At 37.8% G+C, this 144179-nt stretch overlaps 4 protein-coding genes across 5 annotated transcripts; 2 read left to right on the top strand and 2 right to left on the bottom strand.

Annotated features, from left to right (window-relative positions):
- The first annotated feature begins 67117 nt into the window (after positions 1 to 67117).
- On the top strand, positions 67118 to 87807 carry LOC121970048 (ribosome biogenesis protein bms1-like). Of its 2 annotated transcripts, none has more exons than XM_042520455.1 (19): positions 67118 to 67440; positions 67885 to 68011; positions 68118 to 68264; positions 68374 to 68464; positions 68570 to 68688; positions 70429 to 70619; positions 71133 to 71343; positions 74476 to 74713; positions 74912 to 75360; positions 80568 to 80682; positions 83214 to 83404; positions 83548 to 83894; positions 84091 to 84184; positions 84386 to 84604; positions 85780 to 86016; positions 86264 to 86473; positions 86868 to 87137; positions 87224 to 87427; positions 87512 to 87807. In XM_042520455.1, the coding sequence occupies exons 2-19, from the start codon at positions 67892 to 67894 to the stop codon at positions 87656 to 87658; spliced, it is 3600 nt and encodes a 1199-aa protein (XP_042376389.1). In that variant the 5' UTR covers positions 67118 to 67440; positions 67885 to 67891; the 3' UTR covers positions 87659 to 87807. The 2 variants fall into 2 exon arrangements, with proteins under 2 accessions (XP_042376389.1, XP_042376388.1); XM_042520454.1 differs by having other exon boundaries at positions 67118 to 67444.
- A 1146-nt stretch (positions 87808 to 88953) lies between these two features.
- On the bottom strand, positions 88954 to 93616 carry LOC121972472. The gene is made up of 5 exons (XM_042524137.1): positions 93464 to 93616; positions 90345 to 91029; positions 89889 to 90122; positions 89300 to 89477; positions 88954 to 89179 (listed from the first exon to the last, which is right to left on the bottom strand). The coding sequence occupies exons 1-5, from the start codon at positions 93614 to 93616 to the stop codon at positions 88954 to 88956; spliced, it is 1476 nt and encodes a 491-aa protein (XP_042380071.1).
- Positions 93617 to 114613: 20997 nt separating this feature from the next.
- LOC121972471 lies at positions 114614 to 124409 on the bottom strand. The gene is made up of 3 exons (XM_042524136.1): positions 124296 to 124409; positions 115068 to 115448; positions 114614 to 114991 (listed from the first exon to the last, which is right to left on the bottom strand). Exons 1-3 carry the CDS (start codon positions 124407 to 124409, stop codon positions 114614 to 114616), a joined length of 873 nt encoding a protein of 290 aa, XP_042380070.1.
- LOC121970047 (vesicle-associated protein 1-2-like) lies at positions 124273 to 142026 on the top strand. Its single transcript, XM_042520453.1, has 8 exons — positions 124273 to 124503; positions 124630 to 124700; positions 124832 to 124913; positions 125005 to 125120; positions 125198 to 125362; positions 125449 to 125496; positions 141095 to 141172; positions 141612 to 142026. The coding sequence occupies exons 1-8, from the start codon at positions 124452 to 124454 to the stop codon at positions 141717 to 141719; spliced, it is 720 nt and encodes a 239-aa protein (XP_042376387.1). The 5' UTR covers positions 124273 to 124451; the 3' UTR covers positions 141720 to 142026.
- The last annotated feature ends 2153 nt before the right edge of the window (positions 142027 to 144179 follow it).

Raw genomic sequence — 144179 nt, 5'->3', positions numbered from 1 at the left:
TCTTTGTGTTTTGGTTTTCAAATATATTATGCACATGTCATACATAATTTAGGCAGGATAATAGTAGGATGTGCTAACTTTATGGTTGCAGGCTCTAACTATTATGACATATAGATATTGTGTGTGATTGGACCCCTTGGACGTGTCAAGGGTATTTTATTGTGTGTGCATGATTGTAATATTAAATACAGCAGGAGCTGTATTAGGATTTTACATTTTTGTTTTGATCTAGATTACATGTGCATTCCTTTATGGAATATAGGATCGATATATGTAAAATTCTATTTTTGTCGCGAATCGTATCCTTGCGAGGTGTGGTGCTATTGGAGGACCAGAGATGCAGTGGAAAAGGAAGCTCGATGGACCCGACGACATGATCCCCAGGGATGGCAGCACGCGAAGGACAGTGATGGAAGAAGCCATAATAGTTGAAAAAATAATTTCCATATTTATTGCTTTTATTTACTGTGATGTGTGTTTGCATGTGATGTATGCTAGCATAGGTTAAAATTCCTCACCTTAAATAACTAAGTGGGAGAGGAATTTTTAAATAAATTCTACGATCTCCATTACTGGTTTGTAAGTGATGCAACAAGCTTGCGTGTTGGCTCTGAGTGCCTCCCTCCACAACGGATGGGTTTGTTGTGGATCACTAGATCAAACTTCCTTTATGGATGGTTATAGGAAATTATTTAGGAGCGTGTGATCTTCTCCAACTGAAGGGGCATAATCCTATTTAATGGACTAAGTATCAAGTAATGGTATACACTTAGACGCATTCAATAGTATCCTCCCCAATGGAGTCACTGCCATTGTTTTGCAGGACCAAAGGAATACCAACTATTAATTTGTCATAAAGCTAGGTAAAACCCTCTCTTACAAATGTCTGAATTTGTATACGTCCACACTAACGTGCCAGACAAAATTCATGGTGTTTGAGTTAATTTTATTTGTCATAAAGTTAGGTTGACAAAATAAAATGGGTAAAACCTCCTCCTACAAAAAATTGAATTTGTAGACGTCCACACTAACGTGGCTTACAAAATTCATGGTGTTTGTGGTTGACAAGATAATTAATGGGTAAAACCCTCCTTTTACAAATGTTTGATTTTGTATACGTCCACACTAACGTGGCATGCAAAATTCACGGTATTTGAGTGTTGGTGAATTTAAATGATATTATTTTGAGGAATCAATATTATTTTAAATTCAAAGTTTTGACCAAATATTTGATCAGAGATAAACCAATTATTAATTTTATTTGTCATAAAGTTAGGTTGTCAAGATAATAAAATTAATGGATAAAATCTCCTCTTTGATTTTGTATACGTCCACACTATCGTGGCATACAAAATTCATGGGGATTTTAAGGTGTTAGTCTTGATCAAATATTTTTGTGATTCTTAGGATTTCAAATGTTTGCCAATCCCCTAGTTGTTATACTATAGAATAAACTTAGTAGTCCCAATTAGGATTAGAAACAAAACTTGGACTCTAAGGTGGACTGTCCTCTCAGAACTAAGAACAATATAGGTGTATTTTATTCATTAGTTGTAGAAACATGTTTAGTGGTGTTATCTACCGGTACCTAGTGTGTAGATACGAGGAGCCACTGATCATGTCTGTAATTTATTGCAAGGTTCCAGGAAACTTGACAACTACATGAAAGGGAAAACACTGTCCACATGGGCGCTACTGCAAAAGTAGCAACTGTTGTAGTGGGAGATGTTTATCCTCTGATACGAATAAAATATGGATTTTGAGAAATTATTTTTATGTACCAAGTTTAGAAAGAATTTGATTTCGGTTTCTAAACTATCAAAGAACTTGATATTCTGTCCCTTTTGATAACAAAGTTGTTATCAAGAAAAGAGGGAAGTTATCTGTTCTGGTACATTGGTTGGCAATTTATAAATCCAATAACTCCCACGATGCAGATGGAAATTAATAACACATCTTCTAACTTTAATAAGAGAAAGCAACCTTCGGAGATGAACCAATCATATTTTTGGCATCTAAGGCTAGGTCATATTGACTTGAGTAGGATTCAAAGGATAAAAGTCGATGAACTTTTGGGTTCATTGGTGGTGGAAATCTTTCCAACCTGCAAATCTTACTTGGAAGGAAAAATGACCAAGATGCTTTTTAAGGGGTATAAAGCCAAAGAAGTGTTGGAATTGATTCATTCTTATTTGTGTAGATTTATGACTATCCAGGCAAGAGGTGGTTTCGAATATTTCGTCTCTTTTATAAACAACTATTCGAGATACGGATATATTTACTTGATGCGCCGCAAGTCTAAGTGCTTTGATAAGTTCAAAGAGTATTAGGCTGATGTGGAGTAACGTCAAGATAAAAGTATCAAGACACTACACTGAGATCTTAGTGGCAAGTACCTCTTGGGAGAGTTTAGGAGTCACTTATCAGAAGTCGGGATTCAATCCCAACTAACTGCACCTGGTACACCCCAACAGAATGGTGTAGTAAGAAGGTATAGGACTCTTATGGAAATGATTAGATCGATGAGTTATTCAAAAAATTACCAAATTCGTTTTAAGGATATATTCTGGAAATGAAAGTGAACATAGTACCTCCTAAGTCAGAACTCTCTACTCACATAGAATTGCATAATCACTAAAAAAAAATACCCGTATAGGAGCGGTTATTAGGAGCGATTTTAACACCGCTCTTAAAAATCAAACAATAGAAATAATTTGAACTAAATCATTTCTAATGTCTTACCTTTTTAGAACGGTTTTGCAACCGCTCTTGTTGAATAGTTCTAACACCGATTTCAATAAACCGCTGCTGAAACTACTCTTAATGATTCAACTATTAAAAGCAATCTTGAAACTACTGATATTGGGTACATTTAGCAACAATTCTATGTTAAACGTTGCTACTAACTGTTTCTATTGCTCTAATTTCTAATAACACTCATCAAACAGTACACTTTTAGCAGTCATTCTGTAAACCACTCTTATCGAAGTTAAAATTGATCAATATTTTTAAAAAAAATAACAATTAAAATGTACAATTTACTTAATGTAATTTTATTTTGTACATCTCAAATTTAAATTTATTTTTTTAATATAAATATTTATTAGTCAAACAAATTATTATTTAAATAACTTATAACATCTTAATTTTATTTAAATCGGTTTTAATTATTTTCTTATTTTTATTTTTGTTAAAAGAAAGTTCTTAATTTTATATATACCAATTTTTTTTCTTTTCTTATATGTATTTTCCTTAAATTTTTTTCCTTAATATTTTTTCCCTAAACACATAACTTTCATTCTCAGCATCGCACGCAACCTCCAGAACTTCATCTTCTTTTATCTATCTCTGAAATTCTAAATCTCATGTCAAAAATCTTTCCTCTTTTTCTATTCAACTCCGAACCTAGATCTCACGCTAAAAATTTTTCTTCTTCCTCTATTCAACTCCAAAATCCTAAATCTCACTCTGAAAAACCTTTCTCTTTCTTTATTCGATTTTATCCATCCTCCAATTCGCACCACTAGAATATAACTTTGATATTTTTTATAAATATTTTATAATAACATTTATTAAAAATTATTTATTTAAAATTTTAAAAATAATATTAGATTATTTATGATCAGAATATTATTAAATATTATTATTATTTATATAGAACCATTATTTTTAAAACATATTAACTTTATTATTTTTTCTCTTAAATTTTTTCTTTTATTAGCTTCTAATAGCAAGTAAAGCTAACCTAAATTTTTCCCTTTCCACTTTTCAGCATCAACTAAAACCAAAGTCCTTTCCATAGATCATCTTAGTCTCATATTCCTATAGGTAATCTAAATCATTTACTAAACCTAACATCATTAGATTTATTAAGAATAAACATATAATAAAAAAATTATTAATTAATTATTTAATAATTAACTAGCATATAAAATTATCTATCAGTAAGCGATTATAAATTAATAAATAAATGAGTAAATATGTCTCTTAATCTTCTCCTAATTACTAAGAATAGTAATATAACAAAAGAAATTATTGACTAGTTATTAAATAATTAACTAATACATAAAAACATTAATAGTTGTAGTCTATTTGGTTAGGATATTAGGTTATAATTTATGAGACCTAGGTTTGAATCCCAGTAACAACTAATTCCTTTTCCAACTTTAAAAGAAAATAAAAATAAAAATAGGATCAACTGACACTTGACCCGATTAAGAGCCCGAGGTCGACGTAGTGCTCCTATAATCATGGCATTTAGGCATTTTAAAATCGCTCCTATATCCATGGTTGTAAGAGTGGTTTAAAACCATTCTAACACTTAAAGAGTTTTAGAGCGGTTTGAACCGCTCCTGAGAATATATAGCTATAGAAGTGGTTTGAAATCGTTAACGTGTAAGATCAGTTTCAAACCATACCTATAAAGTATAATAGGAGCGGATTTTTAATTTTTACCAACGGTTATGAAAACCGCTTCGATAGGATATAGGGACGGCGACAAGAGGAGCGGTTTTCAAACCGTTGGTAAAAGTGTAGGAGTGGTTGAAAGCCGCTCTTAAAAGTCAAAAAAATCATCCCTATATGGGTGTTTTTTTTTGTAGTGAATAGGCGTAAGTTAAGCCTAATTTGAAGCATATTCGGATTTAGGGTAGTCCAGCACATGTGCTAAAGGGAGACATTGTGTAATGCCCAAAAATTCTCAAAATAAATTTTAGAAATATTCTATTATTTTTCTGGAATTTTAGAATATTTTTATGAAATTTTTAGAGTAGCAAAAGTAGCAAAATTAAATAAAAACGTAAAATAGCTTAAGTGGGAATTGAACACGAGACCTATGGACCCTATGACTTATAGGGTGATTTTAGTAACCAAGGGGCCCCAACAGGGGTGTGCTGAAGGAAGAGGAGAAGTTATATTTATGGGCTAGTTGGGGTGTATTTACCACTTAATATAAATAGGGAATTTAAGAGAGGAGTTATTATTCTTGAACGACACCTCTCCCTCACCCTCACACGCCGCCCTCTTTCTCCCTCACCCTCTCGGCACACAAGCCCAGGAAGACCTAGGGTTCAATCCCTAGGGTCGTAGGAGCACCCTCCGGCGACAACTCTGGCACGAGGACGCTCCCCTCTGCGAGAAGAACGTGTAGATGTAAAAGGATCGTCGAAGAGATCTTCTTCTCCGGAAATCTAGCGATCGGATTGTAAGAAAACTTAGCGTAGGATGTAAGTAACCCCTCACCTGCAGTATAAGTAGCTAATTGCATGCTTTTATGTTCCTAGTTCGCTTTTATATTCTTAGTGTAGCCATATGCAGAGCTAGAGCACACCAGGTGTTCGATAAAATGACTAGTATATTTATATGCTATAGTAGACATTTTAATAGCTCAGTTAAATGTCATAGTTGCATTTTAAATAGTATACATAGTCTTGCTTCAGATTATATGGGACTACGGTCCAATGGGTGGGCTCCCATAGTCGCCTCTAGGTTCAGATAACCTAGTAAGAGCAAGATAAGATAAAACAGTCATGAATGATATTTTACTTTTATCATAGGCACTGTACTGGACTCTCAGTTGTCCTTGGGTTGGGCTCCCACAGTCGTCCCTAGGTTTAGATAACCTAGTAAACTCTACTGGATCCGGGACTAGCTACCTCGGGTCTAGTTAGGAATGCGCGCATAGCAAGTACAGATGTCAGGCCCAACAGCAGCATGATTAGTATTTTTATCTATTTATGAAAATAGTTTTCAAACGTCACAAACCAGATATGTGAATACAGCTCAGCTTCAGTTTAGTTTTCTTATTGATATAACAAATAGCTTTATGTTCAGTCTTTGATTGCTATGACTTGTATGTCCATATGCCATGTTTTAGCATTTTCAGCATGATCATCAGCATGTATTTCAAATAGCATCTTTTGGAAGCATGATTTCTTCGAATGCATGTTTTGTGAGGTAGATGGTTCTTACTAAGCTCCCAAGCTTATAGTTTCATTTTCCTTATATCGCAGATAAAGGTAAAGGGAAGATGGATTAGCGGAGGCTGGAGGGCAATGTGACAAGATGTGTGTGAGAAGGAACTTGGAATAAAGACCTTGGAGACCAGCAAGTTAAAGGATTAGAACTCCTTATAGTTTATTTTCTGCACCTTTTGAATGTCTAAATGTTATGAATCGTGAAGGTATGCACTAGGTTATGCCTAGATTTCTAGTTACCTTGATGTTAGTCGGTAGATTATGAGTTATGACATGCTTAGTAAGAGTCCAATGTTTATTAGTTGATACATCCATGTTGTACACGAAATTTCTGAAATGCAGCAGAAATCAGAGCTCCAATCGATCAGCTGATCGATTGGAGGGTCCCCAGTCGATCAACCGATCGATTGGGAGGTAATCTGTCGCGTACAAAGAGCTGTTGAATTGATCAGCTAATCGATTGGCCATGAATCGATCATCCGATCGATTGGGAAGTGATCTGCCGCGAACAGTGAGCTGTTGAATCGATCATTGGATCGATTGGACAGACTAGATCGATCATCCGATCAATCCAGAATTGACCTCCGTGCACAGTAGCACGTTGAATCGATCAGTGGATCGATCAAATAACTCCAATCGATCAGCCGATTGATTGGAAAGTCTGATTTCATCTAGAAGTGCCTGATTCAGCTTTTTGATCAAATAGAAAGTTTAGGTTTCCTTCTTTAGCATATGTACAACTTCAGAAGTGTATTTTGAATATAAATTCCAGATTTTATAGCAAATAGCAGAATTTTTAGTTAGTTTCGGTTTTCCGCACATCATGCAACATTAATAGCCACAGAGTAGTTTAGCATAATGTAACCCCCAGCCTTACAGCTTAGTCAGTAGAAGGCGGGGTGTTACAGAGTGGTATCAGAGCAAGTTCTATACTTCCTCCACACACACATCAGCATTGAACCTGCAGCTTCCAAGTAAGAATATCTCTCACTTTAATTATGTTTCTTGCTTTCAAGTTATCTAAAGCATGCTTATATATATATGATAGCATCTAACAAGATAATAGTAGTTATGTAAACATGATTGTATTAGTTATGTATGTCCTCTATTTCTCTAGAAAATGGTACGAGGACGCCCAGCTAAAAAGACACCAGCTACTGAGCCCCAGCATGAGGCAGACAACTCAATGCCTCCTCCAGACCTTACAGCAGCAATGGCTTAGTTACAGAAGAAACTAGCTGAACAGCAACAGGAGATAGCCAACCTAAGGGCTAATCAGCAGAACATTCCCACTGCCACTCCAGAACCTAACCTAGCAACACCAGTAGTAATAGAGGTTCCACCAGTCCAACCTACAGCACCAGCAGCCCCAACAGCAGGGGCAAGGAGAGAAGCCTATCTGATCCAGTGGCAGAAGATCAAGCCAGAGAATTTCTCAGGCACCAGTGAACCATGGGATGCTCAAGCCTGGTTCAAAACACTGGAGAGTACGATGGAGCTTCTGGACTGGCCAGAGTATGAAAAAGTGAAATCCGCCTCCTTCTGCCTGGCAGGAGACGCACGAATGTGGTGGGAAAGGATTAGAACGAAGCGCCCAGTGAACCAGATGACATGGGCCGACTTCGAAAGAGAATTCTTTGAGGAGTTCTTTCACATGTGGGTCACAAACCGTTACTACGACGAGTTCACTGAATTTCGTCAGGGCAACCTTTCAGTTGAGGAGGCCGTGAAGAAATTCAACAGACTGGCTTGTTTATGCCCCGAACTAGTCAGCACTGAAAGAGAACGAGTCCGGTTGATGCTCAAAATGCTAAGGCCAGAAATAGCACTGAACGTGGACAGCGGTGTTCATCGGCCGCAAACCACTGAAGAACTGGTGAGTAGTGCTCTGATCACCGAGCATTACCAGAACAACATCAAGCAGCAGAAGCAAGCCTTCTCAGAGTCCAAAGGCCAAGGAGGCTCAGGTACTCAGAAACACCAGGGCCACAGCTCTAACTGGAAAGGGAACTCTAGTCACAAACGTAAACCAGGAAGTTACCCAAAAGGAGGACCAGTTAATAAACAGCCTAGCTATCCCAAGTATTAGACTTGTGGGAAATTCCACCCCGGAGTTTGTTGCAAGGGCACACGAGGATGCTTCGAATGTAGCCAGGAAGGGCATATGGCTAAGCAATGCCCGAACAAGACCAGTTTTCCCCCACCGCAGCTGATAGAGAGATTGAATTTGAGATAGAACTCGTCCCCGGTACAAATCTCATCTCCAAAGTACCCTACCGCATGACTCCAGCAGAACTAAAGGAACTTCAGGAGCAACTACAAGAGCTGCTCAACAAGGGCTTCATACGCCCTAATCACTCACCATGGGGAGCGCCTGTATTGTTCGTGAAGAAGAAGGACGGGAGCATGCGCCTGTGTATAGACTACCATGCATTAAATCAGGTCACGATTAAGAACAGGTATCCTCTGCCCAGGATAGATGACCTGTTTGATCAACTAAAGGGAGCAGCAGTGTTCTCTAAAATAGACCTTAGATCAGGATATCACCATGTGAGAGTTAAAGAAGGTGATATACCCAAGATAGCTTTTAGGACCAGATACGGACATTATGAGTTTGTAGTCATGCCCTTTGGCGTGACAAATGCTCCAGCTACTTTCATGGACCTCATGAACAGAGTATTCAGAGAATACTTAGATAAGTTTGTTATCGTGTTCATCGATGACATCCTTATCTATTCGGGAACTCAGGAAGAACACGCAAAGCACCTGAAGATAGTACTGCAGACCCTTCAGCAGAACCCGCTGTACGCCAAGTTCACGAAATGTGAATTCTGGCTTGATCATGTATCATTTCTAGGTCACATTATCTCCAGAGATGGTGTCATGGTAGACCCCAGTAAGATAGAGGCTATAAGTAACTGGAAAAGACCTAAGAACGTCAGTGAAATCAGAAGCTTTCTGGGACTAGCAGGATATTATAGAAAATTTGTAGAGGATTTCTCCAAGATAGCCTCCCCACTGACAGCTCTCACCAGGAAGAACAGGAAATTTTAGTGGACAGGGGACTGTGAGAACAGCTTCATCGAGCTAAAAAGAAGATTGACCAGTGCCCCCATTCTGACTCTGCCAGAAAACATAGATAGCTTTGATATTTACAGTGATGCCTCTAAATTGAGACTAGGAGCAGTACTGATGGAAAATGGTAGGGTGATCGCCTATGCCTCCAGACAACTCAAGGACTATGAGAGGAACTACCCTACTCACGACCTTGAGCTTGCGGCAGTTGTCTTCGCCCTCAAAATTTGGAGACATTACTTGTATGGAGCTCAGTGCAGAGTGTATACAGATCATCAGAGTCTGAAGTACTTCTTCACTCAGAAGGATCTGAATATGCAACAGCGCAGATGGCTCGAGCTGGTCAAAGACTATGACATAGACATCCTCTACCACCCAGGAAAGGCCAATAAGGTGGCAGACGCACTTAGCAGGAAGTCCAGTGCTACCTTACTATCCCTAGCAGCCATGTCACCGCCCCTACAAAAGGAGATTACAAATTTCGATCTCGAGCTTGTAGTTGGGCAACTCTCTACTATGACATTAGCATCTACCCTGCTTGGTGACATCCAGACAGCTCAGGATCAGGACCCTGAAATTCAGAAAATCAAGCAAGGGTTAGCAGAATCAGAAAGTGGAGAGTTCCGAGTATCTGATAGTGGGGTATTGTATTTTGGTGATAGACTATATGTTCCGGATCAGGAGGAACTACGGAGGAAGATCCTAGACGAGGCTCACAGGACTCCTTATACGATGCATCCTGGCTCCACCAAGATGTACCAAGACCTAAAGAGACATTTTTGGTGGCCTGGGATGAAAAGGGACATCGCTAGATATGTTAGTATCTGTCTGACCTGCCAGAGAGTCAAGGCAGAACACCAGAGACCAGGAGGAGTTTTGCAGCCTATTCAGATTCCAGAATGGAAGTGAGAGAATATTTCCATGGATTTCATAGTGGGACTACCCAGAACCACGAATGGTTTTGATGCCATCTGGGTAATAGTCGACAGATTGACTAAGTCAGCCCACTTCTTAGCTATCAGGATATCCTACTCCATGGAGCAGCTAGCTCAGTTGTATCTCAAGGAGATAATCAGACTGCATGGAGTTCCACGGACCATCATTTCAAACAGAGACAGTAGATTCACGTCACACTTCTGGGAATGTGTACAGTCAGCATTGGGCACCAGATTAAAGTTTAGTACAGCTTTCCATCCTCAGACAGATGGTCAGACAGAGCGAGTAAATCAGGTACTCGAGGATATGCTCTGAGCATGCGCCCTAGACTTCAAGGGAAGTTGGTGCAAATATCTGTGTTTAGAAGAATTTGCATACAACAATAGCTATCAGGCCACTATCAGCATGACACCCTACAAGGCTCTTTATGGGCGGAGGTGTAGATCTCCAATCTGCTGGTATGAAAGTGGTGAACAGAAAGAACTAGAACTTCAGACAGATCTAGTAGCAAATACCACGGCAGCTATACAGCAGATCCGCCAGAGGATAGAGACAACTTAGAGCCGCCAGAAAAGCTATGCTGATACACGGCGTCGACCCTTAGAGTTTTCAGTTGGAGATACAGTATTCCTCCGAGTGGCTCCCATGAAGGGAGTAATGCGTTTTGGGAAGAAGAGCAAATTAAGTCCCAGATATGTGGGACTATACCTCATTACCAGAAGAGTTGGCAAGGTAGCATATGAGCTAGAGCTACCCTAGGAGATGTCAGCTATCCATAATGTATTTCATGTTTCTATGCTGAAGAAGCATATCCCAGATGCCAACCAGGTGATTGAGCCTCAGTCGGTACAAGTCCGCGAAGACCTCAGCTATGACAGTCGGCCTATTCAGATAGTAGACCGAGCAATTAAGAAATTGCGGAACAAGGAGGTACCATTAGTAAAAGTCATTTGGCAAAATCACACAGCAGAAGAGACAACTTGGGAGACAGAAGTACCCAGAGTTATTCTAAGTTCGAGGATGAACTTTTTATAAGGTATGGGGGATTGTAACGCTAAAAAATTCTCAAAATAAATTTTAGAAATATTCTATTATTTTTCTGGAATTTTAGAATATTTTTATGGAATTTTTGGAGTAGCAGAAGTAACAAAATTAAATAAAAACGTAAAATAGCTTAAGCGGAAATTGAACCCGAGACCTATAGACCCTATGACTTATAGGGTGATTTTAGTAACCAAGGGGCCCCAGCAGGGGTGTGCTGAAGGAAGAGGAGAGAAATTATATTTATGGGCTAGTTGGGGCGTATTTGCCACTTAATATAAATATGGAATTTAAGATAGGAGTTATTATTCTTGAACGACACCTCTCCCTCACCCTCACACGCCGCCCTCTCTCTCCCTCACCCTCTCGGCGCACAAGCCCAGGAAGACCTAGGGTTTAATCCCTAGGGTCGTAGGAGCACCCTCCGGTGACAACTCCGGCACGAGGATGCTCCCCTCTGAGAGAAGAACGTGTAGACGTAAAAGGATCGCCGAAGAGATCTTCTTCTCCGGAAATCTAGCGATCGGATTGTAAGAAAACTTAGCGCAGGATGTAAGTAACCCCTCACCTACAGTATAAGTAGCTAATTGCATGCTTTTATGTTCCTAGTTCGCTTTTATATTCTTAGTGCAGCCATATGCAGAGGTAGAGCACACCAGGTGTTCGATAAAATGACTAGTATAGTTATATGCTACAGTAGGCATTCTAATAGCTCAGTTAAATGTCATGGTTGCATTTTAAATAGTATACATAGTCTTGCTTCAGATTATATGGGACTACGGTCCAATGGGTGGGCTCCCATAGTCGCCTCTAGGTTCAGATAACCTAGTGCTAGGTTCAGATAACCTAGTAAGAGCAAGATAAGATAAAATAGTTATGAATGATATTTTACTTTTATCAGAGGCACTGTACTGGACTCTCAGTTGTCCTTGGGTTGGGCTCCCACAGTCATCCCTAGGTTTCGATAACCTAGTAAACTCTACTAGATCCGGGACTAGCTACCTCGGGTCTAGTTAGGGATGCGCGCATAGCAAGTACAAATGTCGGGCCCAACAGCAGCATGATTAGTATTTTTATCTATTTATAAAAATAGTTTTCAAACGTCACAAACCAGATATGTGAATACAGCTCATCTTCAGTTTAGTTTTCTTATTGATATAACAAATAGCTTTATGTTCATTCTTTGATTGCTATGACTTGTATGTCCATATGCCATGTTTTAGCATTTTCAGCATGATCATCAGCATGTATTTCAAATAGCATCTTTTGGAAGCATGATTTCTTCGAATGCATGTTTTGTGAGGTAGATGGTTCTTACTAAGCTCACCAAGCTTATAGTTTCATTTTCCTTATACTGCAGATAAAGGTAAAGGGAAGATGGATTAACAGAGGCTGGAGGGCAATGCGACAAGATGTGTGTGAGAAGGAACTTGGAATAAAGACCTTGGAGACCAGCAAGTTAAAGGATTAGAACTCCTTATAGTTTATTTTCTACACCTTTTGAATGTCTAAATGTTATGAATCATGAAGGTATGCACTAGGTTATGCCTAGACTTCTAGTTACCTTGATGTTAGTCGGTAGATTATGAGTTATGACATGCTTAGTAAGAGTCCAATGTTTATTAGTTGATACATCCATGTTGTACATGAAATTTCTGAAATGCAGCAGAAATCAAAGCTCCAATCGATCAGCCGATCGATTGGGAGGTAATCTGTCGCGTACAGAGAGCTGTTGAATCGATCAGCTAATCGATTGACCATGGATCGATCAGCCGATCGATTGGGAAGTGATCTGCCGCGAACAGTGATCTGTTGAATCGATCATTGGATCGATTGGACAGACTGGATCGATCATCCAATCGATCCAGAATTGACCTCCGTGCACAGTAACACGTTGAATCGATCAGTGGATCGATCAAATAACTCCAATCGATCAGCCGATCGATTGGAAAGTCTGATTTCATCTAGAAGTTCCTGATTCAGCTTTTTGATCAAATAGAAAGTTTAGGTTCTCTTCTTTAGCATATGTACAACTTCAGAAGTGTATTTTGAATATAAATTCCAGATTTTATAGCAAATAGTAGAATTTTTAATTAGTTTCGATTTTCCGCACATCATGCAACATTAATAGCCACAGAGTAGTTTAGCATAATGTAACCCCCGGCCTTACAGCTTAGTCAGTAGAAGGCGGGGCGTTACACATTGATAAGATGGACAGGAGTTCACTTGTTTGTAGGTTATCCTAGAGAAACTAAAGGAGGTTTATAGTCATAAAAATCAGAAGGTCATGGTTAGTACCAATGCCCGATTTTTCAGAAGAGGACTATTAAATGAACCACAAGCTCATAAGTAAATTTGCTCTTAAAGAAATAATAAAGGACACGTCTAATCTAGTACCAATTATACAAGATGAAATATCACAAGAAATTACAACACGTATCACAAATGATACACAATTACAGATAGTGCCTCATCGCAGTGGGAGGGTTGTTAGGCAACCTGAAAGATTCATGTTTTGGGAAAGTCTTTGGACTTGATCCCTAGTGAACATGAACTTGATCCCCGGACATTTGACGAAGTGCTCCAAGATAAGGATGCAACATCTTGGCAAAGAACAATAAATACAAAATTAGTATATATATATTCTAATAAAGTCTGGGAGCTTGTAGAACCACCAGATGGTGTAAAAGCCATTGGGTGTTAAAAGGTCTACAATAGGAAAAGAGGGATAAATGGGAAGGTGGAAACTTTCAAAGCAAGGCTTGTTGAAAAAAGAAACTTTTTCACCGGTAGTCATGCTTAAGTTTATCCGGATTCTTTTATCTATTACTGCTCATATGGACTATGAGATTTGGCAAGTAGATGTCAAGACAGCTTTTCTTAATAGAAGTCTTGAAGAAAATATCCATATAAAGCAACCAGAAGGGTTCATTGCAAAGGGCAAAGAGCATCTTGTGTGAAAGCTCAATCAGTCTATGGACTGAAGCAAAGCTTCAAGGTCTTGGGCATCTGGTCTAATGAAGTAATCTAGACCTATGGATTTATTTAGTGACCCGATGAGTTTTGTGTATACAAGAAGTGTGATGGAAATGTGGTGGTATTTCTTGTACTATACGTAGATGACATTTTTGGTAGTTAGAAACAATATCAAAGTGTTATCGGAAGTAAGGGTATGGTTGTCCAAATAATTCGATATGAAAGACTTGGGAGAATGCACATATATTCTCGGGATCAAAGTGATCACAAGAAAAGAATGTTGTGCTTATCCCGAGCTTCATACAATTCTAGCTCGTTTTAACATACAAAACTCCAAGAAAGGTTTCTTACCTTTTCAGCATGGAGTAGCTTTATCTAAAGAGATGTCTCCAAAGACATCAAAGGAGATAAAAGGACATGAAGGTAGTTTCTTATGCTTCGGCTATCAGAAGCCTAATATATGCTATGTTGTGCACGAGACTGGATATCTATTTTGCCCAGGGTATAGTTAGCAGATATCGAAGTAACCCAAAACCGGGACACTAAACTGTCATAAAACATATATTAAAGTACCTTAGAGGGACTAGAGATTATATGCTAATTTACTAGGCAGATGATTTGATCCCTGTGAGTTATACGGATTTTGACTTCCAATCAGATAGAGACAATAGTAAGACGACCTCGAGGTTTTGTATTTACTTTAGGAGGTGAAGCTATATCTATGCAGGAGTGTTAAGCATAGGTGTTTTTCCAGACTCCACCATAAAAGCTGAGTATGTGGTAGGGGTGCAAACGAATCAAATCGAGCCAAATATATAGAAAAATGTAAAGCTCGAATTCGGCTCGAAATAGGTATATTCGAGTTCGAGCTCGATTCGAAGCTCAAAAAATTTAAAATGTCTGATTCGAGTTCGGTTCGAATTAGGGCTCGGGTTCGAGTTCGACTCAAAATATTCGAACATGTTCGCGAACTATTCAAATTATTGCTCGAAAATAGGTTCGAAAGGCTCGAAATTTATTTATTTAATATATATTTAACTTATATTAATAAATATTAAGACTCGCGAGTGGCTCGCGAACGGTTCAAATAATATAATTTGGGCTCGAGTTCGGCTTGAAAAAAAATTCAAACATGTTCGAGTTCGGCTCGAATTCGATAAATTCGAATACGAATCAAATATTTTTCAAGCCGGCTCGAAAAGCTCGCGAGTCGGATCGATTCGTTTGCAGCCCTAGTATGTGGTAGCGTCTGAGGCAGCTACAGAAGTTATATGGCTCAGAAACTTCATGATGGACTTAGACATGATTTCTAGTTTGTCCAAAATTATTACAATTTTTGTAATAATAGTGGTGCAGTAGCAAACTCGAAGGAACCATAAGTCCATAAGGCAAGTAAACACAATAGAACGCAAGTACCACCCAATACGAGACATCGTATAACGAGGAGAAGTTGTTGCCGCCTAGATTGCATCAGATGATAGCCTGAGAGATCTTTTCACTAAGGCCCTTAAGGCAAGAGCTTTTGATGGGCATGTTGAAGGGTTGGGAATCAGATGTATGGCAGCAGATATGACAGCTTAGTCTTTTAGTATAAGTATTGGGAGATTGTTAGAGTGTATACTAAAAGCCTAGCTTTTTGTAAACATTTATATTTGAAATAAAAAGAATCACATTGGTCAATATCTACATTTATATGCTAAGTGTAGTTGTGCAATTGATTTATATTGTAGATAACATGGTGTGTGGTGTCACACACAGAAAATCATGTTATCAATTCCTTGTAAATTATAAACAGTAGCTCACGACTAAGATGGAAATGAACAAATCATTGGAATAGTCGTAGTGTAATTAGGTATTAGTTTATTTTGACTAATAAATTGCACTATGAGTGTATTGAGTATGACCATTTAGGTAAGTTCTTTTTATACTGACTTAATAAAATAACTAGATCTTAGTTATTAAGGAAGTGTGTGCTCTTAATCCTAATATAATAACAAGCATATATATTTAGTATTTATTTCTTTAACTTATCAAAGTGTGAGATTTAGCTCGATAAATCAATAGGCCCGATAAGTTGGGAAATGATATTACTTATAGTGTGTGTTGTTGATTATAGAAGAAAACTGTGTCCTAGTCATCTAGGTTGAGAATGTCCCCAAGAGGAGCTCATAATGTAACAACCCACCCTTCTTACTTCTACTCTCTAAGGGCGACCGTTACATAACTACTACTCTACTTACTAGTGTCACTGACGCTATTACTAGCAATACTTAGATTTATCACGGTCCAGAGGAATTCCTATCGAAAAATTTCGGCAGAGTCTCCCCTGTACCGGTGACCAAATCCATAGTACATAAGATATATACGCAGCCACAGGCGGCTGGAACTCATTTTTCACAACCACGCAGTTATAAAAACAACAGTAAAAACAACCAACTATATCACTCCACAATTAATTAAAGTGACTAAATGTATATGCGGAAATAAACTCAACTACAATCTCACAAACTTCATAATAGTGTTAAAGAAAAGAACTAAAGCATAAACTCTAATCAAATAGGTCCTGCAGGTTTGATAACACTCTCTGGATCTCTCCATAGTCACAGTCATCACACACCTTCATCACCACCACCATCCTGTCGTCTCCCTTCATATCTTAGCTTTTCCTTTATCTGCAGTAGGAGGAAAGAAAATAGATCTATAAGCGAAACGCTTAGTAAGTACTAATCTATCTCACAAAAACTCGAAGTGCATAAAAAGTAATGCAATAATACTGGAACTGAAATGCTAAAGCAAATCTGCATGTGCTCATGGTATACAGAAAATGAAACTGAATACTAAACATGCTCACTATCTAACAGGATAATAAGAAATCAACACTGTAAGCTTAAAATTAAAGAAACTAACTTTTTATTTATTCTAAGCATAAAACTTATTATATTTTCTTATATCCTTGTACCAGAAATTAATCTTTTAATTTCTCGTTTACTTTCTTCTTCTTTCTTCTTACTTTTCTTATATTAGAAATTAATCTTTTAATTTCTCTTTTACTTTCTTCTTCTTTTCTTCTTTTCTTTTCTTTCTTCTTCTTTGGGCCCAGGCTTAGTACCATCTTTGTTTTGCGCGCTCTCTAATAGTGACTGGGGTAGCAAGCCTCCAGCCCTATGAGGATAAAGACCTCGGTCTTACCAGGGCCAAGACCTCGGAATTGGTCACCTGGATTTGTTTAACGACAACCTCGGAAGTCGGGTACTAGCCTCTTACTTTAGTTTACTTGTTGTCTCTTTTTAACTAGACCTTGGTCTTTTTTCTTTTTACTCAGTTTTCTCATAATCCTTTATTAGAGTTTATTGGAATCCTCTAGATATACCTAACAAGTGTAGGATTACAATTAACTAAGCATGCTATATAAAAACAATACAAGAGAAGCAAATCTAAACTCTCTCTCTAAGCATGTTATAAGACAAAGCAACAGAAAAGCAAATCTAAACTTTCTAAACATGCTGTAAAACAAAGGAAAAGAAAGCACATCTGAACTTACTAATCATGCTCTAGAATAGAGCAAAAGAGAGCTAGTTTGAACTTTTAAAACATGTTGTGATAAAAGCAAAAAGGAAACTAATCTAACCTCACTAATCATGCTACAAAGTAGAGCAAAAAGAAAACTAATTTGATCTTGCTAATCATGCTACAAAATGGAGCAAAAGAAACTAATTTGGACTTTCTAAACATGATGTAAAGTAGGGCAAAATAAACCAACTTGGACTTACTAAACATGCTATAAAAATAGGGCAAAAGAATGAAACTTTAAGCTTTCTAACATGCTGTAAAAATAGGGCAAAAGAATGCAACTTTGAACTTTCTAAACATGCTGTAAAATAGAGCAAAAGAAAACTAACTTGGACTTTCTAAACATGCTGTAAAATAAACCAAAAGAGAGCTTATTTAGATTTCCTAAACATGCTGTGAAATAGACAACTGAATGCTACTTTAAACTTCCTAAACATGCTATAAATAAAGCAAAACAAAGCTAACTTGGACTTTCTAAACATGCTGTAAAATAGAGCAAAAGAAAGCTAACTTGGACTTTCTAAACATGCTGTAAAATAACTAAAGGCTGAATTGCAATGCTAAATCAAGGAATCTGGAACACATGTTAGGGTAGCACTAAAAGCTAACTAACACTGAAGCTAAAAACAAAGGAACTAGTCACCAACTAAAAGCTAGGGTTCGGATGGAAGCAAACCTAAGCACAACTGAAAATTTAAAAGGAACAAGTTGTCAACTGATGCTAGTGTTCGGATTAAGGAGAAGGATCAAAGTCCATTCACTTGCATAGCACTAACGGAAAGGAACAGAACCGAATCAAAGAGCAACTCCAGCAATAATAAGAAGGAACGATTCTAGCTATAACAAAAGAATCAATCCAGTACAGCATTTCCGAATGCAAAATACGGCTGCAAGTACAAGTAGGAAACATAAATCTGTACAGCATGCTTTAAATTCCAACATAAAGAATCTAACATCTCTAATAGGAAATTCATACAAATGGAATGGAAGGGAAACCTTAGCAATTCGGCTAGGTCCACAGAGCATGGAGAGAAAAGCCCTAGCATATGATTTCACTCGGCACAGCAAAATCCGAAAGCAAGGAAACAAAATCCAAAGATTCGGAGCAACTCCTACCACAGGTGAGTAGTACTTACCCTTGATTGCTTGGACTTACAACCGAGAAGAGGAAGACTCTAGGGTTCGGGTGAAGCTTCTTGGCGGCTCCTTCGTGCTTCCGAACTCCCTCCGTCGGGATGACCACGCCCGGTTGAAGACTGGCTGGAAAAAACCCTCGCCGGCGCCGGAGAAACCTTCGCTTGCTGCTGCGTTTTCGTCCGAGGCGAGAAGGCGAAATCGCCGTCGGGAGAGGAAAGGGGAAAGGAAATTAGGGTTCGGGAAAAACACTTAACCCTTTATAACCTAGGTTTAAATTCTGCTCCAACTACAACTTAATTAAATTCGCTCCCCTTCTTAATCACAAATCAACTGCAGCCCAGTTGGTTGGCTGGGTTCGGTTGAGGTTCGGCTCGGGTCGGGGTCGTGGGTTCGAGTCTCACCTTCGACGTTTTTTTTGTCAAAACTTCTTTCTTTTTGTAAACCCACTAAACGACCTCCAAAAATTACGTAAAAATACTCTAAAAATTCCTAAAAATCTCTAGAATATTTTAAAAGTATTTCCAAATATTTTTATGGACTTTTAAAACTCTAAATAGGGAAAATTGGGTCGTTACACATAAGGATTACCATGTTAAACCTTGTAGGTGGACTTAGTCCGACATGACAATGAGGTTGAGTGGTACTACTCTTGGACTAAGACATTAATTAAAATGAGTTGTCAGTAACTCAATTAATTAGTGGATATTCGATATCTTAAACACAGGGAGACTAACACACTCATGATAAGAAGGAGCCCATAATGTAATTTGGGATTGGTGCGGTAGTGCAATAATAACTCTCTAGTGGAATGAGTTATTATTGATGAACTTGAGTTGTGTGTTCGGGGCGAACACGGGATACTCAAGCTCGTCGGAAGGTCAAAACTAATTTCTCCTCTAGGTCCCTGTCGTAGCCTCATTAAAGCCTAAAATCCATCCAAATAAAAGCCCATCTTGGTGTCCAAGAAGGGGGCTGGCCCAAGGCTTGGTGACCAAGTCAAGGGCCGGCCACCATCTCCTCAAGAGGGTCAGCCCTATGCTTGGTGCCCAAGCAAAGGAGGGGTCGGCCACTATATTTCAAATTAGGAGGGGTGTTTTGAATTTTTAAAATATTCTCTTTGTAGATAACTACAAGTTTAAAAGAAGGATTTTAAATTTACAAAACTTTCCTTATTTGAATTAGGCCACATGATTTAAAAGAAAGTTTAAAAGTTTTAAAACTTTCCTTTTTTAACCATCCTCATGGTTGTTGGAAAAAGGAAGGGAGTTTTAAATTTGAAATTTCCTATTTTTGTAACCATGTTAAAAAAGGAAATTTTATAAGAGAAGTTTTAAATTTTAAAACTTAATTTTAATTTTTAAAACTTTCCTTTTTAACATCCACATTAAGAAATTAAAAGAGAGTTTGTAAAATTTTATAAGAGTTTTCCTTCTTTGCTTATAAAATTTTTATAAAGTTTTTATTCCTCTTTAAGTGGTCGGCCACCCTTGCTTGGTGCCCAAGCAAGGGGTCGGCCAATCAATTAACCAATCAAAGATTGATAATTAAATCAATCAAGAGAAAAGAAAAGGAAAAATAAAAGGGGAAAAGGAAAAACAAGAGGAAGATTTTAATTTTTGTAAAAAGTCTATTCTTATTTGCCTTAGGCAAGTAATATAAAAGAAGGGGAGGAGAGACCTCATGGAGCTATCTAATCTATGCTATTCTTTTCTCTCTTCTCTCTAGTCTTCTCCTAAGGGTCGGCTCCTTGCTTCTCTTCATGCTAGGGTCGGCCACCTCTTGTGGTTGTTTTGTATGGCCGGATACAAAGAGAAGGAGAAGAAGAGGAGAAGTTGGGATTGCATCTATTCTTATTCTATTGCTTGTGCTCCCTCTTGTGGTCGGTCCTCTTCCCTTTTCTTTTCACCTTGCTCTCTTTGGTTTCTTGGTGGTGGTGGTAGTCGGATTTTAGAGAAGGAGGAAGAAGGCTTTGGGTGGTGTTCATCTTGGAGGATTGTCGCCCACATGACGTCCAAGGCGAGGCGAGGAATATGGCAGAAGATCTCGAGGTTATTAGCATACAAAGAAAAGGTATAACTAGTAATTGTTTTCCACATCATGCTAGTTATTTTTCTTTGTATGAATTCCAAACACAAGAGGCATTAGATTCTAGTTTTTCGAATTTGTAATTCGAGTTGTGTTTTTTTTTCGAATTTGTGATTCAATTGTTCTTTTCGGTTAAACCTAATGTTATTTTACGAAATTAAATATTGAATTTCTATTAAAGGCTTTGTCAAGGCAGTGGTGGATGATCACATACTAAGAAGGTCTAGTGCCTTGCCATGTTTGACCTGGGAGCCGATTTTAGAAATAAATATTTAATTAACTTTATAACATAGGTTTATTTAGATCAATAGTGTTAAGTTTCACTTGCGATCCAAATCTAAACCATTAAGAACAGATAAGTTAAATTTGGAATCAATAATGTTAAGTTCCGTTTGCGATTCCTAATTTAACTTCTAAAGAACACAATAGGTTGTTTAGGAAAGGTTCGACACTTGTACAAAATTTTTGTACAGTGGAACCGGTACGATCTTCCTAGGACCAACCAATAGTCATTGTATGATTTTTGTGACAAGTTGTAACGACCACCCTTCTTACTACTACTCTCTAAGGGCGATTGTTACCTATCTATACTCTACTCACTAGTGTCACTTATGCTATTATTAGCGACACTTAGATTTATCACGGCCCAGAGGAATTCCTACCGAAAAATTTCGACAGAATCTCCCCTGTACCGATGACCAAATCCATAATACAAACAATATATACGCAGCCACAAGCGGTTGGAACACATTTTTCACAACCACGCAGTAACAAAATCACACTATAATCAACGAAAACTAGTCTAGCAATAAGAACTAAACATAACTCCAAGAGTAGGACATGATAAGCTACAAATATGAATCAAACTCAATCACAATCTCACAAAACTTCATAATAGTATTTAAGAAGAGAACTAAAACATAAACTCTAAACAGATAGGTCCTGAAGATTTGCTAGCAAACTCTGGATCTCTCCATAGTCCAGTCATCACACACCTTCATCACCACCACCACCCTATCGCCTCCCTTTCATATCTTAGCTTTTCCTGTAACGACCACCCTTCTTACTACTATTACTACTCTCTAAGAGTGACCGTTACTTAACTACTAACTCTACTTAACCGGTACGCTACTTAACTACGAGAAATCCCTACCGAAAAATTTCGGCAGAGTCTCCCCTGTACCGGTGACCAAATCAACAATACAAACAAACTATACTCATCCACAGGCGGCTGGAACATATATTTTCACAACCACGCAATAAATAAAAATAACAATAACTCAAAGGAAACTATTCTAGCAATGGTAAACAAGTATATAACTCCAACAATAGACATAACAAGCTACAAATGCGGATTAAACTTAATTACAATCTTAACTCATAATAACATTTAAAGAAAACTAAAAGAACTCTAAACAGAAAAAGTCTTAACAATTTCTTAATAAACTCTTGATCTCCCCATAGTCAAGTCATCACACACCTTCATCACCACCACCTTGTCGCCTTCCTTGCTAAATCTTTTCCTTTCCTTTATCTGCAGTAGGAGAAAGTGCAGTCTATAAGCATAAAGCTTAGTGAGCGCTATCTAACTCACAAAAACTCGATATGCATGTATACAAATAAAAACATGCTAAAACTGAATGCTAACATGTAAAGCTACTCATGCTCATAAATAGCAAAGAAATCAGCTAACAGAAAAGATAACATGTATAACTACTCATGCTCATAAATAGCAAAGACATCATACTAACTGATATACTAAACATGTGTAGCTAATCCTGCTTATAAGCTAATAAAGAAAGCAAACTAACTGGAATGCTAACATATAAAGCAAAACATGCTCATCAACTAGCAAATAAATAACATGTAAGAAACTAAACATGTAAAAGTTGCTAGCATAAAAGAAAGCTAAACTTGCTGATCTTTAAAACAAAGTGAAACTTACTTCATTTACTCTAATCTTATTCTTTTATTTCACTTGTTTAAAATTTATACTTTAATACTTGAAAATAATAATCAACTTCTCTTGGGCCCAGGCATAGTACCATCTTATGCGCGTTCCCTAATAGGTTGGGATAGCGAGCCGCCAATCCTAAAAGAGCAGACCTTGGTCTACCAGGGCCAAGACCTTGGAATTGGACACCTGGATTTGTTTAACGACAACCTTGGAAGTCGGGTACTAGCCTCTTCTTAAAAGTAAAATACTTATTATCTTAATTACTTCTTCTTTAAATGCCTTGGCATTTTAATAGCATCTTGTGTGCCAAAATCCCTAAAGTCTTGACTTTGGGATTTACTTAAGGCCTTGGCCTTTTCTTTCTTTTCTTTTTCTTTCTTTTTACTTGTTAATGCTTCTAAAAGAATTTGATAGAACTCTTATTTTCCCACTAGAATACATGGTTGTTCATGCTTATTAAAATAGCAAATGAAAACTAAAGAAACTGCTCATGTGTATCTAGTAATAAAGAAAACTGATCATGCTCAACTCATAGCAATTAAAAACTGCACATGCTCAATAATAGCTAATGAAAACTAGAAAAATCTGCATATAAGACTAATACAAATCTGCACTGTGAATGTTACAAAATTCTGCAAACATTCCTACCTCGAGAGAAAACTATTGAGGCATATATGCACCTAAGAAAACTAGGCTGAATACTATACCAAATCATGCCTAATGAGCTAGAGAAAAATGGATATTGCTTCTACTTAAACTCGATGTTCACTAACTACTCAGCTAAATCCCTAGCAACCATTCTGCACAATAAATTGCAACATAAAGGAATCAAGCTTGCTGAATTCTTGCAACAGAACACTTAGAACAGGATACTAGCAACATCAACTACGGTTCCATTCCAACATCAACAGAATACTTGGAACAGGATACTTGAATCAAGCTTGCTGAATTCTTCCACTAAACCTGTTGGAAACTTGGAACCTATATAAAGCTTGTTTCGTTCCAAAATCAAAACCCATATCTAGCAACAGGATACTAATTCTAGCTGCCACAGAATTTAAAAGGAAGAGAACCAAGAATGCATGCTACTAAACTTCAATTAAACAGAACCCTAATCAAAAAGGAAACAACTTGGCAGCAACCAACACAAGCAATCCCGAAACTACAACTCTTCCCCTGTTCAATGTCAACTGCCCTATATCTAAAGGAACAAGAATACCTAGTTCATACAATTATTTCCCTTCTTTGAAGTGCACGGCAGCAAACACACAAGCAATTACACAGCATGCTTCAAAAATCAAACTCACGGCAATAGCATAAAACCAAAATCCTTAAATCACGGCAGCAAGGAAAACAAATCTCGGAGCTATCCTACTGCAGGTGAGTAGCAACTCACCGTGATTTGCTTGGACTTACAACCAATCGGGAAAAGAGAACTCTAAAGCTTCTAGGGTTCGGAGAAGGTGAAGATCTCGGCGATCCCTTCCTTTCCGCGTGTTCTCCTTGACGAGGAGAGCTCGGATGCGCAAGATTCGCCGGAAGAAGCCTTCGCCGGCCGCCGGAGAGAAGCTCCAAAGTTGCTGCGGTTCCGCCCGAAAAGGAGTCGCGCCGTCGCGTGAGAAGAGGAGAGGTTTAGGGCTCGGGAAGAAAATTTAGGTCTTTTTAAAACTAGGTTTCCTATTACTAACTATAGCTTCTATATTTGTCGCTACATATTTGATTAACACTGACCGCTAGCGCAGTTGGTCCGTTGGGTTTTGCTCGAAGCCACAGGTCAGTGCTTCGATTCTCAGCCGCGCCCCTTTTTCTCCAATTTATTTCAAACGTTCCAGGTACTGCATATATATATTTCGCTCCATATATGGTTAACAAAAATCGTGTAGCTCAGTTGGTTGGGCTAGTTTCGGCTGAGGTTCGGCTCGGGTCGAGGTTGTGGGTTCAAAACCTGGCTTCAACATATTTCTTCTCTTTTTTTAAAAAACTTCTTCCTCTTGGTAAAAATACCAAACGAACTCCAAAAATTACATAAAAATACTCTAAAATTTTCTAAAAATCTCTAGAATATTTTAAAAATATTTCGAAATATTTTTATGGACATTTGGAACTCGAAATAGGGAAAATTGGGTTGTTACATTTCCTTTATCTGCAGTAGGAGGAAAAATAAAACTATAAGCGAAACGCTTAGTAAGTACTAATCTATCTCACAAAAACTCGAAGTGCATAAAAAGAATACAACAATACTAAAACTGAAATGCTAAAAGCAAAGCTGCATGTACTCATGGTATACAGAAATAAAACTGAATACTAAATATGCTCACTAACTGATAGGAAAATAATGAAACTACTACTGTAGGCTCAGAATTAAAGAAACTAACTTCTATTGGTTCTAAGCATAATACTTGTTTCATTTTTTTATATCTTTATACCAGAAATTAATCTTTTAATTTCTCTTTTACTTTCTTCTTCTTTCCTTCTTTCTTTCTTTTCTTTTCTTCTTTTACTCTTTTCTTTTCTTTTTCTTTTCTTTGGGCCCAGGCTTAGTACCATCTTTTGCGCGCTCTCTAATAGTGACTGGGGTAGAAAGCCTCCAGTCCTATGAGGATAAAGACCTCGATCTTACCAGGGCCAAGACCTCGGAATTGGTCACCTGGATTTGTTTAACGACAACATCGGAAGTCGGGTACTAGCCTCTTACTTTAAATTACTTGTTATCTTTTCTAACTAGACCTTGGTCTTTTCCTTTACTTCTAACTTCTACTAAATTCCTAAAAGGATTTAATAGAACACATAAAATTCTGCACTAAAATTCTGCTCATGATAATCTAATAGCAAAGAGGACTAGTCATGCTCAACTAATAAATAAAAGTTGTACATGCTCATTTAATAACAATGAATGCTACTGGTGATCACTAATAGCAATGAGAGTTGTACATGTCCAACTAATAGCAATGAAAGCTACCTATGTTCAACTAATAGAAATGAAGACTGTATTCGTGCACATGATAACAAACAGAAGCTACAGGTGTTCAAATAATGGCATTGAAAGGTTGTAAACGCACAATAATAGCAAATAAAAGCTACTGTTAAGGAACTACATACTGGAATGCTTACGTACAGCTAAAAGGGTAAATGACATCCACACATGAAATCTGTACAATAGACTTTATAAAGAAAAATCTGCTCATGTGCCTAAGAATTCTCTAAACTAAAATTAGAATGCTACATATAGGCTGTTGATTCTGCTACAAATTATCTAATTTAAGCTAGCACAATCTGGAGAGGATTAGCAATCAAGATGAAGCATCCAATCCGAATTCTGTTGCAACCAACAAAATGCCTCAAAGAAAATGGGTTACCAACTTCCAAATCCGGTCAAAAATTCGTTCTACATGAATTAAGCAAGAACAGCTCCAAAACTTCAACCGAACTCTTTGGAGTTATCCCTAAACTGTTGGTTGCTACTCGGAAAACCTAATGGTTCCACTGTACAAAAAATTTGTGCAAAGGTCTGAACCTTTTCCTAGCTACCATGTGTTCTTTTAAATTAAACTTGGATCACCTGCGGAACTTAACACGTTTGATCCAAAGTTTAATCTATTTATTCTTTTAGGTTTAGACTCGGATCTCCTGCGGAACTTAACACGTTCGATCCAAATCACCTAGGTTATTAATTTCATTAAATATTAATTTTCAAAATTGGCTTCCAGTACTGACGTGGCGAGGCACATGGCCTTCTTGGATATGGGAACAACCACCACCGACTAGACAAAGTCTTTTAAGGAAAGTTAATATTTAATTTCCTTAAATAACTTTAGGTCAACCGAAAAGAACAATCAAATCACAAGGAAAAAAAAACAAAATAACACAACATCGAAAACAAATTCGAAATACTAGAATCGCATGCCTCTTGTATTTGGTATTATTTCCAAAAATAACTAGTATGATGTGGAAAGGAAAAATACTAGTTATACCTTTTAGAAAGACCTCTTGATCTTCTACCGTATTCCTCTTCTAACCTCGGACGTTGTGTGGGCAACGATCTTTTGAGATGAGAACCACCAAGCACCTTCTTCTCCCTTACAAGTTTCGGCCATCAAAACTTCTCCTAGGATGAAGAGGTTCGACCACCACCACCATGCTCCAAGGGATGCTAGAAACAAAACTTTCTTGCTCTCCTTCTTCTTCTTCTTCTTTAAACTTGATCTGGCCACCATATGAATTTCCACAAGAAGGATGAGGTTCGGCCATCAAAGAGAAGAGAGGAGGAGAGGATGGCCGGCCACACCAAGGAAGAAAAAGAGGGAGAAAATAGAATAGAGTTGTTCACAATGAAGCCTTCTCTACCCCCTCTTTTATAATCCTTGGTCTTTGGCAAATAAGGAAAATTTAATAAAAACTTCCTTAATTCTTTTGCCATTGAAAAGGAAAATTTATTTAATTAAAAATAATTTTTCTTTTCAATTTACAATTGCCGGCCACACCATAAAATTTCCAAGCAAATAAAATTTTAAACACAAATTAAAACTTCCTTATTTGCTTCCTAAAATTTATGAAAAATTTCTCCAATAATTTTTCCCTTCATGATTGGTTAATAAAAAGGAAATTTTATAAATTAAAATCTTTCTTTTAACATGTGGATAAAAAGAAAGTTATCTCTAAAAATTAAAATCTCTTTTTATCTACAAATAAGGAAAGATATTAAATCTTTTCTTAATCTTTTGTAGAAACTAATAAAAGAGAATTTTTTAAATTTTTAAACTTTCTTTTAAATAATAAACATGATTAATAGGAAAGTTTTTACCAAAATTAAAATCAACCTTTTAATCTACAAATAAGGAAAGAGATTTAGCTCTTCTCTTAATCTTTTGTAGAATCTTATAAAAGGAAAGATTTAAATTTTTAAACTCTCTTTTAAATCATGTTATCCACATAAGAAAAAAAATTAAAATTAAAATTCCTTTTTATTTTAATAGGGCCGGTCACCTAAGCTTGAGTTCAAGCTAGGGCCGACCACATGAATTCACCCATGAACCAAACCATGGTCGGCCCTAGCTTGGTCTCCAAGCTAGCTTGGCCGGCCCCTATAGGATGGGTAAGAAGGTGGGTATGTGGTGGGTATAAATCTCTATATACAAGAGGCTACGATAGGGACCGAGAGGAGGAATTGGTTTTGGTCTCCCGATGAAATTAAGCATCCCGTGTTCACCTCGAACACACAACTTAACTTCATCAATAATAATTCATTCCACTAAAGAATTATTATTGAACTACCGCACCAATCCCAAATTACATTTTTTGGGCCCCTTCTTATTATGAGTGTGTTAGTCTCCCTATGTTTAAGATGTCGAATATCCACTAATTAAGTGAGTTACTGAAAACTCATTTAATTAATATCTTGGTCCAAGAGTAGTACCACTCAACCTCATCATCATGTCGGACTAAGTCCACCTGCAGGGTTTAACATGACAATCCTTATGAGCTCCTCTTGGGGACATTCTCAACTTAGATTACTAGGACACAGTTTCCTTCTATAATCAACAACACACACTATAAGTGATATCATTTCCCAACTTATCGGGCTTATTGATTTATCGAACTAAATCTCGCTCATTGATAAATTAAAGAAATAAATATCAAATATATGTGCTTGTTATTATATTGGGATTAAGAGTACACACTTCCATAATAACTGAGGTCTTTGTTCCTTTATAAAGTCAGTATAAAAGAAACGACCTCTAATGGTCCTACTCAATACACTCTAAGTGTACTAGTGTAATTATATAGTTAAGATAAACTAATATCTAATTACACTACGATCTTCCAATGGTTTGTTCCTTTCCATCTTGGTCGTGAGCTACTGTTTATAATTTATAAGGTACTGATAACCGGAGGCGAAGCCCTAATGCCGGCGTTGATTTCCGCTCGAGAGAAATCACCGCGCGAGAGAAGGGAGAAAGGTTTCGGGATTTCGGTTCGGGAGAAACACTTAAGCTCTCTTTTAAATCTAGGGTTTCCATTATAACTTTACTTTATATATATCTCGCTTCATACTTATTAACAAACCTCGCGTAGCCCAGTTGGTTGGTTGTGTCTGGTTGGGTTAGGTTCGGCCGGAGGTCTTGGGTTCGAGTCTCACCTTCAACATTTTTGGTCAAAACTTCTTTCTTTTTGTAAACCTACTAAACGACCTCCAAAAATTACATAAAAATACTCTAAAAATCTCTAGAATATTTTAAAAGTATTTTCAAATATTTTTATGGACTTTTAGAACTTGAAATAGGGAAAATTGGGTCATTACAATCCCCCATACCTTATAAAAAGTTCGTCCTCAAACTTAGAATAGTTCTGGATACTTCTGTCTCATACTGTCCTCCCGCTCCCAAGTGACTTCCTCGTGCTTCTGGTTCTGCCAGATGACCTTCACTAGTGGTACTTCTTTATCTCTTAGTCTCTTAACTGCTCTGTCCACTATCTGTGTAGGTCTGCTCTCATAACTAAGATCATCTTGGATCTGCACTGACTGAGGCTGAATCACTTGACTCGGGTCGTGGAGACACTTCTTTAGCATGGAGACATGAAATACATTATGTATTGCTGACATGTCTTGTGGTAAGTCCAACTTGTAAGCTACTTTCCCAATCCTCTCTATGATCAGGTAAGGTCCTACATAGTGAGGACTTAATTTGCCCTTCTTGCCAAATCTCATCACTCCCTTCATAGGAGCGACCTTGAGGAAGACTAAATCCCCTACTTGGAATTCCAGTGGCCTACGGTGTGTGTCAACATAACTCTTCTGTCTGTTCTGGGCAGTCTCCATTCTCTGTCTGATTTTATGGATCGCCTGAGTAGTCTCATCTATCAGCTCTGTCTGAATGCCCAGCTCTACTTCCATTTCTTTTCTCTCACCTACTTCTTGCCAGCAAAGGGGTGATCTGCACTTCCTACCATACAGTGCCTCATATGGTGCTATCTTGATGGTCACCTAATAACTATTGTTGTAGGCAAACTCAGCTAAGCATAGATACTTGCACCAACTTCCCTTGAAATCTAGCACACAAGCTCTGAGCATATCTTCTAAAATCTGATTTACTCGCTCTGTCTGTCCATCAGTCTGAGGATGGAAAGCTGTGCTGAACCTGAGTTTGGTACCTAGTGCTTTCTGAACGCACTCCCAAAAGTGTGAGGTGAAGCGCCCATCTCTATCAGAAATAATAGATTTAGGAACTCCATGAAGTTTGATCACCTCCTTAACGTATAGTTGTGTCAACTGCTCTATGGAGTGGGGCACCTTGATGGCTAGGAAATGGGCAGACTTAGTCAATCTGTCCACTATTACCCATATTGCATCATATCCATTTGTAGTTCTTGGAAGACCTGTTATGAAGTCCATGGATATGTCTTCCCATTTCCATTCTGGTATTGGAAGAGGCTGAAGAACTCCTCCTGGTCTCTGGTGTTCTGCTTTGACTCTCTGGCATGTCAAATAGGTACTAACATATTTAGCAACGTCTCTTTTGAGTCCTAACCACCAGAACCTCTGTTTCACATCTTGGTACATCTTGGTAGAACCAGGATGCATGGAGTATGGTGTGTTATGAGCTTCCTCTAAAATCTTCTTTCTCAGTTCTTCATCATTGGGCACACAAATGCGACTCCCCTGATAAAGAATCCCGTTGTCTGTTACTCGAAACTCTGATTTGTCTTCTTTCTGTATCCCTTGCTTGATCTTCTGGATGTCCGGATCTTCACTTTGCTTTCTCTGTATCTCCTCAAGCAATGTAGACTCTAAGGTCAATGCAGAGAGTTGCCCTTCAATAATTTCAAGTCCAAAATCTGACAACTCCTTCTGCAGTGGCAGGGCTTATGATGACAAAGACATCAGGGATACACTGGATTTTCTGCTTAGTGCATCTGTCACTTTGTTAGCTTTGCCTGGGTGGTAGAGGATTTCATAGTCATAGTCTTTGATCAACTTTAACCACCTACGCTGTCTCATGTTAAAGTCTTTATGGGTGAAGAAGTACTTAAGACTCTGATGGTCTGTGAAGATTCTGTACTGGACTCCATACAGGTAGTGTTGCCAGAGTTTCAGTGCAAAGATCATAGCTGCCAGCTCAAGATCATGAGTGGGGTAGTTCTTCTCGTAGTCCTTGAGTTGTCTGGAAGCATAAGCTATCACTTTTCCTTCCTACATGAGTACAGCTCCTAAGCCCATCTTGGAAGCATCACTGTAGATGTCAAAACTCCTGTCACTTTCTGAAACAGTCAGAATAGGAGCACTGGTTAGTCTCTTCTTGAGCTCTTGGAAACTCTGCTCACATTTATCTGACCATTCAAACTTCTTGTTCTTTCTGGTGAGGGTTGTTAGTGGAGAGGTTATCCTGGAAAAAGTCATCCACGAATTTCCTGTAGTACCCAGCTAAACCAAGGAAGCTTCTGATCTCCCTAGCGTTCTTAGGTCTACTCCAGTTGTTGACCGCTTCTATTTTGGCAGGATCCACTTGAATACCTTCTTTAGAAATAATGTGACCTAGAAACGCTACCTGCTTTAACCAGAACTCGCACTTTGAGAATTTAGCATAAAGCTGTTTCTGCTGTAGGGTCTGCAGAACTATTCTCAAGTGCGTGTCATGCTCCTCTGGGGTTCTGGAATAGACTAGAATGTAGTCGATGAACACAATGACAAATTTGTCAAGGTATTCTCTGAACACTCTGTTCATCAGGTCCATGAAAACTGCAGGTGCATTAGTCACACCAAAAGGCATGACTACGAACTCGTAGTGTCCGTATCTAGTCCTGAAAGCTGTTCTGGGTATATCCCTTTCTTTCACTTTCAGCTGATGGTACCTAGAGCGCAGGTCTATCTTTGAGAACACTGTTGCCCCTCTTAATTGATCAAATAAGTCATCGATCCTGGGAAGGGGTACTTGTTCTTGATGGTCACTTGATTCAGAGCTCTGTAATCTATGCACATTCGCATAGATCCATCCTTCTTCTTGACAAACAACATGGGAGCTCCCCAAGGTGAGTGACTAAGGCGGATGAAGCCTTTGTCAAGCAGCTCCTGAAGTTGCTCTTGTAACTCTTTCAGCTCTGCTGGAGACATGCGATACGGAGCTTTTGAAATCGGACCGGTACCAAGTACCAACTCAATTTCAAACTCCACTTCTCTGTCGGGAGGTAGTCCAGGTAGCCCTTCTGGAAATACCTTTGGATACTCACAGACTACCCGAACATCTTCCTGCTTGGGTCTTTCTTGTTATCTTTGTCCTTCCAGTTCTGATTACTTGACTGGGTTCTCTGTTTCCCCACTGTCTTATCTTCTATCTTGACTGGCTTGTGTTGCGTTTGTTGTGCCTTGTTGCTGTTCAGATAATGCTCACTAATGCCCTGCTGACCATCTCTTCACCAATCTATGGTCGGTGAGTTTCACTACTCACATTAGGTGTTATTTCTGGTCTCATCATTAGGAGCATCAGTCTGACTCGTTCTTTCACTGTACTTACTAACTATAGGCAAAAGTGAGCTAGCTATTAAATGTTTTATCCGCTTCTTCTACTGGTAGGTCACCTTGTCTGAATTCCATAAGCTCCTCATACTGTTTATTAGTGATCCGTTGACGGAGGACTTCTTCGTAAAACTCTGTCTCGAAGTCAACCCAACTCATCTGGTTGACTGCTCTCTTACTCTTAACTCGCTCCCACCACATACAAGCACCTCCAGATAGGCAGAAAGAGGCACACTTACCCTTCTCGACTTCTGGTCAGTCAAGAAGCTCCATTGTGCACTTAAGTGTCTTGAACCAAGCATGGGCACCCCAGGGCTCAGCTTTCTGGTTTCAGTTTCAGCCACTGGATGAGATATGCTTCTTGTCTTCTAGGTGTTGTGGCGACTTCCAGGGCAACTGATAGGACTTCAGCCACCCCAGGAGTCTCCACATTAATGGTTGGGGGGAGTGGGAGGAGCTGGCTTCTGATTGGCCATTAGATTGGCAATCACTTGCTGCTGCTCGCTACTTGTCTCTGAAGTTGAGCAACAACTTCAAAGAGAATAGGCCCAGGGGTTCTGGGCTCTTCATTCTCCTGAACTCGGTCCTCAGTATGAACGGTACGGGGACGTCCTCTTCTTAACATCTAATTATGCAGAGGAAAATGCTTGATAGCTTCTCTAACCCTTCTAATCATACTTATATATGAATATAGAAAAGGGAAACAAAATCTTATATCTTACTTAAGCATTCAAAAACAAATACTCTATACTGCAATTAATAATAAGGAAAGCAGAATAAAGAAAGAATTTAAATACTTTCTTACTTGAAAACGGCAAGGCTGATACTAATGTGTGTGTGATGCTGGAGAATGGAGCGCTGCTCTGATACCAACTGTAACGACCACCCTTCTTACTACTACTCTCTAAGGGTGGTTGTTACCTATCTATACTCTACTCACTAGTGTCACTTATGCTATTATTAGCAACACTTAGATTTATCACGGCCCAGAGGAATTCCTACCGAAAAATTTCGACAGAATCTCCCCTGTACCGGTGACCAAATCCATAATACAAACAATATATACGCAGCCACAGGCGGCTGGAACACATTTTTCACAACCACGCAGTAATAAAATCACACTATAATCAACGAAAACTAGTCTAGCAATAAGAACTAAACATAACTCCAAGAGTAGGACATGATAAGTTACAAATACAAATCAAACTCAATCACAATCTCACAAAACTTCATAATAGTATTTAAGAAGAGAACTAAAACATAAACTCTAAACAGATAGGTCCTGAAGATTTGCTAGCAAACTCTGGATCTCTCCATAGTCCAGTCATCACACACCTTCATCACCACCACCACCCTGTCGCCTCCCTTTCATATCTTAGCTTTTCCTTTATCTGCAGTAGGAGGAAAAATAAAACTATAAGTGAAACGCTTAGTAAGTACTAATCTATCTCACAAAAACTCGAAGTGCATAAAAAGAATGCAGCAATACTAAAACTGAAATGCTAAAAGCAAAGCTGCATGTACTCATGGTATACAGAAATAAAACTGAATACTAAACATGCTCACTAACTGATAGGAAAATAATGAAACTACTACTGTAGGCTCAGAATTAAAGAAACTAACTTCTATTGGTTCTAAGCATAATACTTGTTTCATTTTCTTATATCTTTATACCAGAAATTAATCTTTTAATTTCTCTTTTACTTTCTTCTTCTTTCCTTCTTTCTTTCTTTTCTTTTCTTCTTTTACTCTTTTCTTTTCTTTTTCTTTTCTTTGGGCCCAGGCTTAGTACCATCTTTTGCGCGCTCTCTAATAGTGACTGGGGTAGCGAGCCTCCAGCCCTATGAGGATAAAGACCTCAGTCTTACCAGGACCAAGACCTCAGAATTGGTCACCTGGATTTGTTTAACGACAACCTCGGAAGTCGGGTACTAGCCTCTTACTTTAAATTACTTGTTATCTTTTCTAACTAGACCTTGGTCTTTTCCTTTACTTCTAACTTCTACTAAATTCCTAAAAGGATTTAATAGAACACATAAAATTCTGCACTAAAATTCTGCTCATGATAATCTAATAGCAAAGAGGACTAGTCATGCTCAACTAATAAATAAAAGTTGTACATGCTCATTTAATAACAATTAATGCAACTGGTGATCACTAATAGCAATGAGAGTTGTACATGTCCAACTAATAGCAATGAAAGCTACCTATGTTCAACTAATAGAAATGAAGACTGTACTCGTTCACATGATAACAAACAGAAGCTACAGGTGTTCAAATAATGGCATTGAAAGGTCGTACACGCACAATAATAGCAAATAAAAGCTACTGTTAAGGAACTAAATACTGGAATGCTTACGTACAGTTAAAAGGGTAAATGACATCCACACATGAAATCTGTACAATAGACTTTATAAAGAAAAATCTGCTCATGTGCCTAAGAATTCTCTAAACTAAAATTAGAATGCTACATATAGGCTGTTGATTCTGCTACAAATTATCTAATTTAAGCTAGCACAATCTGGAGAGGATTAGCAATCAAGATGAAGCATCCAATCCGAATTCTGTTGCAACCAACAAAATGCCTCAAAGAAAATGGGTTACCAACTTCCAAATCTGGTCAAAAATTCGTTCTACATGAATTAAGCAAGAACAACTCCAAAACTTCAACCTAACTCTTGGGAGTTATCCCTAAACCTCTAGCAATCAATTCTTAAAGTAAGCTACTGCCACATTAAAAAGAAGTAAGCGAATCTCATATAGAATTCTCTAAGCATGCTATAGAATGCTACGGCAGAAATAATATGAAGAAAACAAATCTCGGAAATTCCCCTTAATCCCAAAATTTCTGCACACATGATCCAAACAAGAGAAACTATATCCCTAGCACAATAAATTCGGCACAACCAAATTCGGAAGCAAGGAAGAATACCCTAACATGTATTTCTACTCGGCATTGTGAAATCCGGAAGCAAGGAAGAAAATCGAAGCTCGGAGCAACTCCTACCACAGGTGAGTAGTACTTACATCGCTGTTCTTGGACTTACAATCGAAGGGAAGCTTCTAGGGTTTTGGCTAACTCGCGATTTTGGCGTTCCCTTCGTGTCCGCGCGTCCTCCTTGACGAGACGAGCTCGAATCTGAGAAGAGCTCGCCGATTAACCCCTTGGATGGCCACTGGAGGCGAAGCCCTAACGCCGGCGTTGATTTCCGCCCGAGAGAAATTGCCGCGCGAGAGAAGGGAGAAAGGTTTCGGGATTTCGGTTCGGGAGAAACACTTAAGCTCTCTTTTAAATCTAGGGTTTCCATTATAACTTTACTTTATATATATCTCGCTTCATACTTATTAACAAACCCCGCGTAGCCCAGTTGGTTGGTTGTGTCCGGTTGGGTTAGGTTCGGCCGGAGGTCTTGGGTTCGAGTCTCACTTTCAATATTTTTGGTCAAAACTTCTTTCTTTTTGTAAACCTACTAAACGACCTCTAAAAATTATGTAAAAATACTCTAAAAATTTCTAAAAATCTCTATAATATTTTAAAAGTATTTCCAAATATTTTTATGGACTTTTAGAACTTGAAATAGGGAAAATTGAGTCGTTACACAAGTATTTCAAGACTGAAATGTATCATTAAGCATACAAAGGAATTATTAATTCAATCCCAACTTTTGACATTAATGAGTCAAATCTTAATGAAGGAAATGTAATCGACGCTCCTAATGTGCGTAGTTAGCCAAGTTATCCTCTCGGGACAATCTAGTGGCTAGCGCATGAGGTGTTGCCACCATGAGGTCTGGGGTTCAAATGTCGGCAAAGTCGAGGTAAATGTCTCCCTTATGTTCTAGTCACTATTCCAAAGGCTAGTAGCCGCCCATGATTTACCTCATCCATGTTGGCCTTGGGATGGGTTGGCGGGGGCGCTGGGGGCGAGCGCATTCGCCTTTTGCCACCATAGTTAGCCAGGTTGTAGGAGGACTTAGAGGATATCATCTCAATTTGAAACATGTGTGTTAAAGTGTAGTTGTTGTCATCAGGAAGGCCACAACAGAGGCAGCTGTAAAGAAGTTATAAACTAGTTATTGTTTTATTAAAATAGTGTTTAAGTCTTTGATTTATCATTTGTTAATAAATATATGACACTTAGTTTATTTGTGGGTAGCTTGACTAATGCTTTTTTTTTACACTTCCGTAGGAAAAAGAGATTGCTAGAAGGGGAATCAAGCATGGTCTGACATACTACAAGGCCTACATCGAGTAGTAGCATTGGTGATTTACGCAGTGTATGATGGTTCTATTTTTGAAAACCTTCTGCAAGACTTGGTTTGTCCATTTATATAGTATACTATGATCTATTATGTTTTTATATGTAAATATGTATGAGTTGTATTTGTGGTTTATGTTGACTTTGTATCATATAATAATTACTGTTGTATTTGTGAACGATGTTAGGAATATGAATAATATGTGTTTGTGTTTTGATATTTGATATGTATTATTTTGTATACTTTGGTTCAAGTGGTGGGATTATGAATAACCATGTCCAATTTCGGCAGAAACTTGACTATAAATGTTGATAAATTGGTGTATGATGTGCAAGGATGAGTACAAATATTGAGAAATTAGGTATATGATGATAATGACCAATTAACTAAAATATGGTATCGTAGGCATGTTTAGTATTGACAAATTGAATATATGACATGTAATGATGTTCCTTCAATAAACATCCAGGAACGTGTGGTATATGCAATGCACAATCCCTCAATCAACTTGAATTTGGATATATTATACCGAATCAAGTAGTGTTTTTAGTGGGGTGTCATAAGAGTGCCTAACCTTTGTCCAAATGTACCCGATAGTTTACAAATTGTACTAACATCGTATAAATATATACCTAAATTAGAGTTAATTGTGTCTGAATTTTTTAGATATGAATTTTAAATGAGCTTACTAAGTATGATAAAATCTCCATAAGCAAATGAGATGTTCATATTCAGTTCCCACAACCAAGAAAAGAACAAGAAACAAATTTATGCAAAAAATAGTTACGGGTACATTCATCCAACTATTTTTTATAAGAGATACATTCATCCAACTTAAACAAATCTATTAATTAATCACTAATATATAGAAAATTCAATTTTTTTATTAACTCTTCATACATGTCAGCAATTGTAGATGCATTTTTATGTTACTTATCAACTAACTCTAGCTGAATATTGATTAACTTTGATAGTTCTTTAGTTTGCTTCTTTTTTTTACTATAACTTGAAGAGGTAGTTGAAGTTGATGTCGGAATTGAGCTCGAACCTCTTTTGCAAGTAGGGGCGAAGGAAGCACGTTGTCTCTCCTTGTATGAATTAAAAGTTGTCAATGCTTCCTCTTTACTCAGACACGTTTTGTGCAACACGCCGCTATATTTGTTAACTTCAGCATGATTTTCTTTCCAACTGTCATAAACACTAGGGTCCCTTCCAATAAAAACAACATACATTTTTCCCTATATTTGCAATTGATCATGTCCGAACGCTGAATCAACGGACGCTGGGCACGTGGCGCTCTCCGCGTTGCTGACGTAGATCCTCGACCGGCCGCAAGAAGCTTCGGCGAACCTGCAAAGAGGTCGAGCCGGGAAGGGGTTCTCAGCGACGATCATCCGACGCTCAAGTCAGGCAAGTGGACAAGGAAGAAGTGGCTTTGAATATCTCAGAACGCGTACCTCTGGTGAAGTGCGAGGGCCTTTATATAAGGCTGTGGAGAAGCGAGTGCACACATACCGAGGTGTACACGTGTCCTTTCCCATACCGTAGTATGGGCTTGTCAGAGGAGCTTACCTGACGCCATACTGCTACAGTCTGAGCACGTCTCTGATGGGACAGCGGATCCTTCTATCGTAAGATTTTGAGTATGGCCTGAACGTAGAACATGCTCGCTGTCAGAAAAAGATGTTTCCTTTGTCCTTTTATCCTCTATTCCCGCGCCGAGCGTCCGGCCGGACGGCAGTTCCCTCTCATCCAGCTGATCGTAGGTGTTGGTTCGCTCGAGCGATTCCTGGACGTGTGCTCTGCTGACTGTTCACAGTATTACTGCTTTATGCCTAGGCCGAGCGGGCTGCCTGCTCGGCCAGGTAACTCTGTTCCCATGAGCGTCGGAACCCCAAGTCCCGTAGGGTCGTCTTTGACTCAGCTGAGACCCAGTTCAACCGACCGGTCTCCCCTTCTCCGGTCGGCCATTCGACCATTTGGCTTCCACGTGGCGTTGACTTCCCTCAGAGGGGGGTCCCTGTTCTTTACCGCCAGATCACTTGCCTCTCCTTCAAGTCTAGTCGAAGGAGGCGATTAGTCCGACTGACTGGACCATCAGTTGGGCCGAGCGGCGTACTGCAACTATCATCCGCTCGGAAATAAGGGGCAACCAAAACACCAGTCAACGCCAACCTTCCTCAGCATATCTTCGAATTTTCCGCCAATCTCCATCATTATGGTCTAGCACGCGCTCATTAACTGCGTTCCAGCGGTTGCATGCCACGTGGCAGTGCTGCCGTCATCATACGGCGGCGGCGCGGTGTTCTGATGGGATCGAGGAGGTTCGAAATGAACGGCGCGATGCGTGCTCCGATTCTCGCGACCTGGATCCAACGGTGGAGGCCGCTCGGGCTCCACCCTATAAAAGCTTCATTTTCTTTCCTTCACCTCACGTCTACTGTCGCGTGCCTCCCGATTCCTCTTGTGTTCCAGACTTTCGGCGATCTTGCGCTTCTGTTTCCGGCGATCTCCGGTGCTCTTCCCTCGATCCTCCTCTTCGTTGTAAGGTTCTTCTTCTTTCTTTCTTTGGTTCTAGCGTTTTCTTTGCATTTCTTTCCCAAGTTTTCGCCCTCGAAGTACTGTTTCGTTGCCATCTTCTTTTTACCTTTCTTTGCCCTTTTTGATTCCGTCCGTTCGGACAATGGCTCATTCCTCTCAACCCGAAGACCAACACCTCGGCCCATGGTACTATACCATGGAGTCGCGCTTCGATCGGCGCGACGCTGATGTCCTGATTAATAGTTTTGGCATTCCTTCCAACCTTGAAATTATCCTACCCACAGACTCCGCTCGGCCACACAAACCGTCGCGCGGAGCTTTTTGTGTTTTCCGTGACCAGTTCACGGCCGGTCTGCGATTTTCGATTCATCCGTTTATCATTGACGTCTGCAATTTTTTCGGCCTTCCGCTCGGAAGCCTAGTTCCCAACACCTTCCGCCTTCTATGCGGTGTTGTCGTCCTTTTTAAAATCCATAACATTCCCCTCCGCCCGGAGGTCTTCTATTACTTCTATTACTCTAAACAATCCGAGTCGGGCACTTACATGTTCCAGGCTCGGACCGGCTTGGTCTTCTTCAATAAACTACCTTCTTCCAATAAGCATTGGAAGGAATTCTATTTCTACATTCGCTTTCCCGAGCGGGCTCCCTTCCGAACCCAATGGCAGGTCGGCCTTCCTCTCTCCCCAGAGCTCAAAAGGTTCAAGACCCGACCGGATTATCTCCACGCCGCCAACATGCTGTCCGGTTTGCGGTTTGACATTAACAAGTTCCTTCCAGAAGGGGTCATGTACATATTCGGCCTGAGTCGGATCAGAACCCCACTCCCAAGCGGCTTCGGTAAGAATTCCACTTGGTAAATTCATTTTAATTGCTAACTGATTTTCTCTGTTTTCCTTTACAGCGAACACCGTCATGGAGTCGGTGATGGATGGCATCCTGAAGAGAAAGGCGGCGGCGCTCGAAGCCGCGGCAGCCAAGGAGATGGAAGCACTCGGCATCCAGCCGGTTGGCTCGCATGAAGGGGAGAGCGGGACTCATGAAGAGTCGACCGCTCAGGCTTCTCATCAGAATGAGGCAAGAGGAGCCACCCCCAGTGGAGGACCAACTATCCAAGAGGAAGGTTCCGCTCGGGAGGAGGAGCAACCTCGACAAAAGAGGCGCCGAGTAGAGACTCCCCTTTGATCGGCTACGTCCGCGGTCCAACCATCCGAGCGGGTTACTGCAACCACTCGCGGCAAGGCTCCAGAGGTCGAGGCTATTTCCTCCGACCGGACCCCCTCTCAATTGGACGCGCCGGCGGACCCCCTTGAGGCCGTTCCAGTCAGCGTCCCTCCGCCTGCTCCCCGTCAAGTCCAACGTTCAACCATTTTATCCCAATTTTCGGCGCCTGCCTCCGATCCTCTCCCATCATCCGCTCGGACGACCCCCGGTCATGGCCGCACTGTCCGGGTTACACTTCACCTTCCGACTGAAGAATTGCTACCCGAGGCCGATCGCCCAACCGCGCCCGAGCACACGATCACCCTGAAAGGGCCCCTAGCCGAGATGTGGGCCGACGCTCGGGCGCACGTCGCGATGATCCCCCTCCGCAATTTGGCCAACAACCACATGCAGGCCACGGGGGTAAGTTCGTTTTCTTCCAAGTTTTGTATGCGTTCTTTCTGATCAGCCACTAACGACTTCTATTTTCTTTCTTTTTCGTCAGAGATGGGTGGAGGAGATAACTGTCTCCAACCGCCTGGCGATGGTGGACGAGGAATTGAGACAACTGAAGGCTGCAGGCGGTCCGTCCGGCTCACAAGGCCCCTCGTATGCTGAGTTGTAGAAAGAGCTGAAGAAGGCTCAAGATTTGTTGGCGGCCGAGCAGAAGAAGACGGTCGATCAGGCCCACGCTTTGGCCGAGCTCGAGCAACAAGTCAAGTCGCTCGACCAAAAAATAACCCTGGCCACCACTCGGAAAAACACGGCCATCTCCGATCTGGAGAAAAAGAATGTCGAGGCTCGGGGATTGGAGTAGAAAGTAAAGGAGTTGATGGAGCAGCTCGATGGAGAGAAGGCGGGCCGCTCGGCCGACGCAATCAAGCATAAGGACGAGCTGAAAACTCTACAGGAATCCCTCGCCGCCTCCCAAGCGGCCTTCAAAGAATATCAGGAGGCCGAGCCAAACCGGGTCACCGCCCTGAGACAGAATTACATCCACTCGCCTGAATTTTCGGAGAAGGTTTGCGAGCGGATGTATACTGCGTTTGACCTTGCTATGACCACCACGATGACATATTTGAAGTCCAAGGGGCAACTTCCCGAATCCGCCGTCATCCCGGCCGCAGATCAAGTGGCTCTTATCGACAATATCCCGAAGGATCTGTATGATTATCTTGAATAAGAAATTTATATATAATTCGGCCGCTCGGGCAAAGACTACCCTTTTTGTAATTTGGCCGCTCGGCCTTAGTTTCTTTAATATAATCTCCTTTTGCTTGCTTTGTCCTTTTGCTGGTCAATATGTGTGCTGTCCGCTCGCCTCTTATCATACCTCTCGTGTTCGAAAGGGATTTTTACGAAGTATTTTGAGTAAGTATTCCACTCGGCTGAATGTGTCCTGCTTCGACAGAAGATGTTGTTCGCGGATATTGAAGTACCTTTGGGTACTGGGCCGAGCGGAACGTAGAGGCGGTCGAACGATTATCGACGGCGAATACCCTTGGATACTTGTTCGCAAGTCTTTTTTATTGCCTTCTTCCACTCGGAGGATTTATAGTCGCCGGCTCGACTCCCGATATTTAACGTTGGTGTTCGACGGTCTTTCGCTCGGAGGGTTTATAGACGCCGGCTTGTCTCTCGATATTTAACATCGGAGCTCGACGGTCTTCCGCTTGGAGGGTTTATAGACGCTGGCTCGTCTCTCGATATTTAACGTCGGAGCTCGACGGCCTTCCGCTCGGAGGGTTTATAGACGCCGGCTCGTCTCTCTTGCGTCGAGCTCAGGGCCCCACCACGTGAGGTTTATCTCTCTCTCCCAGTGTTAACGCAACATCTCTACTGTCCGATTTGACTAGCGCCTCGATCGAACGGTTTAAATCAACCTTCCGGTCGTTAGAGAGCAGTGGCCGACAAGTTCCTCTGATATTTAACGTCGAGCTCGGGCCAGGCTCACGGATTACCGACCTCGTGTTCATGTCTACACCGTTCGCCTTGCTCCGCCTGAGTATATTTAACCGCGTCCCGGCCGCTCCATCGCAGCAGCGAACACGGCGACTGATCCGCCATCGCAGCAGCCGGGCCATCGCCGAGGAGATAGCACGCCGCCTCTCGATATTTAACGTCGGAGCTCGACGGTATTCCGCTCGGAGGGTTTATAGACGCCGGCTCGTCTCTCGATATTTAACGTCGGTGCTTGACGGTCTTCCGCTAGGAGGGTTTATAGACGCCGGCTCGTCTCTCGATATTTAACGTCGGAGCTCGACGGTCTTCCGCTCGGAGGGTTTATAGACGCCGGCTCGTCTCTCGATATTTAACATCGGAGCTCGACGGCCTTCCGCTCGGAGGGTTTATAGATGCCGGCTCGTCTCTCGATATTTAACGTCGGAGCTCGACGGCCTTTAAGGCTAATTTTAACACCGCCGTTCGTCGAAGATATTTGCCATCTTTTATCATTTTGCTTCCTACATTACAAGGACATCGACGACCGAAATATATACAAAATGAGTTACATTAGCGCACCTTTCACCCAGCTCGGTACGGCTGGAGATGATTCGCGCTCCATGGTCGATCTAGCCGCCGTCCGTCTTCATCTTCCAAATAATAAGCACCCGAGCGGAGCTTTTCGATGACTTTGAAGGGACCCGCCCAAGGAGCCTCCAGTTTGCCAACGTCGCCGACTGGCTTTACTTTCTTCCAAACCAGGTCGCCAACTTGGAATGCTCTGGGGATCACGCACCGGTTATAATTTTGCTTCATCCGCTGTCGATACGCCATCAGCCGGACGACCGCCTTGTCCCGGTCTTCATCGATCAAGTCCAGTTCCATGTTCCTCCGCTCGGCGTTGTCATTGTCATAGTTCTGGATCCGGACGGACTTGGCGCCGACTTCAATCGGGATAACTGCTTCACCGCCATACACCAGATGAAAAGGCGTAACGCCTGTTCCTTCCTTTGGGGTCGTGCGGAGAGCCCATAAAATGCCTGGCAGCTCGTCCACCCAGCTTCCTCCCATGTGGTCAAGTCGAGCCCGAAGAACTCTAAGGATTTCTCTGTTGGTTACTTCCGCTTGGCCGTTGCTTTGAGGATTGATGTGCGTGGATTATATACTCTTTTATGCATGTTTTTACGCACATTTACATACTTTGAGCATGCTTGATCTATGCATTTTTATACTTCCAGCTTTCCTTTTAGCATATTTACTCTTTTGGTTCGGAGTTCTGCTTTTTGTGCATTTTCTGTACACAGGAGTCGAAATTGGTGAAGATTATGCGTCCTCGGGCAAGCTTGGAAGTAATTGAAGGGAGAGGCCGTGTTCCACACATGGTCGTGTAGTCTTAACAGGAAGGAAGAGGACATGGCCGTGTGAATCCCAACGGCCGTGTCTTGATTTGAAGAAATCAGAGCAGCCTTACATGGCCGTGTGGATCTACACACCATGTGAGGTTTCCAAAGACCAGCGGTGTTGGCCATGTGTACCACAGCAGCATTTCCGAGAGAGCGGAAGGGCCTGGGCGTGTGAACCACACTGCAGTAGTTTTGGCGGAGAAGCTGGACATGGCGTGTGAATCTCCTGTAGTGTGGCACCCGATTTCCTCCTCTATTTAAACCTTCCTTCATGAATTGAAAGGGGATCTCTTCCCTTTTGGGAGAAGGCAAGATTTGGTGGTTTCCTCCCATTCTTGGGAGGATTTTCTGGGCGATTCTAAGGGAGATCTTGACGATTTCGACTCCGGAGCGAGGATTGGATCCGAAGACGAGGCTTCTTCATAGATAAGTTTTCTCTTTCCCCCTCTTCTTGGTTTCTTGGATTGGGGATTTAAGAAATGCTTGTAATCTTTATTTCTTCGGGTTTTCTTCCTCGATTCATGGAGTAGATCTTGTATTCTAGGATTAAGGGAGTATTTGTATGATGGATTGATGTAATTTCTTATGGATTTGCCATTTTCTTGTTTCAATGACATTGTCTTGCTTGTATCAATTAGATCTTGAATGATTAATGGTGATTTGTGCTTAATTCTCATTCTTGATTGATTGTTTGGATTTCTTGTGGACTTTATAGAGATAAACTCTCACTCGATCATCCGAGGGATCCACGTGACAGGTGCAAGCCCGTGTAAGGACGTTTGAGAGATAATCTTGAAGAGGAAATAGGAATATTCAAGAGAGTATGATGGATTTTGTGATTAGTTTCTTGTATCTTGATAGATTAATAAGTTGTGGGCTTCTATGTTGATATCCGAGGAAGGCATAGTAATAGGTGCGCTTCTGTGTAAGGACAACGTAGGTTCACATCTAATTGATCATATTTAGATACATTTCTCAGTCCTTAGCCGATTATCTATTGCAAGAGAGAACCGGCAACTTTCTACAAGTGTTTGACAATTGAGGGAAAAGGATTGGTGAACCATTTACATTCAAGAAATCTTACAAAGAAACCGAAACTCCTAGAATCTCCCTTTATCATAACCCAAAACACTAAACTCTTGTTTGTTGATCTTTAATATTAGATTTGTTTACCCTTACTTTGCATTTGAAACGATTGGATAGTTGTTTAGCTAATTCGCATTGAGACACTTCTAGTGCTTATTCCAGTCCCTGTGGATACGATAATCATTTATATTACTTGCGACATTTTCCTACACTTGCGGAGCGTAACAAGTTTTTGTCACGCTCCGCAAGTGTACGGAAATGCACAAAAAGCAGAACTCCGAACCAAAAGAGTAAATATGCTAAAAGGAAAGCTGGAAGTATAAAAATGCATAGATCAAGCATGCTCAAAGTATGTAAATGTGCGTAAAAACATGCATAAAAGAGTATATAATCCACGCACATCACACCCCCAGACTTAAACCTTTGCTTGTCCTCAAGCAAAATGCTGCAGTCTAAATTCATATGTCCTACAACACATTCATAAAACCTAGTGCACTTTCCTAATTCTATCAAAAAGTTTCATTAACAAGCATGATCATGAAAACAAGTAAAGTATGGTTCAAGCATAAGAATCTTGTGCACAGTGTAAAAGTAACTCAACACCCTTCAAGTTTCAATCCATGTCCTAGTCAAGTCGTCATCAAATTTGAATTCCTAATGTTTCCAGTGAAAGACAAGTAACCAGTGATAGGCACTTACTCACCATTCACTTGGTTCATATTTCTCAACTAACCCAAGGTCTCAAAGGTGTGCTCAATCTCAAGAGAAGCTAAGCAGTCATTTCCCCAGTAACCTAACTCGGTCTCAAAGGGGTGACTTGCTAGATTCCACTCATGACAACTGTTTTTTATATCCCTCCTTTTTTCTTTTTTTTTTAAGTGTTTGCATTGTGCAAAACTTATTCACAAATGTATTTTTAGCACACATGTTGGGATATTTTGATTTTTCCAAATGAGCTTTAATGATTTGAGCCTCATCCAGTAACCAAAATGAAAGTTGAGAAATCACCATGGAAACCAAGTACTAAGCAAACAAGATGAATCATGACTATTTCAATGACATCAACTATTCAAGCATCAAGCACAAGTGTAGTGAAGATAAAATCCTTAAGGTTGAACCAAAACTAAAACTCATCACCATAAGATTCTTAGCTTATTAATGCTTCCCAAGATAGAAAAAAGAACTACACAAAGTTTACTACTAGCATCATTCGAACATCATGAATCAAGACAATAATCGTGCTAACATTTCACTTAAATCCAAGAAAGCGTATAAGTGAAGATTTGATGTTCTCAAAAAAAAATTTTTGCCATGATTATTTCAAAAACAAGCAAAATAAAGCAACAAGCAATGAAAATAAGAACCAACATGAAAAACTAACAAAAACTAAAAACTGAAAACCAAAAACATGAAAAACTAACAAAAACTAAAAACTGAAAACCAAACTAAACAGTACATGACACCATACATGACACCCCCCCAGACTTAAACTTTTCATCGTCCCGATGAAATCAATATGGTGGAGGAGGTGGAGGTGGACGAGGAAAAGGGGGTCTACGACGTGGTTGGCCAATAGGAAAACTAGGAAAACCTGGAATCTCACCCAAGGATCTATAATACTCATATAAAGCATCTACTTATTGGCTAGTAAGTGTCATGCTCTGCATAAAATCTCTCATCCTAGCCTGATCAGTATCATAATCCTGCACAAACTCAGCCACCTGACCTTGAAAATTCCTCGTAAACTGAAAATGATTTTGTACCTCCCTAAATTGATCATCAGATAAAGAGAAGCGACCCTCCAACATTTTTCGTTGGGCATCTTGCTTCTCATGAAGTGATTCTAGAGACGTACGAAAATCTGAAAAATCAAACCTAGAAGATCCCGTGCCATATGCAAAAGAATGCTTAGCAGGCTCCATAAAACTAGAAGGCTGCGGGTGTCCAAATGACGAGGGCTCATGATGTGGCTCAGTGTCTCCAGGTATAGAAGGGTTATCCTCAAAATCTAACTCAGAAATTACCCAATTAGCCGGGTTACGAATAGTAGTTCGTTCAGGAAAAGGAAGGGGTAAAGGAGAACCACTCCTCCTAGGAAACGCGAAACCATTCTCATCCCGAACGATCATTTTCATAGCAAGACATGCATCAATGTCAATCATGTCATTACCATGAATTATTTCCAACCCATCAACATCAAGATTTAAATTATAAGCTATTTGGGTAATCAAACCACCAAAAACAATTGATCCCAATGATGCCCTAGCAGATCTTAATAAGGTTTGAACAAAATGAAAACCAGAATCAAATTCAACCTTATAAAGCATAGCCCATAAAGCATAAAGCTCTATCTTTTTAACTACCCCATCACTCTCTCCCCTACCAAAAATAGTTTTACTCATGACTCTATGTAGATACCTAAAGATGGGGTTTTGCATATTGGAGGCCTTAGCTCTTGAAGGCTCATAAGGTTGATCTAACCCAGTTATTGCATTCCAAAAATGATTCCAATTAAACCTTGGATCAAACCTACGAGGGCTACCGGTGGTTAATCCAAAACAAGAATTAAAGTCACTAAATGTCCATAGAAATTCTTGATTCATTAGTCTAAATGAGATTTTTCCAAAATAATCATCTTCATTAGTAAAATGGACATCCAATGAACTTAAAAATTCCAAAACAAGACAAGGATATGTAGGCAAATGTGTGTACATAATATCACTCCAATCCAAAAACCCAATCATCAAATCTACATCTTCCCTAATTCCAAGCATATCAAGAACAGTTGGGTCCATATATCTAGTACACACTATCTTTCTATTGACAAGAATTGCAAATCTAGTTACTTGATCATCATTTCTAAACACAATATTGAATTCATTGTCATTACCTTCGTTGCGTGAAGTCCTTTTGCCTTTTCCCTTCACTGGTTGTTTTCCTTTGTCCCTTGATGGCTCCTCCTCTTTATCCCCACTGGATCCACCACCTCTTTTGCGAAGTTTCTTCAAAATGTTGGACATCTTAATGAGTTTAGATAGGGGAAGAATTATCTAGGGTTGGAAGAATGAAACTCAAAGAACAAAACTTCAAAGAGCAAAGATCTTAGGTTAGGAGAATGAAAAGTCCAAGTCTTAGAGAGGAAGAGAATCCAGATCTAAGAGATCTTGAGAGATTAGAGAGGAGTTTTTAAGAGATTGGGAGAGAAAGAGATGTTTTGGAGAGTTGGGGGTGTGCGGAACACGGCCAAGATCTGGCCGTGTGAGGTAGTAGGAAGACTTTAATAGCTCCCCTACACAGGCCGTGCAGATCCACACGGCCTCCCCCTCTTCCTTCTCTGGATTCCAGACACGGGCCGTGCAGATCCACACGGCCTCCCCCTCTTCTTTCACTGGTTTCCTCGCACGGCCGTGTCTGGGACACGACCTCTCCATCTTTCTTCTCGGGATTCTTTACACGGTCGTGTTTGAGATACGACCCAGGCCCTTTTCTCCTCGGGAAATCCTACACGGCCGTGTTTGGATGACACGACCCAAGCACTTCCCTTCTCTGCAACTTTTGCCTGGCCGTATATAGCACACGGCCGGGCTCTGTTTTGCACCTAACCTGAAAACAAAATCAAAAGAATGCATCAAACTAAAAGAAATTAAAATACAAATCAAAACTAACTAAAAGAACCCTTGGGTTGCCTCCCAAGAAGCGCTTGTTTAAGGTCTTTAGCTCGACCAAACTTGATCATTCGCTTCTTTTCCTCGCCCTTGGAGGACAGATATACTTTTCATTTTTGTTGGGAGATGTTCTCCCAACATCTTCCACCACATTGTCTCCTTCGTTTGGTGGCCTTCCATGAGGATGGAAATTTCATTCCTCAAGTTTATAAATGCTTGTCCTGCTACAAGCATTTAAAAGAGACGAGACATGGTTAGAGATATTAGATAAATCATATTCCAACCTTTCCTTACCAATTACCAAAGAAAGCTTATGATTTTTGACATCAATTATAGCTCCAGCTGTAGCAAGGAAAGGTCTTCCTAATATGATAGGAATCCTAGGGTCCTCTTCCATGTCCAACACGACAAAATCTGTGGGAATAACATACTCATCCACCTCTACTGGCACATCTTCTATAATACCCAAAGGGTACCTGCAGGAATGGTCGGCAAGTTGAAGTGCCATAGTAGTAAGTTTAATGTTTGAGACATAATTTATTACAAATTGAATAGGGAATGAGGCTAACACTTGCCCCCAAATCACAAAAAGCTTTTTCAAAAAATTCTTTTCCTATGCTGCAAGGAATATAAAAGCTCCCTGGGTCCTTTAGTTTTGGGGAAGTGTTCTCAAAAATAGCACTACATTCCTCACTAAGCGCAATGGTCTCAACCTCTCCTCTTCTTCTCTTGTTTGACATGAGATCCTTCAGGAATTTGGCAAATCTAGGCATTTGAAGAATAGCATCAATAAGAGGTACCTCTACACAAATTTTCTTAACTTTTTCTAAAAACTTGCCAAATTCTTCATCTTTCTTGAGCATTGTAAGTCTCTGAGGAAAAGGGACAGCTTTGCTCTGATGGTTCAGTGGAAGAGTCTCTTCAACCTCAATGGTACTCTCCTCATTAGCTTGAATCTGATTTGGTATAAGAGGAGAGAGCTCTTCTTTTTGTATCCCTTTTGGAGCAGTCACTTGGGAGTCTCCCAAGGTCCGTCCGCTCCTAAGCTCAATTCTATTGCAATGCTCCATAGGATTCACATCAGGTTTTCCTGGAAGTTGTCTTGGTGCTCTGGATGATGAGGAAGCTAGTTGGGCAATTTGACTATCCTGGATCTTTTGATGCTTTTCAGAATTATCCATTCTCTGAATGAGCTTTGCTAAATCTTGCTTCATTTCATTCTGACCTGAGATAATTTCTTCAAGCATCTTTTCAATATTTGACTTTGGTAAGCCTTGAGAAGATGGATGTTGAAAATTTTGTTGCCCAGCTTGAAAATTTGGCCTTGCCCCCATAGATGGTCCTTGATCTTGATTATTTCTGTAAGAAAAATTGGGATGGCTCTTCCATCCAGGGTTATAAGTATTTGAGTATGAGTTGTTCTGCCTTTGATTGTAACTCATGATTGCATCACATTGTTCCAGTTGATTGATTTGTGCAGTGATAGCTCCCAATGGACATGAGTCATTTGAATGCTCTGAACTCCCACATACTTCACAAGATGTACTAATAGCATTGACCATATTAGCACCAGTCCCCATATTCTCAAATTTCTTTGTAAGAGCGTCCAATTTTGCAGACAAAAGAGTGACCGCATCTACATCAAACTTCCCTGATGCTTTAATTGTTGGGTTTACAGAAGAATAGCCACCACTTCTTTCATTTGCCCATTGATGATGATTTTGTGCTACACTGTCAATAATTTTTTCAGCTTCATCTAAACTTTTGTTCATAAGTGCCCCTCCCGCAGCTGAATCAAGGGACACTTTGGTATGATAGTTGATACCATTATAAAAAGTGTGCAACACTAACCATCTTTCCAACCCATGATGTGGGCATTGTCTGAGCATACTATTATATCTATCCCATGCTTCAAAAAGAGATTCTGAGTCAGTCTGCTTGAAGCTTTCAATTAAATTCCTCATATGAGCTATTTTGCTTGGTGGATAGAATTTATCAAGAAACTGTTGCTCACACTGCTCCCAAGTGGTGATGCTATTAGGGGCCAAAGAATTCAGCCATTGCTTTGCCCTATCTCTTAGAGAAAACCCAAATAATAATAATCTAACTGCATCTGAAGGAACTCCATTCATTTTCATAGTACCACATATTTCATAAAAGACCTCTAAGTGTTGATTGGGGTCTTCATGAGGTCCTCCACCAAATTGGTTCTGCTGCACCATAGATATAATTGCGGGTTTGATCTCAAAGTTATTAGCTTCCACTGAAGGTCTTGAAATACTAGATCGAAAACCTCTTGCATAAGGTGCTGCATAATCCTTGAGTGGTCTATTCGCCATGTTCAAATGTTCCTGTTCTTCAATTTGCCTTTGCAGAATTCTTCTTTTATGGAAAGTTCTGTCAATCTCAGGGTCAAAAGGAAAGAATTCCCCTGCAAAGTTAGATCTTCGCATACACAAGAACAAGATAGCAAATGACAATTCAACAGAAAAAGAAAAATAAAAGAATCAAAAATGCAGAATTGAATTTGTACAAAGAATTAACAAGAAGTAAAAGTTATACAAGAAAGTAAAAACAGAAATCTAATGATTAGTTACAACTATGCAATATGAAAGGAAAACAAATGTTATGTTTAGTCTAACTCAATTGATAATTCCTAATGTTATAGCGCAGTCCCCGGCAACGGCGCCAAAAACTTGTCACGCTCCGCAAGTGTATGGAAATGCACAAAAAGCAGAACTCCGAACCAAAAGAGTAAATATGCTAAAAGGAAAGCTGGAAGTATAAAAATGCATAGATCAAGCATACTCAAAGTATGTAAATGTGCGTAAAAACATGCATAAAAGAGTATATAATCCACGCACATCAAGGATACGCCACGGAAGTAAAGTGTTGTTCAATGCCATAACTGTTGAACCAGTCTTCGAGCTGCTTCCCGACGAACTGTCGCCCGTTGTCAGATACTAGCCGGTGAGGGATGCCGAACCGACAAATTATATGTTGCCAAATAAATTTTTTGACCATCTGCTCGGTGATCTTGGCTAGCGGCTCGGCCTCCACCCATTTGGAAAAATAATCGACCGCCACCAGTAGAAACTTCTGCTGACCGGTCGCCATAGGAAATGGACCCACAATATCCATTCCCCACTGGTCGAACGGACAAGATACGGTAGCTGCTTTCATTTCCTCCGCCGGTCGGTGGGAGAAGTTGTGATACTTCTGGCAGGAAAGGCACGTCGCGACTGTCCGAGCGGCGTCTGCTTGCAGGGTTGCCCAAAAGTATCCGGCCAGCAGGATCTTCTTAGCCAGCGATCGTCCGCCCGGATGCCCTCCGCACGCTCCTTGATGCACTTCCTGGAGGATGTATGCCGCGTCTTCTGAGCTCACACATTTCAACAGCGGGCGGGAGAAAGCCTTCTTGTAGAGATGGTCTCCAATAAGTGTGAACCGACCGACTCTTCTTCTTAATAGCTGTGCAGTCTCCCGATCGGACGGTATCGCACCCGAGCGTAGAAACTCTATGATGGGTGTCCTCCAATCGCTCGGAAATGCGAGACCCTCCATCCGGTCGACGTGCGCCACCAAAGACACTTGCTCAATTGACTACTGGATGACGACCGGGGATATTGAACTTGCGAGTTTGGCTAACTTATCCGCTGCCTGGTTCTCCGCTTGGGGTATCTTCTGGATAATGACCTCTCTAAAGTTGGCTTTGAGATTTTCAAAGGCTTCAGCGTAGAGTTTGAGCCGAGCGTTGTTAATTTCAAAAGTGTCCGAGAGCTGCTGAGCGGCTAGCTGGGAATCTGAATGGAGCGTCACCCGACCGGCCCCCACATGCTGGGCGGCCTGTAAGCCGGCTATGAGGGCTTCATACTCTGCTTCGTTGTTTGTGTTAGTTAGAGCCCTAGAGTCAATCATTTGATGATTGTATGGACTTATTGTATCATATTCTTGTATATTAATAAAGCCATTTGTTTGGTTATTATACTTATTTGTATTAGTGCCAAATAGACTAAGTATAATAGCGTCCTTGAGTAGAAGGTTCATACCTATATCAATCGATTAGTTGAATCGATAGTGAGATGATATAGGGAACACTACTCTAAATCATTCCTAGTCGAGTATTAACATTCAGGGACAATTTTAATGCAATAAGACTAGCATGTAGGTCAACTCGATGATTTGATCTCACAAGTCATGGATATGGAGATATCAAGTTAACACATGGGTATGCATTGGAGAATGTATACTGAATGACCCGCCATGAGAAAGTATCATGGATCGTTATATGAGTGTCATATACTTTCTCATGTGGCTATTAGTATGACTACTAGTCCTTAGACCTGAAGTCACCATAGATCCCTACATAAGGAGTTATGTACTTTGGTTTCGTCAAACGTCACCCGTAACTGGGTGGACTATAAAGGCGATTACTGGGTATATAACGAATTATGCAGAGGGATGTGAGTGATGTAGATGGGATCTATCCCTCCCATATGACGGGAGCGACATCGGTATTCTTGATAGAGTTAGACCACGAAGTGCATGTCCATGCCCAAATGAGTCAACATGAGATGTTGAGCTCATTTGATCAAGTGAGTCTACTTGGAGTTCAAGATTTAGATTGATTAGAGGATGACACGGTCTATGCCTCACATTGATCAATCTAGATGTCTAGGATAGAAGGACAATGTCACATTTTGTGAGGAGTCACAATTAGTAGTCACAAGGTGATGTCGGATCTCGACATTCTTGTAACTTGGGTAGTAATGATGTGTTGCTAGATACCGCTCATTACTTATGCTCCTAAATGGGTTTAGGGCATTGCCAACGTTACAAGAACCTATAGGGTCACACACTTAGGACAATTAGATGGAGATTAGGTTCATATGATGAACCAAGAGGATTAGATTCATTTGATGAATCAAATTGGATTAAGAGTAATCCTAATTGGGCTAACTTGAGTTTGACTCAAGTTGATTCATGTGTTCAATGAGTCTAATTTAAATTTTGACTCATTGAATCAATTTAATTAAATGAATTAGATTCATTATATTAAGTTGGCTTGAATCAAATGGTTAGATTAGATCAACCATGGAAGAGATTTGGTCAAGTTTGACTTGACTTGAGAGGAAGATTAAAAGTCAAGTTTGACTTGACTTTATGCCACCTCATTGGTGAGTTGGCATTGATGTGGACCAATGATGATGCACCACATCATCATGGTTGCCACCTCATGGGAGTTACTAGTGAGTGCCACCTCATGGAGGTTACATTCTCTCCTTGATGACAACTTAATGCATTAATGAGGGGAGTTACAATAGAGAGTGGCCGGCCACTTTTGATTGAATGAGAAATTCAATTTTTCATTCATGTGTGTATTACTCCTTTCTTCTTCCTCTCAAGCTCTCCCTCTCCCTCTCCTCCTTGCTTGGTCGAATCTTACCAAGGTGCTAGCACACCTTTGTGTGAGGTTTTCTCCACCTACGTGTCCGTGTGGATACTTCTAGAGGACCGACGCTTGACGGTCTAGAGATCCGGCAATTCCTTGGACGAGCGGGAACGCGAAAGGGCACGCTTCAAGGTATACTTCTTAACACATAGATCTAGGAGTAGATCTAAAGGTTTTGAAACTCACACTTGTATTCCGTTCGGTTTTCCTTGCACGGATCTATGGCTTTGGGTGATTCGGGGTTTCCGCGATGCGAAAAACGGTTTTCGCGGTCTGAAAAACCCAACAGTTTGTGGCTCTGTAATCCAGCAGGACGGATAGATGCATCTTTTCTTCTTGGGGAGAGAGCAATAATACACCAATCCCGCTCCCGAGCCGAGTGGACGATCCATCAACAAATATTTTCCACATGGCTTCGAGCTCTGGCCTTTGTACTTCTATGACAAAATCTGCCAAGGACTGTGCATTTATCGTCGAACGGGGCTGATATTGAATGTCAAATTCGCTCAACTCTGTTGTCCATTTGATGAGCCACCCGGACGCTTTTGGATTCAACAACACTCTTCCCAATGGGCTATTCGTCCGGACGATGATAATATGAGCCAAGAAATAGGGGCGAAGTCTTCGAGCGGCAAGAACCAAAGCAAGAGCCAACTTCTCGAGTCCAGTGTAGCGAGATTCAGCATCTTTTAAAATATGGCTTAGAAAATATACAGGCTCTTCTCCGCTTGCCCTTACTAGTGCTGAGCCGACGGCATGCTCTGTTGAAGATAAGTAAATACAAAGCGGCTCACCTACGGCTGGCTTGGCTAGCACAGGCAGAGTGTTCAAATACGTCTTCAGTTCTTCAAAAGCCCGATTGCATTCTTCATCCCAATGAAACTTGGTAGCCTTGCGCAAGATTTTGAAGAATGGGAGACTCCGATCGGCCGTCTTCGAGATGAATCTGGACAGTGCTGTTATCCGACTGGTCAAGCGCTGGACTTCCCTCAGATTTCTTGGGGGCAGCATGTCTTGTAGAGCTTTCACCTTGCTGGGATTTGCCTCGATGCCCCGCTCGGTCACTATGTATCCCAAGAAACGCCCGCCTTTGGCTCCGAACAGACACTTCTGAGGGTTCAGCTTAACTCCATACTGCCTCAGCGTTCGGAAAGTCTCCTCTATGTCTTTTAAGAGCTCGGCCGCTCGGACAGACTTGATGAGAATATCATCCACGTATACTTCCAAATTTCGTCCAATCTGCTCCTTGAAAACTTTGTTCATCAAGCGCTGGTAGGTTGCCCCCGTGTTCTTCAGTCCGAACGGCATCACATTGTAGCAGTACGTGTCATCGGCTGTAATGAAACTAACCTTCTCTTGATCTTCTCGGGCGAGCGGCACTTGATGGTAGCCCTGATAGGCGTCGAGCATGCATATCAACTCGCGGTCCTCTGGACGGCTGATGAGCAGTGTGCGGCTTCCGCTCGGCAATGGGAGCCCACTCGGTTGGAGTTTCCTTCCTTCGGGTCGCTTGGGCTTCCTCCATATTGATGTATTCGTTGGCCCGGTGTAGCATATGATCGTAGTCTCGAGGCAGCTTCCGAATGAGCGAGCGGAAGAAGTCCCCGTCCACGAGGCCTTGCGTAAATGCGTTCATCATTGTCTCGGAGGTGGCCGTTGGAATGTCCATGGCCACCTGGTTGAATCGCTGGATATAAGCTCTGAGCGACTCTCTGGGCTCTTACTTGATGGCGAATAAGCTGACGCTAGTCTTCTGGTAGCGCCGGCTGCTTGCAAAATGGTGGAGGAAGGCCGTGCGGAAGTCTTTGAAACTTGCGATGGATCCGTCCGGCAGCCCAAATGATCGTCTGGGTCGGTAGTTCTGTTGTATTCACCGATCGCCGGAGGCACATAGTGCTTTGGCAGAGGGTATCATAGAATAGCCTCTGAGAATTGACGGTTGATCCGCTCGGGCAAGGCGTCCGCTCGGGGGGCTTTGCCTTTTCTGTTGTCTCGTCTTGGTACTTCATCTGATGAAGATCCTCGGTCACGATTGACTGCTGCGGCTTCAGGAGGAGTGCGGAATAGGGTCCGATGAAATGGAACTGTGGCCTGCGGTGCTTCCGCTCGGCCTCCTGATGCTGATGTTGCTTGCTGCTCAATCCGCTCGGCTTGCGACTTCTGCCTTTGTTCCACGAGCTTAGCTGCTCATGTCTCAATCAGAGTGTCAAGCTCCTCTGTGGAGAGCATCACCGAGTGTTGTCGTCCAGCTTCGTCCATTGCTTCTGATCGGATTCAGGAGCGTTCCCACAGACGGCGCCAAATTGATCCTGTCCGAACGCTGAATCAATGGACGCTGGGCACGTGGCGCTCTCCGCGTTGCTGACGTAGATCCCCGACCGGCCGTAAGAAGCTCCGGCGAACCTGCAAAGAAGTCGAGCCGGGAAGGGGTTCCCGGCGACGACCCTCCGACGCTCAAGTCAGGCAAGTGGACAAGGAAGAAGTGGCTTTGAATATCTCAGAACGCGTACCTCCGGTGAAGTGCGAGGGCCTTTATATAGGGCTGTGGAGAAGCGAGTGCACACATATCGAGGTGTACACGTGTCCTTTCCCATACCGTAGTATGGGCTTGTCAGAGGAGCTTACCTGACACCATACTGCTACAGTCTGAGCACGTCTCTGATGGGACAGCGGATCCTTCTGTCGTAAGATTTTGAGTATGGCCTGAACGTAGAACATGTCCGCTGTCAGAAAAAGATGTTTCCTTTGTCCTTTTATCCTCTATTCTCGCGCCGAGCGTCCGGCCGGACGGCAGTTCCCTCTCGTCCGGGCGGTCGTAGGTGTTAGTTCGCTCGGGCGATTCCTGGATGTGTGCTCTGTTGACTGTTCACAGTATTACTGCTTTACGCCTAGGCCGAGCGGGCTGCCTGCTCGGCTAGGTAACTCTGTTCCCATGAGCGTCAGAACCCCAAGTCCCGTAGGGTCGTCTTTGACTCAGCTGAGACCCAGTTCGGCCGACCGGTCTCCCCTTCTCCGGTCGGCCATTCGACCATTTGACTTCCACGTGGCGTTGACTTCCCTCAGAGGGGGGTCCCTGTTCTTTATCGCCGGATCAGCAATAAACAAACATTTCGACCATGAATCCCTTCTAAAATAGTGTGTTGAAATAAAATCATAGGGCTCGCCATTTTAGTACATAAATCTCTCTTGTCGTCGTTGCCTATCTTGTTGTCACCGCCTTTGTTGCCATCGTCGTTGATGTTAGGATACAGATCAAAGTTTGAGAGAGGGAGTTGGGAGGGAGAGGATCAATTTTAGGGAGTTGGGTGGGAGATGCGCGATTAGGGTTCGGTAGGATTTTACCACTTCTACTTCGACTTTTAAAATTTTTTACTCATGCACGTGAGGATCATGTGCACAACAACTGTTAAGTATTTTATTTTAACAGCGTGGTAAGGACATATTTTAGATGAGTGGCTTTGTACCTGGATACTCAAATCTTGTATAATTATACTCAATTAAACTACATTTATACTCAATTAAACTACATTTATATTTTATTTAGGATATTTTGTACCTAATTAACTGTACCTAATTTGTACATATTGATGATTGATCAACCTATTATAGATAGTTCTCAATTGGATAAAAAATATACTCGATTTAGTTTAAATTGTACTGAATCAAGGTGGAATCATACCTCCTTTTGGACTTTTTATACCTAATTAAACTGTATTTATATGATAAATGACATATAAATTTGGACATTTAATTGTACCAAATTAATATACAATTAATTATACTTAATTTTGGAAAAATTGTAGCTAATAAAGTGGAGCAATAGTGTCATTGACCCTAATTTATATTATATAATCACTTATGTACACAAGGTAATATGGCCAACCAACTCACAAACATTAACCTCTTATAGAATATTTTTATGAGTATATATCACATCATATGAATATCTCATACATTTTCCTCTTCTACTTATGAAGTATTGACTCTCATATTGGTTCGTTCATATTTATGTAAATATGACTTTTGCTCCACCGATGGAAATAATCATCCCTAGTGATGTTATTGACCACACTAAATGCGAATTAGTAGGTTCCACAAAATCCTAATTAATGCCTATATTGCATCCAATTATAACCGATACTTTACAAATTGTACTAAAATTGTATACATATATACTTTATTTTGGTAAAATTGTACCTAATAAAGTGGATTATATACATTATACTACATTTATACATGAATTTGGATATTTTATGGATTTATACATACCTTATACTAATAAAGTGGATTTATACATGAATTTCTACAAGAAATAAGTTGAATCCATATTATATGATTAAGTATGTACACAAGATGATATGACCAAAATAACTCGCAAACATTAACCTCTTCTAGAATTTAGTTATGAGTGTATATTACATCATGTCAATATCCCATACATTTTCCTCTTCTACTTATGAAATATTGTCCAAGTGATTATGTACCATCATGTGATCACATATTCACATGTAAAATATTACCTATTGTAGATAATGCTCATTTTGAGAGGAATTATACTAGATTTAGTAAATATTATGATGTATTTAGAGGAAAGTATATATGATTTTGGACTTTTTGTACCTATATTTTGTCACATAACTCTAACAAGTTTTGATAGACCCATTATAGATAGGAATTATACTAGATTTAGTGAACATCGTACTGGATTTAGAGGGAAGTATACTTGATTTTGAATTTTTTGTACCTATATTTTGTCACGTGGCTCTAACAAGTTTTGATAGTTATATTGTAAATAGTACTTATTTTGATATAAATTATACTAGATTTAGTAAATATTATATTAGATTTAGAGGGAAGTATACCTTATTTTGAACTTTTTGTATCGATATTTAGTACCTAATTAATAGTGACATCATTGACCATTATGTACTATTATGATCAATAATGTCTCTTAAAAATATTTTGAGCAATAGTGCCCTAGGTTATTGATCGACCTATTGTAGATAGTGCCCAATTAGCTACAAAATATACTATATTTTAGTATAAATTATCCTGAATTTTAGAAGTATACATGATTTTTGACCTTCTATACCTATAAATTGTGTGCTTAGGTTGTTATCACTTAATAGAATTTCTATAGAATAAAAACCATATGTCTGTTATCATTACAGTATAAAAACTAACAGTACGAGAAAAATTAGCCATTACATTTGGTTTTCCATAAACAACTCAGAGAACGAGAAAAATGAGACAAATGTTGTTTTCAACAATTCATTATCATCCGATAATATCATTGATGAAAAACGTACTCAATAATTGTTCATCTTCACATCATTGGCAAACCTCCAGAAATCATCAGTGCCATGGGATAGACACTCGACCCACATGCAAGCATAGATACCATAATCAAGAGTGACATCTTGGTGACGACCATCTACTCTGATCACCTCTTGACTGCCTATGGCTAAACCTGAAAGATGAGTAATGCAACCAACAAAAAATCATGCCTGCAAAATAGGGAATGCTTTAATACTCAATCTTAAGCCTTATTTGTCACGCCCCCAAAGGAGTTCCTGTCAGACAAAAATCCGGCAGAACCTCCCCTGTACCGGTGACAATCTGAAGCATCACTACAAGCAAAATACATCAGCCACATGCGGCTGGAATATTTTTATACACAACCACGCAGGTATAATAACAGCCCACACGGCTGGAATGAAACAATCACAACCACGCAGTTATATATAAAACAGCTCACACGGCTGTACTAAAAACCAACACAGCGGAAAAATGAAAACGGAAAGCCCAATACAACACAATCAACACACTGCTAGCCGGCTAGGCTTATACAACAAATACAACACCCAAAACCATAAGATAGCCACACGGCTATACACAAATACAATGCCAAAAATAAGAAAAGAATATACAAAAGAAAACAATCACGATCTTCGGATGTGACGTAGGACCCGGCAGACAGGATACTCCGAGCGACACTCCAACCATCTACCTGAAAACATAAATATATACATGCGGTGGTGAGTATAGGTAACTCAGCGGGTAATAGAAAAGATAGTGCATGGTCTATACATAAAACATGGAGATCACAAGTATACAGTCTCAGTAGGGAATAAAGAACATGATCATACTATCATAATCAATGCATCTGAACCTACCTGACGTAATAACCAGACATAATCATAACTAACCTACAAACTGCACAAACCGCTGCTGACATAATGGTAAATACATACCCAATCTGAAATCGACGCAAGGTACAAAGATCGGTAAACTCACTGGATCTGCAACAGTATACCCGTGACACCTGTGCAATATAAGTACGACTGCATATACATGTAAAATAAATGACATGTATGCAAATATGGCAACCAAATGCAACAACCATATCTCAATCAAATGCAACAACGACAATCACATGCAACTAGTATCTACTAGGCATGTATGCAAACATATGCACCGCGCATCAAATGCAAGAATAATAACTGCGTATGCATGCTCCATGGTCACCCCCGCCACCTCTCCAGACACCACGACCCCTGTATGGCCGAGAGGCTTGGGTCTGTGACGACTGTACTACCCTCCAGCCCACTATATAGTGGTCGAGGCGGACAGTCCGCTAGTAGCTATCTAACTACATAGCATCAGGGTCCCTGACTGCTCACAACGCCGGATCTCACTAAACCTCGTGACCGGGTGGCACGACAGGACTAGCAGCAACTGCTCCAACTACCACTACCCATGAGTGGCCGAGTGGGCGGTGCTAAACCAAACCAACTGATGACTCTCTCACCACAAGGGAGACAATGGTCATCAGATGCAATGAATGATGAACATGATATATATATATAATCATCATCCATGCAACAACCCCAAACCTCATAAATACCTCCAACATGAGTATAATCGTCATGATACCTCCACATATCCCACCAAACATATGTATACAACTACACATGTATAATCAACCAATAATCCCCAATGAACATATCAGACACACATGGACAACCCCACATATACAATCAACATGTATCCTCCAATAAAAACACATCGGACACGTGTATAAACCACAGACGTGCAATCAACACACTCCTCCAAAAGTACATAACGAATACGGATATACACACCGCATGTAAATGCACGGTTAACCAGATGACTCCTCTACACATACCCATCTATGTACAGTCCACATCATATACCCAATTAGCATGATAATACCAACCACCCGACAATCCCTACAGGACATACTCTACCCGTGTAATCACCATAGAGTAGATATCAAGAGTTGAGACTGTATATGAATTAAATGGAACACCTCAAAGATCAAGCATAAGTCTCTAGCAGGAAGTCAACAAACAGATATGATATAAGGTAAAGCAGTCTAATCCATCGGATAACAACCATGCACTAAGTACAAGAAAATCTACGTAGAGGTAAAGGAAGAAATACCCGCCTTAAGATATCTCGTATCAACAGACCCACCACATCGTGATGAACGTCTCATATCAAAGTCCTGCATAAATCAATACATATATCTCATTTTGCCAAATTCATATGATCAAATAGCTAAATAAAAGTCCTAACCCAATTAGGATCACTCCAACTAAATCTGATCTCTGAGTGATCCTCCAAACAATCCCTAATCCAACTCCTTCCAGATCCAAACATAATCCACAATTTATCAACCAATCCAAAACGCATCAATCATCACATCTTGAATCCAACCCACATATCCACCTCTAAATTACCAATCCACCACGTAATAATCTCAATTCATAACAACTTATCATATAAATCAAATCTCCATCATAAGTCCACATCAACCTATCAACCAAATCATCAAACTACAATCAATCACAAGCTCCAACACTAATCCACACTCATCACAAATCCTTTTAAAATCCACAAATCAATCCAATACAACTTAGATTTACCTTTCTACAATCCATCTCTACTAATCCAAACCAATGTAGAAATGAAATCACCTCTAGAAGTAAAACCTTAATCCACAATAATCCATCCAATCCACATCACAATACTCATAAATCTAAGCAATACAAAACCCTACCATCCTTTAGAAACCAAAATTTAGCTACATGCCAATGAAACCAATAGAAATACCCTACGGGAAGGACATCTCTTACCTTAATATATGGCAGCCAATCCAGTACCTAATAGTGCAGCACTCCACTGTCCAGAACTACACCAGAACACCCACACACCAAACCTTCCAAGAAACAATCCAAAACCCAATTATGCAGCAAAGAATTGCTGAAACCTTAATCCACAGTACCAAATTCACCTTAACAGAACCTTACCTCCAATAGACCTCCACCTCTTCACCCGACCACCACCAAGGAACTCAGCCACCAGACTTGGAGAAAAACCATGATCGGCAACAGAGAAACTTCCAAAGCACATTGATCCAACTCCTTCCTCTAATCCAGAACAGGAAAATCATCACCAACAACCCAATTAAGCAAGGACTTTGAATTCACAGAATCTTCCAACGAGCCTTACCTCAATCGATCCGTGCGATCCACCTCAACTGGAGACAATCCGCAACACCCTCCAGTGAACAGATCAAGGAGGGAAACTGAGAGAGCTCAGTCCATTGAGAGAGATGCGAACCGACTCCCCCTCCCCTTGCCGTGCCCTAGCTCCGCCGACCCACTGCCGACTGCGAACAAGAACGGCCGAAGAGTCGACAACTCAAACGGAGCTAGCTGGTACCGTCGAGATCCAGCGACGCTTTCCCTTCGGCGTCGCGACGAAGACAAGATCGCAGGTGGAGAGCGCTCTCCGTCGGTGTCGGGTTGTCCACGCGCGAGAGAGAAAGGGAAAGGAAGAGAGGAAGGAAGACTCCATGCCTCGGGAGAGAGAGAGAAGAGGGAGGCTTGGCCGGCGGTGGTTCAACTGGCGCCGGCGACATCGAGAGGCGGAGAGGAGAAATCGCCGATGGAGAAGCTCGGGGCACGATGAACAGGGGAAAAAGAATCGGGGAAAATGAGAAGAGGGAATTGGAAATTGATTAAATACTTAGGGTTAACTTTATTAAACTCTAAGTTCACTCCTCAATTAACTCCCACTTAATTGGTGTTCCAAACAGGCTTCCTCTGTACCCCGAATCCATCTCCTCAAAATAGGTCATACGAACCCCGTTTAAATCCCGAAAAATTTCTAAAAATTTCAGAAAAATCCAATATGATTTTTCGTCCAATAATTTCTATTATTTAGTTTTTCCGGTATCTTACATTATTGGAGTAGAATATTATCAAACTCACATATACTTTGGTTGTCCCAGCTAAAAAGGAATCATAGTTAGATCCTAAATATATCATAAATATTAATAGGGAAGATTATATATCATAAATATATCTTTATTTAGATCCTGCAATCTTTCCTTAGTGGTCTATGTCAACCTGGTAAGAAAAGGTCCGTATTCCATGTTTTGTAATTACTGTATTTGCCATAGACCTTCAAATGCAGCACCACTTCTTGCTAGATATTTAAAACAAGAGTACAAATATTATCTTAATCCATCTTAATCTAATAACAAGTACAATCAAATATCAACTGTACTATGAACCTGTACAGTAGTGTCCATACATTATATCTTAAATCCATAAGTCGGACTCTATTTTTTCATAATTCTGATGTAAACGTTTATAATTTGACTATTAATAGACTTGCCAAACAAAAAAAGGATAGAATACAGGTCTAGTCAGGCTTAGGAAGTCATCTTGCCAAATGACAACACTACGTAAAGGGAAAAATTATTTTCATTATAGGTATTGAGAAAAAAGTGTTAAAAAAAAATTTAACATATTCAAATTAAACTTACTCCAATTCATCTCTAGACATAAATTATGTCAACACCTTTTTCTCTTCTTCTTTTGATTCTTCTTCATGGCCATAGAAATCACCTCTTCCTTTATATGCATCCATTTTATTCTTGGCAGGACTCTTGCCATCATCCTCAACATCTACGATGGTTCTTATCTATGTGACAATATATTTAGTAATATAAGTTAAAATCCATGCATATTTAGCAACAATATATAATAACACACAAAAACTATTAGACTTCAAAATAATCATTCTAAGTTATGCTCCATCTACCTGTTTTATTCTCTTCCTCTTGTATTTTGATGTTGAACAGGGGGAGTCACAAATATTGACGCCTTTCTTTTCACCATACGATCAATTCTAGTCCTCACAATATCCACAATAGAAGATTGAAAAAGACTGATCTTCTTTGTTTTTAAAGTAGCAACGTCACTACCAGAAACATGCTCTTCACTTGAACCACTATTCTTTTCTACTTCCAATCCATCACCATCAGATCCTACCAATTTAGTGTTTTCTTTATTCAATTGAGAAATAAGCTTCCAAATCATCATTACTCTTTTTTTCATCGCTTGGTTCAGTCATCATCTTCTTATTAACTAATCATGACATCTCACACAATGCTTTTACCATTAAAATAAGAGTAATGTAGTAAAAAAATATCTTATCATAATTATTTAACATAAATAATTTCACATCATTATTGAATATAAGTAATTTCATTATTTTTATATTTACCAAAGAACTTTCTTATTTGTCAGTTAACATAATTTCCTCATCCGAAAATGGTACTATATATAACACTTTTTCATAATTATAAATAAAACATTATTTCTACAATCATATTTAGAAAAAATATACTAAAAACATAGCAACTTACCTTGCTGAAATCAATGTCAGTGAATAATCTCTCGACAACATCACATTGGATGGAAATCTTATTCCTTTCTCAACGAAACAATAGGGGAATAAAGGTATTCTTTCATATAATCAGATCTGAATGCACAAAGATATTATTACAATAATATGAAATATATCACAATCGTATTCCAAAAATTAAAAACTCACTATCAAGCCAACAATATAACCATCTATATACTTTTTGCTTCCTTTTAGCCTATTGCATTATTGGTATGTAAAATAAGTTGGTGGTACACAAATTTGTATGCTGCATCTCCCCATAAGTAATCAAAGAATCTTATCAAATTATCAATGTAGGGCATAATAAATTGAGGAGTGAATAGTTACCAATAGGAAAAATAATACAGTTAAATAAAAGACAAATAAACGGCTTAACAAAATCATCCACTTTAGAATCCTTCTCTGATCTAACTAATATAAGCATTTTATCATGAATTTAGTCCTATTTACGTTACCAACTTTTCCTCCAAATAACCGAGCCACAAATTTGGACTCCATGCTAACATCCAAATTAATAGGTTGCCCCACATGGACCAAACCAAGGATGATGCAAAACTCGGTCGATGTGAATGGAAATGTCACCAAACAAGAAAGAATGCGAAGACTGTTGGAATCTGTTTATTGCTAAATCTATTCTGGTACTACTAATTGACATCTCAGGAATTTTCGAACCATGAAGTAAGTGGAGTCTTTTGATCCTCTCTTTTTGCTTATTACCCAAATTAGGCAACACTTCATCCAATGAAACTTTGAAATATGTCGGTGAACAACATGAACGTGATTGTTTGCTGTTCTTGCTCTTGCTCTTCTCCACGAATTTCTCCTTAACGTCCTTTAATCTATAGCTCTAATTTTTTTTCCCATTTCTGTATAAAAATATATTACTTAACAATTCATACCATAAACTACAATCCATGGAAAATATGGGCATCAAAGCGCTTAAATTGAATATATTATTCAATTTATTGATAATCACTACACAACTACCACATAACTCATTTAATCATTCAATTAAAAAAGATAAAATACAAATACATTCATAAAATAGGTTGTAATTAGAAATCCAAAACCCATTTTTATTCAAACTAATAAAATCAACCACACTCAAATAACTAAAATAATTTATAATTCATATCATAAAGTACAAGTCATGGAAAATATGGACATCAAAGCACTTAAATTAAGTATATTATTCAGTTTTTTGCTAATTAGTACATAAAAGTAACATATATTTTTCAATTATTCAATTGAAGAAGATAAAACATAAACACAGTCATAAAATTATAATTCAAACTTTAAAATTAATTTTATTCTAACTAGCAGATTGGACAATATCAAAAATTTAAACTATTTACTCATTCATATCCTAAAATACAAATCCTAAACATTTTGGGCATCAAAGAGCTTAATTGAGTATATTATTTAGTTTATTGATAATCAATACCTAAAACTAATATATATCTTTCAATTCTTAATTGAAGAAAATAAAACACAAACACACTTATAAAATTACAATTTAAACATCAAAATTAATTTTATTCTAACTAGCAGATTGGACAACATAAAAAATTTGAACTATTACTCATTCATACCCTAAAGTACAATCCTATAGATTTTAGGTATCAAAGTGCTTAAATTGAGTATATTATTCAGTTTATTGATAATTACTATAAAATTTACACATATTTCACATTCCTTGAATTGAAGAAGATGCAATACAAACTCATTCATAAAATTATAATGCGAACACCTAAACCTAATTTTATTGAATCTCAACTTCACAAAATAGAAAAGATTCATGAACTAAAACACCTATGAACTAAAACTTCAATTTTTTGCAAAGGAATAACAAATTAGTCAAAATCTAAGGCATATAAATTTTACTTATCGATGATTCAAGGGTTAAGATGGTTTAGTTGGGTTCTGCCGCCTCTCTTATTTTTGCCTTCAATATCGATGGAGATGATTTAGGGACAAAGTTGAGGAGTGCGTCGTTGATGGTTTGGAGTCGTGGAGGAGTGTGTCGCTGAGGTTTGAAGTCGCGGAGGCGGAGTGTGCCATCGAGGTTTGGAGTCGTGAAGTTGGGGAGTGATGCATTAGACGTTGGGAGATAAAGGAGTAGTTGTGCGTTTTGAATCCAAACGAGAGTCATATGATAATTTCTCTAGGGTTAGCAAATTAAAATAAATAAATTGGTTTGGTTAGGCATTGAGAACAAATTTATATTGACATATGGGAATTGTATGTAAAGTTTAATTTTGGATTGGGAAATTGAAGGCAATTTCCTCATAATTTTTTCTTAAAGAACTAGTTAAAGTTAAAAATTTCAATTAGTTAATCAATAAATTAAATAAATAATTGATTAAATTTTTTTTTTTTAGTAAAATGTCAAAAATAATATAGATTTCTTATGTTAATTTCTCTAGAAATTAAGTTCTGTTTTGCGATCTATAGTCAATATAAATCGGCATCAAATCAGACCGAACCGGTTTGGTTTTTAAAAACCTCCCCACTCAAAAACCCTTCCTTCTTCGCCGATCCCGTTGCCCACCCCAAGCACGCGCGACGCCACGCCGCCACGCCGCCACGCCGCCACGCCGCCACCGTCTTCTCCGACGCCTCTTCCTCCTCCTCTCCAAACTCCGGCTCCAGAGGCGGAATAGCAATCGGACTTAACCCTTCGCATTCTCTCACCGAGGATCGCGCAAATCCCCCTCCCCGCTCCGTGCTCTTGCGTCGACGTCTTCTGTTTCTCCCAGCCACACCACTACGAGACAGGAAAGGCGTGACCTCCCCATCCTCTCCGACTCTCCGTTACTGGCGTGGGGGAGAAATACAGCCGAGTAGGTGGGAGTTAGCGGATTGTTTTTATTTGCGTTGATTGGGTTGTAGCTGCGCATGTAGGGTTTGAGTTTTATCCTTCCTATTCGATGTTCTACCTTGCTCTTTGAGCAGTAGCCGATGATCTCCCTACTCTCGTCTCTTGTCGTAATCCCGCAGATGCCTTTTTCCGCCCCTTGTCCCCGAGAACCGTAGCAGCGTCCTCTTCCATACGCGTCCGTCTCTTGCCATTATTTTCCTTTATCAGAAGCCCCTTCTTCCCTCCTAACACACGCCATTGTGACAGTTCCTTTTCCGGCAGCAACCGAGAGTGAGTCCGAAGAGGTCCCGGGGCTCTAGAGTTTTGTATCTTTTTCCCTTCCAGATTAGCTTTTCTCTCTTACTTTTCTATTTTTATTTAATTAATTAATATTTTTGCTGATGTGCTCTGGAACTTCGTTTCTTAGGTTGACAATGGCAATCGATCAGGAACAATCGCACAAGTCCCATCGATCACATAAAGCGGGTGCTTCTGCCAAAAAGAAGAGCAAGAAGGGAAATTCAGAGGAAGATGGAAAGAATAAAAATCCAAAGGTTCATGGAACAGCCAGCCAAGCGAACCACTTTTCCACATTTTTTTGGGGATTTTTTTCTCTGTAATCATTAAATAAAAGGATTTTATCTTTTTGTCTTCCTTTAGGCATTTGCTTTTAATTCGGCTGTGAAGGCCAAGCGACTTCAGTCTCGAGCTGCAGAGAAAGAACAACGCAGGCTTCATGTTCCCACCATAGATCGTTCTACTGGGGAGCAACCTCCTTTTGTTGTTGTTGTGCAGGGACCTCCCAAGGTCATATTTTAATATCTCAATCACAATAAAATTTTAAGTTGCTTTGGTCTAATTGCTTTGAGAGGGTGGTTTGAGAAATAGGCATGATTGATCAAAAAATATTTTGCAGGTTGGGAAATCTCTTCTGATTAAATGTTTGGTAAAGCATTACACTAAGCACAATCTTTCTGAAGTTCGTGGTCCAATTACTGTCGTGTCAGGTTTATATTTTTTTTCTTGCGTAGTTATTGCATTACCTTCCCTTTTATCTGGCATTTTTTTAGATCTTAATATGAAATAATAAAATATTTCTTTTAATTTCCTAGGAAAGTCAAGGAGGGTGCAGTTTATTGAGTGCCCAAATGATATTAATGGTATGATAGATGCAGCAAAAATTGCTGACCTTGCACTGATGCTAGTTGACGGTAGTTATGGTTTTGAGATGGTGAGTATGACTATCTGTTTTTTGCCTATTATATTCATATAGACAGAATCTGGCATAGTCAGTTGCCCTAAGCCCAAAGGTTAAACCAATTAAAATTTTGAAAGTGACACATTTTGCCTCATTTATCTAGGTTGGAAATGAAGATGATGTTCTTAAACAAACTTGATATTCAGGTCAATGAGGACTCATTTATGTTCATTTGATAAGACAAAATATCCTAAATAAACAAGCTTATCACAACAAAAAAGCTTGAATACTTGTGAGCTCAACTCATTAATATTCATCAACAAAATTCATGGACAACTTATGAACAAATTGATTTATTAACTTGTCTAAATGTTGATTATGATCATATTGTATTATTTTTATTCAAATGTATAAATGGATGATTCTTTTTTTTTTGTAACTTTTGTTAAAGACTAGAAAATGATTTAAGTACTTACTTTTAACTAAATTATAAGGCAAAATATCTCTAGTTGAGCTTGATGAAAAGCTTGAACCGTCTCAAGCTTGTTGTGATTTTCATAAACAAGCTTGAATACAATCAAGCTTGACTTGACTTGGCTTGTTTACAATCCTACATGTAGCCAATTTTTTATGCATACACAAGATTGTTAGAAAAATAAAAGAATTGTACACAAAATTTGTCTTTGTGCTTTAAAGTAGACATCCAAAAATTTAATGAACCACAACTATGAGCCCTTATAAAGGAAGTTTCTGAAGGTAAGACAACTTGTTAATAATGTGTCATGTGTTTTTGGGAATTTTAACAAAGTCATGTTTTCTAAACTTGGTGTTGATATGTCCCGGAGTTTATTAACCTACATGCTAAATCATTTATCATTGGTGCAATTAATCACAACATATATATCATCATTCGTCAACCATTTCCCTACATGCTATTAATTTTCATCAAGCACACACAAACTTGAAAAAGGTGTTGTAGAGTATGTAGGCAAGTGGTTTCTAAGTACCAAAGCGTTATGCACTTAATCATTGTCTTCTTGGTAGAAATGTTCCTACTTGGTGAGCATGCTCATTTATGGGAAAAACTGTCATGTGCATGCTATAATGGTATACAAGTTAGTAAGAGAAATTTATAAGTAATCTTGTGCATGGTTTCTATTCAATAGCCACATTTGATCTAACAGTTGTGTTCATGAATGAAGACTATGTCACTATATAGATCATACAGGATGTAAAGACCTGTGATCTAAAGATTCTACTACATAATTCTCTTTTAGCCCCATGTTAACAAAGTCACAAGACCCAAAGTGGTGCCATTATACAAAGGTATTCAGCTGAGGTTCAGTCTATATTTCTTCTGTTGCCTAGTAACGTTTTCCTTTGTGTTCGTTGCCCCCACTTATATGATGACTAATTAGCTTTAGGCTATCGAGCCTTCCTATTCTAGAGGACTCTTTAAGATATGCTACCATCTCAATTAATTCTAGGACCCTATGCATGTACAGGTTTCACATACACAATAAGGTAACTATATCATGTGGTTCCAATGCAACAAAACCAAATTTGTTAGTTGCAACAATAATGTCCCACACATATGCTTTTGTTTGGAACCTAAGATGATGTCATGTGGTTCATTGTTACAATTTATTTATCATTGTGAAATATTCTTCTCACAGTTGCATGCCTTATTGACTTCTTAATGCTGTGACGATTGGATTTTATGCGTAAGCATATTGACTAGGTGAATCTAAATTATAATTTCTTTCCTTACAGGAAACGTTTGAGTTCCTTAATGTGTTGCAAAATCATGGTTTCCCAAAGGTTATGGGAGTTCTTACACATATTGACAAGTTCAAGGATGTTAAAAAGTTGAGGAAAACAAAACAGCGATTGAAGCATAGATTTTGGACCGAGATTAGAGATGGCGCAAAGTTATTCTATCTATCTGGGCTAATTCATGGAAAGTAAGAAAATTCAAATCGTCTTTCTCCTCTCACTTTCCTTTTTCCTCTTGTGAGTATTAAATTGTCTTTGAGTGCAAACCCTTGGTAGTTGTTCTTGATTGTTTAACTAGTTGCAACTCACTTGCACACCATTCAGAAATACTGTTATCGATATTTTTGATATTTTGTTTTGCACAAGACCTCCTATTTACCAAATGAATCTTAATTAGATGGACTTGTTCCATCTTATGCTCCAAAACTTTTTGTGCTACCTAGATGATTGAGAAACTCTTGATGCTGCTCATAGTTATTTTTCAAAGGCTTTACCTCCTCTTTCTCTATGATATATACACGAAATATTCCTCCAGTCTATTTTTTTGTGTTCAAATCGTTTGGTTCATTCATTATTCAAATTTGTGAATCTTCTTGAACATCCCAATTTTTTTAATTTTATTTTCTATCTTTTATGATGATCTGATAGTTGATTAGTTCTTATCAACTGAACTTGTACCTATTTTTTTACATGCACTATAGGTACCCAAAACGTGAAACTCACAATCTTGCAAGGTTTATCTCAGTAATGAAAACCCAACAATTGTCTTGGAGATCTTCTCATCCTTATATATTGGTAGATCGCTTTGAAGATGTCACCCCTCCTGAAAGAGTGCATGCAAATATGAAATGTGACAGGAACATCACGTTGTATGGCTATCTCCGAGGTAGCAATATGAAGAGAGGGACCAAGGTATTCCTTTGTTGATATCGTATTGTGCTAATCATTTCTGAAGTTCTCTTGACTCCCAATTTGCTCTCCTGCATGGTTATATTCCTTGTAATATCTTACTTTGAAAATTCATGGTTATCAAAATCGGTATGGTTGTCCAGATCAAATGGTCAACATATCTGTATCTGTCTTATTGGATCACTAGGACCTGGGCAATCAAAATTATTGACAAAGATAAAAGAGTTGAAAATTTAATAATTTGATGCAAAAGATACAAATGAGGTTCAATCATAGGATTGATACAAACTATGAAATAGCATGATAACACAATGTAAGTAATAAATTGTAGAATTGATTAATTAGATTAGTTATTTATTAGTGATTTTGTGTTACTGTTTGGTGAATAATACCATATTATTATTTTATTATTTGTTAAAATGATATTATAGAAAAAATCAAATGGGGTTCAATCATAGGATTGATACAAACTATGAAATAGCTTGATAACACAATGTAAGTAATAAATTGTAGAATTGATTAATTAGATTAGTTATTTATTAGTGATTTTGTGTTTCTGTTTGGTGAATAATACCATATTATTATTTTTATTATTTGTTAAAATGATATTATAGAACAAATCAATAATATTATATTATTGCCAAATGTAATCTTTTAGATTGTTGATAAACAACAAATCAAAATTTATTAATGCCAAATATGATAAACAACAAATCAAAATTTATTAATGCTAAATAAAAACATTAAAGTATATCCACTCGGATTCCTCTCTTCATGGTCATTTGCTTACCCACCAAAATCAATGTGGTGTGGTAAATATGATACATTTATTAATAAAAGTTATTGAATATCATTATTTCATTTTAGTGGATTTAATTGAGAATGGAATTTGAGATAGTATTGATCAGGAGAGGAGAGGTACTATATATTCTCTCTCGATCAATAAGTATTTGTCCAAGCAATACTAAATGAAGGGATGGATAAAATGTGTGGTCCAATTAGTGGTAAGGCACATGCAACCACAAGGTTGGCCTGGTAACGAATCTTAGGCAGGAGGTTGAATTAGCTGGATTGGTTGAGTTCGTCAAAATTAATTTAATTTGGCAAAATTTAACCTATTTCATCCTTTTCATTCATAATTTGATGAACTTTAAATTAATTTAATCTATTTTATAGTGTTGTTTAACTCATCTCTAGGTAGTTTCTTGGAATATATACTTTCTTTAAACTTCTCTTTCTATATATGGGATGCCTGATGTCTTGGCTCAGATTGACCTTTGTGGACACGGACCCAACTTGGGGTTTCCATATTGGTATTGGCCCATTTTAACTACCATTTGAAAATTTATCTTGCATTCTACGTTTTTAGTTTGTTTATGGTTAGGTTCTAATTGTTTCAAACAAAAAAAAAATCTGAAGAAGTCAGTTTCTAAGATGTATCTAAGTTAATGGTTGAAGCTATAAAGCAAGAATGCTGCGATGTGTGGACTGACCTACCTTTATCTTTCTTTCCTCTACTTTTTAAAATCAAATTTAGTATAAATTTAAATGATTTGATGCCATTTTAAATTGATTTCTAGTTTTTTGAGTAATTTTTAGTTATATTTGTTTTATAATATCCATGAGCTGGAATCAATATTTTCTTTTTCATTGTGAGCCCTTTCATTTTTTGATCTACACCTTCTAAGAGCATCCACATCAATTTCTCTATTATTATATCTAAAATTTAGGGTAAATGACCCACTTTATTAAATTTAGATAATCACTTTTCACTACACACTACATCAAATATCCTAACATTTCCACCATCCTTAATTTTTTTATTATTTTCTTCTCTTTCTTCTATTTTTTATTATTATATTTATGGAATGAGTGGAAGGAGAGAGATTAAAAAGAAATATTATTTTATTTTTAGGGTAGAGGTTTCATTCCCTAAATTTAGAGAATTACTATTCATCAAATCTAAATTTAGGGAATAGATAGGGTAACTGATGCAGAGGGTTTTTAGTTACCCTATCTAAAATTTAAGGTAAAATCTTTAAATAGGGTAGCTGATATGGATGCTCTAATATATCTATGTATTCAATTTTTCATATATATTTATATTTATATTATTTTTATATTTTGACAATATTTTATTATTTCGTTTCTACCTTTTATATGTTAAAATCATTAACATAAAAGTGTTTGTAACAACAAATTGTCATCATCGCCCAGGTTGAACATGTTTAATTTAAAAAAGGAAGTGCCAAAACAATTTTTTATAATAAAAATATTGATGCAGAATAATGATCCTTGGCTTAAGAAAATAACTTTCTCGTTCAGATGGGGAATCGATTCTCCATATGTCAAGCATCAACATTAGCATCACCAAGATTTAGGCCCAGTTATCTGTGATTGGCTGCATGGATCTAGTTTCTTATCTTTTGTTTGAACTCTAAGCACTCTACAATTAGTAATATCTAGATCTCTTAATCATGTTTTTAATCACATTAAATTCTTTGGTTTCATGCTGCTATTACGTTCAAATCAAGTTCTAAGCTACACTTTTTGATTAATCAGAAATAATTAAGTTGACTGTCCTTGTTGGGTAAACAAACAAAAACACAGAGTAATTGTTTTAACTGAAAATAATGGCGCTTAGCACTTGGAGTTGGACATTTGCTCAATATAACTGTAATTTGTGAGATGTAGCGAAGTTATCCTTGTTGTCATGAAAGGAAAGTTAATTTTCCAAAACCAAAAATTAGAAATAATTGCAATTTTATTTGGTCTACAACTAGGACGGTGGTCTAGTTTAAGCCCAATTAATCCCCAGTTTAGAACTTAACCTGGTCAGTACTAGTGGGATTTTACAATCTCATATTGGGTTTGATGTGAACTGATCTAGGATGTTGCGAGGATTAAACTTACCTTGCATTGTCTGATCAAATTAATCGGAAGAACTAATTAGTTTGTTTTCTTTTTGGACTTTGCATGATACTACATGTTTGAAAGAGCCAAATTCAGTTAAGTTTGAAGCTCATATCCATAGTTTACCTATCAAATAGTTAGTGCTGTTTTGCTTCTGAGCTTTGGTAATTGCCGGTTCTCTCTCAAAATCTTCTCCTAACATGCTACTGCCAATTATGCCAGGTGCATATTACTGGTGTTGGTGATTTTGCATTAACTGGAGTAGCTAGCCTGGCTGATCCCTGTCCTTTACCCTCATCTGGCAAAAAGAAGGGTCTGCGTGACAAGGAAAAATTATTCTATGCTCCTATGTCGGGTCTTGGGGAGCTGCTTTATGATAAGGATGCGGTGTATGTAAACATAAATGATCATCTTGTTCAGTTTTCTAAAGTTGATGAAGAAACTGGCTCCTCTGGGAAAGGTATTAAATATGCGATATTGTATTGTACTGCGAATTTCATCTATTTGTAGCATCATGGAATTGACCTCCTTGTTGGATGGTTTTATTTCCTTGAGCTAATTGGTTACAGTAGTGATACTTTTGCAACTAGCAATTCTTATGAGCTTGAACAGAATAGTGTGATCATTTTTTTCTCTTGTTTCTGTTAATTGCTGTCAGGAAAACCTAATGATGTTGGAGTAACATTGGTAAAAACACTTCAGCAGACTAAATATTCCATTGATGAGAAGTTGGAACAAAGTTTCATAAATCTTTTCAGTAGAAAAAAGCCTCCTGCTTCCGATAATGGCCATGCAAAGGGTAATGTACCGGATGAACAGCGCCATGATGGGCACAGTGGGGGACACGTTAGCATCCTGGAAGAGGATGCTAATCATTCTGGTGATGAAGTATCAGAGGATGATGAAGCTGGGAAAAACAATCTCACAGGAGATAGTGATTCTGATGGTTTTGATGAAGGGAATGATTATGCCACGGATGATGATCTTGAAGATGATGAACAGATGAATCCATTCAGCCATGATCTCAATGAAGAAGTTGAACTTCATAATGGAAGGTTAAGGAGAAAGGTGACCTCATCTAGCTTTGGAAATAATGATCATTTACAGGTAATGGGATTTTTTTTGTTTGTGTTTTTCTTTATTTATGATTCCTAATTTGGAGCGAATATGATAACAACTAAGGTTTATCTCAATTAGTGGGATCAATTATATGGATCCTCCTCACCACTATATGCTCAATCCCTTTCTATACCATTATCTATATTTAAATGAACCATTGCTTCTTTTTTATCTTCCTTTTCCTCGATTAATGTGCATAATTGGGGTATTTATTGACCACCTAGGTACATATCTGAACCATCTTAAATGTATCTCTCGGATTTTTTTTGTTAATAGCCCCAATCCTAACTTTCTCTTTAATGCTCTTATTTTTTATCATGTTTATTTTGTATTCATATATCTGCTTTAACATATTCATCTTTGTGACTCTCATCTTTTATTGGCTTAATTCATAACTAACATTCAACTCTATATAACATAGTAGGCCTAATTGTTATTTTATAAAACTTTTAACTTTTAGAAGTGCCTTCCTATCATAAAAAAAAAACAATTGACACCCTTCTCCATTTCAACCATTTTGCTTGTATTAATCTCTCTATCTTTTTACAAAAACGAACTTAAATATTTCAAGCTCTAGTAACTGGTCATCTCCAATCTTAACCCCTACATCTACTACTACTAAATTTAACTTTCATATATTCTATCTTTAATAAGTCAACATTTTACTTTCAATATTTCTTATCAAGATTTGAGTTTAATATTTACTTCTTCATGTGTCTTATCGTTAATCGAGACAATGCCATCTATATTTAACATTCATCATAGCAATGCATCTTGGATGCTTCTAGTGAGTTCATCCATGACTAGCTTAAAGAGATAAGAATTTAGAGTTGATCCTTGATGTAACCCTTATCATTACATCCTTGGTTAATCTGTCTAGAGTCCTCATTCTTGTTATTACATCCTTATCCTTAATTATTTCAATATACACTATGTTAATAGCTTTTTTTAGGTTAATGAATAATATGTGTAAGATTTGTTTCATTTCCCAATACTTTTCAAATGTATAGATTTTATCGTTGACCTTTCATGCATAAATTCAAATTGACTTTTGGTAACTTTGGTCTCCTTAAATCTTTTTTTTACCACTATGATGATAATAGTTTGAAAAGCCAGGAAAGTTTGTTCCATAGATACAGCACAGATTGGTATCATTCATACTGTTCAGTTAGATTAACTAGATAATAGATGCATAGAAAAATCAGAGCTTGTTTTAGCTTTTATAGTTGTTTATGATGAAAGACACAACCCCCCTTTATTTACTAATCAATTTTGATTCTATTTATAGTAATTTAAATTTTAAATGGAGTTTGGTATTCTACTGTTAGTTACATATTATACATTTAACATGTATTTCAAATAATACCCTGACATGCTACTCGTCTCTTGAGTACATCCCAAGTCCCAACTATTTGTGGAGCATATCACTCCATTGAATTCTATGCAAGATTATATCACCAGTATATTTAAATCAATTGAACCTCAAATTCTATGCAAGACTATATCACTAGTATATTTAAATCGATTGAACCTCTTTTTGTTAACTAGAGTTTGTTTGTTTGGTGGATGGAAAGATGGGAGAGAGGGAGGAGAAATGTCACAAAATGTACATGGTAATATATGTTCTATGCTGTGTAATTTTATGTTTTTCCCTTTCTTTCCTCTTCTCTCCCTATCTTTCCACTTAATTTTTTTGTGATTCTATCTATTGTGCCATCCACATGGAAGGATAGTTGGGTATGCCAGACAAATTATCTATTACAAAAGGTGTTTTTTTAACTGTCTGTTCGTTTTCTTCAATTTTCTTTATGTCGCTTCTATGTCAAATTTTTCTGCCGTGTGGTTACCACATGAATGACTTAGACTGACCATTGACTTGGGTGAATGTGTAAAATGCCCCAATTACTAGTCTCTATTTTCAGTCTTGTTCTTCTGTGTTGCATTAGTACAGAAATATTCAATGATATATTTTTAAGTAATTTTTTTGTAGATTCATGATATAAAATTGTGGCACACCATCAACTGCTATTATTGTTTGTATATAAAATCATGGATTAAAGAATTTTTTGTGCACAAGAGAACTTCTGGCTCGGACACTATTTTTTGGTTTTAGAATGATGTTTTGGCAGAATTTTTGTTTTACTGCATGTTCTTCTTACCACAGATTTGTGGTTCTTTGAACTTCAAATGAATATCTGGTACTTATATGGCTTTCGATTTTTGTCCTTTTGCTGTGTCTATAATCAGAAATCAGTTGAATGATTTTGCTCCGAATGAATAGAAATGGTCTATGCTTTTTGAAGTTTCTGGTTATTTTGAGGTACTTATCTGGTGCTTGCATGAAACCTTTCCATGCTGTTGAGCGAAGTGCATTGCTTTAGTACTTTTCATGAGTTGATTGTGGATACTAAATTGATTTATAATGTGATTTGTTACTTTGATACTGCAAAATGCTCTTCACTTGTCATCTCAATATATACAAGGCTTTTAGGTGGATAAATATGCTATGAGATGCCTTGTCCAATTTTTATTTTTCTGAAGATGTTGATGTTGGTTGCTACTCGGAAAGCCTAGAGGTTCCACTGTACAAAAATTTTGTACAAAGGTCTGAACCTTTTCCTAGCTACCATGTGTTCTTTTAAATTAAATTTTGGATCGCCTGCGGAACTTAACACGTTTGATCCAAAACTTAATCTATTTGTTCTTTTAGGTTTTGACTTGGGTCTCTTGCGGAACTTAACACGTTCGACCCAAATCACCTTAAGTTATTAATTCCATTAAATATTAATTTCCATAATTGGTTCCCAGTACTGACGTGGCGAGGCACACGACCTTCTTGGATATGGGAGCAACCACCACCGATTAGACAAAACCTTTTATGGAAAGCTAATATTTAATTTCCTAAAATAACTTTAGGTTAACCGAAAAGAACAATCAAATAACAAGGAAAAATAAAACAAAAGAACACAACATCGAAAAACATATTCGAAATACTAGAATCGTAAGCCTTTTGTATTTGGTATTATTTCCAAAAATAACTAGTATGATGCGGAAAGAAAAATTACTAGTTATACCTTTTAGAAAGACCTCTTGATCTTCTACCGTATTCCTCTTCTAACCTCGGACGTTGTGTGGGCAACGATCTTCCGAGATGAGAAACCACCAATGAACCTTCTTCTCCTCCTAGCTAGGTTCGGCCAACACAAAGAAAGCTTCACCAAGGATGAAAGAAAAACACCAACCAAACTCCAAGGGATGCAAGCTTTCTCTCCTTCTTCTTCTTCTTCTCCAAGTAGTATCCGACCACCACAAAAGCTCCAAAGGAAGAGAGAGAGGTTCGGCCACCACAAAGAGGAAGAGGAAAAGAGAGGATGGCCGGCCACACCAAGGAATAAGAGAGGGAGAGAAATAATAGAAGTTGTCTCTCATGAAGGCACCCCTACCCCTTCTTTTATATTCTTTGGCTTTGTCAAATAAGGAAATTTATTTATAATAAAATTTCCTTAACTTTATTTGACAATAATTAATTAAGAAAAAATAAATAAAATTTCCTAATTAATTGAATTGTGGCCGACCATCTCATGGAGAACAAATAAGCCAATTTTTAATCAACAATTAAAACTTCCTTATTTGTCTTTGGAAATTTTTAAAAAATAAAATTTTCCTTTAAAATCCCTTCATGGTTGATAAAAAGAAATTTCTATAATTTTAATTTTCAATCATGTGAATAATTTTCAAAGAGAAAAAATAAAATATCTTTCCAATCTACAAATAAGGAAGAGATCTAATCTCTTTCTTTTAATCTTTTGTAGATCCTTTAAAGAGAGATATTTTAATTTTAATTCTCTGTAATAAATTTTATCTTCCACATAATAAAAATTAAAATTAAAATTCTTTTTAATTTAATTATGGCCGGCCCCCTCTAGCTTGGGTTCAAGCTAGCTTGGACGACCCCCTTTAGGTGGGTATAGAAGGTGGGTATAGGTGGGTATAGTACTCTATAAATAAGAGGCTACGATAGGGACCGAGAGGAGGAATTGGTTTTGGTCTCCCGATAAAATTAAGCATCCCGTGTTCGCCCCGAACACACAACTTAATTTTATCAATAATAATTCATTCCACTAGAGAACTATTATTGAACTACCGCATCAATCCCAAATTACATTTTGGGCTCCTTCTTATGGTGTGTTAGTCTCCACGTGTTTAAGATATCGAATATCCACTAATTAAGTGAGTTAACAACTCATTTAATTAATATCTTAGTTCAAGAGTAGTACCACTCAACCTTATCGTCATGTCGGACTAAGTCCAGGTTTACTGACAATCCTTATGAGCTCCTCTTGGGGACATTATCAACCTAGTATCTCTAGGACACAGTTTCCTTCTATAATCAACAACACACACTATAAGTGATATCATTTCCCAACTTATCGGGTTTATTGATTCATCGAACTAAATCTCACCCATTGATAAATTAAAGAAATAAATATCAAATATATGTGCTTGTTATTATATTAGGATTAAGAGCACACACTTCCATAATAACTGGGGTATTTGTTCCTTTATAGAGTCAGTATAAAAGAAACAACCTCAAATGGTCTTACTCAATACACTCTAAGTGTACTAGTGTAATTATATAGTCAAGATAAACTAATTCCTAATTACACTACGACCTTCCAATGGTTTGTTCCTTTCCATTTTGGTCGTGAGCTACTGTTTATAATTTATAAGGTACTGATAACATCATCTTCTATATGTGACACCACATACTATGTTATCTACAATATAAATTAATTGAACAACTACAAACAAATGTAGATAAATTGACCAAAATGTGATTCTTTATTTAACATAAATGTTTACAAAAGCTTAGACTTTCAGTATACACTCCAACAGTTGATGTGTGCACCATTTTATGCCAGGTAATCATATTCATCTTATGCCTGCAGATGTTATCACTTGTTATAAAATTTAGCTGTGACTGAAGGAGCTTTTGCACCTACAGCTATGTTTTCCTTATGCCATCAGTGGCTGGGTCTTTTACAAATTGTTCATCATTTTAGTCTTTTACCTTGCTTGCATATTACTCAAATATGGTCGGGCGGTGATTTTTCCTCCCCCTAGGATTTTGTGTTTGTTGGGATTTTTAAATAATTGCTTCATAGTTTCAGGTTCTCATGTTGGACTTGTTTCAGGATTCTGGAGATGATTTGCAAGAGTTTGATGATGACAGTGACAACGATGGTGTTCATGATGATAAATTGCATTCTAGTTCAGAATCTTCTGAGGGTGATGATGATCTCAACTCAGGTATCAAGAAATTTTATGCTTTGGTTTTTTGTTTTGGCTTTGGAGCACAATTTGTTGCAGCTTTCTCAGAAGTATACAACAGAGTTATAGAGTGGAATATAATAAGACGAGGCGCAAGAACAAAATAAAGTTGTTATTTGAGAAGTTGTTGAATCTTTAATTACGTGAAATCGTTAAAAACAACATTCCAAACTTCACCCAAGCATATTAAAGAATTTATGCAAGTAAGATTGATTGCAAAAATTAGTACTGAGTTTTATGGTGTTATATGGGCCTCATGGCTTACAAAGACTGATTATTAAACCAAGTCAGGCTTTAAGAAGTTAATAGCTTGAAGAAAATACTCATGAGTTCAAGTTTCATATTCTTGGCCTAAATAGTTAGAACTGGGAACTTGATGATGATTGACTTTAAGCTGATCAAATTATTATTAATATGTAGAAATCTAATATAATGCTATCACAACATCGTTGAATATACTAATATCTTCAGTAATACTTGACTATGATTTGCATTTCAATAGCTGCTTTTGGAATGCATAACCTACCAAGTTGCATTTGTCCAAACTATCTCAGGTGACTACATGGATCTTATCTCTCCAGAAATATGATTAAGATCCATGCTTATAGAGGTTTGTGCATTTTAATGCTAGTTGTTGAGGCTAATGCAACTCTTAACCTTTTTCATCCAAGTTTGAGACGTTGGCAGGCAGTTTAATCTTACAGCTGCCCAATGTAGTAGAATTGTGTCTCAAAATAATTGACAATATTATGTATATGCTCATATCATTCTGTTATCAAATTCCTCAACATTCTTTGATTAGTATTATTAAATCTGGCTTCTTACGAGATTTTTTTTTGTAAAGAAAATGTTTTTTTTGTAATCTCCCCTCTTACCAGAAGATTTGAAAAGTGCCATTTGCTTGCATTGATAGACTTGTCAGATTTATGTGGTTCAAGGTTACACTTACAGTTCACCTTTAAAAAGATACATTTCTTAAAAAAATATAAAACGGCCATGATGATTTGGTTCAATTCAACACTATTTGATATGAATCTTGTTTTTATAAAATTCTAAAAAGGAATGAATATTTATTTAAATCCAATTAATCAAGTAAATTTAATTCAAAAAAAGCATTAAAATAAATCTAGTGTATTAGAAATTAAATCAAAGTCATAAAAAAAGAAAATATGAATTTTATGTGATATGGTAAAAGTATAAAAGTCGAAGTGAATGTAATCCCAAAGTATCTTTATAAGTCTCTTTTAGTCGTTGATTGTGCTGACACTAGTTTTTTTATTGTTCATTTCATTTCACTTTGTATTGCAACAAGAATTATTTGCACAATGCTATATGAATAAACACCAACTTACTTTTACCAAAATTATTCCAAATAAAGAAGAGTTGATTTTTTAAAATATATGTCGCAATTTATTTGAATTTTACAATTCACAATTCTAAAATTCATCAAATGGATTTGACAACCTTGATTAGCTGTGGTATTTTTGGATACTAAATAAGTTGAGTTTGCATTTAGTAGACACTTCTAAGGTTCCATGGTCTCAAATTACTTTGAATTTTGAAATCCGCCCAATGTATGAGACGGATCAAATTGATTAGTGGACTGGTGTTTCTAATAGGATATTTTACATCTGGGATCCCTTTCTATATGGAAGAAATAAGACCTTGAAGTTTATTGTATCTATCCTGAGGGCTCTTTATTGGGTATGTTTCCAACTGCAAGGTACCTTTGAAAAGGAGCTAAAGGGCTTTCCTTCCAAGGATAGCTATTTACATTTGCTTTTTAGTTACTGAAACAATGCTTCATCACTGTAACATAAAATTTAAAATAAAATCATCCAATCATTTTGGCATCTGCTTGTATGAGGATAAGATGATTGCTACAAATTAGAGATATCTGAAAAACGCACTAACCAACATTATTAACCTTCTAACATTGACTTGAAATTAACATGTGTTCCCCTTGGGTTCATTTTACCAATTTTTTAAAGTTTACTTCAATTTAACTTTGCTTTTCCACCGAAGAATTGATATATACTAAGTGTTGCGTGATTGTAAAACTTATGTTGCTTAACCCATGACTTCTCACTACTTAAGTCGGGTTGAACTAATTACCAGTGCTCGTGTGATATTAATTTCAAAATACTTGGTTCATGTCTTGAATGCCAATTTTATGTTTGTTGATATTTTAGAGGCTAGCTAGCTTGGGAGAATTTCAATCATAAGGAATTTAAATGCCACAGGACAAATTAAACTCAATTATCATTTTCTTGTAAGATTTTTCGGGATGTGTTATGATAGCATTTTTATGGAGAATTAGATTTTTTTTTCAAAATTATTTTGATATACTACACAGTGCAGATAGTTCTTCCATTAGTGCTCCCCCCCTGCATGATTGAAAAGTAAAAAAACATTCAATTTTTTTTCCCTTAGTGTTTACACAAACAGTTATTCAAAATATAACTTTGGACTACCATTCAACTTTTTCTTTTTCTTTTCTTGATTATCAGGTGATGAAGCTGACCATTGTTCAAAGTGGAAAGAATCATTGCTTGCTAGGGCAATGTCAAGAAAAAATGGTAACCTAATGCAACTTGTATATGGACCCAGCCTACCAGTATTGTCTACCACTTCAAGGGATGCAGATGACAGTAGTGAGAATGATGAAGAGTTTTTCATGCCAAAAGGAGAGAGAACAAAGGTATTCCAATGATGTTTAATACAAATTTGTGCACCTTGTTTTTTTTTCTTATTATTGTCAATTTTGATTTGTTTTGTATTAATTTAAATGAATTGGCTTCATTTTCAGATAATTATTTCTGACAGTTAAAAACTTGATTGCAGAAATTAGGGGACAACCTGAGTGGTGATAATCTCAATGCTGAAGATAGCTCAAAGTTCACCAACACTCACCTTAAGAATTGGTCTGATGAAGACCTTATAAAATCTGTCCGTGATCGCTTTGTAACAGGAGACTGGTCCAAGGCGGCGCAACGAGGTGAAGGGGAAGGTATGGGAGATGATGGAACAGTTTTTGGTGATTTTGAAGATTTAGAAACTGGAGAAGTGTTCAAGGATATTCCAGGAGATAATAATAATGGTGGTAGCAAAAATATTATCAAGGGGAATGACCCTGAAATGGAAGAGCGAAGACTTAAAAAGCTTGCTCTCCGTGCAAAGTTTGATGCCCAATATCCTTTTATAATGCTGCTTGTTAGTCATTGTGCTTTTTTACTTATAATTTCACTCTAGGATTAACGTCTTCATACTTAATGTCTTCTATCCTAAACCTGCTTAATGTTTGAAAAAAATGCTTTTCATCATACTCTCTATGTTCATTGTGTTGAATATGTATATTTGTTTGTCGCTACCTTGACTTAAGCCTACAGCTAATGGATCTGACTTATCTGATGAAGAAGATCATAACAAAAAGAAATTTCATCAAAATCAAGCTGGTGAGGCTGGTGGATATTTTGACAAAGTATGTTTGTTCATTGTACACCTTTGATTTTGTGTCAAATGTTTGATTCTCCTCATTTGTAGATGAAACTTCCACAACACCTAGATCAAGAGTAGAATTCACTTTTTCCATCTCTGAATGCCATTTTTTATGCATTTATTCTGTTTCTGTTTCCACCTGTCGTTGCTTAATTAGTATTCTGAAGTTGGTACTTGGTTATAGTTGAAGACTGAGATTGAACTTCGCAAACAAATGAACATATCTGAGCTTGCTGATCTTGATGATGCAACTCGTATAGAGGTGGAGGGCTTCAAAATTGGCACTTATATGAGATTAGAAATTCATGATGTTCCATTTGAGATGGTTGAGCATTTTGATCCCTGCCACCCTATCATAGTTGGAGGTGTTGGTCTTGGCGAGGACAATGTTGGATATATGCAGGTTTTTTTTTTTCGTGCCTTCAAGTTCTCTTTTTGATTAAATCTGGTTTGTTATATCTATTAAGTTGGAAGTTGATATCATGCTTCTTTGTGATTTTTCTACTGAGCTGAGATGTTTTACTATACACTTAATTCCATTATTCTTTATCCTTTTAAACTAATTTATCAATAATTGTTATCGTTAACCTAAAATGGATGGGGGTGGGAGGTGTTAACGATAGTTCCTTTCTAAAGGATAGGCTTTGTTAAATGAAAGTGATGAGTTGATAAATTGGGAAACAAAATCAGATTTCCTCAATTAATAGAGAAATAATGTTGTGGCAAACGGAAGGTTTATGGGTCTAATTGTAGAAGTCATATTTTTAATTGACTAATAGGATACAATCATGTGATAGTTATATTGCACAAAACAATATGCTAGTTTGGTATTAATTGTTGATTGGCTAACCAAGCTTGAGCTACTAGGAAGTGACCAATTTATATGTTTATACTCTCTTGACTTGATTGGTTCTGGTCTCCCAACGTATGAATTGATTTGTTTTTTTGGGAAACAGTTGGAATTTGAATTCCCAACATCCTGTATCATGTTAAAAGATGAATGACTAAGCACTTATTCAAAACTTGAGCTGTTAGGAAATAAACAAATTTATATATTTATATTGTTAGCATTTGTCATATCCACTTAGTTGAGCTGAACTTGATTAAATTACCACAGTTTTTAGTTTTGAATTTTGAAAAAAAAAAAGTTGATTCTTTGGTCGGTTTAGTATGGTAGCAAACTAGCAATTTCTACTCAAATGAATAGAACATTGAGCCACATTAGCCTTTTTTTTCATACATGAGTCATGCTTAATTATGCCAGTATTTGGAGCTTCAAATATATAATATAATGTGCTTGGAAGTCCTTATGTGAGGTTCTATAATTAAGCATTTAGCAGAAGTTTGAATTATGCTTATTTGGGTTCACTTCTATTTTATGCTTGTTTTGATTTCCAGACTAGAAGTTTAAATTATGTGAGGTTCTGTAATTAAGCATTTAGTAGAAGCTTTATGGAATCTTTCATTTAAAAATATGGCAGCTTGTATTTTGTGCTGATCCTTGATTTTCTCATGCTTGATTCTTACATCTTTTATTGATTGATTCTATGCTTATCAAAGTTCTGAATATTTATTTAGGTTCGGTTTAAGCGGCACCGATGGCATAGAAAAATTCTTAAGACACGTGATCCAATTATAATATCAGTTGGTTGGAGGCGGTACCAGACAGTTCCTGTGTATACCATCGAGGATAGAAATGGGCGCTACCGCATGCTGAAATACACACCAGAGCATATGTTTTGCTTAGCCATGTTTTGGGGTCCTCTTGTTCCTCCTCAAACTGGAGTACTTGCACTGCAGACCTTAAACAATCAAGTAATCCCCTTTTGGAAACGTATATTTAATTTTTCCGAAGTTCTTTTCCTTTTAAAAATGATATGGGAATACTTTTGTGAAACTATCAGCAAGTTGTTTTCCTTGCACATAATGTACGGGCCTTTCTATTGCATAGCAACTTAAACGTGGGCGGTATCAGCTGATAGAACTATCTCATTATGCCAAAACAAATTTGACTTTGCATTGCTTACTTTATCCATTTCCTGAAAGTTTTACTGCTCATCAGGCTGGATTTCGAATTGCTGCTACAGGCACAGTGCAAGAATTCAATCACGAAACAAAGATAATGAAGAAGATCAAACTTGTTGGTCATCCATTAAAGATATTCAAGAAGACAGCACTCATCAAAGACATGTTCACTTCTGACTTGGAAATTGCTAAATTTGAAGGTGCAGCTATTAGGACTGTGAGTGGCATAAGAGGGCAGGTTAAGAAGGTAAACATGCTGCAAGTATTCATTTAAATTTTAATTTGTTCTGCTTGTTTTGCTATTTTTCTGCTTATCAATGATTCATGGCAATCACTTGGTTGCTGGGGTGCATGCATAAATTGTTATCTTTTATTAAGACCGGCCTTCACATCTAATTGCTATGACTTGATCTTTTGTATTTTAATTGGCACATTCCTCCTGTTCTTATATTCCTTTCGTCATCATATCTAATTAATACTATGGATTCTTCTTTAGAAACCTATATAGAGTGAATTCTTGTATCGTATTGCTATATTTTTGATACTTCTGTAAGCATGACATCCTTCTCTCTTCGTCTAACATGGAAAGTGAGACATGTTTTCCTAGTACCTCCTTTGAATATGATTGTGTAATGTTTCAGGCGGCGAAGGCTGAATTAGGCGACAAGCCAAAGCAGCGATGGGAGAGTGGGAAAGAAGGGGTTGCAAGGTGCACATTTGAAGATAGAATTCTAATGAGTGACATTGTTTTCCTGCGGGCATGGACTCATGTAGAGGTTCCACAGTTCTATAACCCTGTCACTACATCCTTGCAACCAAGAGATCAAACATGGAAGGGCATGAAGACGATAGCCGAGCTTCGGCGCAAAAACAACCTTCCCATACCGCACAATAGGGATTCAGATTACAAGGTGCTGCTTCATGTGTTTTTATATACCTGAGTTTGTAAAATCATCTACTTTCATGTCTTTATCATTCCTCATTCTGAATACCTCAGCCAATTGAGCGGAGGCCAAGAAAGTTCAATCCTCTGGTGATCCCAGCAAGATTACAAGCTGCTCTGCCTTTTGAGTCCAAACCAAAAAACAAACTACCTCGTAAGCGACCACTGCTTGAGAATCGCCGTGCTGTGGTAATGGAACCTCATGAACGAAAGGTTCATGCTCTTGTCCAAAACCTTCGGGAGATCAAGAGTGAGAAGGTGAAAACTCTTTCTTGCAAAAAGCAGATCAAGTGTTCATTGTAAATGCCTTGTGTTTCCTCTAATCCTTTGCCACTATTGTAGACGAGGAAGCTGAAGCTCAAGGAGCAAGAAAAAAGGAAAGCATATGAAGCAGAAAAACTGAAAGATGAGCAGTTATCGAAGAAGAGGCAAAGAGAAGAGCGACGAGAACGTTATCGCTTGCAAGACAAAAAGAGAAGAAAATCATAAGCAACAAAATAGTTTGTTTGGCAAATGTATGCCATATACCGGTCCATGCTGGCGGCTCAAATAGAGTTGTACTCATATGAGAATGTTTGATTTGTAACAAGATAATACTAATATTATACTTATTTTTATTTAATTTTAGTTCAATTTCAGTTGTTTATCTTTTCAGTAAGGCTAATTGACCAATGCATATCGTGTATTATTTATTTCTTATGGTACTAAAAGTTCAACACTTACCCTTAAGCATGAGCAGGGGCATAGCTACATGAGACTGAAGGGGTGCTCCTGAAATTTTGAGAAAAATCCTGAAATTTTGAGAAAAAAAATTAATACAAAAAAAAGATTTAGTTATAAATTTTAAAAATTTTAGGATTTTTTTCACAAAATGCTCAATTAAAACAAATAAGAACCTAATTTTGTTTTTCTCTTTTTCCGTAAATTTTTTTTTTCTCTCGATATTTTTTTCTCTCTCTCATTGCTCGTACTTTTCCCCCTCTCCGCTCTTGTGTTTTCTTCCTCCTCCTAATCCCCTCTCATTTTCTCTCTCGTGGTCTTCTTCCTCTTATAATCTCTTTATTATTCTTTCCCTAATCTTAATTTTACCCTCAAAATCCTTCGTCGCACATTGATGTCGTTGGCATCCATATTGATATCGCCGCTATCACTAGCACCGCTGTCATTTGCTGTCAGTTGCCGTCGTCACTTTGCCGACGCTCCACAGCGAACGCGTTTTGATTAAGTTAAAGTTTTCTTGCTTTAACTCTTTCGATTACGAATTTAAATGTTGAAAAAACATATAGTGTCAATTTTTCATATATTTATAATTTTATTTGTTAGTTAAGTATGCAAAATATTTATATTCAAAATTTGATCAATTAAATCATATCATTCACTACAATAAAACCTGCAATTAACGACGGAATTTAATTTTCGTCACTAATTAGCTATCGAAATAAATCATGGTCAGTAATTTAGCGACAAAAATTAAATTTCATTGTCAATTCCATCTCTATACTTATTTAACCTATTTAATTAGCTATACAAACTTAATTCCCTCGCTATTGCAGCAACAAAATAAGTTTTCGTCGCTATTTTAGCGACTCAATTAAGTTTTCGTCACTAATTAACTTTCTAATTAAGGTTTTTATTCTCGATTTCTCTTCCCAGCGCCCTAAAATCTTCCTCTCCAGGGACGGATCTAGGAATTCAAGTTAGGGGGGCTTGAAATTAATGTAATAAATTATATATTATTATAAAAAATAGATGTATAACAAAAAAAAGTCATTACATTATTTTATTCAACAAAGTTGTGCTCTACGAGATTTTGAAACATAAAATTCATCTATAATAGAATCTATATCTATATCCTTAGCTAAATCTCGTTCAATATAAAGTGTCAAACAATCTTCAAGAAATTCATCCTCCATTTTATTGCGAAGTGTTGTCTTCACATTCTTCATTGCTGAAAAGGCTCGTTCAGTAGTGGCAGTAGAAACAGGTAACATCAAAACTAGATGAATCAATCTAGTCAACATAACATAAAACTTTGACCGTCCACTCTCAGTCAATTGTTGACAAAAATCAACAAGTGTAGAAGCCTTCCAGTTTTATATCACATCAAGTTTATAATGTACCAATTCATACTTCAAAGCAATGATGTCTTGATTTGTGAAATCTTCAGGATAAAACTTCATTGCAAGCTTGCAAATATCATCAATGTTAATTGATTCAAATGAATTTTTAGGATCTAAAGCAGTACTAAGAGAAAGAAGTTCCACTGATGACTCATTAAATCGAGTATTTAACTCCATCAAGATGAAATCTATTGTTGTATTAAAAACATCAAAGTGATAATGATGCTCAACTGTAGTTTGCTGACAGGAACGACCAATCTTATATAGACAATCAAGGTCAAGCACATCAATTTCATTTCTCGTACAAAAAACTTTCACTTCATGAAGAAAATCTTCCCACCCGCATTCTCTAAGTTCTTGGAGGATAATTTTGGTAGTAGAGACAAATGTAATAGCAGACAAAATATCTTGAGATTTTCATTGAAGAATTTGACAAAGAGTATCTGTTGTTTTCATAATTTTATGCATTAAATGCAAAATGAACACAAATTCAAAGCTTGCCATGTTTCTATAAATCCCCCAAACTTCAGCCTTAGCTCTTCCATTTGGAGAATGATCACTAAGAACTTCAAAAACTTTGTAAGTTGCAGCATACATACCTATCAAGCTTTTTACTGAGTCATAGTGAGAACTCCAACGAGTAGCTCCCGCTCGCTGTAAATTACCAATCTGATTAGCCCCACTTCCAGAATCACGTTCTCCAATTGCCAACATATGCTTGATTTCAATTCTCTGTGCAGTATGTAACTCAGCAATGCGTTTAGTAGAAGTAACAATATTTACTATATTATCCAAATGAGAAAAGAACTCCCAAATAACACTAACATCCTTAGCTGCAGAAACCAATGTGAGTTGTAATCGATGGGCAAAACAATGAGCATAATATGCATAGGGACAATCTCTGAGAAATAATGCCTGAAGTCCATTCCATGCGCCACGCATATTGCTAGCACTATCATATCCTTGGCCTCTGATTTTCTTAACTTGTAGGTCATGATGAACAAGAACATTTTATATTTCTTTTTTCAGGTTCAATGAGGTAGTATCGCTAATACTTTTGATGGCAAAAAATTTTTCTGTCAAAACCCCATAATTATTCACAAACCTCAAGATAATGGTCATTTGCTCTCGTTTAAATATATCTCGTGCTTCATCAACAAGAATACAAAAATATTTATCACCAACTTCTTCACGAACCATCTTTCGTACTCTATTAGCCATAATATGTAAAATTTCTTTCTGAATTTCTGGAGCGATATATTGAACATTTTTTGGAGCATTCTCAAGTACAACTTTATCAATTTTTGTACTCATTTTTGCAAAAGCCTTTACTAATTCAAGAAAATTCCCACGATTAGATGAAGATAGAGATTCATCATTACCTCTAAAGGCACACCCTTGAAGTGCTAGCCAGCGAACAGTGACAATTGAGGTCCTCAAATGCAAACGATTTTTTTCTTTTTCCTCTTTAGATTGGGCACGCATGACATTATCAATATGTTGCGAGGGTCTCATCAAATTTTCAGCCTTTCTCTCGCACATAGTATGAGGCGAAGAAGCTGCAGAACCAATATGGGCAAGAAATGCACATGTTTTTCCTTGATTTACCCTTTTCCAATTGTCAAATCCTTCATTGACCAATGCCGAGATATTAGACGAATTAACATCATTCAGGAAAAGAAAACAATAAAAGCAATATGCATTATTTGTTGAAGGCGAATACTCCAACCAATGAAATTTCTGGAACCATTTTTTTTAAAATCGACGATTTTGACTTCCAAATTTTGTAGCCGGATACTCCAACATATCTGGTTGATAAGACCCCATCTTTAGATATGAACGTCTTATCTCATCTCGTACATTAATATGATATTCACATATCTGTTTTCTTTTTCTTGGATCTCGTTCAATACAACTAGAGGATAACTGATGATCGTCGTTAGAAGAGGAAATTGAAGGAATTTGGACACTAAGAATTGGAAGACTTTCACAAGATTGATGTTGCATTATAGGGGCAGTGGGAATTGAAGTGCTTTCACTAATTTGACGATCTCTTTTCTTAAAATACGAGGCTATCGTCTTTCCTTTCTTTGCAGCAGATTGATGTTCCATTTTAAAATAGTTCAAGTTATATCCCTAAATAAATAATGAAATAACAATAGAATAAATAAACAAGTAAAAGTAACAATGACATGCTACAAACTCGGAATAAAATAGACAAAATCAAAATCAAGTGATTAACCACAAAAAACCAAGACGATAGTAGCGACCACAATGACAGATGTTGTTAATTAGTTTTTAGTTTGCTATTTGGCCCTTACAGTTGAAGGTAGCAAAAATTAAATATTTTTTTTTAAAAAATATCATATGTAATAGCAGTTATCTTTAACAAACTAAATTCTGTGAATTAGTTAAACAGTGTTTCATATGACATTCTAAGAGTGTTATTTATTGAAGAAGAAAACATCCAAGGAATTATAATACTTATAGAAGAAGCCAAATCATCAGCTTTTAGAGTTTTAGTTAACCCAAAAAAATCCCTTTGCACAGGAAAGGAGGCAAGGAAAAGTTTAAATGTAAATAAATAAGAATTATGTAAATCTCTAAGCATTGTCAAGCTGCTAACCAAATAGAACATTTTGATCCTAAGTGAGAAATATATTTGAACACTATCACATAGATGAAAGAGACATAATGAAATAAATTAGGTAAGAAAATAAAAGTGAGAGAAGTAGCTTCTACCTAAATAACATTGAGATTTAGAAAAAGGCAAATTATTTTGAAAAATTAATCAAATGAAACAGTGTTGTATATTTGTGGTTTTATAGGATCTCAAGTAAATGCAGATTCTAGATTGTGTATCTAGATTTGTGGTTTTATAGGGTCTCAAAAAGCCTCTACGTACATAGATCACCTAGTGATTGTATATTCAGATTCCAGAAACTACTTTAGTAGATTAGACATTTGTGTCTAAATCAAGATACAACTTATTGCTTATAAAGTGATTCGGTTACAAAGTTGTGACTAAAGTTATACTACGAAACAAATTAGGAATCGAATAGTGATTCGGAACAGTGATTAGGAATCACACAATACATTTGTTATACTAGTTGTATTGGAACAAAAATTAAACAGTGTCAGAAGGAAAGATGCTAGATCAGCAGGGGCAGAGCAACTGATGCTTCATTCTCCTTAAAGTAGATTTCTTATATATAACTATATAAGCAACAATACTAAGAAAACAAAAAAAAAGCATTTAAATATATTTTCAACAAATATCTTCTAAATGCTTTAACTTTCAATCGTACTTCAATATGAAATCTTAAAGTTCATAATAACCTTAATCTATAATGAGATAAGAATCATTGATCCGACATGATAAAGCTACTTTGTCAAAGATGCAAATTGCAAGAATCAAGTTCTACACAAAGCTCATTGCTCAATAGACAAAGCAACTTAGACCAAATAAATATGAGTTAAACCTATTGAGATGTGGTGCTGCAAGATATTAACAATCATAAGCTACTGAACATGGGAATTGGGACATCAATTTCATTCTTAGAGCTGCATCCATACAATCATTGAGTTATTTCACAAAATCACACAATGTTTGAGCGCAAAAATTTTAAGTTCATCAATAATCAAACAACAACTAGAAGTGGAAAATCAAAATTCTAAAAGCACAACAACCATTCTGAAATCCAGACAAGCAATTCATACGGTAGAAACATCACAAGTTCACAACTTGACATATAATCTAATAGAAGAAATCAAGAAATCCAGAAATCCAGAAATAATCAAGAAGAAAACCACATAATAGAAGAAATCAAGAAATCCAGAAATAATCAAGAAGAAAACTAGGGCAACAATCAATTTAAAAACTAATTACTATAAGAACAAAAATAGAGAAAATACTAACCTTTCTTCTGTCGATGATAGTGGACGCCGACTCTTCCTTCTAAGTTTTGACTTCGCTGTTGCGATGATGCCTTGCCGATTCGTCGATTCCCTGATTCCTTGATTCGTCAATCGCCAACTCGTACGCAGGAAGCCAGAAAGCCAACATTTAATATGTTATATACCTATAAAAATAAATTTTGGGCTGGGCAACAAGGCTGGGCTACATCCCAGTATAGCCCTAAGGAAGATCCGTCTTTGTTCCTCTCTGATCGACCTTCTCTCCGATCTCTGGCACGCTCCTCTCCTCTCCTCTTCGATCTCCGACACTGGCATGCATCTCGTCGGTATGCACGATCTTCTCCCGTTCCCTCTCCTCTCTTAGTGATTGCTTGGCGGTGGCCTCACAGCGAGGTCTCGCTTTGGCCATAGCCTCGCAGTGAGGTCTTTCCTTGGTTACGGTCTTGCAGTGAGATGGCGAGATTGGGCGTGATCTCAATAGTGTCCCGTGGTCAACTTGAATTCACCCCTCCTGAATGTAAATTCTAGCTATGCCACTAAGCATGAGACGTGTTAGTACTAAAGAGTGACAATGAACTGCTTTCACTTGAGGAAGTTTTTTTTTAAAAAAAATAAATATTCAGATCTTATCATCTGACTAATTTTAAAATCATCTGACTAATTTTAAAGTGAACAGTCTAATTTTATATTTCACCCATCAAGTCTAGGAAGCTTTTGATGTGGCATTTCACTTTCAATCACAATGAACCTTAGTTGTTTGATAAATACATCATATTCTTAACCATCACATTAAACCCCAGGGGCAATTTAGGTAGATTGTGATACAAATCTATCATTCGAGTCCCAATTTAGTTATGTTCGTGGGACCAATTAAGGTAGATTGTTGATTCTATCCTTACTTGTTAAAGTACCTCTTTGATTCAATCCATTGATTATGATATTTTTTTTAACATTTTTTATTATACATATAAATGATTGTTAAGTTTCAAAAGTCTAGTTTAATAGAAAATTATTATATATAGAAAAGTAACTTATATGTAGTGAATCGTGATCATATTTATTTGATTGCTATATCTTGAATTGTTTATTCATTAATGTAAATCAAGTTATTCATACCCATCGAATATGCTCGTAGGCTTCTATGAGCTCCCTATGGTGTTTTTTTAACCATGGCCAATGAATAGGAATTTTTAAGTGCTACTCAAATAGTGATAACCCAACATCTTGGTAAAGATGATAATGTTCATTTTAGGCAGTTTAATATTACCGGCTCTCTGATTAAATACAGATAAGTAATCATGAAGGTGGAGAGGGAGAGGGAGAGGGAGGGGGGGGGGGGGGGGGGGGGGGGTTGCTTTTGTATGAGAAAGGTCAAACACTTAATGAGATATTTTACACTCACTAAAAATTGACTTCAAGATCTATTAATTACCCATACAAATACCATATGTATCAACCCGTGGAAACAATGATAACCCAACATATGAACCGTAATCTTAAGAGCTTTAGTCATCATAGTTAAGTCATCCCTATTTAATTTATATGTTGAGTTTTATGACCTTTCCCTTATGCATCTATTATATGTATCTCCCAAGAAGTCTTCAATAAGTGGATCTACAAAATTCTATAAGATCAAAAAAACAGCCAAAAATTTGAAAATAGATACAACTTGAGTGCCAAACTTAAATAAAAGAGTTAGACAACAAAAACAATGCTAAGAAGTTGCTTTAATATGGTTAGGATTGTTTTTGGGGGAAAAAAATCCTTCTCATTTCTAGTCACTTGGTGGTCGACTATAAATTGACTTGTAATTTATTTCCTTTCACATAATCTGAAGATGAGATATGATGGACACATAAAATAAGTGTAATAATTTTTTTATTACAATTTAATATGATTAGGACTCTTAGATTTCACTTTCCAGTGAGTTACTCTATTCTCCTCTAGAGGTGGAGAGACCTCATGCCAAATCTATTTCTTTTTATAGAAATACAAAACAATAAAAGCATAAAAGAAAGCTTACAAGGAAAATCAAAACCAAAATAAAAAAAACCTCAAGTTCTTGGAATTTTACAATAATAATAAAGCACAAAAATAAAGTGGATTAGGTCAATAGAATTGTCTTGATGATTTCTAGTTGAGCTCTCTTTCCACCGACATTTAATTTCAATAGACTTAAATATTCCCTATTGATAAAAATATTTTTAGTTGACTCAAATTCAATTCAATCAACTCAACACTTATCAATTGACTTTGATAATTATTATTGAGATTCTTATTATCCAATAGAATACTTTTGTGAGATGTTTTAAGACCTTCATTTTACTCTATGAACTTCAAATAACATAAACCCTAAAATTGAATGAAGCATGAGACAAATATAAACACTGAAATTCCTTATGCCAAAGTAAAACCTTAAAACTCTAAACCATAAAACCCTCTAAACATTTTATAATAACCTTTGGCAGACATTCAAGGGTGTCAAGATGTCTACTTTGCTACAACTTAATCTCGTGGAGAGTTTGAGAGAATCTAATCCGACAAGTGGGTAATGAGCATAGTTTGTAGGATCGATTTGGGTTGCAAAGTTAGAATCGGACGATTCTACTAAAAAATTCTTAAAATTTTATGTTAAATATTATTGAATTGTACATAATTAATAATTAGAAAAATATAAAAAAAATCATTTGCATATAAATAAATTAATAATTTTGTATATAAATACAACCATTAACCCTTGACACTACAGATAATATTATTACATGTATAAATTTAAATTAACTAATAATTTAATTATCATTATGGTACAGTAACACTCAATAATATTTATATTTTCATATTATAAAATAAAAAACTCTAAAATCTAACATGTTAGGTTCTAGGGTCTTTAGGTAAAAAAAAGGGTCACACCAGTTTAAAGGCCAAAAAAGTGTTGGACTCTTGACGACCGACAAGAGGGGGGTGAATTGCCCTACAAATAAAAAGACACATTTCTCGGACTTTACAACGTAATTAAAACTGACACTTGCATAAAAGGAATCAAGAAACTAATTAAGAAAAAGAAGCACCGAATTTACTTGGTTTGTAATAGGGGATTGCTAATCCAAGACTTTGAAAAATGCACTAAGATTCTCCTCTAGGCGGAGTAGCCTCTTACAACGTTGAAGCACACAATTACAAAGCTAAACAAGAAAGGAATTGATTACAAGTATTCTGTTTTAGCTTTGGGACCAGAGCTATATTTATAGCCCTGGTCAGGGCGCTTGGAAGGGTTTCAGGCGGCTGGGAAGGGATAAACTTTTATCCCCGTCGCACCAAAACGCGCCATGCCACGTTTCAGATAAAAGCTTGCTCTAGGCGCTCGGACTCAAGTTAACATCATGTTAACTATTTGGTCTCAGTTCTTTTGCTCCGACTATGCTTGCTTGGGTCCGGGTCTTCCACTTTGGCTCCGGCTCTGCTTAGGTGATCTTGGCCATCCAGAATAGAGTTCATCCAAACCCAACTTCTGTCCTTCGAGCAAACTTCCGCTCCTGCTTCTCGTCCCTTGGAAATGTCGCGCACCTCCTTCTCGTTTGCCTGCGTACTCTTCCGCAACACCTCGTACCTCGGACGCACCGAGCCCGTCAGCTCTCTCCCGTGCCATCTTTCTTGCTAGCTACGTTTTTCGATCGATTTCCTGTGCTCCTAAGTTCCTGCACACTTAGACACGGGGGTTAAATACCAATAAGACCTAACTTTACTTGGTTGATCAAATGAAAACCACCACGGAGTACTTACATAAAGTAGCCCTAACAAAAAATACATAGAATTGTTTGTAACGTAGGATCATACCGATTCTATCGATCACAATGACTTTGCTCTGACTCCACTATAAAAGACGATTCCAAATGATCCAAGAGCGATTTGTTAGTTCTGGATAATAGGATCATGCGATCCTACCATTTGGATCACGATTATGTAAATCATGGTAATGAGAAGTTGAGAACACAACATTGTCAATGAGAGTACTTTTCGAGAATAAATTATAATGGAAAGGTTTAGACTATACATTTTGTTGGACAATTTTATAGCCGGAGATAGAGGAAAAAGATTTGAATTTACAAAAAACTCATTCAAACTTATCTGTTGAGTTAACCTAAGCTGATAATCATAGGCTGTCAAACATGAACGGAAGAGCTGCATGGGATGACTGAGTTGACTAAAAATCTGGGCTGCCTTGTATGCCCGAGTGTAGACTCATGATTGCCGAGTCTGAGTGTGGACTCCCGACTCCCGAGTGTAGACTCCTGACTACTAAGTCCGAGTGAGACTTCGAAACCTCGAGTGTAGATTCTCGATTGCCTAGTACCGACTCCCGACTTTGAGTGTAGACTTCTGAGTTTAAGTGCAGGAAAGAAGATGTCGAAGCCTACTTTTAAGTAATTTTCTTGAAACAGATTCATCTTCCCTCGACTATGATTAGAGGTTATGATGGATATCCATTTACCAGGATACAACACAGAACCACGTATACAACATGCATTGGTTGTTCGTGGTGAACTGAGAAAGTACCTGATTACTATCACGGGCAAACCACTAAGCGAAAATACATGACAGAGAGAAGATTTGGGGAATGAAGGTGGATGGAGATTCTCTTCTTTTCTATAACTTTCGCTTCTACGTCTCTACCTTTCTTAAGTCCATTGTCTCCTTATATTGGAGGACCATCCTTCATCTGCATTAAACGTCGAGTAAAGACCATTCAATATCCACGACTTAATGATTGTCGTCGGCCCTCAATAATCAACCATTACTATTCAAGATGTTATAAAACCGTCATTAACAATAGTTAATGCTTCCGTTACCCTCTTGAGTAGCAAACAAAAAGAATCCATGTGACAAAATATTGGTTGTTCTACTTGGGCAAATTTTGCCTCGACCAGTCCAGCATTCGACACATGTAAATCATACTTGCACACGAGTCAACATGATTCAGTGTAATTCGGACCCTAGATTTGCACTCCCTAGTATAAGATAGGTAGATTTTATCTTTTAAACCTTCCCTTATGAAAATTTGTTTGCTTACTAGCTTATAGTAGACATGATGTCCTAAAACTATTTTGCTGTCTGTGTAAGCATTGACATATCTCACCCAGGACTCTCCTTAATACAATTCAGTTCTCATGAGTGTGTTTGTTCTTGGCCATTAATATGGTTGGTTCTGTGAGAAGTTCTAATAATTGTATCTCTAATTCTCTTAAAAGTGACCCCACTTTTTTCTTACATAGATGATCTCTTAAGAGTAATCTATATATATTCGATTGGATCATTAAAAGTCATGTGCTTAAACTCCATCCTTCATTAATCTATTGGGTCATTCCTCCACAGTGAGCAACTTTATCGGTGCAATTATGTTGTCCCATTGAACCTAGTTCTTGGGATCTCCAGTTTGCATAGGTTGGATTTCTTTTGTACCAACATTTCTCATTAGCATCAAGTTCATCCCTCACGATGAGCTTGCAACTAACTCTTTGTTTAACTCTTTGATTAACGGATCTGCTAGGTTATCTTTGACTTTACATAGTCAATAGTGATAACTTTCATTGAGAGTAGTTATCTAATGGAATTATGTCTATGATGTATATGTCTAAACTAACCATTATATAGATAACTATATGCCCGGATAATTGCCGATTGACTATTACAATATATGTAAATTGTTGACATCAGTTTTGCCTGTCTAGGAACATCTTCTAGAATTATCTTATTCATTCAACTTCTTCACCACATTTGTTAAGAGCTGAAAATTTAGTTCCATTATAGATCTGTAAATTCAACTTCTTCTGTTTTGAATAGAAGGTTTCTTAAGCAATTACCTAAATCACTTAAGGTCTACTGAATCACTTACCCTAAGCAATTTAGCACCCTTCTATTCTCATAATTTTAAGCCTTAAGCGATTAAGATGAAGCTTAATTGCTTAATATCTACCAAATTTGGCAACCTTAGCTCTTAAACCCGAGTCCTAAGGTTCCTTGCTCAATATCTGGTTAACTGTGACTTGTTGGAACTCCTCATTGCCTAGCATCCAGTCACCCTTGACCTACTGGGACTTCTCCATCAAGTGTCCAGTCAATCCTTTGATCCACTTGAATTTTTCTCCTCATGTCAAATGCCCGGTCCTCCATGACCCACTTAGACTTCCAAATATCAGGTGTCTGGTCAACTTTTGACGCACCTAGATTTTCCACTGCTTGGCTTCATCGACCAGGACTTTTCTTCATTTAACTTCATTCACTCGGATTTTTCCACCCGACTTCACTCATTGGGGTTTTCTCACTGGCTACATTCACTCACTAGGACTTCCTAATTACTTGGCTCATTTGCCTGGCTTCACTTACCAGGACTTTTCATCTTCCTGGCTTTATTCACTAGGATTTTTCAACTATCTATCTTCACTCACCAAGACTCCACTGCCTGACTTCACTACCAGGAATTTCTAATTGTCTGTCTTCACTCTCTAGGGCTTTCCAACTGCCTGACTTCACTCACCAAGACTTTTCACACCAAGTGTCCGGTTCTTCATGACTCATTTGATTTTTCTTCTTCTTACAACTATCTCGTTGGTCTTGCCTTTGTCTAACCTCCAGTTAGGGTTTTTCCAGTTAAGTATGCAGTCAACTTTGACCTACTTGACTACTCTTTTATATTAAACTGGTTAACCTTTGACCAATGGAGAATTACATCAATAATCTCCCAAATGGATAATTGTACCTACAATCTCCATATATTGTCAAACATCAAAACTCAAGCTTAAGTTAAACTGGTCAACTTTGATCCAGGGATAATTTCACCAATACTTCCAGTTGGGACACAACCTCTCAATGATAACAACCACCTGACTTCTGAGTGGATATCATGCAAGATCACTTGAAGCTCTTGGACTTAGTTGATTAAGTCTTAGAATCAACCATCTTATTGTCCAGAAATTTTCTCACGATGAATTCTTACCCCCTATATCTTCCATCTTGTACTTCTTGTCGAGGGACTCCCATAGCTCCTTAGTCGTTCTCTTTGTATTGTACACAATATGACTACGTTTGGTAGGACGTAATGTAATCCAACTTGTAATGTAATCAAATTTGTAATGTAATGTAATGTAATCAGGATTACATTACTATGTTTGGTGATACTATGCATGTAATCCTTGATTACAAGGATGATTACATTCCCTTGTTTGGTGTACATTATTTGTGATAATGAATGTAATTCACATTATTGTAAAATGACAAAAATAACCTTATAATAAAATTTAAATAATTTTATTCTTCCTCTCAATTAAATCAAATTTAATCCGACTAAATCAAATAAGATCAAATTAAATAAAATTATTTATAAATAACATTATTATTATTAATTTTTTGGGTAGCCACCGTCCTCAATGCACGTGTGTCCTCGCTTGACACAATGTAGATAAAGCTAGAGATTCAAAGAAAAGACTGGAAAAAGTAAATCTGGTTCCAACGGCTTCACAGTAGTTTAGAATCAAATTGAAAGATATATTAACTAGCTATTACACTGAACAATCAGACACTTTTGGACATCTTTATGTCTTCCACATTTGTATTTATCTGTATAGCTCAAAAGAAAACAAAGCAGACAAAGCTAACATTATAACTAAGAACATCAAACCACCAAAACAAAACCAAAGGAAGATTAATAGCTAGATCAGATATTTTTACTTAAAAGCAAGCAATGGATCTAATCCTGCAAGATATTTTACTTAAATAAGATGGAATGACATCTTCAATTCAAAAAATGAAAAAGGAATATCAAGTAATACTATCTCCTACTTGGATTCAGAAATACAGCTTTAGCTTAAAAAAGATGTATCCAAAACTCTGAATACAATGATGTGAAATAAGTTATCACACACAAAAAAATCACATGAAACAGTGGTATGAGATGCATGCACGGGCTGCTAACTTCCCTGCAAAGGAGCTCCTAGTGAGGAAGCAATGGCATCAAAAGCAACATCTTCTCTTTCACCTTGCAAAATATCAGAATCATATACATGATTCTATACCACCTTTTCAAAATCTGGAGCAGCATGGCCAAGTAACTAACACTGAAAGATAAACCAGAGCACAAGTCAATGACAAGTTTGCATTAAAACAAAGTTTAACCACCAAATCATAGGAACAAAACCAAACTAAAGTAAATCAAATTTTAATAAACCGAACAAAGTTAACCACCGAGTTTGCATTAAAACAAAGTTTAACCACCAAATTCTCTAGGAAATTGCAAGTTTAACTTGTCTAAAGAAATGACAACAAAACCTACAAGTCTACATCTCAAATATCTCCATTCAATAATGCTTTCACAAAAACTTCTTTCTCATCATCTGGTATGGTGAAGAAAATATTTGTAGTCTCACGATCACAACCAATTTTTCTTGTCGCTTTGTGTTGCTCCAACATGCTAAGCCCAGGTAACTTTGTTAAAATCTCATTGATTTTCATTCTTTTTTCAGTGCCTTCTGTTGGTGCAATATTCCCTAGGTCAAGGTTGACCTAGTTAACCAAGTCTGAGTCTTGGTTTGGGTTTCGATGTTTGACAATATATTGGGTTTAGATGATATGGACAATGCAGGTGCAGTTGTTCATTTGGGGAGATTGTTGATGTAATACCCACTAAACTTGTAAGATGAATATATGAATGTGGGATTTTGCCTTAGAAAAATAATAGGAAGTGAGTTGAAGCAAAAAGAAATAAAATGAAATAAAAAGAAGTGAAGGTCAAGGATTGAACCTTGAACCTCTTATATTATAATTCATAGAGTTAATTAGTAGAAACCAATTGGGATAGAGAGAAGATATTGATAGCAAAGGAGGGAAACTCATGATAAAGGTAAGAGTAAAAGCTAGCCAAAAGAAAACAAGAAAAGAGCAAGAGAAAGGCAACTTGCCTTCCTCCCTTTCTCTCCCTCTTCCTCTTTGATTTTGCCGAAAACTTAAAGAGGGATTAAGGGGATTCATTCCCCCTTATTTTATCATGAATGATGAGAGTAAATAGAAAATAAAATAAGTGTAAGAAAAATAGAAAATGGGTTAAGGGAGAAGGAAAGCAAAAAAATCAATTTTGCTACTTCTTCCCCCTTAACATAAAAGGGAGCAAGAAAAGAGAAAACTATTTTTCTCTCATTTTCTCTCATTCATCCTCTCCCTCACCGAGAACACCACAGTCCCCTCTCCTCCATCTTCGGCCCCAAAGCCAAGTTTTTTTCCCTAAGAAAGCCTAAGATACAAGGAGGACTTAGCAAAGGAATCAAAGGAAAAGGAACTAGAAGAAGAGGCTACTTCTTCTTCACCATACCTTTGATCCACAAGCGAAAAGGATGTAAGCTTCCCCTCACCTGTGGTACAAGGCTTTTATGTGATTTTCGGATTCTATAAGGATTAGAAAACCTAGAAAAGAATTTAAGAAAATTCGGCTAAAGAAAGGGTTTTCAAATCTAGGATGGTTTAAACAAGTCCTTATTTCATGATATTCTTTCTATGCTATGTAGGAAGGATTTTCTTCATGTTTTTATACTTAAATGATGCTTGATTAGAGGAGTACCTAACCCTAGAATTTCGGCCAAAAATATGTTAAGGAGGTTAGGGAAAAATATTGTTTAACTAAACTAGTACAAAATTTCTCCCATGAACTACTAAGGGTTTTTATTGGTTTTCTTGCTTGAAGGTTACTTAGAACCAAAGAAATCCATTTATATGTTTAGGCCAAGAAAAGGGCTTAGGGTTAGGAAGACCTTTAAATTTAAATAACCATGTTTGTATGATAGAATATAGAGTTCTCTTAAAGAATTGCATGTTGTACATTGCTAGAAATTCATGAACTCTTGTTTTAGATTTTCGGCCATGATAAGATGGATAGTTTAGAAAAGCTTGAACAAAATTCTAATATGCTCAAGACCTCTGTGATATTATGATATGGAAGTTGTTTAATGCTCTTATGTTTAAATTGAGTATAGAAAATTAGTTACATGATATATGACATGTAAGTTCACAAGGGTCCTAGCTTGTTTATGAACCAACTTTGTATATGATGTTCTTAGTAATTTTTGCCATGAAACTTACTTAGGTTTTCCATTCTTTAGGCCACTTAAAACCTAGTTTAGAGATTGGTAGGTTTCGGCCATAAGGAAAAATAAAAGAAAAAGGGAAAGAAACCTAGGAAGCCTAAGACACAATTCACATGTATGTTTATTATGCTTGTCTTTATATACATGCTATGAAACTTGTATAATTTCTCATGCTTTTAGGCTATTTGAAGCAAGTTTATATTCTGTGAGTTTCGGCCAAGTAGGGTTTAAAAGACCTAGAGGCCTTAGAAATGAAACCAAATGTGTTAAAAGTGCTTCTTATGAAAATATGATAATGTGTTAATTATGTCACATATTTGTATAATTTTTCCATGACCTAAATGGATCATTGTGTGTTTCGGCCATGAAGGGATAAATGCCCTAGAAACCCTAGAACAAAAATTAAATATGCTTATGTCGCTCTACATGAAATATGATAAGTAGAAAACCAAAGTTCTCATACTATATGTTGTTTAGTGACCTAAATGAGGCTAGGGTAAGTTTCGGCCATACCTATTGTATGATGTCTTGTTATGAATTTATACATGATGTTAGTTCAAGTTCACATGCTTGTATGTTTGTTTTTAGCCCTAATGAATACTTGTTAAAAGATTTACCAAGACATACGTTAAGGGCTTGAAGGACTTAGGAACTAGCTCAATATGCTTACTATGCTATTTGGAAAAAAATGCTATAAATATGGTTTAAGGTTTCCATGCTTTCATGACATTTGGGACCTTGTTTATATACTGATAGGGTTTGGCCACATGAGTTTAAGGACTTGGAGAACTTAGAAACCAAGTTAATCATGCTTATAACGCTTCCTATGAAATTTATGTGATGATGATTTAGGGTTCACATGTTTGGAGGTTGTTTTTACCTAAATTGAGACCTAAGGGGGTTCGGCCATGATAGGAACCCAAGGGTTTAGGAAGCTTAGAACCCAAGTTAACTATGTTACCATGTTTCTTATGATAGTATAATCACATGATATACCCTTATGCTTAACCATGTATGCTTGTGATTTATACCTTTTTATGATATGATATGTGGATAGGGATATGCATGTTTTAATAATATGCTATGTGCTTAGAATATGCATGCTTTTATGATATGCTATGTGAGTAGAAATATGCATGCTTTAATGATATGCTATGTACTTAGAATATGCATGTTTTTATGATGTGCTATGTGTTTAAAATATGCCTACTTTTTTATGATATGATGTATGCCTAAGTGATGCATACTTTTTATGATATGATGTATGCCTAAGTGATGCATACTTTCTTATGACATGATGTATGCCTAAGTGATGCATACTTTTTATGATATGATGTATGCCTAAGTGATGCATACTTTTATGACATAATGTATGCCTAAGTGATGCATACTTTTATGCTATGCTATGTGACTAAATGATGCATTTTTATACATGCTATTTTACTTTGTAAGGCTTGTACCAAGGGTGGACTCCTAATCAGTCCCTAGGCCTTGCTTTGTGATCTAGGCTAAGCCTTGCTTTGTGATCTAGGCTAATAAGGGATGGGCTCCTTAGTACACCCCTAGGCCTTACTTTGTGATCTAGGCCAAGCCTTGCTTTGTGATCTAGGCTAATAAGGGATGGACTCTTCAAATACGCCCCTAGGCCATGCTTTGTGATCTTGACCTAGTTCCTAGTATGATTCAAGACTTGCTACCTTAGATATACTTAGGACGCGCGCATCTATGTTATGTATGTATGGTACAAGCCGGGGCCCTAAATATGTTGATATTATGTTCAAGTATATATATGTAAGAAGAAAATGGTTTTAAAAGATCATGAGACATACACATGTTTTTCGGATACATGTTTTTAAAATCATGATGCATATAATCTATGATTATGTTATGTTGAGGCTATGATTTAAGATATGCCATAATATGATTATGTTATGTTTCATGCTATGTTTTAAGAGATGATATGCCATGATATGATTATGTTATGTTTCATGCTATGTTTTAAGAGATGATATGCCATGATATGATTATGTTATGTTCATGCTATGCTTTAAGAGGTGATATGCCATGACTAATTATAATGTTTGTTATGTTGCATGATATGCTTAAAGAGTATGATATGTTATGTCATGACTAGTAGAGATTATGTTAAGTTGAGACATTATTTGATTATGTGCTGATTGTTGGTTTTAGTGAGTAGGAAAGGAACTTACTGAGCCATGAGTGCTCATAGCTTACTTTCCTTGTACCACAGATAAAGGAAAAAGCTGGATGAGTTAGAGGAGCAGCAGGAGGGGCAACGAAGATGTGTGTGGCGGTGGCTAGGCAACTAATCAAGAACATACTTTAAAACCTTTAAGAACTATGCTTTGGTTTTGTGAAATGTAATACAATATGGGTGACTTGATGTTAAGTTTTTATTTACTTTGTTATCATGTTATGAAACCATGTTAGTGTAGTTCGGTTTTAATTAAGTTAAGAAAAATAAAGTCTTCCGCTGTAATAATAGCCCCGTCCCTTGTTGAGCAGGGAGGGCGGGCGTTACAGGTTGGTATCAGAGCCAAAGTTTATTGCCAGCTCACTACACACACATCAAGCCTCCTACCTGCCGCTCCAAGTAAGAATGTTTATGCTTAATTTACTTGTTATATGCTTATGTTTAATTTTCTTGTTACATTCTTATGTTTAGTTTCATGTTATATAACTTATGCTTTATTTTTTTTCTTGTTATACTGCCTATGTTTTATTTCTTACTACATTGCTTACGCTTTATTTCCTTATGTTACATTGTTTGTCATTATATTCTTTATTTTTCCTTATGTTGTTTATGCTGTAGATTCATGTTTTACTTGCTTATATTTGATGCTTTATTTTATGCTTTTAGTTATAAATTAGATTAGGAGTACATATTGGTAGGTTAGGAATAATACCATAACAAATAGATAGAAACAAACCAGTACGTTAGATTGGCTAAAATCGATAACCACTTACACTAGTCTATTTCTTTTAGATAAACATGGTTAGGACACGCAATGCCCGAACCGGAGGGACAGTGACTCCACCAGATCTGACGCAGGTAGTTGCAGACCTCCAGCATCAGATCGCAGAACAACAACAACTGATCACTACCTTAATGGGTCAGCAAGGCAACCGAGTTACCCCACCGGTGAATCCACTACCTGTTGTACCTACAGCCGCACCAGTGCCCCCGGCAGCCCCTACTCCGATGGTCCGACAAGAGGCCTATCTGATTCAGTGGCAAAGGCTTAAGCCGGAAGCATTCTCGGGAAACTGTGAACCATGGGATGCGCAAGCCTGGCTCAAAACCGTGGAGAACATAATGGAATTATTGGATTGGCCTGAACACGAGAAAGTCAAATGCGCGTCGTTCTGTCTTACCGGAGATGCCCGGATGTGGTGGGACAGAGTAAAGGCGAAAAGACAAATCAACCAAATGCAGTGGACAGATTTTGAGACAGAGTTCTTAGAGGAATTCTTCCATATGCGAGTGACCAACATGCACTATGACGAGTTCACTGAGTTCCGGCAAGGTGATCTGTCAGTTAATGAAGCCGTTAAGAGGTTCAACCGCCTAGCCCGACTGTGCCCAGAACTGGTTCGAACTGAAAAAGAAAGGGTCCGGTTGATGTTAAAGATGCTCCGACCCGAGATAGCTCTGAACGTAGCCGGCGGAGTTAATAGACCGCAGACTGCAGAGGAGCTGGTCAGCAGCGCCCTGATTACCGAGCACTATCAGGAAGCAATGAATAAGGGCAAGAACCAAGCACTGACCGGAGGACAGTACCAGAACTGACTGGAAAGGAGACTCAAGTGGAAAGAGGAAACAGTGGAATAAAACAAAAGGTGGTCCAGCCAATAAGCAGACCAAGTACCCTTAGTGTGCCACATGTGGGAAAATGCATTCTGGAGTATGTCGTCTGAGCACCAGAAAGTGCTACAATTGCGGAAAGGAAGGTCATTTGATAAGAGATTGCCCTACTCAGCTTCAAGCACCATCTTCGCAGAACTTCCAGAACAGGAGTGCCCCCGCACAGCTTCACCAGATGCAAACTGCCATAGAAGGAACTTCAATCAGCCAAGGAAGATTGGAGGCCCCTCCCACTATGACCGATGCCAGAATCTACTCACTTACCCAGGAAGACGTGGCGAACGCCTCTACTGTTGTCACAGATCAGCTACTTATTTACAATCAATATGCTGTAGTATTATTTGATACCGGGGCAACACACTCGTTCGTCTCAACGCCTTTTATGAAAAAGCTAGATATACCACTCCGAACTCTAGAGGACACGTTCTTAACAACCTTACCATCCGGGGAGATTATGCCATCGGATCACATGCTGCAAGCAGTACTCATTCGGATCGCAAACAGAGAACTCTACTGCAATTTGATAGTACTCGATATGCAGGATTATGACATAATTTTGGGCATGGATTTCCTTAGCAAGTACGACGCTTCAATCGAGTGCCGCAAAAGAAAAGTGATTTTCCGACCCGAAAATGAACCAGAGTTTGAATTTTACGGAGAATCAGAAGGAACGGAGAAGTTATTGTCATCTATTAAAGCACAAAAGATGTTAGACAAAGGATGTATGGGGTTTCTAGCGCACGTGGTTGATACTAATCAAGTCAAAGACCCGAAGCTAGAAGATGTCAGGGTAGTAGATCTGGATCCACCGATTGATTCAGCAGATCTGGATCGATCAGCCGATAGATTGGATCATGCCCAATCGATCGGTCGATCGATCCGGTGAGTCCCCGCGAACAGAACCCCTCTGGATCGATTGGTGGATCGATCCAGAGGTCCCAATCGATCAGTGGATCGATTGGGACGCTGCTGCTTCGATCGATAATCGCTGGATCGATCCGTGGATCGATCCAGACATTTTTCCAGAGCACAGAGGCGCTCTGGATCGATCCGTGGATCGATCCAAAGCCTCTCCGATCAATTGGGAGCATTCCAATCGATCGGGATTCGACCGTTAGCGTCGATTTAAGCCGCAGGCGTTCATTTCCTTCGGCATCGCTTCTACGACAGAGCTCAGAACTTCACCAGCGACTCCACAGAGCTCTCCACGCCAGTTCTTGAAGTTCTTGGAGGTTCTTCCAAGTCAAGAGGCGGATCTATTGCAAGAGAAAGAAAGCTAGGGTTAGGGTTTTCTTGTACTCATTGTAAGCTTTGTGCTTGTATTTTGTATCCTTTCCCCTTCTTCTTATAGTGTGAACTTGTAGGGCTTCTTCGCCTTCGGTAGTTACCGAAAAGGAGGGTTTTATTAGTGGAGGGTGCGTGAGTAGGTGTGGATCCTTGGACTAGTCACCTCTTGTGAGGTGGATACCAAGTAAACCAACCTTGTTAGCGTTGTATGCTTTTGTTTCTTATATTTCCGCTGCATATCTGTGAAGAAACGAGCAACGCCGACGATGAGCACACGAAGAGCTATTCACCCCCCCTCTAGCTACTTTTCGGTCCCAACAAGTGGTATCAGAGCGAGATTGCTCTTCATCGGAATCATCGCCGGAAGGGGCAAACAAAACAAGCAAAGCTAGAGGGTGAAGAAGTTGAAGCAAATTCATCAAAAGTCAAAGATTTCAAGAAGCTCAACTTCAAGATGCAATTCCAAGATGGACTTGGATTTGACACAAGGGTGGCTCCACCGTACACATCCACAAGCTTCGATTCTTGGAAATCAAGAATCGAAAATTTTCTTATGATGGAGATAGAGCAATGGTTTGCTCTAATGGAAGGCTTCAAAGCTCCAACAAACTCCAAGGGCAAGCTTCTCAAGAAAAGCAAATAGAGCTTGGAGCAAATTCAAAGGAGGGAGGCAAATGATAAAGTGACCAAGCTTTTGGTCAACTTATTGTCTAGCCACATTTTGGCTCAAATCGGAGAATTCAACGATGCCAAGGAGCTTTGGAGCAAATTGGCGACAATCCATGAAGAACCCTCCACTGTACCGAATCAAGAGGAATCCAAAGAGGGCGACTCATTGGAGCAAGATCAAGAGGAGGACTTCGAAGTTGAGAGATGCTCAACTTCCGAAGAAGAGGGAGTCCAAGAAGCTTCATCCTCAAAGGAGTGCAATCAAAAGAGCAAGAAAGGAGCATATTCCTTGTTTCATGTACAAGAGGATGAAGAAGAAGGTGAAGCCTCCACCTCTAGGATTGAGGGGGAGCAATCTTCATTGACACCGGATCAAGAGCAAGAAGAATCCTCCACATCCGGGTCAAGAGAAGATGAGGATGAAGAAGCTTTCACCTCCGCAAGTCAAGCAAAATCGAATGGAGGAATATCTTCGGATCAAGAGGAAGCTTCTACCTCCGGATCAAAATGAGAAGATGCCACCCCTACAAGCAAAGGTATAAACATTTCAATTAATGATAAAAGTCATATCATATGCTTTAAATGTAGGGAACATGGGCATTACAAAAGTAAATGCCCTCAATTGGCCAAGAAGAAGGGCCAAGTGGCACAAAAGGGCAAGGTGAAGCCCAAGGAGACCATCCCCAATACAAAGAAGAGCAAGGAGCATATTATATGCTTCTCTTGCAATCAAAAGGGGCATTACCGAAGTCAATGCCCCAAGGGGAAGAAGATGGTCAAGGCTCAAGGAGGAAGCTCAATTCAAGGGGGTGTCTCTAAGGTAAAAAGAAAGGTAACTTTCATTGAGCCTATTCGCTTGCATAATGGTAAAAAGCATGCTAATTCAAGTTTATATCATTTTAATGCTATTTATCATGAAAATAGGAGGCATGATAAAATTAAAGAAAATCATGTAGCTTATCATGCTAAGACTACCACACCTAGGATTAGGAAGATAGATAAAAATCTAGGCAATCACACTAAGGACCATAGTTATAAGCCTAGAAACAAAAATGCTCATGGGTGTAATGAAAAATCAAAATCTAAGGATTTAATGATAGAAAATCAAGTCTTGAGGTCAAGACTTGACAAACTAGAAAAGATCCTAAAAAGGATGGAAAATATCCTTAAAGGGTAAAATGAGCAAAATCTAGGTTTAGGACAACAAGGGTCATCCAAGGGCCATAGAGGTTTGGGATATAAACCTAAAATCAAAAAGGATGTACCTACTTACCATAGGGTTCCATATAGCTATGGAACCAACCCTAAGTCTAGAAGTCAAGTTAAGGATACAAGGAAAGTCATCCCTAGAAGTATCTTTGCAACAACAAATGTGACTAAGACTTCTAAGAAGTCTAAGAAAGTCACTAACAAGGTCACAAGGGAGGCTATCCCTAGAGTTGACCTAGAAAAAGTGACCAAGGCTTCTAAGAAGCCAAACAAGGTCACTAGGAAGGTATCTAGGGAAGTTATCCCTAGTGAATACCTAGAGCATCCAAGGAGTACCAATAGGTTTTGGGTTCCTAGGAGCATCTTCTCTACCCCATAGAAGGGTTAGAGAGTGTCAACTCTAAGAAGAAGGGTAGTTAACCCAACTTTGAAGAAATTGACACTCAAGGAGCATTTTCAAGGTTATTATTAACCTTTGAAAATAAAATGAATTTATGTTTACTCTTGGGAAGAGTAAAATGTGTCACAATTTGATAAATTGGATGATATTTTAAGTGACACAAATTGGGAGAATCATAGAAACTGCCAAGTTGGGATTTTAGTATGTTCTTAGGAAATTTAAGGTCAATCTAAGCCTTAATTTAAAGTGCTACCCTTGTGGAAAAATGAAATTTGCCAATATTTGAGGAATACACTTAATTTCAATTGACAAAAATTAATCAAGAGAATTAGAAATGCCAATATAGGTTTTGGCATTTTCTTGAAGCACTTTTGGGCAATCTAGGTTTAATTTTTAAGTTAGATAAGATTAAGGATACTTAGATAGGTAATCTAGACAATTTTATTTATGCTAAACCTTGCCATGTTATGTTTGCCCATCACATGCCATAACACCATATTTAGTTTTATATTTTTCATTCATGACTTATTATGAAAAATACAAAAATACCATGTCATGTCATACATACATCATGTAATTATAGGAATCTTTCTTTTGAAAGCTATTTCATTTTGATGTATGTCATAACATTATCATGCATTATGTTTAATTCCTTAAAAGCAAGGACAAATGGTATTTATCAACAAGTATTTTCAACAAGTGTTGTCAACAAGTGGTATTAACAAGTAACATCCTAAGTGGATGTTCAATATCCACAAAATGCCTAGATAGATATGCATGATCCCTAGATTAGGGCAAAACCAAACTTTATATCTCACAAAGACCAATAAGATGACTTGTATGTGTTTTAGTGCACATTAGATACAAGTGAGATGTTAGGATGATGAACAAAACTCAAGATGTTGATTTAGTGCATTCTTTTGAGTTTTAAGTTCATCAAAACATATAGTTATGTGTTTTCCCATCATTGGGAAAGCTAATGTACAAGTAATGTGCATTAAGCCCAAGGAATATGGTGGGATATTGGTATTGAAAATGTTTTTAAAATAATTTTGGAAAATCTTGGTAAAAGCTATCTTTTGATAGTAATCACCATTGAATAGTTAGACACAAAATTGAAGAAAACACTAAAGTTTTTGTAAGTTCTCAAGTTTGTGTCAATCTTTGAAAATATTATGTATTTTCATAGAAAACTATTTTTCTATGATAAATTATACCCTAAATAATGTCTATACAAATTTTTACGATTTTTAGAATTTTGTAGAATTTTCTAGGGGTTTCTGAAATTGGCTGAAATTGAATTTCCGTAATTTCAGGCCTTCAACCGATCAGTGGATCGATTGGAGTGCCTCAATCGATCAGCCGATCGATTGAGAAGGCATTTCTCACGAGCAGAAGCTCGCTGGATCGATCAGCCGATCGATTCAAGAAGACTGAATCGATCAGTGGATCGATTCAGCAGGGTTCAATCGATTGGAACCCAACTCTAATCGATCGAAGATGCTGATTTTGGCTGGGAAGGTCTGATTTCAGCATCTTTGAACCTATTTTAGTCTAGGTAACCATTCCAAACCCCTGAAAATACATTTGTATACATAAAAAGGGTGTTTTCGTGTGGAAAACAAGGATGGATTGGTTAAGGAAGGCTAAGTTGGAGTTTAGGTTGAGGTTTGTTTCAAATTTTGAATATTTGAACCTCAAAATTTCTAAAATTGGATTTCCTAAAGTTTTAGGGATTCCAAGTCATTGTTGGTGCAATGACAGAAGTTACCACCATGTCTTTAGGGGGAGGGACTCTTTAAAGACATGAAAATTATTTTTCATGAACCTTGGAAGGTGGTTAACCTTCCGTTAAGAAAATGCTCAAGGTTGAGTGTTTGAACTTTAATGGGGAGTGGATATCCTCATTGTTCAAGTGGTTTCAAGTGGATAATGCTCAAGGATGAGCATTTGCCTACATTGGGGGATAATGTAGGGTTAAGGATAATGAAGGGTATGAGATCTTCATTATCGTGTTGATCACAACGAGTGAAGTTGTGAACAACGATGAGCAACTCTTCAGGGGGAGAGTTTTCAACAAGTGAATTTGTTGATGTGTGCCCAAAAATGGGGCATGGTTTGATGTGTGCCAATAGGGGGAGAATGAAAGGGAGTAAGTTAGGATTTCATTACCTAGAGGGAGTTTGCCCTCTTAGGGGGAGAATGAAGGGCTTAACTTATGGATTCATATATTGGCATGAAGGGAGTTGAGGCTATGGGAGTAGCCTAATTTCCTAACTTAACAAGAGGTATTGTCAAACATCAAAAAGGGAGAGATTATTGGTGCAATATTCCCTAGGTCAAGGTTGACCTGGTTAACCAAGCCTGAGTCTTGGTTTGAGTTTCGATGTTTGACAATATATTGGGTTTAGATGATATGGACAATGCAGGTGCAGTTGTTCATTTGGGGAGATTGTTGATACAATTCCCGTTTGGTCAAAGTTGACCAGTTAAGATTGTGAAGGAAAGTCAAGTAGGTCAAGGTTGACTGGATACTTGACTGAAAGTCCTGGTGAGTGAAGCCAGGCAGAAGAAAGTCTTGGTGAGTGAAGCCAGGCAGAAGGAAGTCCTGGTAAGTGAAGCCAGGCAGAAGAAAGTCCTAGTGAGTGAAGCTAGGCAGAAGGAAAATCCTAGTGAGTGAAGCTAGGTGAAAGTCCTGGTGAGTGAAGCTAGGCAGGAGGAAAATCCTGGTGAGTAAAGCCAGGTGAAAGACCTAGTGAGTGAAGCTAGACAATTGGGAAAGTCCTGGTGAGTGAAGCCAGACAGGAGAAATCTAGATGGGTCAAGGTTGACCAGACATCTGGTGAGAGTCCAAGTAGGTCAAAGGGATTGACCGGATACTTGGCACGAGGAAGAAAAGTCCAAGTGGGTCAAAGGGATTGACCAGACACTTGGTGAGAGAGTCCTAGCTGGTCAAGGGTGACCGGATGCTAGGTCTTATGTACCAACAAGTCATGGTTGACTAGATGTTGGTTTAGGGGGCTTTGGACTTGGTTTTGGGCAAAAACCAAGATCTGGATTGATCCACCGATTGATTCAGCAGATCTGGATCTATCAGCCGATCGATTGGATCATGCCTAATCGATCGGCCGATCGATCCGGTAAGTCCTCGCGAACAGAACCCCTCTAGATTGATCGGTGGATCGATCCAGAGGTCCCAATCGATCAGTGGATCGATTGGGACGCTGCTGCTTCGCGCGATCCGTGGATCGATCCAGGCATTTTTCCAGAGCACAGAGGCGCTCTGGATCAATCCGTGGATCGATCCAAAGCCTCCCCGATCAATTGGGAGCATTCCAATTGATCGAGATTCAACCGTTAGCGTCGATTTAAGCCGCAGGCGTTCATTTCCTTCGGCATCGCTTCTACGACAGAGCTCAGAACTTCACCAGCGACTCCACAGAGCTCTCCACGCTAGTTCTTGAAGTTCTTGGAGGTTCTTCCAAGTCAAGAGGCGGATCTATTGCAAGAGGAAGAAAGCTAGGGTTAGAGTTTTCTTGTACTCATTGTAAGCTTTGTGCTTGTATTTTGTATCCTTTCCCCTTCTTCTTGTAGTGTGAACTTGTAGGGATTCTCCGCCTTCGGTAGTTACCGAAAAGGAGGGTTTTATTAGTGGAGGGTGCGTGAGTAGGTGTGGATCCTTGGACTAGTCACCTCTTGTGAGGTGGATACCAAGTAAACCAACCTTGTTAGCGTTGTATGCTTTTGTTTCTTATATTTCCGCTGCATATCTGTGAAGAAACGAGCAACGCCGACGACGAGCACACGAAGAGCTATTCACCCCCCCTCTAGCTACTTTTCGGTCCCAACACCTTCGTCATATTCCAATGCTTTACTTAATCGGTTACTTGCATTGTTAAGTTCTTCCCCAAGAATAGTTGTCGCCTCTCTAATAACTTGAGACAAATCTTTAATGCTCTCGGTCTTTCTCCTTTTTGGCTTAGAATTCTCTTTGTTTGATCCAAATATGAAATCTTGGCCATATGAAGCATAATCCCCATCAACGCCTATACTTTCATCATTATTAATTGCAATTTTATCTATTTCTTCCACAATATCAGCAGGAACTTGAGCATCTTTCCCAGATGCACGGTCTCCGCCAAAGATGACAGAAAGTTCCTCATAGTAAGCCAATGACTTGTATCTAAATTGTTCTGCATCTCCATGAGTCTATAAAATAAAATTTATATTACTAACTAAACAAAGTAAAATAAAAATAAACCATTTTAATAATAAAATAAATTACCTTAATATATTCATCCCACACTGAATTCTCAGCCGTAACAAGTTTTTTTTCTGAGTCCCAACCAAAACCGCTGCTACCAACTCCAAACAACATGTCATGCACAACATTGTGCAACTTCTGGAAAGTTCTTAACCGTGATTCAATGTGTGGTTTTGCCTTAATTCCATGTCCAGGCAAACTAACCTCAAGCATTTGTTGTAGCTTTAGTCCATGTCCTGGCCTAAAACCTTTCTCATTCTTATTTCTAAGATCTCCAGCATTATTTAATTGCATCAATGCTTCAGTAAGTGCAACATCTTCTATAGTAGACCATTGGTGTTTGTTTTTTCCTGGTCTTTTTGGGTTGTAAGATTCTCCTGAAGAATTAGAAGTCATGTTCACCTATAGCACAAAAAATTAATAGCTCAAATAAAGAGAAATAGCAACCAGCCTTCTATTGAGAAAAGATTACAAAAATGATTAATGATCTACTTTATACTAATGAATGAAAAATAGAAATAGTATTGGTACTGCTTTTATATACATTCCTCCCCCCTTTCGCTCCTATCATTCCACCCAAGTAAACCAGCTTTGTTCATAATTTATCAAGTAATTAGGCAGAACTACGAGGCTAAAGAATCTATAAATCAGCTCCCTTGCTTGAGTACTGAGATAACACGTGCAAAGTTACAAATTGTTGCGAATCTGGTAGGGCGTTTAGGAGTTTACTTGTCTAGTCTAGATGCCACATTTGATTTGAATTAATGAAATGTTAATAAAAGTAAAGTTGGTTACAAATTCATTTTGGTGGTAAACATCCACAATGATCCACTGACACTTGGTCTAAAAATTCATTTCTATAATATAATCCCACTTGGAAGCACTAACTTCAAAGAAACAGAATAAGGACTATGGTCTTTGTCCATTTACAAAATTTTAATAATTCATAAGAATTACACAAATGATCTCATCTAGATCTTTTCCATTCATTAAACATGTCATTGGCCAAATTATCTCGCCAATCGCTAAATTCACTCGAAGTCTCAATGGTTAACACCATGTTTTCACCAATGTCATCTACTTCATCTGGTTGACTATCCAGCCTTCTCTCCAACTTTCTTTCTGCAAGATCCCCAGCCATTTCTCTCCTTATAAAATTGTGAAGAAGGCAACATGTCATAATAATTCGATTGTGAGTTTGAATCGGATAATAAGCTGGACTTCTAAGTATTGCCCAACGTATTTTCAGTAGCCCAAAGCATCTCTCTATCACGTTTCTAGCAACCGAATGCTTCATATTGAAAAACTCTCGCGGGCTTCTAGGTACTCGACCTTCTTTCCACTCATTTAAATGATATCTTTGGCCCTTATATGGTGCTAAAAAGCCTTCACAGTTTGTGTAACCGGTATCGACAAGGTAATAATATCCTATAAATTGAATAAATGTATTAAAATAGATCACAAACTCAAACCACAGTAAAATATTTAGGATATTTTAAAAAAATAATTAGCAAACCACGTGGGACTTTTAATCCATTTTTCCTTGTGATTGCATCTCGTAGTACTCTACTATCTGCTGCTGAACCTTCCCATCCAGACAACACATATGTAAATTGCATATCTTGGGAACAAGCAGCAAGCACATTAGTAGAAATTTCACCCTTTCTTGTTCGATATCTAGGTCTATCCTTTGTTGGTACTCTAACTTTAATATGTGTCCCATCTAAAGCTCCCAAACAATTCTAAAAAGAACAACAAGAAGAAAATGAGAAAAAAAACATCATAAATCATTACTTTAAAAACAAATATAATAATTACCTTAAATCATTTCCATCTCCAATCTATTGAGTCTGCTGCAATTGGCTCTGGATTTTCAAAAAGTACATTTTGTAGACGAATAACAACATTCAAAAATAGGGAAAAATGCCTACTTATTGTTTCACCAGACCTTTTAAATCGAAATTGTATAGTTCTATTCTTGACATGATGAGCTAGCAAATGTAATGATATTGCTACTTGCTCATCTACCTCCATATATCTTGTTCCTTTCAGGCCCCCTTCACTTTCAAGCATACAACACAACTTTGTAAAACTACTCCTATTCATTCTTAGCTGTGCTATGCAAGTAGCGTCACTTTCATATGCTAAATTATATATCATCCCTCTCCTAGTAAAAACATCATTCACATATCGCCTTTTCAAGCAATACGATCTATTACGCCTTTCCACTAAAATACAGCACATTTGAAAAAACCAATTCACTATATTCAAGATCTCCAACCAATGCATTAACACAACAACTAGTTTCCTTTTTCTTATTATATTCCTGGTCTTTAAACTAAGACGAGTCATGACTGCAAAAGAAAAAGATAAGATATTTTAGAGGGGAAATAAAAGACCCACCCGATAGGTTATATACAAAGAAGTAACATAAAAACAGTGGGAGCATGTATGAGATTTAATCTAAATCTGAGGATGCCATTAGAGATAATAGGATACCATTAAAGATGGTGAGAAGCATGAATGAGATTAAATCTAAATCTGAGGATACCATTAGAGATAATAGGTTAAGATATTACAATATGTTCAAATGGCAGCTAAAATGGAAAGAGTTCTGTGAGAAATAAAAAGTGATCCAGGAAAAAAATTCTAGTTAGCATAACAAGAGAGAGAGTCCAAATGATTTTATTATATCTGATATGACTTTACATGAATTTCAATAGCAAACTAGGTCCAAGCACTTGACATCAAAATTAGGGCACATGGTTTCTTTTTCAATAAATTCAACAATGTTTTATTGTTGTAGAATCACAACAGATTTTTACTATGTTTGTTAAAACTACAGTTAAAACAGATCGCACAAATGCAAAGGGGACAAGAAGTTAAAGACAGTTTGCCGTGTGGAGCAGTAAGTAGTAACAAAGACCCATACACAAGCACATTTAAACCAGTAAAAAGGAAGCTAGTGAAATGAAGAATATCAAATGTGGCATGATAGTCATAACAACAAGTGACCAGAGATTTCATTATGAATAAAAATGAAATCCAACAAATAACAAGGGAGAGGCTCTATAGGCACCGTTGTCAGTCGAGGGAGGGGTTCTGCCGAGGCGAGGGAGAGGTCTCTCGGCACCGTTGCGAGGCGAGGGAGAGGTTCTGTCGGCGACGTTGAGAGGCGAGGGAGCGGTCTGTCGGCGACGTTGCGAGGCGAGGGAGAGGGAGAGGTCTGTCGGCGACGTTGCGAGGCGAGGGAGAGACTCTATCGGCGACGTTGCGAGGCGAGGGAGACGTTCTGCCGAGGTGAGGGAGAGTTGTGTCGGTGCGTCGTTGTTGTGAGGCGAGGGGGAGTTGTGTCGGCGAGTTTAGGGAGGAATTGGTGCGATGAGATGAGATTAGGGCTAGATTTGGTATTAAAAAATATTGGGTTGTAATGTAATCAGATTACGAGCTGTTTAGTTTGTAATCTGGATTACAAAAGGTTATTACCTTTTGTAATCCAGATTACATTACATTACGAGTTTAGAATTATACCAAACAAATTAATCCACCTTGTAATGTAATCCTGATTACATTACAAGGCAGATTACAGCGTACCAAACGTAGCCTATATAGCAAGTCAGCAAGGTAGTTAAGGATGTAGTTTCAGCATAGAAACTCAGATGGAGTCCATACCTCAACTGCATTGATGGTATGAACATCAACCTCCTCAACATGCTTGGGAAGGCCCTCGGTTAGGTACCGAGCAGAGTGAACATGGTTAGATAGTGTAAGTACCCCGTTGTGATTTTAGTATAATCAACTAAGTCAAGTTAGGTCATGTATTTGTTTGATGCCTTGTGTCTAAGTATAAAAGAACTTAGGAGCACAGAAAGTCGAGCGAAAGATGCAACTAGCGAGAAGGATGACACGGGAAAGAGTCGACAGGCTCGGTGTGCATAAGGGACTAGGTGTTACGGAAGAGTATGCTGGTAGATGAGAAAGAAGCGCTTGGGGTTTTCAAGGGACGAGAAGCGGGAGGAGAAGTTTGCTCGAGGAGAAGGTCGAAAAATGGGTTCGGGTGAGCCCTATTCCGGATGACTGAAATCATCCAAGCGAACGGAGCTGAAACAGATAGTCAGTATGATGTTGATTGTCCTGGTGCTGGATCGTCCGGGCACCGGATCATTCGGGCACCTGGACCGCCCTGGGCACCTCCGTAGGAGCCTACGTGAGAGTAGGCGTACAAGCACCCAGACTAGATAAATTTTATCTTTACTGAGGTGTTGTGACGTGGATAAAGTTTTATCCACACCTAAACTCCCAGACCCCTTTCAGGCGCTAAGAGCTCCCACATCAGTAAATGGTTAGATTAATCTAATTGGCTATAAATAGAGTTATGGTCTTAATAGTTTATAACAACACTTGAAAATGAATTTAGTGCTTCAACTTCCAGTTTTGTTCTTTACTTTTCTATGCTTTAAACATTGTAAGAGGCTACTCTACCTTTAGAAGAAGGAGATTTTAGTAAGCCACATTTGCCTTGAATTAACAATTCTCTGATTGCAAACCAAGTATATATTTCTTGCATCTGTCTTTATTTTGTACATTTATTTTCAGTTTATAAACAAGTATTTACCTAACTTAGTCCAAAGATCGAGAAAGAGTTTGTTTGTAATTTTAGATAATTCACCACCCTCTTGCTTGCTAACCAGGGATCTACAATTGGTATTAGAGCAAGGACACTTCTGAAGGACTAATCATTGACCGAAGCAAAGAAATCAATGGTTGGACCAAGCCTCTACCTGCCAAAGTTTGAGAGGGAGTTCGCGCACTAGAAATGCCAAATGGAGGTATTCCTATGAACTAATTTTGAAATTCTTTTAATCTTAAAATATGATTTTATAGTTCCTAAGGATCATCAAGGAGAAGAGAAAGAGGAAAGTCAATGGAAAAGAAGGAATAATGTGATTTTGTAGCAAACAGCAGAGCGAAATACCAATTGTTGAGTGTATTGCTGCTTCAAGAAGTCAAGTGCATCGCAAGCTACTCTTCAACCAAAGAACTCTAGGAAAAATTCCTGGAGCTCCATGAAGGAACATTCGAAGCAAAGCTCGCATAACGAGACCTCCTTTGAAATCAAATAACAAACATCTGTTTGGGAAAAGGTGAGAAGGTAGCCTAACTACATGAGAAGATCAAGGAGTTGATCATTGGATTGGTCAATCTCGGTGAAAAGGTAACTAATCAGGACTCAGTATGCTATGCCCTCAACACCTTTCCCAGAACTCGAACCCCAGAATGGACTTCAATCATAGACGCCTACTACATCTCGAAGGACTTGGAGGTAAGTATCTTAGAAGAACTGTGTTCGACTTTAGAATTACATGAATCAAGATGTGCAAGAACAAGTCAAGAATCAAGCTAGAAATTGACACTAAGAGCCAACAAGAAGGACAAACCTGAGTCATATTCAGATATTGATGTAAACCAAGACGCTTATGTGGTAAGGAAATTTAAAAAGTTTTTTAAATCTAACAAGTTTAAAGAAATACATATAAAAAAAAAAAATCCAAGAAACAAGAGAAAGGTTCGATGCTATAATTACCAAAAAGAAGGACATATAAAGGAAGACTGTCCAGGTCTTAAGAAGGAGAAAGAAAAGGGCCAAAGCGAAACAAGCACAAAAATCTCAAGGCCATTTGGAACGAGAGTTCATTATCTGAGTTCAAAATAGAAGCATTTGATGGACTAACATTGATGGCTAGTCACGAAGAACAAAGCAACTCAGAAGCTATCATCGATGAAGGGAGAACGACATCAGATGAATGCAACGATGCAGGGGAGAATCTAGCTTCAAATCCGACATGGTAATTGAGATATGTCTCTTACTGCTTGATCAATTATATTTTGATATTAAATCGATGTCTAAATCAATGTGTAAATTAAAAACTAAAAATAATAAATTGAAAAAGGAGAATTTAGAAATAAAAATAATCTTAGCAAAATCATGTTTAATAGAAGATTTTGATAAATTAAAAATTAAAAATACTAAATTGAAAGAACAAATAGAAAACTTAAAAAATTCTGCATGTTCAAATTTTACTACTTCAAATGTTAAAAATTATTAAAGACTAAATTAATATTATAGGTTTCACAAGGTCAAATCAGAAGAGTAATAAAAAAGTATATTCTTAGAAAGTACTTGATTAATCTAGTAGGAAGGAATTTATATTGGGTTTCAAAATCATGTTTATGTTAAATTCTTTACGCATATTTCTAATTTTAATTTGATTTAATATTTTTAAATTGTCTAACATTTTCAAACAAATTATTTCCTATAATTTTTGGTCAAAATTAATTAGTCCTTAATTTTTTTGAGAAAGATAATCTCATTACTTACTTGTAGGAAAAAATTTAACAATTTTTGGTAGTTATATTATTTTTAATAATTTTTTTTGACAAAAATCATAGTTTTAATTTAAAATTATTTCTTAGAATTGTTTTTGAATATTTTATTTTTATATGATAAAATATCATGTTCTCTATCAAAGTAATTTTTTTTTAAAATTTATTTGACCGTTATTGAATTTTCTATGAATTATTTATTCAAATGCTAATTTTAAATATTAAAAATTATCGAAGATTTAATTTTTGAAAATTTATTTTTCTTACAAACACACCTACTCTATTACATTCTAAGAAAAGTTTTCAAGATTTTTCGAGGTTAGAAACTATTTTTAAGTAATTTTTTGAAAAATACATCTTTATGTAGAAAATAATTTATTTGTGCTTAAATTGATTTTATTTTTTTGTGAAAATTGTATCACTACTTTGGATATATCTGCTTAACAGTTATAAAAAAATTTAAAATCTTTCAACCAACAAAAATAGTTTTTAAAATAATTTTGTTTAAATTACTTTATAATTCATAAAATTAGTTTTCAATTTTTTTTCTAAGGGTTAGTCACTAATTATAGAACCCTTAGTTTTTTGAAACCCTTATTTTTATTGTGATCAAATCGGGAGAATTATAGATTAATTCTAGGGCTAGGTGTATTTTAATTTGCATATTTATACTTAATGCTTTAAATTGCATATTCATTTATTTTAATGCTTTGTTTTACCCTAACTTAACTTGGGTTGATCTACATAAAAAAGGGTAGAGATTGTAAGTACCCTGTTATAGTTTTGGTGTGATCAACTAAGTCAAGTTAGGTTCTATGTTTGTTTGATGTATTGTGTTTAAGTGTGCAGAAACTTAGGAGCATAGGAAGTTGAGGGAAAGACACAGCTAGCAGGAAGGACGACACATGAGAGAGTCGACGGGCTTGGTACGTTTGAGGGATGATGTGTTGCGGAAGGCTACGTTGGCAGATGAGAAGGAAGCACACGATGTTTCTGAGGAAAGAGAAGCCGGAGCGGAAGCTTGCTCGAGGAGAATGTCGGAAAATATGTTTGACTGAGCTCTATTCCGGATGGCCGAAATCACTCGAGTGAATAGAGCTGAAATGGAGGAGAAACAGACAGTCAACAGGCTGTTGACTATCCGGGCGCTTGGACCAAGTCCAGGCGTCGGGACCGTCTGTGCGCTTGGATTGGTCTAGGTGCCCAGACCGCCTTTGTAGGAGTCTACGTGAGTGCAAGCGTCCAGGCGCCCAGACCAGATAAATTTTATCTTTGTCGAGTCGTTACGAGGTGGATAAAGTTTTATCCATACCCAGGCGCCCGGACCTCTTCCAGGCGCTCAGAGCTACCACGTCAGCAAAAGGTCGGATTCGATCAGCAGGTTATAAATAGAGTTCTAGTCTCAGTAGTTTAGAACAACACTTGAAAACAAATTCCGTGCTTCAAGTTCTAGCTCTGTTCTTTACTTTTCTATGCTTTCAATGTTGTAAGAGACTACTTCACCATTGGAAGAAAGAGATTTTAATGAGTCACACTTGTCTTGGATTAGCAATCCTATGATTGCAAACCAAGTAAATATTTCTTACCTTTGTCTTTATTTTATGTATTTACTTTCAGTTTATAAACAAGTGTTTGTCTAACTTAGTCCAAAGATTGAAAAAGGGTTTGTTTGCAATTTTAAATAATTTATCCCTCTCTTGTTGGTCGACCGGGGACCTACAGATAGAAGAGCATCTTCTGTTGTCACCTTTTGAAGTTCAACCAAGTGAACTTCTCTGGCCTTCCCCCATGATTGATTGGAACATTTCCAATTGCGATGGAGGGGCTTTCATGTGATGAGTCTATTTCATCTCAACACTTTCTGAATTTTAATAAAAGCAAGTTTGTTTTAAGATTGTTGGACAATCTTGTAGCAAAAAATAGAGGGAAAATATCTGAATTTACAAAAAGCAAATTTAGACTTATCCGTTGAGTTAACCTGAGCTGATAATCTTAGATTGCCTAGTAGGAAAGGAAGAGCTTCTTGGGATGACTGAGTCGATCAAAAATTTGGGCTGCCTTGTATGCCTGAGTGTAGATTTTCAACTGCCAAGTCCGAGAGCAGACTCTCGACTATCGAGTGCAAGAAAGAAAATGCTGAGGCCTGCTTTCAAATAGTTCCTTAAAACAGATTTGTCCTCCCTGGCTGTAATTAGAGGTTATGAAGGATGTCCGTTTCCTAGGATACAATAGTAGAAATATATACACAACCAAATACTAGTTGTTCGTAGCGAATTGAGGAAGTATATGATTGTGAGCGGAAATGCACGACGGAGAGAAGATTTGGGGAATGAAGGTGGATGGAGATTCTCTTCTTTGCTATAACTTCCGCTCTAATCTGGCATTCAAGATGCGCAAGTCATGCTTACATATGAGTCAACATGATTTAATACAATCCGAACTCTAAATTTGCACCCTCTTACTCACTCACACATGAGAGAGAACCTTTTTCCATATATTTATTCACATCATGTATACATATACAATAATATAAATTAACACTAAAACTATAAAACATTCAATATAAAATTAAAAACTCATTCATAATAAAATCTCCTTATTCCATTCATATTTTTAATAAGAAATAATGTATATGTATCTTTGTGACGATAAATAAAAAAATAAAGACATCCTTTATTTTTTTTTTCTCAAATGCAAATCTATAATACAACACCTAGAAGTTGGAACTTGTGAAACAAGAGATCTTGTTTCTAAATCCAATTTTATAAACTAGGTAGGGGTTCATTGTAACTTTGCCGTTAGATTGCTAATCTCGATTCTTTTTTGGGGCAAAAAGTTAACTGCGGCAATAAAAGAGCAGCCCACCTTCCCCATCACCACGATCGCCCACCCGTCGTCGTCGTCGGTAGCTCGACTTCCACGCGGACGCAGGATTTCCACTTCCCTGGCTCTTTCCGCTCCTTTCCTCTTCCGCTCCATCGTTGTGGTGGTTCCTTGCCGAGATTCAGAGGCGAATTCAAGATGAGTTCCGGAGAGTTGCTCGAAATCGATCCCTTGGAGCTCAAATTCCCTTGTAAGTTCCATATCCACGCCCTTTTCCTTGTTGTCTGCGTCGTACTCATTCGGGGGATTTCTTTCGTCGCAATGGCATTATTGCTGTTCTGTTCGTTGAGTTTTTGTTTGATTTTGGTCGCGGCAGTCGAATTGAAGAAGCAGATCTCTTGCTCCATTCAGCTGAAGAACAATTCGGATAATCACATCGCGTTTAAGGTTGCTACTTCTCTTATTTTACCTTCATTTACGTTTTATGCCTGGTGAAGCCCTAGAAAGTTTCAATCTCTAAGCGGTTCGTGCATTCTATTTAGTAAAGTTGGAACTTTTGATTTTGGATTCTGTGATAGGTCAAGACGACAAGCCCGAAGAAGTACTGTGTCAGGCCGAATTCTGGGGTCGTTCTACCACGATCGACATGCGATGTCATTGGTATGCTGTTCTTGGCTCGGTCCCTAAATTTCCTTTGTTAGAAACGGCAATCTTGTATTGTTAATCTAAGAAGAGTTTTACATTGCATCAGTTACAATGCAAGCTCAGCGTGAAGCTCCCCCTGACATGCAATGCAAAGACAAATTTCTTGTTCAGAGTGTTGTTATTGATGAAGATGCTGCGACTAAAGACGTCACCATTGAAATGGTACTTATATTCTTCTGAGTGCATCCATGGGTGTTACTATAAATTGAGCACTGATAATAACATTCAATCTTGTTTAGTTTGCAAAGGAGTCAGGAAATGTGGTAAATGAGGTTAAATTGCGAGTTCTATATGTCCCACCACCACAACCACCCTCACCAGTGCCTGAGGGGTCTGAGGAGGGCTCATCCCCTAGGCCTTCCTTATCAGACAATGGGAATCTGAATGCCTCAGAATTATTAGATGTGAGTATTATGATATTGGATTATTTCCCATGTTCATATAGAACTTATTATTCCACATTAAGATATTAATTTCCTTATGATCACAGGCAACAAGAGCATATGCTGATGGTATTCAACAAGAAAAACCTTCTGAGGCAAGTTAACTTGTCCTGTTTGCAGAATTTTGTATTATGTTCCATCGAATATATTGATGAATGTGCTCCAGATTTTTCATCTTGAAGGACAGATATAGATAATTAGATATTTCTGCTGGCTGTTTTAAACCTTGCCTATAAGACTGTAATCTTGCAACTACGGGTGGATAAATTTACCTGGTCAACTATGCCTTTGCCAATCTTACCTTTTCATTCACCTAAATTGCACATGTAGAGTATTCCTAGTTCATATGAGCACCCGGTTTAAATACTTATCCTCTACAATTGATAAAATCATCAAGGTGACTTATCTTCTCATATGCTTTCAAAATATTTCTCTTCTCAGATATTATTACAATAAAAAACTATGTGTGTGTGTGTGTGCGTGTGAGAGAGAGAGAGAGAGAGACAATAAAAAATGAAACACACCTTAATACTATTAAATGAATATTTTCTTACACATTAGATAGTAACTTTTTGATATGATTTTGCCATTTCATTGCTAAGGTGTGATACCTAAGTTTCTACAATCTTTTCTACAATCCTTTTACCACTTCATTCCAAATTTCTACTCCCCAAACCTCCCAACACTCAAACTCTTCTTGTGCTACATCAAAATACCAATTTTGCATTTGATAGTTACATATATTGTATGGAAACAAAACTGAAGGAGTTGCTATGGATTACTCTTCTACATGGGAGAGCGCATGGTTTATTCTAGTGTCTAAAGTAAGTAGAGGTTATCCGCCTAAATGGTTAGTTATTTTGGGTTGGAATAGCCTGCCTTCTATGTAACCACACCTTGGGCAAGAGAGTGCTTTGAGTAACATACGGTTAGATTGCTCTACTCCCATAGTCTTAGATGGGATGGTGTTGGGTCCTTTGAGTGTCTAAGTGAGCAGGTATCCCCCTCCTCATAGGTCAGATATTTTTCTTTTTGATTGGGCTGCTCATATGAAAACCAACTTGCAGCTCATAGGATTGAGAGGGCCATTTGAGTGCTTAAAGTAAGCGGATGTTACATGCTAGAAGATAGATAAGGCCTAACTGTTTATTTCTGTCTGCATGTGATAATTTGGGAATTATGAACAAGTAGAGTTTATGTTGTGTAGTCATCTACTATTTGCTTGCTATTAGGTACTATCTAGGTAAGCTTGTAGAGAGTGTAGGTTTGATATGCAGTTATAGTAGGTAAACCATTTCATACAGTATACCTAATTCAAGAAATAAAGGAACAATTTTTACCACCCAAATTAAACTTGTCTTCTCTTGGATCCCAGCTAATGCTAAATCTTCCTACCACTTGTTCTCCATGATCTGGGCTCTGCGATTCCCACCCTTAAATGTGTAGCTATTTTTTGATTTGGATCGGCCCACTCACAAGCTTTTGACAAAATTGTTATGAAATAGACAATATCCAGAATTATGGATTAATTAAAGTTGTGTTGAACTAGCTTTCCAGAGATACAAAAGGTATCATCACAATTAAATTATTGTTTAACAATTGTTCTCACATTTATTTTTATAAAGATCACAGATTTAACTCATCATTCCTTCTCTAAAAATTTTTTATCTCATCCTACTATGTACATTCTAGACAATTCCATGAAGAAATGTCATGCCTATCATGCAACCAACTGTTGCAATTGCATATTGTGTAGGGGTACTAAACAAACCATCATGGGCAATAAGTGCATATGTCCACACCAAAGATGGGCATGCATGCAATACTACATGTAATTCAGTTCATTCTTTCCGCCTTAAGTTCCTTGTTTCAGATGTTTTAGCATGCCATGGCAGAAGACCACATGTGCTAAATTCACTATAATTTTATTCTTCTGAGATGTGAAATATCCTGGTTACATGTAACTTAAATACATCTATTTGGCAAACTTAGCATTTTATGCTACCATGCATTGTTTTGTGTTCTCCTCGGCTGAGTACTTTGATAATTAGACTGATGTTTTTTTTTTTGCTTTCAAGCACACTTACATTGAAAATGCACATTTTTTCTGCCTTTTTTGATTAATCATCTTGTAACATTTATTGTGCTAGTAACATTGTGAAGAATTTTGATTAAATGGGGCATTCTACAGTAGTATTTTGATAAGTATTATTTGAATGATTTTATTTGGTGGTCTTTATTAGGTGGGATTGAATCATATGGATATTGTCTCTTAAAAATGATGCAATATTGTGATGACTGACAAGTGACACATATATGAGTACTACATATCAGGGCTGTAAAAGGTCCAAGTGATCAAACTTTTATTAGGGAGATTCATTCTACCAAACAGTTGTCCACATGCTTTCTCCTTGGTTAACATGGATGAAATTTCAAATGTCTTTGTTTTCCACTGAAAGTTATGCTGGAAGGATTGGGAGATTGGAAAGTCAATGTGCAACTTGCCCATCATTAAATTGTTTCACCATGCCCTTTCGATGGCCTATATTAAATGCAAGTGACCTTAATTTGAGAAATTCATTTTGGTCTAATATAACTTCATCTTTTTTTCTTAATTTTCTCCACATAGTTTGTTTGCTGTTTAATTATACAAGCCCTTCAGGTTGTTGTAAGGATGGATTAAGCATGCCGAAAAGTCAAAGTGAGTTCATCCTTGTTACTAATTGCCCCCATTTTGAGGTATTTACGACTTATGAGGGTAAATGAAGAAATATGTATTTATATTAGGCATTATTTTGAAATCCACCTAAGACTATCATTAGAATGCTGCAAGAAGGGCTATAGACTGACTGATAGCCATGCTCACACAATCTCTTTAGACAGAACAAAAGTGCCTGTGCCACAAAAGTATACAAAAGTATATTATCTTCACCAAGACACCCAACTAGGGCAACTTTTTGATCTTATTTTTCATCTTGTTGGAATTTTTGGGATTGAAGTGGCCTACACCAAACCCACAATTTGCATGTTGTTCAAGCTGCTTTCCTTTAACATTTGGCTCATCCTTGGCAAGTAGGACCACACATCTTTTTTGGAGACCAAATTCAAAGCATCTGTATGCAATTTGTCCTTCTAGCTATGTAGCTTTGACCTTGAAATTGAGAGAATCTTTGACACTCTTTTGGATAACCATGATAACCAAGTCTTCCTAGGAGTATTGTCTAATGCTTATTTTCCATTAGTTGTGATGGATTTCTTAATTGCACAATTTTGACCCTTGTTTATCTCACTCTTTAAGTCCTTGTTTAGCACCTTTGACATTGTTGTTATAACTAACTTTGTTTGATAGATGGCCTCAACTGTATTTTTTTTGTCTCGTGGATTCCAGTTTCATACTTATCACATCATTAGTTTGCTTAATTCCTCAAACCTTAGTTGTTACATCGATATGAGTTGTTAGGCATCCCTAGTTCCTGCTTTAAAAGTTTAGACAATGTAAGGTGGTTGTTGCATATTGAGTAAAAAGCTTTAAGCAGTGATAAGAGCATCCACATCAGCTACCTATCTAAAGATTTTATCCTAAATTTTGGATAGGGTAACTAAAAATCCTCTGCATCAGTTGCCCTATCCATTTCCTAAATTTAGATTTGATGAATAGTGATTCTCTAAATTTAGAGAATAAAACCTCTACCCTAAAAATAAAATAATATTTCTTTTTAATCTCTCTCCTTTCACTCAATCTTTTCAATTTCTCTCCTTCCACTCATTCCATAAATATAATAATAAAAAATAGAAGAAAGAGAAGAAAATAATAAAAAAATTAAGGAAGATGGAAATTTTAAGGTATTTGATGCAGTGTGTAGTGAAAAGTGATTATCTAAATTTAATAAAGTAGGTTATTTACCCTAAATTTTAGATATAGTAATAGAGAAACTGATGTGGATGCTCTGACACATTGCTTTGGTGTTGTATAAGAAACTTAAATTAAATCAAATAACCAAGGCTATTTAAGAGTAATTGCAAACTAGTGCCGGTCCACCTTTTGGTTGGTTAATACAACATGGCTTTATTCATGGATTCAAATACTGTGTTGTGTTGGTCGACACAGGTGGAATTTTCTATTCTGCCAACGGATTGGCATCGACATGGTGTTGCAATGAAGCCGCCACCTTGCAATGTCCTTTGCATGGTCTTGTAGTCACGGAGGCAATCTCGACTCGCGACATCCACCACAAGGTCGTAATTGCCTCTGTTTTTTAATGTAAATTATTTATTTATTTTTCATTTCTATTTTTTATTCTTTAAATTTATTTAGTATTTTTCATTTCTAATCTTTAATTTAAATTCCATCCCTTTTTTTTTCTCTTTGATCTGTTAATTTTTTCCTCCTTCATTGTTAATTTTTTCTTGTTCATCCATTTGCAAGGGTAAATAGAGAGGGAAAAACCTCTTTACTTCATTAACAATAGTTAATTTTTTCCCTCAATCTATGCATGAAAAAAAACCCTCTTAATGGATGGTTAATTTTTGTTCCATTATCTATCCACAAGGTAACAAAAAAATCCTCTTTAAGATGGAGAAAATTGATTGCTAGACTAAATAAAAAAAATCTCATAAAATATACTATTATGAATTAAATTATTATATATATAAATTTAGTTTAATTACTTGATCCTGTCATGTCTACTGGGTGTACTTTAACTAATCATAAATTAAATTTGAACTAACTTTCAACATCATAAAATATTACTCAACAGGAATTATCTATAATAATCAAGTATTAATAAAAAATAATTTTTAATTAATATATTTATATTTAAAAAATACTGAAACTGTATTGCAATGGTGTGATAAGGTACCTGGTCATAAATCAAAACTTATTCAAAATCTTAAACTTTGGCTCTATTTATGATATAAGCTTCACTTCCTAGCCTCTATCAATAACAAGATTTAGGCTTTTCTCTTATCATTAAGCTAGTCAGTATTGCCTCTTGTTTTCCAATGAAAGTGCTTTTGGTACCTTGGCTCACCATGAACACTTTCCCCTCCCATTAAGTTGGTAACTTATTTATGGTGGTATGTACTCACAAAATGAATATATACTCCATAGGATTATGCATAATGATGGATAACATCATTGTGTTTATAACACAATGAATAAATCTACATTTTGCATGTAATATATCAAATTGATCACCATATGAAATCTGCACAAATGACACTCATTTATCACATGACATATCATATCAGTTAAGCTTGGCATTGACAATGCCATGTAAAACCCTTACATGAAAAAGTGATCTGCATAATATAAAGCACATGATATACAATAATAAAACTAATCAATCTAAGAAATCCATAGTAAAGAAAAAGTTATATATCAACCTAAGTCATCTATGTAATAGTTTTTCTTGCTTTTTTATTTCTCTAAAACTGGTTGATTCATTTGGTTTTAACTTCGAGTCTGGACTTGTTTATGCAGTCTTGTTCGGTGCAACTTGGAGAATTGAACTTGAACTATCGACTAGCTTGCAAAAGCAATCCACTTACCCACATGCCACATTGTTCAGTGTTAATTAGATTTCATGATGAGCCAAACTAGAAATTGAATCTCTTATGTGATATAACTTAGTGTCTGCCTATGTCTATATCACTGCATATGGAAAGTACACAGTTTTTTTGTAGAATTGTGTGAATCATTATCAATTTATTTTCTTGTAATAAATTGTTGGCTTATTTGTTTCACTAGTCTATTGTCATTCTCCTGCTGGATGGAGGATGAGTTGTGTTAGTCGTTCTTTTGAAATTTGTGGATTTTCTTTGTCAATGGTGGCAAAGGCAGTGACTACGCTCGCTCCCAGTGCCTTTGCCAATCCGTCTCAGGGCCAACACAGAGGAGGTAAATCACGGGTGGCTACTATCCTTTAAAATAATGACTGACGCATGAGAGAGACATTTACCTCGGATATGCCGAGATTCGAACCCCAGATCTCATGGTGGCAGCACCTCATGCGCTAGTGACTAGACTGTCCCGAGGAGACTGGATTTTCTTTGTCAAGAAGGCATGGAGAGTTGCCTCAATTTGAAACTAGTGCAGCCTTGTGCATGGATATGTTGGTGTAATATCTCCTGGGTCAGGGTTGACCAAGTTGACTAAGCTTGAGTTGGCTCAAGCTTGAGTCTTGAAGTGTGAGTTTCGATGTTTGACAATATATGGAGATTGTAGGTGTAATCGTCCGATTGGAGAGATTGTTGGTGCAATTTTCCTCTGGTCAAGGTTTGACCAGTTTGAATTGAAGAAGAGTTAAGTAGGACAAGGTTGACCGGTTACTTGACTGGGAAAGTCCTAACTGGAGGTTAGACAAAGGTAAGTCTAACAGGAAGGTTGGCAGAAAAGAAAATCCAAGTGGGTTGACCGGACACTTGGTGGTGAAAGTCCGAGTGAAATCGGGTAGTGGGAAAATCCTGGTGAGTGAAGCCAGGTGAAAATCCTAATGAGTGAAGTTACGTGAAAGTCCTGGTGAGTAAAGCCAGGCAGGTGAAAATCCTGGTGAGTGAAGCTAGGTGAAAATCCTAGTGAGTGAAGCTAGGTGAAAGTGAAGTCAGGCAGTGTGAAAATCCTGGTGAGTGAAGCCAGGTGAAAATCCTGGTGAGTGAAGCTAGGTGAAAGTCCTGGTGAGTGAAGCAAGACAGATAGAAAGTCCTAGTGAATGAAGCTAGGCAGATGGAAAGACCTAGTGAGTGAAGCCAGACACGTGAAAATTCAGGTGGGTCAAGGTTGACTGGACACATGGTGCTGGGAAGTCCAAGTAGGTCAAAGAAGAGACCGGATACTTGGCACAAGGAAATCTAGATGGGTCAAGGATGACCAGACATCTGGTGGAAGGAAGTCTAAGTGGGTCATGGAGGACCGGATACTTGGCACGAGACGATAGTCTAAGTGGGTCAAGGTTGACCGATCACTTATTGCGAGGAAAAAAGTCTAAGTGGGTCAAAGGTTTGACCGAACACTTGGTGAAGAAGTTCCAGCAGGTCAAGGTTGATCAGATACTAGGCATAAGGAGTTCCAACAGGTCACGGTTGACCGGATGTTGGATTTGGGTGTTGGATCGAGTAATTCGCTAGAGGGGGGGTGAATAGCGATTTAAAAAATTATCGTAGAAAATCGAGTACGTAACGGAAAGATAAAAGCTTGAACAGAACAATGCTAACATAACCAATTTTACTTGGTTCAGAGCCTTCATCGACTCCTACTCCAAGGCCTGCACTCGTTGAGTGCTTTTGTTGGGAAATCCACTAGTAGTTCGAAAATATGATTACAATTAAGGTACATGAACTTTGGAAAAGAAATACCGACAATAGTAAGGGAAATAAAAGGCAACACGTTGTCGGAGTAGCTTCGCAGCGTCGCAGGAGCACAGCACAGAAGAGCAAGCGTTGGAAGATTTTGTTGTGAGTTGTTTGCTCCAGGGCTCACCCTCCTTGTATAGGAGGCTCCGGGCGTCCGGATCCCTTCTGGGCGCCTGGAGTGTGACGTAGCCCAGCCAACCATTGAGCTCTATATGGCGACGCGCGATGGGGATAAAGTTTGCATTTCTGGCGCCCGGATCCCTTCCGGGGGTTCGGACCGTCCGGGCGCCCGGATCTCCATTTTCCAGCTACTTGCAAGAAAACGTTAGTCCGAGGCGGAATATAAATTATACAACCCTGCAAAATAAAGTGTTAGCATAATTTATATAAGGAACAAGTAATTAGATTTCATTTTGCCGAGACTGGAATCTAGTCAAGATCTCAACTTAGAGTTCCGAAATGATTCTAAATTGGATCGACGCCTAAGTTCCCTTCCTGGGAACGCGTCCTCACAGTCACTCCCCTCCAGTGAATTACCTTTATTTACCTGCCAGACGTCCGGTCAGTCCGTCGACCTAGCAACACTGAGTTAGCACAGTAGATAAAAATAGTACAGTAAACCTAGGGTTACATCCCTAGGGTTGCCTAGCTTCAGTCACTAGGACTTTCATTGCCTGACTTCACTCACCAGGACTTCCTCCACCTAACTTCACTCACTATGGCCCGACTTCACTTACCAGGACTTCCACTACCTAGCTTCACTCATTAGGGCCCGACTTCACTCACCGGGACTTCCACCACCTAGCTTTTGGTTAGAACTTACCTTTGTTAGTTATCTGGTTCTGACTAGACTTCTCTCTCTAAAACATCAAGTCCTGTTTGGGTCAACCCTTGGTCATATTGTCAAACATCGAAACGCTAGAGGTCGATTGCACCAACATTGGGGACCCTTGAGCTTGAGTTAAGCAAGTCAAGGGTGGTCACTGAAGCCCAATCGATCAGCTGATCGATTGGGAGAGTGCTGCGATAAACAACAACCCAATCGATCGGTAGATCGATTGGGAGCCTTTATCGCGAGCACAGAATGTAGCTCAATCAATCGGCCGATCGATTGGGCACCGCCAATCGATTGGTTGATCGATTGAGGGTTGGAATTCTCGCGCGACGCGAGAAAGGTTGAATCGTTCGAGCGATCGATTCAGGCCTTTTCTAGCAGAGCACGGAGGCGCTCTGAATTGATCAGCCGATCGATTCATGCCTCCCCAATCGATTGATCAATCGATTGGGATATGCCAGTTGCGAAGGGAGCGCACAGTTTTAAGCCGTGGCGAGCTTTCTTCTCCGGGCAGCTCTCCACTTCCTCTTCTCACGATTCTCTCGAGTGATCTCGCCAGTTCTTGAAGCTTCTTGGAGCAAAGTGTTGTACTTCCAAGGTCAAGAGGCGTTCCACACAACAAGAAGAAGCTAGCTAGGGTTTTCATTTGTATAAATCTTGTAAGATATTCTTTATATTCACTTCTTCTTTTCTTCTTGTTGTATTGAGAGTTTGTACAAGGCTTCTCCGCTTTCGGTAGTTACCGAGAAGGAGTGTTTTTCATATTGGAGAGTGCGTCGTGTGTGGATCCTTGGATTAGTCAACTCTTCTTGAGGTGGATACCAAGTAAATCTACTTGTTAGCGTTGTGAGTCTTGTTTTGAGTTCTTTCTGCTGCATATCAACAACACCGAAGCAAGCTCACGAAGCGCGACGAGCTATTCACCCCCTCTCTAGCTACAAATCGACACTAGCAAATGGTATCAGAGCGAGGTTGCTCTTCACCGGAATCATCATCAGAAAGAGCGATAAGTTAGAGGGAGAAGAAGTTGAAGCAAGTTCAACAAAGTCAAAGACATCATAAGAGCTCAACTTCAAATGGAATTCCAAGATGAATTTGGATACGACACAAGGGTGCCTCCACCATTCACAATGATAAGCTTCTATTCTTGGAAATCAAGAAGCGAAAATTTCTTTATGATGGAAATAAAGCAATGATTTGCTCTCATAGAAGGCTTTGAAGCTCCAAAAGATTCAAAAGGCAAAATTCTCAAGAAAAGCAAATGGAGTAGAGCAAATTCAAAGGAGTGAGGCCAATGAGAAGGTGACCAAGCTATTGGTCAATCTATTGCCTAGCAACATCTTGAAGCAAGTGGGAGAATTTGAAGATGCCAAGGAGCTATGGATCAAATTGACTAGAATCCATGAGGTTCCCTCAAGAGAAATCCAAAGAGGGCGACTCATTGGATTAAGACCAAGAGGAAGAGGACTCCGAAGTTGAGAGATGCTCAATTTCCGAAGAAGTCCAAGAAGCTTCATCCTCAAAGGAGTGCAACCAAAAGAACAAAGAGGGAGCATACTCTTATTTTCATATGCAAGAGGATGCAGATGAAGAGGCCTCCACCTCTAGGATTGAGGGGGAGCGTCATTCCTTGACATCGGAGCAAGAAGAATCTTCTACCTCCGAGTCAAATGAAGAAGAAGATGGTGCCACCACTTGACCAAGAAAAAGGGTCAAGTGACACCAAAAGCTAAGGAGAAGCCTAAGGAGGTCGACCCCGTGACAAAGAAGAGTAAGGAATACATTGTGTGTTTCTTGTGCCATCAAAAAGGACATTATCGGAGTCAATGTCCAAAGGAGAAGAAACTGACCAAAGTCAAAGGAGGAAGCACAAGTTAAGGGGGAGTTTTCAAAGTAAAATCCAAGGTATCATTTATTTAGCCTATTCCTTTAAGTCATGATAAAAAGCATGCTAGGTCTAGTTTATATCATTTTAATGCTATTTATCATGAAAATAGGAAGCATGATAGAATTAAAGAAAATTATGTAGCTTATCATGCTAAAACCACTCAACCTAAGGTTAGAAAGGTAGATAACAAATTAGGCAATAATTCTAAGGGCTTTAAGCATATGCCTAAGAAAAGGAAAAATCAAGGCCTTAATGAAAAAAATAAGGTCGAGGAGTTATGGAAGGAAAATCAAGTCTTGAGGTTAAGACTTGATAAATTAGAGAGGACCTTTAGAAAAATCACACATGAAGAACAAGGGTCCAAGAACAAAAGCCTAGGTTTAGGACATCAAGATCCATCCAATGGTCGTAGAGGTTTGGGGTACAAACTTAAGGCTAAAAAAGATGTGACATCTTATCATAGGGTTCCATACCCTAGGTCTATGGGTCAAGTCAAAGATACAAGGGAAGTTATCCCTAGAAGTATTTTTTCCAAGACCAATGTGACTAAGACTTCTAAGAAGTCTAAAAAAATCACTAAGAAGGTCACAAGGGAAGGAATTCCTAAAGTTGACTTAGAGGAAGTGATCAAGACTTCTAAGAAGCCTAGGAAGGTCACTAGAAAGCTATCTAGGGAAGTCATCCCTAGTGAATACCTAGAACATCTAAGTAGCACCAATAGGTTTTGGGTTCCTAGGAGTATATTCTCCACACCCTAGATGGGTTAGAGAGTGTCAACTCTAAATGGGTAGGGTGGTTAACCCAATTTTGATAAAATTGACACTTTGAGGCATTTTCAAGGTTTTTGTTAATCTTTGAAAATGAAAAGGATTAATTGTTTACTCTTTGGAAGAGTAAAATGTGCCAAAATTTGTGGAATTACACTTTGATTTAAATTGGCGCAATTAACCAAGAGAAAAAGAAATGCCAAGTTTGGTTTTGACATTTTCTTGAGAAAATGTGGGTAATCTAGGATTAGAGTTTAATTTAGCAAAGAGTTAAGGGTACTTAAATAGATTATCTAGGTATGTTTTATTTATGCTAATTTGTCATGATTGTTTGCCCATTATAAGCCATGACATCATATTTTACATTCATTCGTATTATGAAAAACAAACAAAAATACCATGTCATGTCATACATACATCATGTAGCTATAATATGTTTTCTTTTGAAAATACTTATTTTGATGTATGCCATAAAATCATCATGCATTAGTTTTAAATTCCGACAATGACATTTACTAACAAATGACATCCAAGGTGGATGTTCATAAATTAAAATGCCTAGATAGATATGCATTATCCCTAGTTTAGGATAAAACAAAAATCTACATCTCACAAAGACTATAAGGTGACTTGTATGTGTTTTAGTGCACATTAGATACAAGTGAGATGCTAGGATGATGAACAAGACTCAAGATGTTGATTTAGTGCATCTATCTGAGTTTTGATTTCATCAAAACACATAGTTATGTTTACTCCAATCATTAGGAGAGCTAATGTACAAGTCATATGCATTGAGCCCAAAGAACATGGTTGGAAATTGGTGTTGAAAATCATTTAAAATATACTTTGGAATACCTTAGTGAAAGCTATCTTTTGATAGTAATCATCATTAAAAAGTTAGACACAAAACTTGAAAGAAACATTGAAGTTTTTACAAATTTTCAATTTTGTGTCAATATTTGAAAATAAGGTTGCTAGATCGGTCAGTCGATTAATTCAAGCATTTTCTCCGCGAACATAAGCTCGCGAAATCGATCGTTGGATCGATTGAAATGACTTCAGTTGATTGAGTCCCAACCCCAATCGATTGAGAAGGCTGATTTTGGCTGGGAAAGTCTTATTTCAGCATTTTAAGCCATTTTTAGTCTCTTTAACCAATCCTAATCTTTTGGAATATATTTATATACATTTAAGGATAGTTTTCATGATGAAAACAAGGGGAAATGGTTAAGGAACACTTGGTTGAAGTTTAGGATGAGGTTGGTTTCAATATTGAATCTTTTAAACCTCAAAACTTCAAGTTTTGGGTTTCCTAAAGGTTTAGGGATTTCAAGTCATTGTTGGTGCAATGATAAAATTTGGAGCATGTCTTTAGGAGGAGTCACTCTTTAAGGACATGAAAATGATCTTTTTTTCAAACACCATGGAAGGTGGTTAACCTTCGTTAGAGTAAATGAAAAACAATGGAGAGTGGATATCTTCATTGTTGATGCTTTAGGATGAACATTATGAAGTGGATTAATGCTCAATGGTGAGCATTGGATACAATGAAGGGTATGAGACCTTCATTGTTGGAATGATGAATGCTCTATGATGAGCATTGTGAATTGGTTAATGCTCAAGGGTGAGCATTGAAGACAATGAAGGGTATGAGACCTTCATTGTGATGTTGTTACCAACCAGGGTTGTTGTGAACAACATATAGATAACTCTTCAGGGCGAGAGTTTTTGATGTGTGCCAAAGGGGGAGAATGTAGAGTTTAAGTTAGACCTTCATTACCTAAAGAGGGGAAACCCTCATTCATGCTTTGACATGAAGGGAAGTTGAGGCTATGAGATTAGCCCAACTTAAAGGTATTGTTAAACATTAAAAAGGGGGAGATTGTTTGTGCAATATCCTCTAGGTCAGGGTTGACCAAGTTGACTAAGCTTGAGTTGTCTCAAGCTTGAGTCTTGAAGTGTGAGTCTCGATGTTTGACAATATATGGAGATTGCAGGTGTAATCGTTCGATTGGGGAGATTGTTGGTGCAATTCCTCTCTGGTCAAGGTTTGACCAGTTTGAATTGAAGAAGAGCCAAGTAGGTCAAGGCCGACCGGTTACTTGACTGGGAAAGTCCTAACGAGAGGTTAGACAAAGGCAAGTTGGAAGGTTGGCAGAAAGGAGTATCCAAGTGGGTTAGTGTTGACCAGACATTTGGTGGTGAAAATCCCGGTGAGTGAAGTCGGGCAGTGGGAAAATCTTGGTGAGTGAAGTCAGATGAAAATCCTAGTGAGTGAAGTTAAGTGAAAGTCCTGGTAAGTGAAGCCAGACAGGTGAAAATCCTGGTGAGTGAAGCCAGGTGAAAATCCTAGTGTGTGAAGCTAGGTGAAAGTGAAGTCAGAGTGTGAAAATCCTGGTGAGTGAAGTCAGGTGAAAATCCTAGTGTGTGAAGCTAGGTGAAAGTGAAGTCAGAGTGTGAAAATCCTGGTGAGTGAAGTCAGGTGAAAATCTTAGTGAGTGAAGTTAGGTGAAAGTCCTGGTGAGTGAAGCCAGACAGATAGAAAGTCCTAGTGAGTGAAGCTAGGCAGATAGAAAGTCCTAGTGAGTGAAGCCAAGCACGTGAAAATCTAGGTGGGTCAAGGTTGCTGAACACCTGGTGCTGGGAAGTCCAAGTAGATCAAAGGAGAGACCGGATACTTGGCATAAGGAAATCCAGGGTCAAGGATGACCGGACATCTGGTGGAAGGAAGTCCAAATAGGTCATGGAGGACCAGACACTTGGCACGAGATGGTAAGTCCAAGTGGGTCAAGGTTGACCGGTTATTTGGCACGAGGAGAAAGGTCAACGTGGATCAAAGGATTGACCGAACACTTGGTGAAGAAGTCCTAGCAGGTCAAGGTTGACCAGATGCTAGGCATGAGGAGTTCTAACAGATCACGGTTGACCGAATGTTGGATTTGGGGACCCTTGAGCTTGAGTTAAGCAAGTCAAGGGTGGTCAATTGATCAGCCGATCGATTAGACGGAAGCCCAATCGATCAACCGATCGATTGGGAGAGTACTGCGATAAACAACAGCCCAATCGATCGGGAGCCTTTATCGTGAGCACAGAATGCAACTCAATCGATCGGTCGATTGATTGGGGGCTGAAATTCTCGCGCGACGCGAGAAAGGTTGAATCGATCGGGCGATCGATTCAGGCCTTTTTCAGCAGAGCACAGCGGTGCTCTGAATCGATCAGCTGATCGATTCAAGTCTTCCCAATCGATTGATCAATCGATTGAGATATGACCGTTGCGAAGGGAGCGCATAATTTTAAGCCATGGCGAGCTTTCTTCTCCGGGCAGCTCTCCGCTTCCTCTTCTCACGATTCTCTCAGGTGATCTCGCCAGTTCTTGAAGTTTCTTGGAGCAAAGTGTTGCTGCACTTCCAAGGTCAAGAGGCGTTCCACACAAGAAGAAGAAGTTAGCTAGGGTTTTCATTTGTATAAATCTTGTAAGATATTCTTTGTATTCGCTTCTTCATTTCTTCTTGTTGTATTGAGAGTTTGTACAATGCTTCTCCGCCTTCAGTAGTTACCGAGAAGGAGTATTTTTCATAGTGGAGAGTGCGTCGTGTGTGGATTCTTGGATTAGTCAACTCTTCTTGAGGTGGATATCAAGTAAATCTACATGTTAGCGTTGTGAGTCTTGTTTCGAGTTCTTTCCTAGATAATGTATTCCAATTTGAAAGAGTTGCTGCTGATGGTGGAAATGCCATTGGTTCGGTCTCACATTTTGCTTAGATGATGAACTACTGTTAATTTGTTCAGGCTATGATTGGGTTATCAAATTAATGGATGGTTGTCCCATGGATTGGCTCGTGATAGTAGAATTACTTTTTGCCCCAGTGATCATCAGGAGAAGGCATGGGGTCAACCAATAAACACTTGTGCAAGTGTACTTGTTAGTTTCTATGTGCTTCTCAAGCATGACCAACAACATAGGCTCCACATCTTCACTGAAGAAAATGAGAACTGAGGAGTGTTTCATTTGACTTAATTTTAGTTATATTAAAAAAGCAATCCTATGTCAAGTTGATCCCCTGTAAACTGATAAATGCTTGTGCAAGAGTTAGACCAATTTTATAGGATTTGGGAAAATGCTATATGACATGTTTAGAATAATAATAATATCAAGTTTAATTCCAAATACAATTCCTTCTCTTTATCCTATTTTGATAACATATGGGGTTCTTTTTATCTTAACAAGTCCAAAGATCTTTTTTCACCTCTATTTGCAGTTGCAGTTATTCTCACCTCAGTGTTATATGATTTTGTGCATCTAACATAATTTTTTTCATATGCCATGTCCTTGACTGATTATATTATCCTGATATTTGATGTTTGTTTTACTTCGTCAATATAGGATAATTTTTACCTATGAAGAGTTCGTTATTATACTTCTGTTTCCAACATTCTGAATTCAATGAGATGATTAATGTTCATTCACTATCAACCAACTCGAGGACTTTTTTTTTTGTTCATCCCTAGGCAGATAAATTTTGTGGACTTCTAAATGCTTGATTGATCATCAGTTGCAATAGGCTGTTCTACCAGAATGAGCAACTTCATTATCCTAACAATTTAATTTATCTTTTGGATGTATAATTTGAACGCATAGCAAATTTTTGTTGTCACTCCAGCTTCTTACACACTTTCTTAAACATATTACCTTGAAGTATTTCGCATTGCATTGAGGTTATACTTTTGAATGCATAATTCTTATACTTGTATCCGCAAGTTTTCAGCTCTTCAATTCCTGATCGCTAATGTTATATCTGAATTGCTGCTTGTCTTTGCATTTATATTTTGCTGATTTTTTCTTCATACAGAATATTGCCCTACTTACGAAGTTGACTGAGGAGAAGAATGCTGCTGTTGAACAGAACAAGAAACTTAAACAAGAACTGGTAAGGCTTCAAATGGTTAACCACGCCCCAGAATTCTTTCTCCTGTTAAATTGCATCTTTTATCACATGAGATTCTGTGTTGCTAGGTGATAATTTCACTATAATCATTAAGCCAGTAGTGACAGCTCTTAAGATCTCTTAAACCACTTTTTTAAAAATTATTTTCACTAGAGCTTTCTGCTGTCTCTCTTTACCTTCACACCTTTAGCTCTAATCAAAAGTTTCACCATAAAATCTTTGGCCATTTCTGAATACAGTGGATCACATCACATTCTTGCAAATTTTTTTCTTTATAACAAGGCACATGCAATTTTTGAATACACGAACATTTCCTGTATGTTCATGCAAAATTGATAGCAGCCTCACTTCGGCAAGCAAACTGCTTGTGTAAAAGGAAAAAAAGGGAAGTTGTTAACTTGTCTATGCTCGATCTATGCAGGAACTTGTGAGGCGAGAAGTGAGCATGACACAAGGTGGCTTCTCGTTGATGTTTGTGATCATTATTGCCTTGCTTGGAGTTGTCCTGGGCTACATGTTCAAGAAGTGACTACTGCTTGCAGCTCTTTTTGAACACATTGGTTTGACCAATGACTTGCGCTGAGTACTCACTCATGGGTTCTGTTTGTAGTTCTTTCGCGGTCACTCTGTTTATGAAACTTTGTGGATGTGTGTAGTCGTGTGTAGTCTGAGAACTAGGTATCCTTTCCCATTTTATTCGTAACATAGAAATAACATTGGCATTCACACGGATAATTTGGTTGAGATAGCATAGAAATAACATTGGCGTTCACCTGGATAATTTCCTTGTGACAGTGTTACTACCAATTAATCTACAAAACAATTACTAGCACAAATGATTCATCATTCTTTTATTATTTCATTATTATTTAAATTTGAGGGTGTGTTTTTTAGACCAATTCTTACGAGTATCCTTTTGGGCTTCTTTGACATGATGCTTAAATACTGAAAATCACAGCCATTGAGGTGTTTCTTGTTATTGAAATTGTCTTCGAACTGCTGTTAGTTTTTTCTACAATGCATGATGTTGGATTCGTAAGTATCTAAAGTTCGATTGTGATATTTATTCACAAGCAATCATTTTTTTGTAATTTTACAAGGCAGTAGTATCCCAAGGGAATGCACAATCTCTCTGTTGCCATTGTATCGTGTAGCTCAAGGCACTGATGATTTCAATTCGATGCAAAGGTAGGTCAACTTTGTGTTTGCACTCATTTTTACTTTTTCTTGTAGGGCATGTTGGTTGAAGGTTATTGTTGAGGACCTTCCTTATCTATTTAAGGTTATATTATTTAATGTTGCTTGATTCAAATAATGAGTGATTTCAAGGTAATGATGCATGCCCGTCATGCCAATAAATGAAGGATATAACTTAGAATGTGATTATCTTGGAAATGTAAAGTTTTACGTGATTCCGGAATTAATAAATATTTTTTTTTTCATTTTTTCAAAATGAGTATTTTAAAGGTTGAATCAAACAATATTAGATTATATTTTATCCCCATAATTCTAATTATATAATTATCTAATAATTATATAATTAAGATTATATATGATAACTTGAATCAAACACTTTTAATATCGTAGAAAATGTTATTGATCCTATTTTATTATTATTATAAATCACATTTATACTTCATTTTACCTCTTAATTTAAGTCTTGGCTACATCATCAAAAGCTTTATTCAATATCTTCAAAATAGTTTCATCTTTTAAACATTCAATCACAAAAGCCTTTGATCTTCCAATTCAATGTGAGCATGGTGGAAGATATGATACTCTAATTTCTTTCTTTCGATTATTAAAGGTCAATTTAATGTATGAATAAGACCAACACAAGGTGTGACTTAATAAGGTAATTTAGCATATTTCAAATAAAATTTATAGACCAAACTCAAATAAAATGATGACTTTGGATTTTCTGTTCCAATATCTTTTTGTCCTCTTGTCCCACTATCTAAATGACAACCGAAAAAAATAAAATTTCTTTTCGTTTTGGGCAAAATTTCCTAATTCTTTTCTCCCTCCTAGAACAACTTCGACGCTCCATTAGCTTTCCTTCTAGTTTATCTTTTCTCCCTTTGTCGACTCCAGCGACTCTTGCTTCGTCAACTCCAGTTCCGTCGACTCCAGCTCTAGAATGTCAAAGGTGCCCTAAAAGGTTGATTTCACCCAACGACCGTGAGGTTAATGTTGTCAAATATTGCATTATTTTTTTTGGTGTGTGTGTGTGGTTTGCCTATCGTATGACAAAACTATGATGGGAAATGGTTCTAGATTTTGGTTTTCAAAATGTAATGTTTTTCATATGAGTTTGTTGGGATTTTTTTTATTATTTGTTGCAATCGAAAATTCACATTTCTTGGTTTTTTTCAGGATCAAAGTAATTATCATAGAAGGTGAATCTACGAGTTATTGTCGGCTAAATTTTAAAGCAAATGAAGACTATTGGAATTTTGAAGTAAACAAAGATCCTTGGGATGGACTATATTGAACTTTATATAGCTCGAATTTAGCATAATTGGATTTAATATTTGTATTATATTGTTGATTGGATTTTTTACATTATTTAATTGATTTAAAGGTTTGAATAATGAAAAAGTTATGAAGAGTTTTCACCCATCTATCACGGAATAATTGATGCAAAAAATGGGTATGAAATTAAGACAGAAGATGATGTCTATAAATTTTATTTGAAATATGCTAAATAAGTTTGATTTGGTATAAGGACTGATCCGGCGGATAGAACAGGGGATCCCCATTTTGAGGGGTCAACGCCACGTGGAAGTCAAAAGGCCAGGTGGCTGACCGGAGAGGGGCAGACCGGGCGACCGACTGGAGAAGGATGAGTCGGCCGCCCGACCGGCCGACCGATGAACATCCGATAATAAAAAGACGCCCTGACAGGGATCGGGGTTCCGACGCTCAATGGAACAGTAGCAAAGAGCCGAGCGGAAGGCCTAAGAGAAGGTGATGTACTGCTAACAGT

Source organism: Zingiber officinale, chromosome 4A (genome assembly GCF_018446385.1).
Source record: "Zingiber officinale cultivar Zhangliang chromosome 4A, Zo_v1.1, whole genome shotgun sequence".
Lineage (NCBI taxonomy): Eukaryota > Viridiplantae > Streptophyta > Magnoliopsida > Zingiberales > Zingiberaceae > Zingiber > Zingiber officinale.
Note: the sequence above shows the minus strand (reverse complement) of the source record. Positions and strands in the feature narration are given on the sequence as shown.

Excerpts from the sequence above, each read along its gene's own strand:
- LOC121970048 (XM_042520455.1), top strand. The coding sequence starts at position 67,892 with ATGGCAATCGATCAGGAACAATCGCACAAGTCCCATCGATCACATAAA. Across the intron at positions 68,465-68,569 it reads TCCAATTACTGTCGTGTCAG|GAAAGTCAAGGAGGGTGCAG; the intron begins GTTTATATTTTT and ends TTAATTTCCTAG. Across the intron at positions 70,620-71,132 it reads TCTGGGCTAATTCATGGAAA|GTACCCAAAACGTGAAACTC; the intron begins GTAAGAAAATTC and ends CATGCACTATAG.
- LOC121970047 (XM_042520453.1), top strand. The coding sequence starts at position 124,452 with ATGAGTTCCGGAGAGTTGCTCGAAATCGATCCCTTGGAGCTCAAATTC. Across the intron at positions 124,701-124,831 it reads ATAATCACATCGCGTTTAAG|GTCAAGACGACAAGCCCGAA; the intron begins GTTGCTACTTCT and ends ATTCTGTGATAG. Across the intron at positions 125,121-125,197 it reads AAGACGTCACCATTGAAATG|TTTGCAAAGGAGTCAGGAAA; the intron begins GTACTTATATTC and ends AATCTTGTTTAG.
- LOC121972472 (XM_042524137.1), bottom strand. The coding sequence starts at position 93,616 with ATGGCCAAAGCGAGACCTCGCTGTGAGGCCACCGCCAAGCAATCACTA. Across the intron at positions 91,030-93,463 it reads TGCCAGAGATCGGAGAGAAG|AAATTTCATTGGTTGGAGTA; the intron begins GTCGATCAGAGA and ends AAATGGTTCCAG. Across the intron at positions 89,478-89,888 it reads CTCAGTAAAAAGCTTGATAG|ATTTCATCTTGATGGAGTTA; the intron begins GTATGTATGCTG and ends ATACAACAATAG.
- LOC121972471 (XM_042524136.1), bottom strand. The coding sequence starts at position 124,409 with ATGGAGCGGAAGAGGAAAGGAGCGGAAAGAGCCAGGGAAGTGGAAATC. Across the intron at positions 115,449-124,295 it reads CGATCGTGGTGATGGGGAAG|GTGAACATGACTTCTAATTC; the intron begins GTGGGCTGCTCT and ends TTTGTGCTATAG. Across the intron at positions 114,992-115,067 it reads TGTGGGATGAATATATTAAG|ACTCATGGAGATGCAGAACA; the intron begins GTAATTTATTTT and ends TTTATTTTATAG.